This window comes from Populus trichocarpa, chromosome 6 (assembly GCF_000002775.5).
Source record: "Populus trichocarpa isolate Nisqually-1 chromosome 6, P.trichocarpa_v4.1, whole genome shotgun sequence".
In the NCBI taxonomy this organism is placed as follows: domain Eukaryota; kingdom Viridiplantae; phylum Streptophyta; class Magnoliopsida; order Malpighiales; family Salicaceae; genus Populus; species Populus trichocarpa.
Window position 1 is genome coordinate 14,393,115 of NC_037290.2, and position 110,433 is coordinate 14,503,547.

The 110,433-nt window shown below is 33.5% G+C and overlaps 7 protein-coding genes across 26 annotated transcripts; 3 read left to right on the forward strand and 4 right to left on the reverse strand.

The window, feature by feature from the left end:
* The first annotated feature begins 17,807 nt into the window (after positions 1-17,807).
* LOC18110416 (nudix hydrolase 20, chloroplastic) lies at positions 17,808-36,786 on the forward strand. Of its 5 annotated transcripts, XM_024604008.2 has the most exons (10): positions 17,810-18,259; positions 18,339-18,403; positions 18,502-18,691; positions 18,770-18,850; positions 18,940-19,065; positions 19,371-19,450; positions 19,603-19,718; positions 19,859-19,979; positions 32,459-32,518; positions 36,654-36,786. In XM_024604008.2, exons 1-9 carry the CDS (start codon positions 18,005-18,007, stop codon positions 32,496-32,498), a joined length of 1,074 nt encoding a protein of 357 aa, XP_024459776.1. In that variant the 5' UTR covers positions 17,810-18,004; the 3' UTR covers positions 32,499-32,518; positions 36,654-36,786. The 5 variants fall into 5 exon arrangements, with proteins under 5 accessions (XP_024459778.1, XP_024459777.1, XP_024459776.1 ...); XM_024604009.2 differs by lacking the exon at positions 36,654-36,786 and having other exon boundaries at positions 17,809-18,259; positions 18,556-18,691; positions 32,362-32,675; XM_024604007.2 differs by lacking the exon at positions 36,654-36,786 and having other exon boundaries at positions 32,459-32,675.
* Positions 33,278-36,786, forward strand: LOC112328013 (nudix hydrolase 20, chloroplastic). 10 transcript variants are annotated; one of them, XR_008059588.1, is made up of 11 exons: positions 33,294-33,741; positions 33,822-33,886; positions 33,998-34,187; positions 34,265-34,345; positions 34,432-34,557; positions 34,863-34,942; positions 35,095-35,210; positions 35,352-35,472; positions 36,172-36,265; positions 36,336-36,436; positions 36,526-36,786. XR_008059588.1 is itself a non-coding variant. In XM_024604004.2 (9 exons), exons 1-9 carry the CDS (start codon positions 33,478-33,480, stop codon positions 36,593-36,595), a joined length of 1,059 nt encoding a protein of 352 aa, XP_024459772.1. In that variant the 5' UTR covers positions 33,278-33,477; the 3' UTR covers positions 36,596-36,786. The 10 variants fall into 10 exon arrangements, 3 of the variants coding, with proteins under 3 accessions (XP_024459772.1, XP_024459771.1, XP_052310158.1); XR_008059591.1 differs by having other exon boundaries at positions 36,357-36,436; XR_008059589.1 differs by having other exon boundaries at positions 36,172-36,197; positions 36,266-36,436.
* A 4,198-nt stretch (positions 36,787-40,984) lies between these two features.
* On the forward strand, positions 40,985-44,011 carry LOC18100415 (chloroplast processing peptidase). Of its 3 annotated transcripts, none has more exons than XM_006381656.3 (5): positions 40,986-41,616; positions 42,443-42,580; positions 43,005-43,091; positions 43,360-43,427; positions 43,859-44,011. In XM_006381656.3, exons 1-5 carry the CDS (start codon positions 41,083-41,085, stop codon positions 43,872-43,874), a joined length of 843 nt encoding a protein of 280 aa, XP_006381718.2. In that variant the 5' UTR covers positions 40,986-41,082; the 3' UTR covers positions 43,875-44,011. The 3 variants fall into 3 exon arrangements, with proteins under 3 accessions (XP_024459780.1, XP_006381718.2, XP_024459779.1); XM_024604011.2 differs by lacking the exon at positions 43,859-44,011 and adding an exon at positions 43,533-43,838 and having other exon boundaries at positions 40,987-41,616; XM_024604012.2 differs by lacking the exons at positions 42,443-42,580; positions 43,859-44,011 and adding an exon at positions 43,533-43,838 and having other exon boundaries at positions 40,985-41,616.
* Positions 44,012-44,311: 300 nt separating this feature from the next.
* Positions 44,312-47,009, reverse strand: LOC18100416 (uncharacterized). Its single transcript, XM_006381657.3, has 3 exons — positions 46,371-47,009; positions 46,078-46,263; positions 44,312-44,830 (listed from the first exon to the last, which is right to left on the reverse strand). Exons 1-3 carry the CDS (start codon positions 46,827-46,829, stop codon positions 44,552-44,554), a joined length of 924 nt encoding a protein of 307 aa, XP_006381719.2. The 5' UTR covers positions 46,830-47,009; the 3' UTR covers positions 44,312-44,551.
* Positions 47,010-50,462: 3,453 nt separating this feature from the next.
* On the reverse strand, positions 50,463-54,328 carry LOC18100417 (protein CONTINUOUS VASCULAR RING 1). The gene is made up of 7 exons (XM_006381658.3): positions 53,978-54,328; positions 53,394-53,446; positions 52,335-52,444; positions 52,049-52,216; positions 51,866-51,963; positions 51,049-51,175; positions 50,463-50,754 (listed from the first exon to the last, which is right to left on the reverse strand). The coding sequence occupies exons 1-7, from the start codon at positions 54,116-54,118 to the stop codon at positions 50,660-50,662; spliced, it is 792 nt and encodes a 263-aa protein (XP_006381720.3). The 5' UTR covers positions 54,119-54,328; the 3' UTR covers positions 50,463-50,659.
* Positions 54,329-60,624: 6,296 nt separating this feature from the next.
* On the reverse strand, positions 60,625-66,738 carry LOC7491959 (proteinaceous RNase P 1, chloroplastic/mitochondrial). Of its 5 annotated transcripts, XM_024604245.2 has the most exons (8): positions 66,592-66,738; positions 64,823-66,495; positions 64,633-64,722; positions 64,362-64,543; positions 64,117-64,237; positions 63,851-63,919; positions 61,998-62,133; positions 60,625-61,131 (listed from the first exon to the last, which is right to left on the reverse strand). In XM_024604245.2, exons 1-8 carry the CDS (start codon positions 66,647-66,649, stop codon positions 60,893-60,895), a joined length of 2,568 nt encoding a protein of 855 aa, XP_024460013.1. In that variant the 5' UTR covers positions 66,650-66,738; the 3' UTR covers positions 60,625-60,892. The 5 variants fall into 5 exon arrangements, 4 of the variants coding, with proteins under 4 accessions (XP_024460013.1, XP_024460012.1, XP_024460014.1 ...); XM_024604244.2 differs by having other exon boundaries at positions 64,823-66,684; XM_024604246.2 differs by having other exon boundaries at positions 61,007-61,149; positions 64,823-66,685.
* Positions 66,739-81,899: 15,161 nt separating this feature from the next.
* On the reverse strand, positions 81,900-89,551 carry LOC18100418 (protein tesmin/TSO1-like CXC 5). The gene is made up of 8 exons (XM_024602764.2): positions 88,826-89,551; positions 87,980-88,087; positions 87,228-87,405; positions 86,004-86,363; positions 85,576-85,679; positions 85,403-85,497; positions 83,308-83,721; positions 81,900-82,529 (listed from the first exon to the last, which is right to left on the reverse strand). Exons 1-8 carry the CDS (start codon positions 89,089-89,091, stop codon positions 82,285-82,287), a joined length of 1,770 nt encoding a protein of 589 aa, XP_024458532.1. The 5' UTR covers positions 89,092-89,551; the 3' UTR covers positions 81,900-82,284.
* Positions 89,552-110,433: the final 20,882 nt, after the last annotated feature.

Sequence of the window (110,433 nt, forward strand, 5' to 3'; positions counted from 1 at the left end):
GCCCTCAAAAGATAATAATAATAAAGTGATGCATGACTATACCATGTATGACAGAATGTAAAGATGCATACTAAAGCTTTTAAACAAAGTATCAATTCATAGCAATCAGAGAACAACAAATACATAGCATAAACAAACAAATCCAAGCCTAGTCCTAAGTCCCCAGTGGAGTCGCCATCATGTCGTACCCTCGCGGCGGAGCGCAGTGACCCTCGATTGATTTTGGGTTTTTTTGTTGTTTTTTTGTTATGTAAAGGAGTCACCACCTAGTATTTGGTCACTAGGAACCCTAACTGGTCTTTCAGAGATTCTAAGGCAAGGGACTGGTTACGTAAAGGGAAGGTATTAGCACCCCTAGTACGCCCTACCTAAGGTAAGTTGCTTGGTGTTTGGTTTGCTTTATAATTGCTATGGTGTTGGTGTTTTCTAATCCCATTAGTTTTCCTAGGTTTGATTCAAACTAAATTTATTAAGATAGAAATCTAAGGAGATTCTGTGTGCTTTAAAAGCTCATTTTTCCCTTAGTATTTCAAGAGTTTGCGACTCGTAAATCGCAAGGAGGAGGGACAAAAATTTAGAAATCTAGGACACTTTAAAAGCCTATTTTTGCCTTAGTGTTTTATACTCTCACGGCTCGTAAATCGTGGAGTAAAAATTGAAATGTCCTCGATTATAATCAAGGCTTCTTTCAAAGATGTGTGATGACTTATTATCCCTAGAAAATTATTTTGGATATTTACCACTTAGGGTTTCTTTATCCAAATATTAACAGTGAATAATAACAAGCTATTCCCATTAAATATTTAGGATATTCATCTCTTTGGGATTTCTTTATCCAAACATTAACGGTGAATAATAGATGAATTCCCCCCCTCAAATAAGGTTTTATTTTTATTTTTTTTGGAATATTGGCCAATATCCTTTGGAGTTTTACAAACATGTTGTAAAATCCAGAAATGCAAGAAAATAATTTTTGTTGTGTTTAAGAAATACATCCGAAAACACATTTTTGAAACTTCCAATATTTTTGTATATAAAAAAAAAGCGTTCAAAACATGTTATGGTATTGGTCGTATGCAACATACAAGAAAAATTTTAATTTTTTTTATCGAAACACAAGCATCACAATTACACAAAAATCACAATAAAAGCTAACCAGCCGTCACATATATTCTAAGATTTATAATAAGCTTAAAACAACTAAAAAAAATTTCAAAGCCAACTCATCCCACGTAGACAGCAAGGAAAAAATAAAATTGGGAGCAATCACTAAGAAAAACAAAATAATGGCCGGCTGATTTCTTATCCAGCGGGTGTAAGGAAAACAAAAGGAAAGTCCTTAAACGTAAAAGTTCGTAAACATGAAGACAAACTCTTTTTACATGGACAACAACTAAACTCAAACATCATGGAAGAAATGGACAAGCGCTGGTTTTGTCTACACAGAAATCAATTATTCAGAGGGAAGAAAAAGTTTTACAACCGAATGACCAATGAATGCCTAGTATAAAAAAAATAACAAAGGAGGAGAGATTGGGGCTTATACCTGCAGATCCTGTTTGCAGCAAATAATAACCAAAGATCAAAAGACAGCTCACGTGGGCATGCCTTCTACTTCTCTTGCTTTTATTGGTTTCCTTATCGCCTGCCTCTCTTGCATTTTTCTTCTCTCTTTTGCTGTTTTTTTCTACTCCTCTTCCTCTCTCCGTTAGGTCATTAGAAGGGCTTATATATAGTCTAAATATATCTCTATTTAGGAAAGATTCAATGCATTAATTCTAGGATGCAAATCCCTGCTGATCTGCAGTAAAAAAAAACGCAAAAGAAAACAGAAATATCCTGATTCCTATTCTGATTTCAGCAGTTAGTTTCCATAGATCAAAGGGTGGTACAACTCCTTTCTTTCCTTCCATAGCTGGGACCATGAGGCACCAGCTGTTTCCTTTGAAATGAGGCAATAAAAACATGGTCTGCAGCTCTCCAGTCAGCAAGACAAACATGGAAACCAGCAGGAAATTTGCAAAGAAAAAAAAGAAAGAAATCAGATGGGTAAGGGTGCATGCTGCAAAGTCTTATTTTCCTTATTCGGTGTGGTGGAAATCCCGTCACTTATGATGATCCAGCCCCCCTCTCCAGCTTTCAATATCCTTCTTTAATAAAATCTCTCATTTTAGCACTTTTCAATTCAGTCCTTGGTCCCAAAAAAAATCCTTCGAATCAGGCCCGCGAACTTGGGCTAAACCCTTCTTGCGACATGATTCTCTGCTTTCACATTCAAATGGGAATATCTTGAGCTTCTGATATCGAAATCAAGTGATTCAAAAGCCCAAATTTATCTACACGTCTAGGACTACAACTTTGATGAAGGAGTCGAAGTGAGATAAAATCATTTTAGAGAACAGAATCTGGCAGTAATCTGGTTGGTCAAAAAGGGTCTCCCGATCTAATTCAAAAACTGACAATGTCGAGCATCCTGATATAACTAGGAGTATGACCTAAGAACAATAATCTCAAAATTTTTTATGGAAATAGAGTTTTTAGTGCAAAACTCGGGTCAGGATCCTTTTCGCGGTAGAAATCTCTACTTTCACGTTAGATATTCAAATGGGAATATCTTAAGCTTCTAATATCGAAATCAAGCGATTCAAAAACTCAAATTTATCTACGCGTCCAGGACTACAACTTTGATGAAGGAGTCAAAGTGAGATAAAATCGTTTTAGAGAACAGAATCTGACAGTAATCTTGTTGGTTAAAAAGGTTCTTGATCTGACAATGTTGAGCATCCAAATCTGACTGAGAGTCTGCCCTAAGAACAGTGATACCTAGGACACGATAAAGGTGTAGGTCAATTTTTCAACATGTCATGACTGACAGAATATAGCTAGGATGGTCAGATATACCAAGTCAGAATCAGAGCCTAAGTTGGAATAAAAAATTACGACAGCAGCAGAACCAGTTTTTTTTTTTAGAATGCAAATTCAAAAGGATTTATCCAACCTTAAAAACAAGATAAAGAAGGAATGAATTTAGCATTATGAAGACTCCAGATCAATCTAAGAAATCCTGACGATTTTGGCAGTAAAGGGGAAGGATAAAGAGAGCAGAAAACAGCTCAAACAGGGTTTCGAAAAAAAAATTTATTTCTCTACTTTTGTCAATCTTCCAGTAAATATGAGTTAAACTCCTACACTCAGTTCAAAAGAGGTATACAATGTCTCCATCACATGGGGTCCAAAAATGAGTAACAACAATTGTAATAGTCTTTTGGCCTCGATTTCAGTAGATCCCGGACACACCAAACACCTTGAAAGGTCAATTCATAAACTCATAATAGTTTTGGACAAATTGTTATAATGTTGTGAAATTTTAGGATAAAATGTTTATTATTATGTATAATCTTGGACTGTTTGGACATTATTTGATTTGATTGATGTGTTTTTTTATTTGATAATTTGTGTTAGGTAATGGGTTTTATTTTTTAAGTTGTGATTGCTATTGAATAGTAAATCTTGATTTAGGGATTGCAATTGAGTTTATATTGATTTGAGTATTGATTTTTGATTCATGGATTATGTTTGGGCAAGTGTTGATTTGTTTGAATTATTATGCTATTTGAACGAAGTTTATGATATTAATAAGTTTCGTGTGGGTTTTTTGGGTGGTTCGATTTTGAGTTGATGAATGATAATTCATCTTGAAATGATAATTCATCTTGAAATGATATCGTGGTTAAAATAGCTTTGATAAAAATATGTTATTTATGTTTTTCCAAACATAGCCTTAATCTAATTTTAATAAATTTTCAAAATTTTGGAAGATCATATTGCAATTAATTTCGAGTTTCCCTATTTTTTTTTAACCCTCCATATTTAATATTTGGAAATGTGACCTACATACAAGATGTTTTTTTGGTATTAGATAAATCGATTCCCTTCCATAAGAAAACAACAAAACATCTTTCTTTTAAAAAAATACAACTTGATTTTAATTTCATATGGCCAAGTCTCTAAAAAATAAATAATAATAATATTTTCATAAATAAATAAAATAGCATAATTTAGGATCCTTAAATATAAAAATACAAGAAAAATAGTTTTGTTGATATCATTACATGCATTCTTGGATTTAATAACCAGTTTATGAAATTCATAAGAACTTGTCCTACATTTTAAAAACACCAAAAAAAATTATTTTGTTTGTTCAAATATTAAGGATTACAAACTTATACGTAAGATATATTCTCGATATTAAAAGAAAAATGCAAAAAAATATGTTTTGACATTAAAATAGTTGGGTTTTAACCTGATAAGATAAAGACATCCTTATTAAGGAAGACTTTTCTTAAACCTTAGATAGACCAACAGTTTGAAAACATAATAATATCTTAGTTTGTATAAGATAAACAAACATTGCATCTCACCTTAAGTAAGATGTACAAGGGGTTATACGTCCTCCTTATACACAACAAGTATCCTTAGATAGACCAACAGTTTGAAAACATAATAATACCTTAGTTTGTATAAGATAAACAAACATTGCATCTCACCTTAAGTAAGATGTACAAGGGGTTATACGTCCTCCCTATACACAACAAGTACCCTTATCTAGACTCCGAGACCTATTAGTGTTCCTAGTGACCAAAATACTAAGTGGCGACTCTAATCCATTTTTGTTTTTATAAAAAACAAGAATTCCTTGTTCTTTCTACTCATCACCACAAAGATTCCAACACGAGAGGACGATCGTTGTGATGTCACACACATGGTGACACTAGCTACGACATCAAATGATCCATTAGGAGTGTCCATTGAGTCTATTCTGAGGCCTAAAATGAAATGGATCCAAGAGGTGTTCAATAGGCTAAGTCAAGAGGTTTGAGTTAAAAAGGTTCAAATCTGCCAATCTGGACCTTTGTCTACTTCTTGGGTCGTATCTAAAGTTACAAAAAGATTTTGGATGTGATTATAATTGGGTTAGAAACTACACATCTATACCTTTCCAATGCTACATTGTAGGCCTACTAATTTATCTAGATGAGAGAGAAAAATGTGTTTAACGTTTGGTCTAGAATCTGCCAACAAAGTGCAAAAACATAAAAGATATTGTTTCCTTAAGAGTTTTTGATTTCATTCACTATAAGGAGTCCTTAATCCTATTCAGAACTTATATGTAAATCTTTGGCTTACTTATTTTACAAAGAGTTCATATCAAACAAGAAGAAATAATTGGTCAAGAATTAATTCTTATTTTACAAGGCATATGACTTTTGTTTAGTAAAGATTCTTCAACAATTATTTATCTTAGGTATTTTTCTTTATCATATATGAAAAAATGGGAAAACTAATTCTAGACTATTTGAGTTATTTATTTTTATTAGTTCTAAACCTTATTTTTATTAGTTTGGGTTTTAATTAAATTTGGTGCATGTGTGACCTATTAGGGTTAGGGTTTTATTTTCAAAAGTATAAATACTCTTTGCAAGCATAAAATAAGAAGACTTGATAATTATATTGATGCCAAATTTATTCAGCTTGTGTGAGAGAGATTCTCACTTTTTTTTTTGTTTTCTAACGAACTATATTGACTTATAGAAGATTAACTGGCTTCATGGCATTTTCCTTATTCTTCTCATTCATGAATTGATATTCATAGGGTAAGGGTTCTTATTCTAATAGTGTTTGTGTCTTGGAACAGGTTTTCATTATATCACACTCCTATCAAACTTGTTTTGGCTTTCTAGAATTTGTTATCAATCTTGTTTTGTTTTGCATGACCATGTGATTATGAGGTTCGCATAAGTTGGTATCAGAGTTAGACTCTCAAATCAAGTCATATCTTTCTTAAAATTTTGTTTTCTTTGTGTTCTATAAGTTTAGTTGTGTTTTTCCAGTCTTTTTCTTCTTCTCTTTGTGTTTTTGGAATCTTAGTGCCCTAAAAAAAGTGTTCGTTTGTTTTGTTACTATCGCTAAACATATTAGTAAGTTAAAAAGAAAGGAATAGAAGTTATTCAAGCTACTTTTATTTCTGCCATGAAAACACAAACAATTAAGAAACCAAATTAAACCATTTTTAAATCACTTCAAATATTATATATTGGTTATCAGGGTGAAATCACATTATATATTAAATTTGGGTTTTTTTTATATTGTCTGATTGGGGTTTCGACTTTGAGTTCAATTCTACCACAAATTGATCATATACAAGTTTTCAATACCTAGGTATAAGAGAATGATATATAAAATGAAATCTATTTTTTATTAGGTACAAGATTACTACATATTAAATTCCAGGTTGTCCCAATATCACTTGGTCTAGGATTCAATTTTAGTACTTTAAATTACGTAACGAGTCAAATTCATGTCAAGTTAAAAAAACATGTTTGTTACTTTTTTTCACCTATTCAATTTATTTTTATTATATTTAGGTTATTTAGGAGTCAAATAAGTGTTTCATTAATTTTTTCTTCTATTTTATTTTGAGTCTTCGTATTGTCTATATTTCGTACGAATTCGCTTTGTTACTTGTGAAATCATAATTATAGTTTTTTTTCTTATTTTTAGTATCATATTGATTCTTAAGTCACTTTATATATATTTGGATTGCATTACGATAGTCATTGACTTTGGTTTGTCGATTTTCAGATCTGAAAGAACCGCAAGAAGGTGAGCCGATAGGTAAAAGGCGTAGTGAGAACAATTGAGTGAAAAGCCTTGAATTGTGTGAAACATGAGATTTATGAGGTGTATTTTTCTTGCTAATAATAAATTTTTACATATTCAAATATGTATAAAAATAACGAGTCCACAACACCGAAATCGTATAACACCTTTTAGATGCAAGCTTTTGCCTAACAACTTAAGCTACTAACTAGTGTGATGAAGGATCTGAAAGATGAGATGGGTCCAATGAGACAACAAAATAAAAGGATGGATGGATTAAGGATGAGGGCTAATTGAAGAGGAAACATTATTTGAAAGTCTGTACGAAATGTTAAACATGACTTTGTTGATTTTATGGGTGAAAACATAAATGTAGATTATGATGATGACTATAACTTTGCATCCGTGGGAGATAAAGATTGATTTGGGCATAATTAAAGCCAAAATAATATTAGTTTTAACCAGGGTAGAGCATTCAGCAAAAGGGAGAATTCATGTGATCTTGGGCTTCATAACGATTTATGTGGAGAATCAAGGTCAATTAAGATTAAAATACCTAGTTTCCAAGGAAAGAATGATCCAAAGGCATGTCTAGAGTAACGAAAGAAGGTTAAGAGTAAGGCCATGGTTATAAGGCGTACACTTCATGTTCAAGTCAATGAAGATGATATTGATCAACAAAAGGAGAACATCTTCCATATGCGTTGCCATGTACAAAAGAAAGTGTGTAGTTTGATTATAAATAGTGAAAGTTGTTCTAATGTAGCTAGTACTACCCTTGTTAGTAAATTGAACTTGTGTATATTAAGCATAATAAACCTTATAGGTTCCAATTGTTGAATGATTGTGGTGAGTTGAAAGTGACTAAGGAGGTTTTGGTTGCATTTTTTATTAGGAAGTATGTAGATGAGGTTTTGTGTAATGTAGTTCCAATGCATGCAAGTCACATCTTGTTGGGGAGACCTTATAAGAAGGTAAGGCATGATAAAATTAAAAATAGGTATTCTTTTGAGAAAGATGGAAGGACATACACACTAACATCATTGTCACCTAGATAGGTTTATGAAGACTAATTTGAATTGAAAAAGAAAAGTAAAGCTTAAATGGTAGTACAATAATGTGAGGTCGAGCAAAAATATTTACAAATGTGGTTAGTAAGGGATGCTTGTCTAAAATTATTATCAGCTACTATTTTCATGCAGTGTTGTTGGAGGCAAAAGTTAGCAAAAAATAGAGTTTTGAAGGCTTAAATAAGCCCAATTAAAAGCTATATATAAAAAAAAAAAAAAAAGCAAAGCTGAGGAGACATATAAACAATGTGAAGTTGTGATTTTAAAAGGTGAAAATAAAGTAAGCCTTAAGGAAAGATTACAAGTGGAGAGAAATGACTCAGATTAGGCTAAGGGAGAAAAAAATTCATTTGAAGCAGATAGTGAAGAGAAGAAAATAAGGATGAGAAAAGAAGAGAGAGTAGAAAATATAGATACACACTTGAGTTTCTATATATAAAAAAAAAAGAGCAAGATCAAGAGTGCTTATTTTTCTATCATGCTTATGATTTTACTTGTGTATAAGGAGATATATTTCAACACTAACAATCTTGATACTTTTATTCCTAGTGTTGTTATATCTTTGTTACATGATTTTGAGGATGATATATGACAATCAAATTCAAATTTAAGCTAAATTTATCCAATTGCGCAACTTTACACTAACAAGCACAATTTTTTATTCGACTATTGGATCAAACTGAAGATTTTCCATAAGCTTTAAAAGATCGTTTTTCATCTTGAGATGAAATTTTAGAATGATCAGAGTTTGGTAAGGCTTTCTGATAAAGGGTTGAAGTTGTTGTCCAAATCTTGCTATGTATTTCCTGATGAGATCCATAATGTTTTTTTATTGGTAAAGTATAAACATTATATCCATAGACTTTATTATATTCTTAATGAGTTGTTATTGGGTTCCCGAATATCATACACGCAGCAAAAACAATAAAACAAAATTATTCGAGAATCGCTAGGATCTCGTTAGACAAATATAGAGTTGTTTGGGGATTTATTACCTGAAGGCTAGGTTGTTGCAAAATACAAGTCATTCAATTGTTCAACCTCTAAAGGTAATCCACACAAACCACCAGTGAAAAATCTTCTAAATCTCTATTTAGAAGGGATGGATTATTATACCTAGAGTGCTAGCTCTCTATATTGTGACTAACGTAGTTTTTTTGTCTAACAGACAATAACACTAAAATAAAAGGCATAACTTCCTATTTATAGGAAAATCTGAAAAACCCTATAAATTGGCAAAATATCAATTTGCCTCCTAAATAATATCCATATAATAATTCAGGATAATTTTAAAAATTAACTTAACCAAGTCCTTACTCGATTTTTCTAGGTCTATAAATATAATCTTTGTATCAATTATATTCTACTCCTTAATTTCTAAAATATATTTTAATCAAGTCATATTTAATTAAAACATCTCAGTTTAATTTTTGACTAATAGTTTTTAATGTGTGTGACCCATTAAGTTCCTAATATGATTGCCCCAATATAAATTATAATTCTAATTAAAAATGATTAAATAAATTAAATAATTTAATTTATTATCAATTCAACAATTGATTAATTTATATTTGAAGATCGGGTGCATCGTCTAACAACGTGTCATGATCTCTCAAATATTAGAAAAGTTATTAGTGGTTTGACTTAACATTTCAGTAACTAGTTTCTTAGTGTAATTAATATCATTTCATCAAGAATGTTCCCATTTAACATTAAAGCATGGAGTATGTTTGTCATGCTATATCATGTTTGTTCTCTACATAATAGTCATTGATCATTTGAATAAGATTTGAAATTCTTTTCATGTAACAACCTTGAATTTTTACGTCCTTTTCCAAGATACATTGGAAATTTTCAGGTAATTTTTTTTTTATACAGGTTCCACCAACTTTTCAGCAGATTCTTCCCTATACTAGGAGGTCCCAAGTTAACGACAAAATCATAATACATTTCAAATTTTATTTCACATCCCGATCCAATCATCCTGGATCTCGGTCCAACTCATCATCATCAACACAACACATCTTATTCAATAACATCATATAATGTAATAACATCTTATTTAACCCATTTTATGGAAGGTAATTACCGACACTAATAAATCTCATTAGTATTATTAGTCTCCCAATATTGGGTTAGACTAATCAATTATATTTACGTGTCGATATCAATACAACCGAATTTGTATCATTAACTATTCCTTCCCCATAATAGTTAATCAAATCTTATTCATATCTGGTTTACCATCAAAGTTATCGATGTCAAGAACCCTTGACATTATTAGCCTCCTTACCTGGAATAGCTAATCACACTAGAAATGGTTGCCGATACCAATGTGACCAATTGATATCATTAATTATTCTCGACCTGGAATAGTTAATCAACTTATCTTTTTCACTGAACCAGGAGTAACCATGCTGATGTTAGTAATCTTTACTAACATTATTAGTCACCCAATTGCTCGGGATCGACTAATCAATTTAAAAAATATTGGCACTGATGAAAACCCATCGATACCATTAGCTATCCAAACCCGGATAGCTAATCAAAGTCATCTGAAATGCCGGTACCAATGAAACCCTATTGGTACCATTAGCTATCAAAACCTGGATAGCTAATCAATGTCATTTGAAATGTCGGTACCAATGGAACTCCATTGATACCATTAGTTATCCAAACCCGGATATCTAATCAATGTCATCTGAAATCTTCCATTTGTACCGATCTCCTTTCATTTTCTTATTAACATCATATGCATTGTAACCACGGTTGTCAAGTATCATTCGCATACATTCTTAGTTATCGACATTATAGTCACTATGCATCATTCATATAACCTTGGTCACCCTCATCACAGTGCCAAGTATCAATTTATGCCCTTAGCCACCCTCATCATGGTGTGTATCATTGAGGTGACCAATTATCTATCATTTCTCCTTCAATCTCCAAGTTATTGTGTATACCCAATCTATATTGAGGTATGTAAGATAATTACGTCTATTCTAAAGTTATCATGGCTAATTATATACCTATCAATGTAAGGTAATTATATTCATCCTAATAATAACATAATTAATTTGATACATACAATGCACGCAAGGTACTCATATTCGTTCAAACATTATCCTAACTAATGAGGTATACCGTTGTACGCAAGGTATTCTTATTCATTCCAATAATATCATCACAAGTTTGATACATATTAATGTACATAAGATACTCATATCCATTTCAATTATATCATAATTAGTCGATACACATCCAAGCACGCAAGGTACTCATATTCATTCCAATATTATTGAAGTAATAAAACAATAAATTTTGAAATTTATCAATAAGTTTACACAATTTAAAAAGACAAGGTGCGATGCACCTACCTAGAGTATGTGCACATGTTGCCACTCCATCCAATTGTTCAATCCTCACAGCTTCCCCTGTACCACCAAGGATTTAGTTTTTATGAACAATACAACCAACATCACAACTTCATTTAATTCTCATTCAACTAGTATTCTCAAACTAATCACAAGGAATTTTCTTAGAATCTCTTACTCTTACTCATTTTCATGTTCATATTCATTCTTATAATTTTGTTATTAAAACCATCACTTAACAACAATTTCAAGCAAAGATTAAAAATTGTCTAATTCTGATCAATTTAGCTTAACCAACCCAAAACACTATCTAGTGGTTTAATCATAACTAAAGCTATAAAAACTCAGTTTTAGGCGTGATTTATCTCTATGAAAGGCTAAAACATAGAAATACAATTTTTATGAAGAAACCAACTCCAAATTATTTTGTTTTAAGGCTCAAAATCAACAATTATAATAGCCCTTTTTTTATAGCTAAAATTTTAAACAACGAGAATTTTCATCCCTTGAAAATCCTTTTTAACTTCCAACTTATTTTCATGCATAAACAACATTATTCAAGGTCATTTTGCATCATTAAATCACAAATCTAAACCAATTATAAAACAAAACATTCAAACAATTTCCCTATCTCTACAATATAGCAAGATTAGGCCAAAATATGGAAACTCATCCCTTTGGAATTTCTCCTATTTTTTTACACACACTACATATGTTATTATCCTTGTTTAGCATTATTAATACTACAAAACATGGAAATACACTTTCTTTCACTTTCTCCTCGTGTAATTAAACATATGCGACAAACCTTAACAATTAATATTCTTACATCATTATCACAATAACAATTTCACCCTACTAGTTGGAATCCATGATAATATTCATAACTAATCAATTTGCCAAAAATATACTTATGGCCAGCCTTAAATATGTTTTATTTTCCAAATTTCTTTCATTTCAATTTCTTCATGGATTTCTATCAAACAGATTGTGATCTTTCAAATCCCTCTGGTCAGTTAGTAGTGGAGTGTGAGAATAATAATATATCCAAAAATAAGCATAATCCAACGGTGGATGCCAAAGATATGGCCACCGGAGCATTATTAGCTCCTCCAAATTCTACACTTCTCTCTCTAGCCGAATTTTCTCTATTGTCTCATTTCTTCTTCTTTTTTTGGTCTGGGCTAGTGGCCTTTTGCTGTTTTAAAGGCATATTTTCCATTAATTATAATTTTGTTCCTTAGTTATGCCTTTATGTATTTTATTTTATTTTTCACGTAAACTATTTAGTTTGTTTCTGCTTAAATCGCTAGTCTTTACCGAACTCCGATTGGGATGAGATCTTTAAACAAGGTAGGAAAATATACTAATAGACTTCATGCAATATTTCATCACAATCCGATCATTGGATTGAAAGCTCTGCTTTCTAATGTAAAATTGGTCATTTCATGACTTTTCATCAACAATCCAGATTTTCTTATTCAATCTTCATTTAAAATCATATCAATTATCCTTCTAAACCTTTAAGTTTGTTTTATTATTTTGGAATATATTCATTTTAAAATTTCCACCTTTATTTATTTACCGGGCTTATTATTGTTTCAAAATAACGTCTTTTTTTTTAATCGATGCTTGCACCTTCAGTCCTACCCTTTTCATTGCACTATCCTTTATTATAATTTATTCTTTATTACCTAACTTAGTCCTTAGAAACACTTTATCATTTTTCTCATTATTTTATCCATCAAAACGCATTACCAATTTCTCTGTCCTTATAAATTCTAAACCAAAATTTTTTTAATGGAGGTCATCCCCTCTATTATGTATCATTATTTATCTATTATTTCTTATCTTGGTTTTCATCACTCATTGATATCATACCACTTTTAATCTTACATTTACATAAGGTTTACATATCCGCATATTTAAATTATAAATTTTCAGAGTTTCACATTTCAAATCTCATTTCACCTTGGCCAAGGATTTCTCAGTCAATAATATTTGAGAACAGATGAAACATTTTTCCTAGATCACCTAAGGTAATGAATCATTTCTTAATTACTCAAGTACCTTTATATAGTTCATGTTATACTCAATGTTTGACTCTTTGTTACCTCAATTAAGGTAACATGTAACAAGATCAAAACATAACATTCTCTATATAAGATAACTTAATGATCTCAAGTCTAAGAATCACTTACACAACCATCACATGAGCCTTTCCATAGATATAGGTGATCTCTCCATATGGAATTCTCATGCAGGTCAGTTCAGTGTACATATCTTATGAAAAGCACCTATATATTAGTTTGAGGTATCTCTTATACCTCAATTTATAAGAACAATTGCTTCATTTCATAAAAGAAAGAATATAATATGTATTATGTCTCTATGACTCTAATAAATATCCAGTATTTAAGAAAGCATCAACCAGGAACATCTTAGAAAATAATGCTTTGATGCAATAAGAATCTCATAATTATAACAACTTTATAATTTTCTTTGCAAAGTATTTTTGTCTTATGAGCTTTATCTTTACTCTAAATTCATAAATTAAATATTAGATTCATTAATTTAATATTATATGAATATTAAAGATAAATTAATACTTTATTAATAATAAATATGTATTTACATGAATATAATAATGTCACGTGTAATCAACTAATTGGCTACAGGGCATATTAAACTAACAGTTGCATGGATCTTGTGTGTTTAGTAAGATTGATTTGAAAATTGGTTATCATCAAATTAAAATGAAAGAAGGGGATGAAAAAAAAAATAACTTTAAGATGAAATATGAATTGTTTGAATGGTTAGTCATGATGTTTAGTCTTACTATTACACATTGTAATCTAATGAGATTGATAAATCATATATTGTTTGCATTCATAGATAGCTTTATTGTTGATTACTTTGATGATATTCATAGTAAGAATCTAGGTGAACATATTGAGCATTTGTGATTTTTGTTTAATATGTTCCAAGAGAAATTGTTATGTGTTAATCTATTAAATTGGAAAAAAATATTCACCATTTAAAATAGTTTATGGTTTAACCCTACTAGATTTTATTTCTTTACTTATTGATGAAAGGGTTAGATTTGATGGCAATAGAAAAACATAGGTGATGAGCACATTTTTAAGAAGGTACAACAACATGTTTGGAAAAGGAATGAAAAGTATGCATTCCAGGCAAAGAAAAGATGAAAAGGGTTGTCTTTGAACTAAAAGACTGGTTTTGGGTGTATATGCACAAAAGGAAGTTTCTTAGACATAAAAAAATCAAAATTGATGTTTAAAGAAGATGGTTCATTTAGATTCCTTGAAGAAGTCAATTCCTACAAAGTGGATCTATAAGGTGAATATAATGTTAGTGCTATAGTCAAAGTTTCTGATCTTTCTTTGTTTGACGTAGATGATGATTCGAGGTTGAATTTTTTAGATGAAAGAGTGGATGATGTTGTCCTGGCTACGACATCAAAGAATCCATTAGGGGTGTCCATTGGGTCTATTCTAAGGCCTAAAACAAAGTGTACCCAAGAGGAGTTCAATGGGCTAAGTTAAGAGACTTGGGTTAAAAAGGTTCAAATTTATCAATCTGGATCCTTGTCTACTTTTCAGGTCATATTTGAATCTATAAGAAGGGGTTGGATGCGATTCTAATTGGGTTGGAAACTAAACATCTTTACCTTCCCAACTATATATGGTAGGTCCGTTAATTCATCCAAGCGAGAGAGAATGACATGTTTAAAGTTGGGCTTAGAATTTGTCAACAAAGTGCGAAAACAGAAAAAAAAAAAAATTGTTTTTCTTAAGAGTTATGAATTACATTCACTACAATGAGTCCTTAATGCTATTTGAAGAATTATATGGCAGCCTTTGACTTATTTATTTTATAAGGATTCCGTATCAAATAAGAAGAATTAATTGGTCAAAAATTAATTCTTATTTTACAATGTTGATGAGTTTTGTTCAGCAAAGATTTTTCAATAATGATTTATCTTACGTATTTTTCACTATGATATGCGGCAAAAGGTGAAAAATTATTTTAGACTATTATTTTATTTTTAAGCCTTATTTTAATTAGTTTAAATTTTATTTAATTGGGTGCATGTGTGACTCATTAGGGTTAGAGTTTTACTTTCAAGAGTATAAATATTTTTTGTAAGCACAAAATAAGAAGACTTGATAATACTATTGCTACCAATTTTATTCAGCTTGTGTGAGAGAGATTCTTGCATTCTTTGGTTCTCTAACAAACTAAATTGACTATTTAAAAATTAATTGGCTTCGTAGCGTCTTTCTTATAATTATCATTCACGAATTAGTATTTGTAGGGTATGGTTTCTTATTCTAATAATGCTGGTGCCTTGGAACATGTTTCTATTATGTCACACTTCTATCAAACCTGTTTCAGCTTTTTAGAATTCGTTGTGGGTTGTGTGACCATATAATTACGAGATTCACATCAAATTTATATTGATTATATTATGGTAAAATTAAGATCAAAATTCACCCACCTAGATGAAATGTGTGTGGCCTTTGAACAAAGAAGGATGCATTATTTAAAAAGGAATCCTATAAAAGTGATTTTGGAGTGTAAGTATGAAATTTTCTAGGGTTTATAGTGCATCAACGTGGCATAAAGATGATAAAAATAAAGCACAAGAACCATGAAAGCAAACCCTCCTCATAACAAAAAAAGAAATATAAAGCTTTATTGACGATATTAATTTTATGAGATTTATATCAAATAATATTGGAAAGATAAGACTTAATATTAAACTGTTGAAAGGAAAGAATTCTGTGAGTTTCAGTGCAAAAGAGAAGTAACAAATTTCTTTTGAAAACATTAAAACTTATCTATCTAAACCCGTAGTTGTTGGCCAAGGTCTGGCCAGTCTTTGATGATGTATATTTTCACAGAAGAAGGATCTAATGCCAACATGTTAGCATAAGAAAATGATTTTGGATATGAACATACCGTGTATTGTCTTAGTATTGTGCTCATAAAAGTGGAAGAAAGATATACAATTGTTTGTCTTTGTATTTTGTTTATGTTAAATTATGTTGGTACATATAATTTATGTAATGTAATATATAAAATAGATTTAATTAAATACATGTTATCAAAACTTTTTTAAAGAGGATGTGTTGGTAAATAAAAATTATCATTATCCAGGTTTAATATGCATTTAATTATAACAAAGCTAAATAATGTAGGGAATTTATTGTAGATCAAGACACGTTTTACTGTAGATTGTAATAGTAATTTCATTTTCAATTTCTCATCTTTTCACAAGCGGATAAATGTTTCTTTAGCTTTCCTTTTCTTCTTATTCATTTCTTCTTCCCTGCCACTTTAGTGCCTTGGGTTTGGCATGATAAGCTACTTGGGTCTAGTAACCACATCATATCCCCAAGCGTCATGAGTCTAGCAACCATGCCAGACCTAAGCTACATGGGTTTTGGATTTAGCTCATTGACACACACAACAAGTATTTCTTTTGTTATAACAACATATTTACATGTGATTTTATTTGCATGCCTACCCAATGCTTTGTAGGAGGAGTTCTTGTTGGGGGGCTGTTATCAAGGCTTTCCTTGTTTTTTTTAATGATTTCAAGCGACTTGGATATGACAACCATTCAAGACCTAAGCGTCTTGGGTGTGACAACCATGTCAGCCCTAAACTACTTAGGTCTAGCATGGTTGTCAGGACCATGCGATCGGGCAGGCATGGTTGCCAGAACCAAACGCAGGTCTGACACACCTTAGGTATGACATGGTTTGACAGACTCAAGTGGCTTAGGTCTGACAACCTTGTGCAAATGTACTGTGAACCAAGACACAGTCCACTGTAGATTTGCACAGTGGATTTTCCAAGCTTTGAAGGCTTGGGATGGGGATAATGTTGTCTTTTCACGTAAAGTTAAATTGTCATTTTGCCCTTTGATTGAAAAAAATTGAAGCCCTGATTGTGAGGGTATTTCAGTATTTTTCATCGGCTCATTGGTCATTAAATGTCTAAGTGGGGGTATATTAGTCTTTTCATGTTTATTTGCATAGTAAAAATACTATTCTACCCTCAAAGTTAACAAAAATAAGACTTGTTGCCCAAAGTTTTTTTAACCTTTTACAAATTGTTAAATAGTTAAAATACATCTTTAGTCTTGGAAAAGATAAAAATAAGACCCAAGCTACTTAGGTTCTGACTTTAGCTCATTAAAACACACAATAAACATTTTCTTTTGTTATAGCAACATATTTACTTGTGATTTTATTTGCATGTCTACTCAATTGCTTGTGTTATAGGAGGAGTTCTTATTGAGAGGGTTGTTGCCAAGGTTTTTCCTTCTTTTTTTTTAATGATTTATTTAAGACTTAAGCGTTTTGGGTCTAGTAACCATGGTATGGTTGCTAGATCCAAGACGCCTGGGTTTGCGCTTGGATCTGGCATGATTACTAGACTCATGTTATTTAGGTCTAACAAAAAATTGAGTGGAGATTTAAAAATTAATTAACTTAATTAAATTTAATAACACTATTAAAACATTCTCCATACTCTTAATTTTTTTTTAAAAAAAGTTAATATTAACCCAGTGTAGATCATGGATGAATATACTAATATATGTATATATAACAGTTAAATAACAAGCATTGGATGATTTCTTAGCTCGTTATCTTTCCACTAGTAAGTACCATGAATTAGAAGGGATATGAATGTTATCGTGGTGTACATTCATGGTTTGACGGTTGTAAGATCTTAACTGGTGCAGGGGTGGTGAATGTTCATGATCTCCCTAATACGTCACCTTATCTTTTAGATACACGTTTGAACACCCAACTCTGTTCTCGCACGTACGGCAGCGTCCACAGCCCCCACATAATTCCGGTGATGATGGTCATGATTCCTCTCGCCCTCCCTAACAAAATCGGCTTCTCGTTACCTTTTCTCTATAAACCAATCACAACAAGAGGAGGAGGAGGAGGAAGCAGTTGTTCTGCTTTTACTTGTCGCTCTGTTTCATCACTTACCAGCTTCACTTGGGACGACGTCGTTCAAGCCTCTCAACCTGACTATGCCCCAAATGATTCTTCAGATCTCTCTGGCTTCTTCGAAAAGATCAAATACTGCAATCGCGGCTCCTCCGTATAGAGCGAGCTCTCTTTTCCTTTGTGTTTTGGTCAATTAACAATATTTTTTACTGTATAGTTTTTAATATTTTCAGGAGATAAAATCTGAATTTATTCCATTGGTGATAGAGGATCAAATAGTTGGTTACATACATAACGGGTAACGTAATCTCTCCCTCCCTCCCTCTTTTTTGTTTTTTTTTGCATTTTAAGAAAATGGGAAATTCAAATTGATGAATTAATTTTGATTTATGACAGTTTTTTTTATAATTATTTGAGGAGGTTTAAGGACGTGTTTGTTTTTGTGCCAAGTGATTCTCGTTTTGGCACCAATGTGACTTTAAATAAAACACTAAGCACACCAGAGGAAAGAACCAGAGTTGTTGGAAAAGTAATCAAATGCTTGGCAGAAGAAGAAAAGGAACTGATTCCAGGAATACGAAATGAGGTATAAAGATCATCAACCATGTGGAGCTTTTTTTTTTCTCTTGCTGTATTGGCTGTTTACTCGTTGATTTTCAATCAGTTGTACCCAGTCGCACCTTCGTTTGGATCGCCCCCCTATTTTTCCGTTGAACGTGCTGCTGCTCCTTATTTTGGAATTAAGGTCTGTGCTTCTTATTTCTTTGCTTCATTCTTTTTTCTTTTTGTTAGAATTAATTAATTTTTTTTCACTTTTCAACTCTACGAGAATAGGCATATGGAGTTCAAATGAATGGTTTTTTGAAAAGAGATGGGGAGAAATTCTTATGGATAGGAAAGAGAAGTCCAATGAAACAAACTTTTCCTGGGATGCTTGATCATCTTGTTGCTGGTGGACTGGTTTGTAACTATTTATTATACCATTCAATGAAATTGGTATCTGGTTTGCATTGTCAGATTAAGACGAAGGGAAGATTCCATTATTTATTTATTTATTTTTAACATTTGAATGCTCTGAATACTATGACGATCAAGTGTTAGGTGAACTCTGAACTGAACTTGGAGTGTGAAATGTCAATGTTTAATCCTGGATGATTACAATATTTGCAATCCATTTCCTTTAGTAGCGGCAACTAGCAAAAATAAGCATGCCATAGAATTGCCACTTCATTTCTGAGCCAACTCTTACATTATGGTAATGACAGCCTCATGGGATGTCTTGTGTTGCAAATCTTATAAAGGAATGTGAAGAGGAAGCAGGGATTCCTCTATCCCTTTCTAATCAGTAAGTTCTCTTCTTCTGCTGAATTATGTTCAGCCTGCCTTGTATTGTCTGGGAAGTTGAATCTTGGTGCAGCAGGAACAGATCCTTTGATCAAGTTGTTTTGGTTGCAACCACTCTCGTTCTGATGATGAGTCTACATTGCTTCTTTACAGAGCCATGTCAGTTGGTGCTGTTTCTTATGTGGATGTTGATGGGTATAGATACGAGAGGGGTGTTCTATTTTGTTATGATTTAGAACTCCCTGGTGGTTTTATTCCTAAGAATCAAGGTAAGCTGTGAAAGCTCACGTTTTCAGCTGTAATTATATGTCAATTCTTGAAGCCTTTTAAATATGCCTAGAAATTTGAGGATTGTGTTTTTGACATTTCATGATATCTTTACCATCGTTGGCGTATCAAACTGTGACAGATGGGGAAGTGGAGAGTTTCAAGTTGATCCCCGTGGAAAATGTTGCAAATGTAATACGGAGGACCCATTTTTTCAAGCCTAATTGCTCTCTTGTTATCATTGATTTTCTGTTTCGACACGGGTATTTCTTCTCTATTGTTTCCCTTGTTTATTTTCACTCATTTAGCGGCCACTCATTTAACTTTAAAAGATAAACTACTTTTTCTTTGCCACCTATATTATTATGACCCACCTCTTCATGGTGAGAAGATATTCACATTCATTAGTCATTTTCTGCCTGTAATTATACAAACAATAGGGGCAACTGCAAGTTTATCTCTGTCTTCCAGCTCTCATTAAGACCAGAACACCCATGACTTGCACAAGAATCACACAAATTAATGTCTTGGAGCTTCACTCTTTATTTAGCCTTTCCATCCCTTCACCTGAAACATTATTTCCTTCCCCACAATAAGAGCTTTATGCTCAAAGTTTGGGCTTCTTTACAGTTTTCAGCCATATCATTCTTACATGTGTTAGGTCCCAATAATTATTTTTTGTGATGTTTTCTCTTAGGGTGAGAATAAACCGTAGTTTGAATAAAAACTTCTTGCCCTCATTAATAATACATGGCTGCTTAAATAGCAAAACCACTTAACAACCCACGTACTTAAAAACCAACAAAATAAAGGATAATGTAAAACACACGTACTAATAGAAATACATTAAATAAATAACACATATAATTGTAAGAGACCCATTCCAGTATCCATTCCTGTACTGCCCGCATGCACAATGCACGTCTTCTAACTGCCTGCCAGCATGCACGTTTGCCCGCATGCACGTCCTTACTGTCTGCATGGGACATGCACACTCAAAAGTATTTGGGATTTGCTTTGAGGCCACGAATTGAATGTCGTGGCCTAACATTACTCCCCCTAGGAAGCCGATCCTTGTCCTTAAGGATTATAGGCGAGAAAGTAGCTAGCAACTATTCAGTCGGTTCCCAGGTGGCATCATTTGTGGAAAGATTCTTCCATTGAACTAAGCTCTCCTTAACAAGGTGGCCCCCCATGCTTGATCCAGCGTGTATCCAAAATAGTCTGAGGCTCTAAAATGGCAACTCTATCATCAGTGACTAGTGGTAACTTGGTCTGTTGGGGCTCCGCCTGGCCAGCAGTGGTGTGGTATGGTTTCAATAGAGAAATATGAAACACTGGATGGATGCGTGCGTGAGCTGGTAGTTGTAACTTGTAGGCGATAGGGCCATATTTTTCCAGAATTAAATAGGGCCCATAAAAACGACTTGCTAGCTTTTGATAGACTCGTTTGAAAGCTGATTGTTGGCGGTAAGGATGCAACTTCAGTAGAACCCAGCTGCCAACTTCAAACGATACATCCCTTCTCTTGCGATCTGCCATTTGCTTCATACGATTAACCGATGTTGCTAAGCTGGCCTTTAGTTGTTTAAGTAATGCATCGCGATGCAAGAAGTGCTGATCAACTTCATGCATAACCGACAGGCCTTCAGTGTACAACGGAATAGATGGGGGCAGTCGACCATACAACGCCTGGAACGAGTTCATGCCAGCAGAAATATGGTATGTGGTATTATACCAGTATTCGGCCCAGGGCAGATAACAGTTCCACTTGCGAGGCCATTGGTGAACGAAACAGCGCAGATATTGCTCAACACAGCGATTAACGACCTTTGTCTGTCCGTCAGTTTGTGGGTGGTAAGCAAAACTGAGCTGCAATTTGGTGCCCGACAACTTGAAGAATTCTTGCCAGAACTTGCTAATAAAAATGGGATCGCGGTCACTGAAAATAGAAATAGGAATCTCGTGGAGCTTGATAATGCCTTCAACAAACTTGTTAGCGACAGTTTTAGCAGTAAAAGGATGGGTTAAAGGAAGAAAATGAGCTGATTTACTAAACCTGTCAACAACCACCATAATTGTATCTTTGCCTTGGGAAGTGGGCAGTCCTTCAATAAAGTCTAAAGAAATGTCATCCCCACACCTGACATGGAATGGGCAGTGGTTGTAGAAGGCCTGCTGGAGCCATTGTTTATCTTGATTTTTTGGCAAACTGCGCATCCTTTAATATATTCTTCAACTGATCTATGCATCCCCGACCAGTAGAATTGTTGGCCTAATTTTTTGAATGTGCGTAAGATGTCAGAATGGCCTCCTGTTTTGGTGTCATGCATTTCGTGTAGTAAATGAGTGTGCAAGGATTTATCGTCTGGAACGATGACCTTCCCTTTATGGAAAAGTAACCCATGACACAACATATACGGTCCTTCAGGGTGGTCAGTTGCCATACAACCCTTTGTCTTTATATATGGATCGGTTGTGGCGGCGTGCTTGATATCCTCCTATAGACTGACCTGTGGAATAAAGAGATGGTTAAGAATTGGACTGCCTTGTTTCCTTGAGAATGTATCTGCTGCAGAATTTTCACGTCCCGGTCGGTATAATATTTCATAGTCGTAGCCCAAAAGTTTAGCGACCAATTTTTGCTATTCTGGGGTAACTATTCGTTGCTCCAAAAGATACTTAAGGCTGCGGTGATCAGTTTGAATGTAAAATTTCTTGCCCAGAAGGTAAGGTCACCATAATTGGATAGCCTCAATGATAGCCAACATTTCTTTGGTGTAGGTAAACCAGGATAGTTTAGTCACTCCAAGTGCTCGACTCATGAAGGCCACTGGTTTACCTTGTTGCGATAGCACTGCGCCAATGCCTTCACCAGAAGCATCAATCTCAATAGTAAATGAGTCGTTGAAATTGGGCATGGCTAGTGTAGGAGTTGTTGTCATGGCCTGCTTGAGTGTAATGAACACAGACTCAGCGTTGTCATCCCATATAAATTGGCCTTTCTTGAGGAGGTTGGTGAGAGGCCGAGCAAGAACGTCATACTGTCTGACAAACTTCCGATAATAACCTGTTAAACCCAAAAATTCACGTAAAGTTGAAATATTAGTAGGGCGTGGCCAGGCCACCATTGCTTCCACTTTGCTGGTATCTACCTTTACTCCATGATTTGTGATGATGTGTCCCAAGTATTCCAGTTCCTGCTGCTCAAAGGCACATTTACTCATTTTGACAAAGAATTGGTGTTGTCGTAATATTGCTAGGGTCTGCTACACATGCTCTAAATGCTTGTCCCATGTATTATATACCAATATTATCATCAAAGAAAACCAAGATGAATTTTCTAAGATGAGGACGGAAGATAGAATTCATAATATAGCTTGGAACGTAGATGGTGCATTACATAAGCCAAAAGGCATAACCAAGTACTCATAATGTCCAATATGTGTCCTGGATGCAGTTTTTGGGATATCAGGAGGACTTGCTTGGACTTGATGGTACCCAACCCTTAAATCAAGCTTGGTAAAATAAGATGCACCGTAGAGTTCATCCAACATGTCTTCAAGAGTGGAAATTAGAAATTTGTCTTTAATTGTGGCAGCGTTGAGTGCACGATAGTCTGTACAAAAACGCCAGTTGCCATCTTTTTTCTTTACCAAGAATACCGGTGATGAGAAGGGACTAGTGCTAGGCTAAACAAGTCCGGAGTTTAGCATCTATTAGACCTGTTTCTCAATCTCCTTCTTCTGATAATGTGCATAGCGATATGGGCTTACGTTCACCGGTGTAGTGCCTTTTTTCAAGGGAATGTTGTGATCAATTTGTCTAGAAGGTGGTAAACTGGAAGGCTCCATAAATACATCAGAAAATTCTTGCAACACCCCTTGCATGCTCGATTGTATGATAGCTTGCGTATCCTGCATGGTTATGATAAGTTCAACAAATATTTAAGAAGTATTTGCTGAGAACTGTTTGTTTCTCTTCGGGTGAGAAAGAACCACAATTATTTTAATATCAAATTTTGCTGCCTCTTCATAATTCTTGGCTGCTTTAAATAAGCAAAGCCAGTACAGATAACTCTAAAATTAAGGAAAAGTTGGTAACTCACGATGTGAGTTTACCCACGTACAAACTGAAAATAACACGTACTGAATATTAATTGCAACAACTTTAACAAATTGAAATAAAAGCAACTGATAAATCGCAACTGTACAAGACCCAGTCTTGTATTGAAACCGCTCCTCCTCAACACGCTCTTTATCTCTTTTGTATATCTGCATGTCCATGTTAACACTGTTCACGTTCAACTATTGCTACATGGCATATGCAACTATTATTTCACGTTTGATATCTTCCCGCATGCCACATGCAATTATGTTCACTTCATCATACATACTTGGAATTTGGCCTAATGGCTCTGGTTGATCTGCGTGGTATATCAATACCTCCCCCATCACATGCAACCTTGTCCCCAAGGTTGACATCTGGAAACAGTTCCAGTAGCTGTTTGGTAGATACCCATGTGGCCTCCTCGACGGGTAAATATTTCCAGTGAACTAAACTTTCTTCGACAATTTGGGCGCCTTGTTTTATCCAGCGATGATCAATAACAGCTTGTGGTATTATCAGAACTTCCCCATCATCATTGAAGGACGGTATCTCTGTGATGTGGTTGTTAACCTCTGAGTTGGTGTTGTACTGTTTAAGCAGAGAGACATGGAATATTGGATGAATGCGTGACTCTGCTGGTAAACGGAGTTTGTAAGTGACGGGTCTAATTTTCTCCAGAATTTCATAGGGTCCATAGAAGCGACTAGCAAGTTTCTAGTATGCCTGCTTAAAAATCGTATGCTGTCGATATGGATGGAGTTTCAGAAGGACTAAATCACCAACATCAAATGAGACATCTCTTCTCTTTTTATCTGCGATTTGTTTCATCCTATTAATCGAGCGTGCCAAGTTGATTTTGAGCTACTGAAGTAACTCATCTCGGTCTTGCAACTGCTGATCCACTTCATGCACCGGCGATAGACCTTCATTGTATGATGGAATAGTTGGTGGAAGCCGGCCATATAGTGCCTGAAAAGGAGTCATTCCGGTTGAGATGTGGTATGTTGTATTATACCAATATTCTGCCCATGGTAAGTAGAGGCTCCATTTTGTTGGCCATTGGTGAACAAAACATTGCAAATACTGTTCAACGCAGCGATTGACAACCTCGGTATGGCCATCCGTTTGCGGGTGATACGCGGAGCTGAGCTGCAATTTTGTACCTGACATCTTGAAGAACTCCTGCCAGAAATGGCTCACAAAAACTGGATCCCGATCGCTGACTATAGACCTTGGCATGCCATGTAACTTAATAACATCTGCCATAAATTTCTCTGCAACACTTTTAGCTGTAAAAGGATGTTTTAAGGGCAGGAAATGAGCTGATTTGTTGAGCCTATCGACGACAACCATGATGGTATCTTGGCCCTGAGAAGCGGGTAAACGCTCGATGAAATCAAGTGTAATGTCCTCCCACACCTGACAAGGGATGGGCAATGGTTGGAGGAGACCTGCGAGTGCCAATGTATCTGATTTGGTTTTCTGGCATACCACACAATTCTTGATATATTCTTGGACCGACTTACGCATTCCTGGCCAATAGAATTGTTGCCCCAGTTTCTTGTATGTGCGCAGCACACCAGAGTGGCCACCAACTTTGGTATCATGCATTTCGTGCAGTAGCTTTGCACGTAGAGTAGGGTCTGTAGGAATGATGACCCGTTCCTTGTAACGAAGCAAACCATTTCGCCACACAAAGTGGTTGTGTAACTGATCCGCGGCTATCTGACTCATGGACTGTATATATAAATCTGTCTTTGCCGCCTGTTTAATTTCTTCCCACAAAGTAACCTGAGAAACCAAAAGATGATGAAGAATAGGACTACCTTGTTTACGAGAGAGAGCATCGGCTGCAGCATTTTCGCGTCCAGGCCGGTATATGATCTCATAGTCATAGCCCAAGAGTTTAGCTACCCATTTTTGTTGTTCTGGTGTGGTGATACGTTGCTCTAGCAAAAATTTTAGACTGCGTTGATCCGTCTGAATATAGAACTTTCGGCCTAACAGATATGGACGCCACAATCGTATAGCCTCAAGAATGGCCAGCATCTCTTTAGCATAAGTAGACCAAGACTTCTTTGCCACTCCGAGTGCTTTACTCATAAATGCAATTGGTTTGCCTTGCTGGGTTAATATGGCGCCAATACCATCACCTGAGGCATCGGTTTCTACAGTGAAGACGTCCTTGAAATTGGGCATTGCTAACGTTGGTGTCGTTGTCATTGCTTGTTTGAGCGCGATGAAGGCAGTTTCAGCGTCCTCATTCCACCCAAATTGGCCCTTTTTAAGCAGATTGTTGAGAGCCCGCGCCACAATGCTATAATTTTTGACAAACTTCCTGTAATATCCTGTCAACCCTAATAACCCACGAAGCTCTGAAATATTAGTAGGCTGTGGCCATGCCACCATTGCCGCAATTTTATTTTCATCTACCTTCACACCATGATTGGTGATTATGTTCCCTAAGTACTCCAGCTCTTGTTGACCAAAAGCACATTTACTAGCCTTGAAAAAGAATTGATGTTGCTGTAATATTTCAAAAGTCTGCCTTACATGCATCATATGCATGTCCCACGTAGGACTATAGACTAATATATCATCGAAAAAAACCAATATAAATTTTCGAAGATGAGGTTGAAATATTGAATTCATGATAGCTTGAAATGTTGAGGGTGCATTACACAACCCAAAGGGCATAACCAAATATTCATAGTGTCCGTTGTGAGTGCGGAAAGCAGTTTTTAGAATATCCACAGGATTAACCCGTACCTGATGATATCCGGCTCGAAGATCAAGCTTAGTGAAATATGAAGCACCATAAAGCTCGTCTAACATATCATCAACTATAGGAATAGGGAAGCGGTCCTTCACGGTTGCAGCATTGAGGGCCCTGTAATCTGTGCAAAAACGCCATGTTCTATCTTTTTTCTTCACCAACAGTACAGGTGATGAAAAAGGGCTGGTACTTGGTTTGATAAGGCCGGAATTCAACATTTCATGAACTTGCTTCTCAATTTCTTCCTTTTGATAATATGCATAACGATAAGGCCGAACATTAATAGATTCGGTGCCGTCTTTGAGAGAAATGCAGTGATCAACCCCTCTGGTAGGTGGTAGACCTGCTGGTTCCTTTAGAATATCTGCAAACTCATGCAAAATGGCCTCCATATCAGGATGAGTTGTTTGGATGTGTGGCTCCGCAGTATTGATTTGTAGACATATTGCAAAAATGGCATGGTTCTGGTGAATTGCTTTGGTTAATTCAGTGATAGACGCAATTTGTATGCCTTCATCGCCCATTCCACGTAACTGCCTGAGTTGGTTCTTCCACTGAAATTCCATGGTTAACTGTTTCTAGTTGCAAACCACAGAACCTAGCATTTCTAACCAATGGATGCCCAGCATTAGATCCAACCCTGTAAGTGGAAGAGAATAAAGAGTTAATGAAAAATGGGTGCCTTGCAGGTCCACTCCGACCTCTTCAAAACGTCCCTGGCATTTTAATTTTTTGCCATTTACAACCCGCACTGTGAAGGATGCGGTAGGCACCACTGATATTCATAATGCATTGGCCAATCTTTCGCTAATAAAGTTGTGAGTTGATCCACTGTCGATTAGTGCGATGACATCGCTTGACCTTATCCTTGCAGTGATGCGCATGGTCTTGGGTGCAGCCCATCCTGTCAACGCATGTAGTGTAATTTCTGGTTCGGTGATTGTCTCAACAATCTCCTGAAGTGGTTGGTCTTCACCTTCATTATCACATAACAGAGTGTTACTGCCATCGTACCCTTCCAACATTAAGATGCGAGGCTCGCGACATTTATGTCCTGCATTAAATCGATCATTGCAATTAAAACATAAATCCTAAGCTCGTTTTCTCTGCATTTCCTCCCAAGTGAGGCGCCGAATAGGAGTGGTAGGAACCGTTGGGGCAACTCGATTGAAACTGGGAGGGGAAATCGTAGATCTCATTGGTTGTGATGGTGTTGGTCTGCTGAACCTCCTTTGTCTGCTAAGTTGATCATCCTTCATTCGGGCTAGACTGATGGCCTCTTTCAAAGTTTGTGGCTTAAACATGCGTATGCCATCTGAAATCTCAGTTTTTAAGCCACCCATAAATGTACCTACAAAAGCCCTTTGCGTCCATCCGCGTACTCGGTTGCCCAGGCGCTCGAATTCGCGTTGGTAATCTCGCAGTGATCCTCCTTGCCTTATTCTGGAAAGGGCCTCATCAAAATCCTCACATTCTGAAGGACCAAAACGCGCCCAGAGTTCGTCTTCAAAGTTTGTCCATGATAAAACTCGTCCTTCTTCTTCATGCAACCGGTGAACCCATTGCCACCACTGGTTGGCTTCCCCTTCCAAGTGGTAAGAAGCCAGGGCGACCTTCTGAGGTTCTGGAGTATTTTGAAATGCAAAAAACTGATTCACACGATTAAACCACTCAGTGGGATCATCTCCTGAAAATCTAGGAAACTCAAGTCGTGCTGTCTTGGATGAGACAATTAGTCGTCCCCCTTCTTGACCTTCACGTTGTTGGTTGCCCTGGTTTGGAGGCTCTTGATTTGCAAGCAATACATCAGAAAGTCGGTTAAGCGTGCCCTCCAGATGTTGCAACCTATCAGTCATGCCCATCTCCATTCGGTGCAACCCTTCTTCTAAATGCTCAATGCGTTCCTTATTAGTGCCCATGAGATCTTCTACAAGCTCTGATACCAATGATAAGTTCAACAAATATTTAAGAAGTATTTGCTGAGAACTGTTTGTTTCTCTTCGGGTGAGAAAGAACCACAATTATTTTAATATCAAATTTTGCTGCCTCTTCATAATTCTTGGCTGCTTTAAATAAGCAAAGCCAGTACAGATAACTCTAAAATTAAGGAAAAGTTGGTAACTCACGATGTGAGTTTACCCACGTACAAACTGAAAATAACACGTACTGAATATTAATTGCAACAACTTTAACAAATTGAAATAAAAGCAACTGATAAATCGCAACTGTACAAGACCCAGTCTTGTATTGAAACCGCTCCTCCTCAACACGCTCTTTATCTCTTTTGTATATCTGCATGTCCATGTTAACACTGTTCACGTTCAACTATTGTTGCATGGCACATGCAACTATTATTTCACGTTTGATATCTTCCCGCATGCAACATGCAATTACGTTCACTTCATCATACATACTTGGAATTTGGCCTAATGGCTCTGGTTGATCTGCGTGGTTTATCAGGTTATCTGTAGGCAAAAAGCATATATGGCACCGCCTGAACAAACCCTTTTAGATATCTCCTTAAATGAAGCTGCTTGAATCTTGTGGCCATCGATCCCTTCCAATCTTCTGGCTTTATTTTCCCAATAAAATTCCATGGTTAACTGTTTTCAATTGCAAACCACAGAACCGTGTAACTCGAGCTATTGAATTCCCAGCACCAAATCCAGCCCTGTGAGTGGTAGAGAATACAATGTTAAGGAAAAAATAGAACCTTATAGATCTACCTGGATCTCGTTGAACTTTTCTTGACATTTGAGATTCTCCCCATTGGCTACTCGTACTATGAAAGCATTAGTTGACACCATTGGTAATCGTAGTAAGTTAGCCATACATTCACTGATGAAATTGTGAGTGGACCCGCTGTCAATTAAAGTGAATATGTCATTAGAACCAATTCTGGCAGTAACTCGCATGGTTTTGGGTGTAGCCCATCCTGTTAACGCATGCAGTGTAATCTCTAGTTCCATAAATTCCTCATGGTTGGCTGCAGCATGCTGTTTGTCGGTGATGTTGTCACAGACAACTTTATCGCCGTCATCATGTCCTTCTAGCATAAGCAATTTTGATCCTTGACATTTATGCCCTGCTGTAAAACGTTCATTACAATAAAAACATAATCCTTGAAGTTGTCTTCGCTGCATTTCATCCCAACTCAAACGCCGTATAGGTGCAACAGGTGTTGTTGATGTTGTTGGTGAAAAAGCTAGAGAAGCTCGTACTGGTGGTGCGGGACGTATGAACTTCCTCTGCCTCATGAGTTGATCATCTTTCATTTGTGCAAAGTTGATAGCATCTTTTAATGTTTGTGGTTTCAACATACGAATTCCATCAGATATGTCTGACTTTAAACCACCCATAAAAGTTCCCACTAAAGCCTTTTGTGTCCAGCCTCTGACCTGATTGCCTAAGCGTTCAAATTCTCGCTGGTACTCACGCAAGGATCCAGTTTGTCTGATTCTTGAAAGAGCTTCATCAAAATTTTCGCACTCTGATGGTCCAAAGCGAGCCCAAAGTTCATCTTCGAAATTTACCCACGCAATAGCATGTCCTTCCTCTTGAAAATTCATGTGAATCCACTTCCACCATTGATTTGCCTCCCCTTCCAAATGGTAGGATGCCAAGGAAACTTTTTGTGTTTCAAAAATATTCTGAAACTCAAAAAATTGATTTACACGATTGAACCATTCTGTCGGGTCATCTCCTGAAAATCTAGGAAACTCAATCTTCGCTGTTTTGGAGGATACAATTTGTCGCCCTCCATCGTGGCCTTCACAATATTGATTACCGTGGTTTGTAGGTTCCTGGTTAGCAAGCAATATATCAGAGAGACGATTGAGGGTTTCCTCCAAATGACGATGCCTATCAGCTATATCGATCTCCATTCTATGTAGTCCATCTTGGACTTCACCAAGCACAATTTCTAGATGCTCAATACGTTCTTTATTGGTTCCCATAACCTGGCTCTTATACCAACGTCAGGTCCCAATAATTATTTTTTGTGATGTTTTCTCTTAGGGTGAGAATAAACCGCAGTTTGAATAAAAACTTATTGCCCTCATTAATAATACATGGCTACGTAAATAGCAAAACCACTTAACAACCCACGTACTTAAAAACCAACAAAATAAAGGATAATGTAAAACACACGTACTAATAGAAATACATTAAGTAAATAACACATATAATTGTAAGAGACCCATTCCAGTATCCATTCCTGTACTGCCCGCATGCACAATGCACGTCTTCTAACTACCTGCCCGCATGCACGTTCATACTGTCCGCATGGGACATGCACACTCAAAAGTATTTGGGATTTGCTTTGAGGCCACGAATTGAATGTCGTGGCCTAACATTACTCCCCCTAGGAAGCCGATCCTTGTCCTCAAGGATTATAGGCGAGAAAGTAGCTAGCAACTGTTCAGTCGGTTCCCAGGTGGCATCATTTGTGGAAAGATTCTTCCATTGAACTAAGCTCTCCTTAACAAAGTGGCCCCCCGTGCTTGATCTAGCGTGTATCCAAAATAGTCTGAGGCTCTAAAATGGCAACTCTGTCATCAGTGACTGGTGGTAACTCGGTCTGTTGGGGCTTTGCCTGGCCAGCAGTGGTGTGGTATGGTTTCAATAGAGAAATATGAAACACTGGATGGATGCGTGCGTGAGCTGGTAGTTGTAACTTGTAGGCGATAGGGCCACATTATTCTAGAATTAAGTAGGGCCCATAAAAACGACTTGCTAGCTTTTGATAGACTCGTTTGAAAGCTGATTGTTGGCGGTAAGGATGCAACTTCAGTAGAACCCAGCTGCCAACTTCAAACGATACATCCCTTCTCTTGCGATCTACCATTTGCTTCATACGATTAACCGATGTTTCTAAGCTGGCCTTTAGTTGTTTAAGTAATGCATCGCAATGCAAGAAGTGCTGATCAACTTCATGCACAGCCGACAGGCCTTCAGTGTACAACGGAATAGATGGGGGCAGTCAACCATACAACGCCTGGAACGAGTTCATGCCAGCAGAAATATGGTATGTGGTATCATTAAGACCAGAACACCCATGACTTGTCACAAGAATCACACAAATTAATGTCTTGGAGCTTCACTCTTTATATAGCCTTTCCATCCCTTCACCTAAAACATTATTTCCTTCCCCATAATAAGAGCTTTATGCTCAAAGTTTGGGCTTCTATACAGTTTTGATATTTCCTGAAGAAGATAATGGCCTACTTAAGTCTATAGATGAGGTTCTGACTTCTGAAAGATTATAAGCAGTATCACAGCAAGGTATAGGTTTGTTACTGCCTTGGTGATGTAAGGTGGAGCTTAAAATCTTCATAATTGTATTATTCTGGTGTAAATTCTAGTTTCTACATTGGATTTCCTTCAGTTATTCCACTTCAGGAAACTTGTATTAGATCCTATGAGAACTTGCTTAACATCAGTTTTTACTCAAGTATCCTGTGGATCATTCTAGATCATTGGAATACAAGGAGTGATGAGGTAGATCATGGTGTATTCCCCGTAACCTCCACCATCACCGCTATATAATACTATCTTGATGGGTTTTCAGCCATATCATTCTTACAGGCAGAGAAAATCACTTGAGGCGCAACTCAAGGACACTTCCTCTAAATCTTTCTTTTCATGATTTAGTTTTGTGGAATGGTTATTGTAAGATGCCTTTTAAACAAATAGCAAATAATGAAAACATCCACTGCGATTCTCATTCTAAAATTAATTGATATCTGTATTCATTGCAGGTATATTGGTCCTGAATGCTTGGGATACTTGGATCTATTACAAAGTTTGAGAAGTGGAGATACTTCCTAAATATGCTCTCGCTTTGTTGAATTGCAGGTATATCTGGACCTCCACTTTTTCCTGCCTACTGTGTTGAAAAAGTCCTTCGCCTTGACGGTAAATGCTGTTTGGGGACGCAGTGCAAATCACGTTTCTAAAAAATTTATTTATTTATTTATTTGTTAAAATTTAATATGGTTTGTATATTTTGGATCGTTTTGAAGTGCTGATGTCAAAAATAATTTTTAAAAAATGAAAAAACATCATTAGCATACATTTCGGCATGAATTTTTTTTTGAAAAGCAACCGCTACTACACTGCCAAACACATTCTTAGTCATTTCAAAAGATTTCACTACTAAAAGTTAATATTAACCCATTATAGAACATGGATGAATATACTAATATATGTATATATAACAGTTAAATAACAAGCATTGGATGATTTCTTAGCTTGTTATCTTTCCACTAGTAAGTACCATGAATTAGAAGGGATATGAATGTTATCGTGGTGTACATTCATGGTTTGACGGATATAAGACCAAAAACAAACTGGTGCCGGGGTGGTGAATGTTCATGATCTCCCTAACACGTCACCTTAGACGCCTAAATAATCATTGAATAGGAAATGAAATTTTGTTTTTGTGTTTTAATAATATTTTTAAAAAAATAATTTTTTTATTTTAAATTAATATTTTTTTCAGATATTTTTAAGTATTTTAAAAATAATTTTTAAAAAATAAAAAAAATATTATTTTAATATATTTTAAAATAAAAAACAATTATAATATAATTGAAAGTATTATAGTAGCACGATGAGTGAGATTTATTATTTTAATGGTTGTAATTTAAAGTATTTTTTATTTAAAAATATATTAAAATAATATTTTTATGTTAAATTATTTTGAATAATAGTATATTAAAATAATTTGGGAATATTATTTTATTTTATTTTAAATAAAAAACAATTAAAATTTAAGAAACACGTTTCATATTTACGTGGAAGATACACGTTTGAACATCCAACTGTGTTCTGGCACGTACGGCAAAGTCCACAACGCCGACCTAATTCCGGTGATGATGATCATAATGCCTCTCGCCCTCCCTAACAAAATCGGATTCTCGTCACCTTTTCTCTATAAACCAAGCACAACAAGGGGAGGGGGAGGAGGAGGAGGAGGAAGCAGTTGTTTTGCTTTTACTTGTCGCTCTGTTTCATCACTTACCAGCTTCACTTGGGACGGCGTCGTTCAAGCCTCTCAAGCTGACTATGCCCCAAATGATTCTTCAGATCTCTCTGGCTTCTTCGAAAAGATCAAATACTGCAATCGCGGCTCCTCCGTATAGAGCGAGCTCTCTTTTCCTTTGTGTTTTGGTCACTTGAACAATATTTTTTACTGTATAATTTTTAATATTTTCAGGAGATAAAATCTGAATTTATTCCATTGGTGATAGAGGATCAAATAGTTGGTTACATACATAACGGGTAACGTAATCTCTCCCTCCCTCCCTCTTTTTTGTTTTTTTTTTTTTTTTTTTTTTGCATTTTAAGAAAATGGGAAATTCAAATTGATGAATTAATTTTGATTTATGACAGTTTTTTTTATAATTATTTGAGGAGGTTTAAGGACGTGTTTGTTTTTGTGCCAAGTGATTCTCGTTTTGGCACCAATGTGACTTTAAATAAAACACTAAGCACACCAGAGGAAAGAACCAGAGTTGTTGGAAAAGTAATCGAATGCTTGGCAGAAGAAGAAAAGGAACTGATTCCAGGAATACGAAATGAGGTATAAAGATCATCAACCGTGTGGAGCTTTTTTTTTTTCTTGCGGTATTGGCTGTTTACTCGTTGATTTTCAATCAGTTGTACCCAGTCGCACCTTCGTTTGGATCGCCCCCCTATTTTTCCATTGAACGTGCTGCTGCTACTTATTTTGGAATTAAGGTTTGTGCTTCTTATTTCTTTGCTTCACTTTTTTCTTTTTGTTAGAATTATTAATTTTTTTTCACTTGTCAACTCTACGAGAATAGGCATATGGAGTTCATATGAATGGTTTTGTGAAAAGCGATGGGGAGAAGTTCTTATGGATAGGAAAGAGAAGTCCAATGAAACAAACTTTTCCTGGGATGCTTAATCATCTTGTTGCTGGTGGACTGGTTTGTAACTATTTATTATACCATTCAATGAAATTGGTATCTGGTTTGCATTGTCAGATTAAGACGAAGGGAAGATTCCATTATTTATTTATTTATTTTTAACATTTGAATGCTCTGAATACTATGACGATCAAGTGTTAGGTGAACTCTGAACTGAACTTGGAGTGTGAAATGTCAATGTTTAATCCTGGATGATTACAATATTTGCAATCCATTTCCTTTAGTAGCGGCAACTAGCAAAAATAAGCATGCCATAGAATTGCCACTTCATTTCTGAGCCAACTCTTACATTATGGTAATGACAGCCTCATGGGATGTCTTGTGTTGCAAATCTTATAAAGGAATGTGAAGAGGAAGCAGGGATTCCTCTATCCCTTTCTAATCAGTAAGTTCTCTTCTTCTGCTGAATTATGTTCAGCCTGCCTTGTATTGTCTGGGAAGTTGAATCTTGGTGCAGCAGGAACAGATCCTTTGATCAAGTTGTTTTGGTTGCAACCACTCTCGTTCTGATGATGAGTCTACATTGCTTCTTTACAGAGCCATGTCAGTTGGTGCTGTTTCTTATGTGGATGTTGATGGGTATAGATACGAGAGGGGTGTTCTATTTTGTTATGATTTAGAACTCCCTGGTGGTTTTATTCCTAAGAATCAAGGTAAAACTGTGAAAGCTCGGGTTTTCAGCTGTAATTATATGTCAATTCTTGAAGCCTTTTAAATATGCCTAGAAATTTGAGGATTGTGTTTTTGACATTTCATGACATCTTTACCATCATTGGCGTATCAAACTGTGACAGATGGGGAAGTGGAGAGTTTCAAGTTGATCCCCTTGGAAAATGTTGCAAATGTAATACGGAGGACCCATTTTTTCAAGCCTAATTGCTCTCTTGTTATCATGGATTTTCTGTTTCGACACGGGTATTTCTTCTCTATTGTTTCCCTTGTTTATTTTCACACTCATTTAGCGGCCACTCATTTAACTTTAAAAGATAAACTATTTTTTCTTTGCCACCTATATTATTATGATCCACCTCTTCATGGTGAGAAGATAATCACATTCATTAGTCATTTTCTGCCTGTAATTATACAAACAATAGGGGCACCTACAAGTTTATCTCTGTCTTCCAGCTCTCATTAAGACCAGAACACCCATGACTTGCACAAGAATCACACAAATTAATGTCTTGGAGCTTCACTCTTTATATAGCCTTTCCATCCCTTCACCTGAAACATTATTTCCTTCCCCCACAATAAGAGCTTTATGCTCAAAGTTTGGGCTTCTATACAGTTTTGATGTTTCCTGAAGAAGATAATGGCCTACTTAAGTCTTTAGATGAGGTTCTGACTTCTGAAAGATTATAAGCAGTATCAGAGCAAGGTATAGGTTTGTTACTGCCTTGGTGATGTAAGGTGGAGCTTAAAATCTTCATAATTGTATTGTTCTGGTGTAAATTCTAGTTTCTACATTGGATTTCCTTCAATTATTCCACTTCAGGAAACTTGTATTAGATCCTGTGAGAACTTGCTTAACATCAGTTTTTACTCAAGTATCCTGGATCATTAGACCTTGTTACAGAAAGGTTGAGTAGGGTGAATTGCAGTTTGTGTTCTTTCTAGATCATTGGAACACAAGGAGTGATGAGGTAGATCATGGTGTATTCCCCGTAACCTCCACCATTTTCTAGATCATTGGAACACAAGGAGTGATGAGGTAGATCATGGTGTATTCCCCGTAACCTCCACCATCACCGCTATATAATACTATCTTGATGGGTTTTCAGCCATATCATTCTTACATGCAGAGAAAATCACTCGAGGCGCAACTCAAGGACACTTCCTCTAAATCTTTCTTTTCATGATTTAGTTTTGTGGAATGGTTATTGTAAGATGCCTTTTAAACAAATAGCAAATAATGAAAACATCCACTGCGATTCTCATTCTAAAATTAATTGATATCTGTATTCATTGCAGGTACATTGGTCCTGAATGCTTGGGATACTTGGATCTATTACAAAGTTTGAGAAGTGGAGATACTTCCTAAAAATAGATGCTGAATTTCATTAAAGATGCTGTAATTGTTCTTAATTACATTAAGACAGGCAAGAGCATGATGAAGTCCTTGGGATCAAGGATGATAGTGCTGAGTACATTTGGTTTGCACCTGTCCAAGAGGCCAAATTTGAGTTTTGCTTCTCTCGTTTCATCATCAAAGAGGAATCCTAATTTATTGTAGACGCGGCGAGCATAGTGGGAACTTTTTGAATTCTATTTTTTATTTAATTATAAAATAATAAAAATAAATATTTTCAATAAATATAATAATAAAATTATATAGAAAACTTATTTTTTATAAAAATTATCTTATTTGATTCACGTATTTTTTTTCTTACAATAACAGTTTTTTTATCAACATTGAATAAAAAGCAGCAACAATAAAAAATTATTCAGAAAAATTATAAAAATTTGAACTAAAGAGAATATATATATATATATATATATATATATATATATATATAGATTGTTAAAAATCTAATTTTTTTATTTATGCATTTATTTTTATTTTGATGAAAATATTTTTTTATTAAAAAAAATTGGTTTTTAAGTAATAACCTATTATGATCAAGAAAGCGTGTTTTAAATATAAAATTATAAATCGATTATTTTTACTTTTACACCTCTATATATAAAAAAAACATGAAAATAATAAAATTAAAAAAATTATGTAAAAATCCTATAATAAAAAAAATATGAACCTGTTAAGAGCCAAAAAGAAGAGTGTGCCCTATCAACTCACGATCAAGAGTGAGGCAAGTTTATTGAAAAGATGACAATGGAAAGCTAAGCATCAAGAAGCAGTGTGCATCAAAAACAAGAGTTTTATGTGATATGATGGACAGTCCACTGAAAACCATCATAGGAGTGTCTGGAAGTCATTTGAATCCTTTAAATATTTTTTAAATGCACATCTTAGCCTATATTACAAGCTTTTTCTAATCAAAATGTCAGCTATCAAAATTGTTAAATTCTGACCTTAAACAAAAAAAGAAATTTCCTTCAAAAAAGTTATGATTTTGTTGACATTCTATATATTATTATTAAGATGCTAAAGCAATTTTTAAACACTTGAGGCAAATATATTTTTTTGAGAAACCCTTTGCACATACTTTGTTTAGCCAATAATATATTGAAACATTTTTAAAAAAATTATTATAACATTGTTTGACAAAAATGCATAAACTTTCTTTATTCACAAGGCAAATCAATCAATGTTTAGAATACGTTGAGAATACATGTTAAGCAAAGAGTTGATTGTAAAATCATGACAACTGCGAGTTAAATAAAATTCTAGATTTTTTTAACAGCGCTTCATCTATGGCATTCAAATTGGATTCTTTCTAATTAAGTGAAATGGTGTCATTTTAGAAAGACCAAAATAGTCCCTCAATTACGGCTGCCTTTCCATTGTAGCCCATGATTTATGAAAGTTATAATTAAATCCTTAATTGGGCCTTATTACTTTTAAAATCCTTTCAATTTGGCCCTCAAGCATTCCTCATTAGACCCTTAAGTTTTACCAGGCATTGCAATATGGTCCCTGACTCTTCAAATTATGTAATTTCAATCAAAATTGGATCCAAATTTTAAAATTCTCTTCAATTGGATCCCTAATTAAATCAATTGCAACCTTCCAAGTTTCCTCCACTTTCATTTAGGTTATTAGCTTTCTAATTTGTGCAATCATGACCTAAGTTTCAATTTTTCATTTAGATCCTCCACTTTCATTTAAGTCTTTGAGTTTCTTTTAATTGACTGAATTAAGCTTCCAAACCTTGCCATCTTTTTTTTTTGGTCATTGGTCATCTAATATTTTCAATTATGACTGATTTCAACCCATTTATTCCATTTTCCTTCAATTAAAATGACATACCCACATGACTTCCTAACCAAATACAAATTAAATTCTTGTCTTATTTCAACCTGAAATTAAATTTTATTTTTGAAATATATTTTTCTTTGAATATTTTTTTTTAAATGATTTTGAAGACAATTTTTTCTGAAAATTCTTGAAAACTTCAAGGGGGTAAAAATTGAGTTATTATAGTAGCCTCTACTTTACAATTCTTATGGAACAAAGTCTTATAAAAAAAAAGGTTTTATGTTGTAAGCTTGTAAATAAAAGATAGTATTTGTGAAAAATTTTGAAAAGGTACTAAAGCAAAAAAATAAAAAAAGAGTTTTGCTGGACTCAAAATCTGTTTGAGCCTTGCTAGGCTTTAAAATTATAACAAACCTTGCTAGGTTAAATTGTTTTAGAGTCTTACTGCACTAGATATGAGATTTTTATAATAAAAACAAATTTTGCAAAACATTACACAATGCTAACATTTTGGATTAGATGAAATTCATGCTTTTTTACCTATATGGAAATATAAGCCCTCCTCTTTTTCAATCTATCTTTCTTGTTTGTAGTAGGACTCGCTACCTTGAATCTAGACTCTTTTGATCGCTTGACCCGCCAACCCACTTAAGTTTGCTTGTGTAAATCATGTCTTATTACAACCTGGACCTTATGTAACAACCATTTCCCTTTCATGTTCACTATAAGAAATTTTGCGTAGTTGACCATTTCTTGAAAAGTAACAAACTATCTTTTAGCCATAATGTTTCTCCTAGTTGGATTGTGCCCCTATCTTTTCCCACCTTTTGTTTTCCTTGATGAAATAGTTATGTTTTTCCACTCTCAACTTTTGAATAGGTTCATCAACTTATTCTTTTAAACAAAAATGCTCTCAGTTGATCTGGTTATGTTCATCTTTCCAGCACTCATCAAAAGGCGCATCAATATCATTATAAGGTATTTCTTTTATCACTCATGGCTTGTGATGGAATTCTTCATGTCATCATTTAATTATTGTCATTGCCAAGGGTTTTTTAAAATTAAATTACCTCTAGCTGATGTGATCACGTGTATTGTTACCATCACAGATTACTCTAGTTAGTTTGACTGTATATCCTCCAACAGACCCATGTGTATTACTTTAATTCAGAGTGTGGAATATTAATAGTTTATCTAGCTATGCTTATCTTCCTGTAATCATCATAGGATTCACACATAATCGACTCTAAGTTGATTTGATTGCTTAAATTTTTAATAACCAATCATAAGACATGCATGTAATATTAGGTTTTACAAAACCCTAGTTTTTCTTTTACAATTGAGATTGTTTACAGGCCCAAATAAAGCTCGGATGTTGTTGTTCACATCATTTTTTATCTTCCTTGTTGTTTATTGATTCATTTCCTAATTAGGTTTGCAAATTTTATTTAATTCAAGATTTATTAGCTAGGTCAGTTTCACTTCTTATTTAAACATTTATGTATACTATTTATGTCAGTCAAAATTGTAGTTTCTCTCTTTCAACTGAGATCAATTTCATGTCCAAATTAAGCTTGAAAGTTGTTGTTTCACATTATTCTTTGTTTTTCTTATTTACGGATTCATTTGCTAATAAGCAGTGATAGAGAAAGCCAAGATAGTCACTTCTATGGGAAAATCCATTTTAATGACTCAAGGAAGAAAAGGCAAGGTTGAACACTTTTAAATTAAAGGTAAGAAGAAAAAATAATTAAAATTTAAAATTAACTAGAAAAATAATTAAAATAGCAAAAAAACATCATTTTCTAGATCTAATTTGAGAGTCTTTTAAACCTGCATTGTTCACAATAGTTGATCTCTATATATAATTATATATAATTGAACCCGTAGAATCCATTTAGAAAAAAATTGAGTCTAATCCAATAATTAAATCTAAAATTATGATTTATGTATTGATACATTTAGGCTTGTTTGTGAACTTTATTTTATATATTTGGTTCATAAATTATATGTATCTTGTATATTTTTTTTAAAAAAATGGATTGAGTTATTAAAAATATCACAACCCATTATATTAACAAGAACACAATTTCTAAAAGCTTTTGAAACTGTGTTAGTTTTTTAATAAATAAATAAATTATAATGTAATATTAAAAATAACACTTTAAAAATAATAATAAAAAGGATAATAATCATTACCTCTAATTATTCACCTATCCCAAAAAAAAAAATATTGAATAAAAAATAATTTTAATGATAAAATTTTAATCATGAGTAACCTTGTAAATGATAACTTATAGTGTTTGTTTTTTTATTATATATATTATTATTATTGATTACTAGTTTGTTTGTTTATTTTTTGCTTTAAATTATTTTTTTAATATTCATGAAAAAATATTAAATTGATTTTTATTTTTTAAAATATTTTTAATATATTGTATTAAAAATAAAAAATATATTTTTAATACAAAAATATTTTTGTAAAAACGTATTGTTAGCAACTACAAGAAAGCATCAGCCAATAGGAAAATAGCAAGACCCGCTATTAAAGTAGAATTTATCAGTGTGATATATTTAAGAGAATCCCAACTCCCTACAATATGAAACTTTTGATTTTCAAACTGGGACCTAATTCTGAAGTTTGAGCAGAGATGATGATATCTCTGCAAATTCTATCCCCTTTGCCTTCCTCCCACTTCATAAACCCTAATCCCCTTTCACTCCAATGCTCCAAAAACCCTAATTTCTACCCAAAATCTTTCTCCGAAACCCCTTATCTTGTAAAATCAACGCATACCCATTTCCTCTCTTTCCCCAAAAACTCCAACTTGAAACTTAAAACCTCACTAAGATTAAAACTTTCGGTTCAATTTCAGAGATTAATTTGTTATGGGGTTAAGGATTCTGATGAAGAGACTAAAGCAGTAGTGGATTCTGGTGGTGATGGTGGGGGAGGTGGAGGTGGAGGTGGGGATGATGGTGATGGTGATGCTGATGGGGAGATGGAGAAAAAAGATGGGATTTTGCCAGAGTGGTTAAATTTCACTACTGATGATGCGAAGACTCTGTTTGCTGCTGTTGCCGTTTCCCTTGCATTTCGTTCTTTTGTAGCAGAGCCAAGATTCATTCCTTCTCTGTCCATGTATCCAACATTTGATGTTGGCGATCGTGTTTTTTCAGAGAAGGTAACATGGCTTCCTTTCCTTTACTTTCTTTCCTTTAATGATGTTAATGAGGTTTTGTGGGAGTAAATTTAATGCTGAACTGAGGCACATCTCAGTCACGGAGATTGCAAGTTGATGCAAAGGTTTATTGTCTTGATGTCTCATAAGACGAAGTTTTTTTCTGAATAATGAGGGATTTTGACCATTGGGCGTTTAGCCTAGTGGTAATTAGCAAGGACGAGGGAACAACTTTAGATTCCAATTTATTGTGGAGTGCACTGAAATTTTTTGGGAGGCTATCAAAGTTTATACAAGATGTTGCATGAATGAGTAAAGTGTGTTAGTGTCAATCCTGGAAGACTATGTAGGAACTTATTTTGCCTTTGTTTGTGCTACAATCAGAATGAGTTTTCTTCACGTTACATTTAGTGAATGGCACAACAATTTTTCTCCGGAAAGTGAGAAGGATGCTGGACATATGATGCCTGAGGTTTGAAACGAATGGTATAGGAAGAACTGAACATAGACTGATCAAATAGATAGACCTTTTTTTTTTCTACTTTCTAGATTTCCAGATTTAAAAAGGTTTGCCATACTGAGAATTAGTTCAGACATACCATAAAACCCAAAGAACTGAACTGAATTGCATAACATTTGCCAATTATCAAATTTTATGAATGCCTAATGGTTGTTCCTCTGATTTTGGAAAGAATGGTCCGTGCTTCCTGGCCCTATGAGCCATGTTCGGGAATTTCATGTTTTTGCTTGAATCTCGATGTGAAAATGTTGAAATGACTAATTTTCTTATGAAGTATCATGCATAAGATATGTTACGTGAAATTGTCAGGTTTCATACTATTTCAGAAAGCCATGTGTAAATGATATAGTGATCTTCAAAAGTCCACCAGTCCTCCAGGAAGTTGGATACACAGATGATGATGTCTTCATAAAACGAATTGTTGCAAAGGAAGGTGATACTGTGGAGGTCAGCTACCAAAGAAGGCACTTTTGCTAAGTAATCTTATCATCAGTTCTGTGTTTTTATTATTCATAAGACACTTCACTCTCATTTTAGAATTTTATTTTTGAGATTTTGAGAGGGGGAAGGGTGCAAAATCAAATTTTGTTTTATTTATGATGACAATGATGGGGCTGATGTGCACCAAATAATGATGTTTTGCAGGATTATAGAACCTCATGTCTCAATACATTTGGATGCAATGTGATTAACGTGCCTTCTAGTTCAAAAAACAGTGAGAGCATAGGGAAATGATGCTTGTTGAACATGTCTATTTTACAAAATGCCTGTCTCTCTGATTGAACATGTCTATCTTACAAAATGCACGTTTCAAATTTTCTCTTGGAATATTTTGATTATTGCTCAAACATGGCCCATGGTTTGATTGCAGGTCCATGAGGGGAAGCTTATAGTAAATGGAGTTATGAGAAGTGAAAAGTTTATTCTTGAACCTCCTTCATATGAGTTGACACCTATTGTAAGTATCAACGCTATCATTGACATCTCATTTCTTAATTTTTGGATGTTCTTTTATCCCAACCAAGTTATAGGAGGAGGTTTGTGGTTGGTAGTTGGCCAACATGTATACAGTTACAGTTTCACTAAGAACTCCTAACTGTCATCATAGTGAAATTACAACTTAGAAGTTAAATTCTGAACTTCTTGCCTTGCAGTGTGTTTGCATGGAAATGTACCATTTTCCCCTTGTTATAACCCATCACTTATTTCTTTGCTTTGTAACGCAGCATGTACCTGAGAACTCTGTTTTTGTGATGGGTGACAATCGTAATAACAGTTATGACTCACACGTATGGTAATGGCTCCTGAACTTACAACCGCTAGAGTATGCCTAGCTTTTTATTTATTTTTTTCCCTTTTCAAATAACATTGTTGATGTCTGGAATTATGAATCTTTTAGGGGTCCCCTTCCTGCAAAGAATATAATTGGAAGATCAATCTTCCGCTATTGGCCACCTTATAGGATTGGCCGCACAGTTCTTGAGACTGGCTGTGCTGTTGATAAGCAAGATAGCACTTCTTCATCTAAATAGTTTGAGTCTATCGGAAGAGTTTATTTATTTTTGGATATTCACAATCTTTTTATTCTGTATTTTTTTTTTTTTTGCCTTTAATATTGTCACCATTTTTTAACAAGATCTGTAAGAGCATTCTTCGCTTGATAGAGGTAGTTCTTGCTGGGGAAAGTTTTTTTGCCCCTTTTTAATGACCTTGATGTAATTGTAGGCCATATCTGTATTGATCTACAGAATTGAATTGTATTTTATGAAGCAAACTCTCTCACACACGCATACATAAACCGACACACCACACTTGCGTGCGCATGCACACTCAAAAAATGGCAAATGATTTGATCTGATTCCAGCATGAGCAAGAATGCAAATAAGTTAAACTTACAGTTTATTAGAACATTCCCATATGGCTTTTAAAGTGGGTCCAATGGTGTATTTTTAATTCAGGGAAAAACCTTCTGGGCTCTTTGAGATTCCAGAACGCAATGAGAAGTTGCATGTTGAATGCACTGTTTGAGTTGTTTCAATTTCAATTGCCATGTAGGATCATGCCTCAAGCCTAGAGTAGTGTTCCTTCATTCGGTAGTTATCATGGCGAGTCTCCCACTTTCTGTAAGTGAAGAGTACTGTTTCAGGAGTGCCTAATGATTCCTTGAACCTGCAAATCTACACGTGAAGTGATTTTCTTAATTTGTAATTGTCTCTCCTCTGTACCTCACAGTCTCGCACACAGGATATCAAGGCCTGACTGTATAGCTCAAGTCATCTTAGACATAGCATCACAAGAAAACAAAAACGTCAAACACCAGAGCATTGACTTATTCTAGGGCTGGAACCACCGCATATTGATTCGGCAGTGGATGGTATTCTTCTTCCATATGGAAAGATAAATCAACCACCTTGCCATTCAATGATACGTGCACGAATCCTCCTTAAATATGATGACTTTGCTGCTACGAGAATCAATTGCCAAAGAGCAAGCGACTCGCCTTCTATGCCTCGGCTTCACCAATTTTCCCACAACATTCCCTATTGACCTGACTTCAAAAACTAAAGTCATTGGAACTCCCCCATTGTCTTCTGATGCTGCTATGCCCGCCCCTGCGCCATACAGCGGAACCTTTGTTCCTTTTAGATTCACTGACACAGTCCGGTGGCTCTTTCTTGGTTGAAAGTATCTTTTCAACTGCAAACATAAACATGATGCAAGTGTTTACAGGCTTGCCCAGTTTTTAAAAGGGAAAAAAATGTACTTAATATCACTCATCATAAGAGGCATATTCAAGGTTATCAATACCGTTTTGTTTTTTTCTAGAATAATCGGTATATCTCATACCGATTTAAAATAAAAAACTAAACTGGAACAAATTCTATCTCATCAGACTCTTAAATCATTCCAGAAATCCCATCAAATTTTAGTCGGAATAGAACAACTGGAATGTTCTGGTCCCATTCTAGTCGTTTCATTCTAGTCAAATAGTGTTTTTTTTAAAAATAATTCAATGTTTTTTTAAAAAAAAATTGCATCCTCCAACACACTTCATTTATTGAATATTGAATTTTATAATTTATTATGGTTTTTTTTTTTTGTTATTTCAGTCTCATGACCTACGTCACAGATTTAGCAGGTTAATCTAGTTAACTCGAGTTTTTTTTTTAAAAAAAAATTTAATTGATTTTTTTTAATTTCATTATTCAACATCTTCAACATTTAGTTGATTATAAATTCAATTTTTTTTATTTATTTCAGTTTGTTTTCTATGAAATTATCCAAGATTATTGACTCGGATTACAAGTTTCGCGAGTTAACCCAAGTAGACTTAGGTCATTTTATTGTCTTTTTTAGATTGATTTTTTTTCTCAATCCCATCATTCAAAAATAGATTTATTGGGAATTGAGGTCTATAATTTGTTTTGATTTACTTTACTTGTGATTATCATGATTTAATGATCCGGATTGCGGATTTAGAAGGTTAACTTAGGTTGATTCAGATCGATTCAATATATTGGTGTCTTAATATTATATTAAAAAAAGATATTATCTTGAATTGTTTTGAGTCAAATTATATTTTTACTAGTTGTTAAAAATATTTTTGAACTTGTTAACTTATCGGGTCATATTTCGACTTTTATATTTTTACTTGTATTTAAAATTTCAAATTAATTTATTTTTGAATTTAAATTAAAATTATGTTTGCTGTGTTAATATTTTGAATTTTATATATATATATATATATATATATATATATATATATAACGTTCCAAAACATTCCATTTCAATTAAAAAAAAAATTGAACGCTATCCGGCCAATTAGAACGGAATTGATAACCATGCTACAAAGTAGTTTCTACCTATTCGTTGCAAAAATCATTGTTCTGTAATCAACTCAACTTGCAGAGCCAATGCTGATGATCATAGCAAGAAAAACTTACCTCACCAGTTGCAACTGTCAGCTCTGAATACATAAGATTGACAGGAATGGAACTGACGTGAATGCCGAAAAAGGTAGCCGAGTTGTACACATTCATCTTCACTGAACAACTCACAGTCAACATCTTGGTTGGGACTCCTGTCATGTCCGAACCTTCACCAAAGTAAAAATTATGTACAGTCAAGCTCTGCAAATAAAGGAAAAATGGTCATCTTTAAGATGAAATAGGAAAAAAGATAATAAAGAAACAAAAGAAATTATATATTTACCAGGAGAAATCTAACATGTGCATACCTTAACAGTAATTTGGGGTTTGAAAGGCCTGCTGGCGCCCCAAATGATGAAGCAAAAGACACACAAAGCCGAAACAAAACCCGAAGCCCAAATCAAAACCTGACAGAGCCACCTCCTTGAAACCCCATTTCCATAAGGATCATAATCTCCTTCCTCTTCGATAACATCATCACACTTTGACTGAGGCCACCCCTTACTCTTGCTTCTCCCTTTCCACCCATAACCACCCCCGGAAACCCTGCTGGCGGACGATGACAGAGAGTGGCGGCCGTAAGAGAGGTGGGAAGGGGACTCCATGGAGCTGGCGTAGGCAGGAGTGGTTTGCATTGAAGAGGACTTATCGCCGTCGTGCGAGTCACGTGATGGGCTCTGCACGTAGTACAAGACGGGGCGTTTTGGAGATCGTGGCGACGATGGTGACATGCTTGTCATGTCCGATTCCGATATGGCGTGCAACATTTTTCTTTTAGAAGTTAGTTTGAATCAATGATTGAGGTTTGTAAGTGAAGAAGGAAGGAAGAGACGGCAGAGAGATGATTTTGGTTTAATTTGTATTCATTAAGGATTCCAACTGAAACAGATAAATAATTTTTAAGAAGACAGTGGGCAGAGAGAGTTTGTTATTCCACACTGTTTTTCCTTCCCTACTTGAGTGATGAGGTCCGAAGAAAAGAAGCGTTACTGTTACATGCCTAGCTTCGGAACCGAACCACACGACAAAGTGCTTCGGGGACCAGGTGTTGGCCGTTCCCTTTTTATTGTTTTCGCCGTTTGGATGTTGACATGGCAGAGGTTATAGGCACGACACGAGGGAACATTTACGACGTTCGTTTTCACATTGATTTGACCACTTTTGATTTACAGGGAGAGAAAAAAACTGAAAAAAGATTAAATCAAGAAAATTAAAAAAAAAAAAAAACTAATTGATAAAACCGAATCGAGAAGGAAATTGAGCAAACTGACCGCTTCAAAGAAAACCAAAAAAATCCGGTCAAGCTTAGTTTTAGCTTCAAAGAACCAGACCGCTTCAACCAAAAATTAAAAATACCGTTAAATTGATAGTGGTATAAATAGAAACTTATAAGAAACCCTAAACTGAAAACACTCTCAAGCCCCCTAACATGCTCTCTATCTTCACTATCAAAAAATTAACGAATACAGAAATATCAATGGATTTTTTCTATTGATATTTTACGATGATATTTGCCGATTGAATCTTTTTATCGCTAACCTCATTAATAAATACCAACAGAAATATATCATCAATATATACCGAGAAAATTGTAGTCGGAATAGAAGAAATAAAACAACCAAATAATATGATGGCGTGTAAGTTTTTACAAACGCAGTTACCAATTGAATTACAGCGGGATTCAAATAGGCAAATCGTACAGTGACGTGATAGTGATACCGACAGAATGGTTGATGGAGTCACCGTCAGAATAATTTCATCGGTAATATTTGATATATGACCTGGCGCTAGCTCGACCTTCCTCTTCCCCTTTTCCATTTCTACTTCTTCCTTGCAAAATTTCTCTCAATTTGAATTATCTTTGTTTTTTTTTAGCAATGCAAGAGTTTTAAAGGCTATACATTTTCATGTTTTCAGATTGTTTTGATGTACTGATATCAAAAATAATTTTTAAAAAATATTATTTTGATGCATTTGTAAATGAAAAACACTTTGAACCGCAACCGTTACTGCAATCCCAAACAGGCATTGCAATTTGAATTATGTTTGTTTGTTAACTGATATTCTATTTACCAAATTGAATCCTATGTAGATAAACCATTAATCTCATCTTATATAACATTACATTAATTAAGCAATGCTTTAAAATAAAGAACATAAAAAAAATAAAAACAACTTACCTTTTTATGACTAGGCTTCTTGGATCAAGTAAAAAGGAATGTTGCTCTTTTTTTGTTGGCTCTCTCGAGATCTAGTAATTAAAACGATTATATATGCTGACTAGAGTGTTTGGTATTGTAGTAGCTTTGTGGCTGTGGTTTGGAAAAAGTTGTTTTTATAAAAAGCATTTTTATTTGAGGTTGATTCGAAATATATATGTTTGGTTAAAACTGTGGTTGAAATTGAAGTTGAACAAAAAATAATTTAATGTATTTGGTGATATATATTAATATTGATGGTTTTTAATTTAAATATTGTAGATTTAACTACTGCTATTATATCATGAAATAAATAATACTTTATATAAAAAAAAATTATTATTCCATTAAACTATCTATAATTTCATCACGTACGAAATTCATCCGACAAGGACTACAGTTTCCATGGTTTTTTGAACGTACAACAAAATCAGGTAAAATATCATTAGGAACAAAATTGGGATTACGATCAAATTCTACAAATGCTACGCCATCATGCGATCTCCTTCTAATTTATGTAGTGTCATTGAATAATATTAAGCACTAGTTTTTTTTTAATAAAACACATTTAAAAAAAATTAGATTTTTTACTGTTCACATGAACAGTGCAAGTGAATAAAATCACTGCACTATTATGTGTTAACAAATGTGCAGAGTGAATTAATTCACTCTGCACTATTCACTTAACAAAAATGAACAGTGCCGGCAAAGTAGGTGCATCTTGCATCTCCCCGAACTGCGTTTCTATGCTTTTTTAGTGGGTTCCATGTTTTAAAAACACTAGTTACCACTTTAACCAAACAAACATTTTTTATGGTTTCTTTAAAACGTAACCGCTGCCGTGCAGACAAACACACTCTATGTTGGATGACGTTGCCATCTTTACATCATATCTTGAAGCGGTGTCAGAAAATTGATGTTGTGGTGATGGGGTTAATCAGTTTGACTTCCTTTCTTAAAGATAGATATTGGTTAGGAAGGAATTTTGGTTCCAAGCTTTCAATTTGTATACTTGAGGAAGTGTTATAATCATTGATTACAGAAAAAGTAGTGTAAAATGTTTCAAGTTGTAATAAGTCTAGAAAATAAACACGTGTTAAGTGTGCAAGGTTGTCTGAATGATAGTTATTTATTATACAATATACTAAAAAAAATAAAAAGCCTGCATATTTTTTTTTTAAAATAAAATTTATCACCCGTGATGAAGTGCTGGTCAAATAGCTAGTACAATGACTAAAAGGAGATGATGTTTCACTATAACAATTGCATTGTGGATATTGCGGATGGTGATTTTGTAATTCTTTCCAAAAAAATTTCTTTAGTATACTTTTCAAATTATGCCCTTTAAGTCCTTCAACTTTTCACAAATTTAATTTTGGTAAAAAACTTCATTTTCCTTATATTTTAATCCCTAATTTGAGAGGGGAGAGAGAAAGTGGTAGGATTCTGGTGATAGAGAGAGAAAGTCTTAATTAACACCGATTTCGATCACAAAAAGATCAATTTTGATATCATGAGTTTCATTCTATGAGGGGAGTTTGGTCTAAGTATTCTTTGTTCATAAACTTTCTTGAGTTGGTAGATCTAAGCCAGAGAATTTATGAATTTGTTTTTTTTAGTTTGGTGGATTTTAAGGTTATTTAAGGCCATATATAATTTTATCAAAATATTCAGGATGTTTATAGATATTTTGGGTTAACAGTTAAAATCAGAGTTTTTTTTTTGGCAAAAAAAAAAAAAAACTGTCTGAATTTTTGAAAACCTTCTGACCGTATCGTGGTGTGCGTATATTTTCTAGAGAAATGCTAAACGGTTTGCAACTAGCTGAACTGGTCAGAGAATGCAAATGATTTAATATGTTCAATTGTGATATGAGAGAAAATAAATAAATCATTATTTTTAGATACGTGTCTTCCACCCATCTCCTGCTCACTTGTCTTTTTCATTCTCAGAATAATGTTTTATAGCTAATCGATGTTTTCGGATCGATAAACCTTGTGCGTTTGTGCTGAGACTTTTTGCAGTGAAATAAATATGGTCAGACTTGGTTTTTTCTCCCAAGTAAATCATGCACAGTTCCAATCCAGCCCACAAGTCTATGAAGTATACATTCAGCACAGTTTAGCCAAGACCATTCTAATACGCGGGGAAAAAACAAGAACCCTAAACCAACGAGCCTACCTGCCATCATAAACCAGACTATTCCAAGCAAATACTAAATCTACATTCTTAATAACAAATGTTACACAAGCCACCAGAATCTGATACAACCATAATTTTTTTGATCTAACCTCGAATCCAGTGCTATCAGCACAAATCTGATTGAGTGGTCATTCTGATGACTCAATATGAAACCAATATAAGTAATAAATAATCTTCTACAACTATTTTCTTCAATCTCAGCTTCTTTCAGATCTACTTCTATCCACTGAAATGCGTGAATCAAGTGTTGACAGGATCTGGGGCATTGACATCCCCCCAGACACCACAATTTCTGCAATCAAAGAATAAATTAGACGAATTGGTAAGAGATCTCCTTTTGCTTCCCTCATTTTTGGGCAGGGAAAATTAAAAAATATGTCAGAACCCATCTTTCACCAAGGACCCAATACCTTAAGAATAAATAAACTCTTGAACCTAAAATGTATGTTAGTATGCAATAACAAGCAATATTGCATTTCTAGTAGCCTGAATAAAAACAGCTTAAGAAAGATGCCCTGTTACCCCCCACAGGGATGCTCAAAAGAAATATTTGATAAAATGAATGTAAGAATAACTGAGTCCTTACCAATTCCTTCTCGGACTGAAAGATTGGGTCTGATAACATCCTTGGTATTGACTAGGAATATATCTCCAATGTACAGATGATTCGTGGGAACATACACACAGCATAACTCCTCTTCTCCAGAGTAGTTCTGCATTGAATACTTAGAAAACATAAGAATTTGAATGTAAATGCAATTGATGCTATGATAAGCATTTATCAAGTTATCAGTATCCCAATATTAACTCTGTTTTTAAATAAGGTAAACACCCTCAATATCCCAAACTGCAATAATCTCTAGAATCTACTAATCAATTAGGATTGTTGTACATCAGCCCCCAAAAATTGAGAAATTCAAAAGTTCAGGAATCTTTTATTGAACCAGCATGTCTTCTAACATGGACAGCAAAGAAAATATATCTTCGAGAAATACCCAAATAATTTGGGTGCCAGCAACCACTCATTAATGATGACAAAGGAAGATGTCGCTGAGAGTTTGCATACATCAGATATTGTGTTTGAGGGTTTTTTTTTTTTTTTTTTTTGGGGGGGGGTGTGGATTCCAAGATAGCATTAATTGAGACCCCAAAGTTTGCACCAAAGACATGCATGCACAAATCTTTCACAGCAAAGTTAGGGTCGTCTATTACTCTCCATGCAAGGAGTTTGCCTTCACCATATCTTAATTCATGAATTGGAGTATAGTGACCAAAATTGTATATTTTTGCATCCAATATCAGCATCCAGGAATCCTAGTTTATAGGTCCAACCACAGACGAAAAAACATGCAATTCACACAATGCTATAATGAATATTGTACAGCAGAAAACAACTTGCAGACCTGGAGGATGACAGATGAAGTAATGAACCCAAAAGCATATTCACCGATACGTGGATGTCTTATAATGGCCACTTCCTTGAAAGCTTGAGTATTTTGGTCTAGAACACATAACAAGCATGATATGTGAATGGCAGCTGCTTAAACACATCCAATGAAAACATGAGGATTAAGCTGAGCGCAGACCTGGTGATATGGCAGCACTAATTTGCTTGGAGGCATTATAAATATGACGAACAAATGGCATCCGTTTGATAAACCACTCCCCAAGGCTCAGGACAGAAGCTCCCAACCAAGATGACATGAATACCCCAACCAAGAAAATGAATGTTATGGAGGTTATAAATCCAAGACCTAACAAAGACCCCAAAAAAAGCAAGCTAAATGATCAGTAAGAATATGAATTGCTTGATAATATGCATTTATCCTTGGACAGGAAAAGGCTTATGATGCTAAATTTAAACATGCTTACCAAAGATATCAATTCCAAGATGGGCATAGATTGGAGAGAAGAATCCATCCACAAAGTGAACAAACCACCATGTTATGTAGAAAGTGATTGCAATGGGAAACAGTATGACACTGCAAAACAGCCAAGTGTGAGCAAAATCTGTAATAGATTGAGCACAATATGCAAGACAATAAATAAATTCAATCATCAAATTCATATCTTCATATTTGGATGAATTATTAAAAGCATGCCAAAAGAAAGACACGAAACAGACATGAAATCTTATATGTTATATAGTATTCTGAATAAATGAATTTCTAATCCAAAAGAAAGGCACGAGATACATGAAATCTTATATGTTATAGTATTCTGAATAAATGAAGTTCTAGGTTCACCAAGTACAACTACAGTCCATGGTATCTGTTCTAGTGTTCATCTGGCAGGAAAAGACTACATCCATTCACATGAAAGGGGTCATTGGTTTCCATCACAACCGACAGGAGCAGCAGCGCAAGTAACACACACCCAATCAATTTACATGGTAAAAAGAAAATTCCTCATGCACCAAGCAAAACAAGGACTACCTTGAAAAATTTCTACTTTCACACAATCTTTAATGGTAAGTGAAATCTCAAGTACTTGCCGCTGCCCAAAAAACAAGATGAATTGATGTCAAAATAAAATTTTAAAAGCAAATCAGTACAAATTTTAGTTGCATCATAATGTGTTTCAAAACTCCCCCAATAATCAGAAAATAATATAACAGAGAGACATCCTAGGCGATCTCATTGCTATGACAAATCTGCGATAGTTGCAAAATTCATAGTGTAATGCCACCAAAGATCAGACAAGAAATACACATTCAAACAGATAAAAATCTTGCTAAGGGTGCAGTCAAGAGCATGGCATTATCTTGTTCTTGTAATTTTCACAAAACAATGTCAATACATGTAAAAACTGCCAAATTATTCCCTAGTATTTTTATTTTTGTGTATGTCTGTCTGTCTAACATTGTGAAAAGATGCAGCATTTATTCATGAAATCAAGGGAATAAAGGAGATGGAAGAGAGAGTAGTGCACCATCCTGTCATGAACTTTTTTGAAGCCCAGCTCCTAACAACTTTGTAAAACGTCTACACAAACAAAAGACAGAAAATGTCAGATTAATTTTTATTTTATTTTATTTTTGTAAGGAAAAAAGAAGAAGAAGAAGCAGCAGCAATTTGCCAACAGTCAGCACATGAAGTAATCCTCAAATATGCGAAATTTTTCACTGATAACCTTAATTTAGTATTTCGCAATGTCATAATTAAATCCATAATTATAATTTTCTCAATTAACTGTAACCCTTTGAATTAACCATTAAAGCTGTGTGTGTGTGTGTGTGTGTGTGTGTGTGAAATACACACACACACACACACACACACAATTGATAACTTATTTCCTCAAAAATCAAATTAAAAAAATCAGCAATCAAGTGAATTATTATTAAGCTCAAACTAAACTTATATTTAGCAGACTTGGAGTTTCAATTACAAGAAGAACAATAATAATGATAATAACAATTAACTCCACAAAACAAAACTAAACAGATGATTTTTTTTTATAAAAAAAAAAAAGCCCTAAAAAGTCAAAAGGCGAGAGGGAGAGGAATTTAATTAAACCTCGCGTCCTGAGTGATGCGATGATGAGGAAGAAGAAGAAGAGGGTTTGGAAGCGACTTCAACATCGGGGGAGTCAGCGACCGGTATGAGAAGCTCTCGATCTCTACTCGCCATCACGATCGCCGATTTCTCATCTCCCATCACTTGTAATCGAAAACGACACCGGTTTCCTTATCGATGGATGGATAGAGTAGTATGTATCTAGATTCTACACTACTCTAATAAGGTTCGGATTTATTTTGGAAAGAGTTTCTTTTGAATTCAAAATCAATCAATCTATCTATCTATCTATCAAAGGCAGGGGAGTGAAGCGTTTGCTTTTTTTCTTTGTTTTGTTCTTAAAAAAATAAATAATTAATTTTTCTACAAAATCTAGAAATATAAATATTCTAACTATTTAACCGTGTTCCATCAAGAAACAGAGCAAAAAAGATTTTAAATACCAGAAACAAATATTTAAATATTACTAATACATTTTTTTTAAAATAAATTTTAACCATGAATTTGAAATAAATTGCATATTAATTGATATTCCATCTACTTGAATTAACTCAGATTAACTTGTGAAACATGTAAAAATCTTGAAAAAAATAAATTGAAAAGCTTAATTCTCAATTAATTTAATGTTGAAGAACAAAATTGATAAAAAAAAAACACCCCTCAATTAAAAAAAAATTAAGTGAAATCAAGTCAACCAAGCAAACTTACAATGCAAATCATCCGCATAATCGAATTCAATAAATTTTTTATACTAGAGATTATTTTTCATTTAATTATATAACAATAAAGTGCATGAGAGTTTTTTTTTATAAAGTAATTTTTTTAAAAAAAAAACATAATAAATGTGTGGAACTAATATAGCAAAAGTAGATCATTGATAGCAAAAAGTGAAATTATATCCTTTTAGTTTCTAGTTAAATAAAAATATATATATTATTGATAATAATCAGTGAAATTGTATTTTTTTTTAAAATTGAGGGGTAAAAAGTGCTTTAAACAAATAAAAATAAATAAATAATAGCATGGATGTTGTGAATTAACCCGTCAAACATACGACTCAACTTATAAACTCAACTAAGTTCAATGATTTTTTATTAATTTTTTTACCCAAATATAAAATAACAAAATAAAAATAATAAAAATAAATGACAAAAAAGCCTAAGCACGTGGGCCTTCCAGCCTAGCCCGCGTGCTTGGACCTGGCTTTATTTTTTTTATATTTTTTAAAAGGGCGGATGACCTATCGTCCACTTTATTTTTTTTTAAAAAAAACAACCTAGTGATCATTGGTTGTTTGATGAATTAAGCCACCACAGGTCGCCAAAAAAGCGAGGCTTCCATTTTTTTGGTTAAAAAACTCGTTTCTACCCATTTTCACCCAAAATATTTTAAACACCTTGATAAATTTATTCATGACCTGAAGCAACCCAAAAAAACAACTCGAAAATCCAAAATTAACCAGAACTCAAAAATCTTCTCTCTCAGATTTACCTCATCTAGCAAGAGAAGGAAACAAAAACACCTAGGTGAAACTCCCCTCAATAAAGAGAACTCGTTGACACCAAAATCGATTATTTTTATTATCAGAATGGACTTCAATGGTGACTTTCTCTCTATATATCAGAATCCAGCGAGTCTCTCTCACCTCTCACAAAAAAATAGACTAAAAATAAGATAAATAAATTTTGGTACCAAAATTAAATTTCTGACAACTAAATAGACCAATCACCTATTAACTTAAAAAAGATAGGAGACCAAATTAAACTTTTCAAATAAAATGCGAAGTTGGCCATCTATTTTCTCTATATTTTTCACTTTGGTTCTTTGTCTTTAAATTCAACTCTTTTTTAAAAATAAAATAAGTAATTGGGTACTCATTTGAGCTAAAAATAATTGGTTGATGGAGGATCATGTAGGGAGTTCAAGAAATTTTTTCCCTATATCATTAATTAATTAAATTAGAATCATGGTTCTATATCATGTCCATACCTTACTAATGAACTTGTGATTTGTCAATCTAGCATTGAATTTGAAATATATATACTTTGGATTGAATAGTAAATCAACCCATCTAATCCATGATATAAGTCTTGGGCTAGGTTTACTATCATGTTGAGTCATATTACTATGATTCAAATGACAAATTAATCAATGTATTTATTTCTTAATTATTTTTTTTTGGGTTAAAGACTGATTGTTTTCTCCTACTATTATTATTTAGAAGTGCTTTGGTGAGCTGTAACCCTATCATTATGTTACACCGTATCCTCACTAGCAATAATTGTTGTTTTTTTTTTTTTGTCAAGAATATTTGTAATTGTTAGATATTTTTTTAAGTATTGGAGTTTTAGCTCAAATGATATAGTTTGATTTTTTTTTTCTGTATTGTTTTCATCTAGGAGGCTAAAAATCCTTTTACACATGTTTGTTTAGGAGAGTTGAAAGTTCAACTTGTTAGGGTATTGACTTTGTACATATTATGTTCTTTCTTTTATGAAAGTAAGCAGTTGTTCTCATAAGCTAAGGTATGAGGATACCTAAAACTAATATGTAGGTGCTTATCAAATGATATGTATACTAAACTGATTTGCATAAGAATTCCATATAGAGAGATCACATGTCTATGAAAGACTCATATAATAGTTGTGTAAGTGATTCTTAGACTTGATATCTCTAAGTTATCTTATATAGAAAGTGTTATGTTTTGATCCTGCTACATGTTGTCCTGATCAAGGGTAACAAATAAGAAGATGTTGGGTATAACACAAACTATATTAATGTATTTAAGTAATCAAGAGATGATTCATCACCTTAGGTAAATTAGAAAAAAAATGTTTCATCTATTCTCAAATAGTATTGATTATAAATCCTTGTGCAAGGTCACTTGACTTATTTGGAGTTGTATAACTCCATATATGAGTAAAACACAAAGTAAGGGTCCAGAATGACATAGTATTGAATAAATTTTTTATGCTACTGTAATGAGTGAGTTTAGATATATAGATGGCAAAACTAGGTGTTGTGTCGATCATGAAAGTTGTAGCCCTATGTATTCTCTTTCCATAGAGTTAAACCACGTTAAGAAAAGAGTTTTGAAACTTTAGTTATGATTAAAACACCAAACAATGTTTAGGGTTGGGTGGACTAAACCAGCTAGGACTAATCAATCTCTTCTCTACTTGGAGTTTGTTGTTGATTGAGGGTTCTAACATTTGGATCGATAAGAATAATTATGAACATGGAAAATGTGTATGTGTAAGGAATTTTAAGGATTTTCCTTGCTAATTGTTTGAATAAAAATGATGATTGAATGAGAATTGAAATAAAATGTTAATGTTGGTCGCATTATTGATGATAAATGTATCTTTGGTGGTACAAAAGAGGCTGAGGGGATCGGATAATAGCAGGGAGAAGCAACACATGAACATGATTGAGGTGGGTGCTTAACACCTTATCATTTTAGAATTAATACAATTTTAATTTATGAATTTCAGAAATTCTATGTTATGACGTAATTGTGAATTGATATTGTATTTGATGAAATTGTGTACCAATGTTCTTGTGAATGGAATTGGATATGATGAAAACTTTGTGTTAATGTGATTGTGAATTTAAATTATATACGATGAGACAATGAATATAGATTGTATGGGCATGGTAAATGTTTGGAATGGGATGAGATTGTGCATGAGAAATTTGATGAAATACTTAAATTAGGTAGGTAATTTCCACCTTCATCTAATTCTATTAAATTCTCGAAGTACTCTTGTATAATATTGTTATCCAAATTCAATTGCTTAATTTATTCATGAATTCTAAAGAATGTTAAGTTTAGCTTTGGCTAATGGTATCCATGTTGGATAGCTAGGAATGAATAATGAGATTAGCTTTGGCTAATGGCATCCATGTTGGATAGCTGAGAATAAGCATTAAAGATTAGCTTTGGCTAATAATATCCATGTTGGATAACTAGTAGTAAGGGATGAGGTTAACTCCGGTTAATGAGGTTCATACTAGGATCACCAGTAATGAGTGTTGCAAACCATCTCATTTGAAAGCATTTGCTGATACGATGAAATAAAGAGTATAATGTATTATTCACAATCAGAATACATGTCATTAGTTGTGTGTTGAACATAGCTCAAATAAAATATTACGACATAAGGTTGCATGAAGATGTGAAGTAAAATATTAAAGATAGACTCGGTAGAAAGTTATTAGTACCCAGATTTGTTGGCAATCAAATGGGTTGTCAGAATTATTGATATCTGCGAGGGGGTGACCAGATAATGGTCATAGTATCAGCAACTAAGGATGAGAAAAGAATGGCACTTAGTGGCTGTAGTGTCGGTGACTAAGGATAAGATATGAAATGATACTTAGTAACCATAGTACTGATGACTAAAGATAAGAAATGAATAATACTTAATGACCGTAGTATCAGTGACTAAGGATATGACAACTTTTGATGTTTAGTTGCCCAAAAGAACGATGACCAAGGAAGTGAAGTATGATTTAGTTAATCATAGAATGATGATGTAGGTTCTCCTTTCCCTATACTTCTATTTAAGTTGATAAGTCTTTTAAATTAAATCACAGGCAATAAAAGTTACTTTCTAGTTGTTCCTAATAAAAAAAAAATTCATATGGTTGTCTTTATTTTTGAATGAAGATCATTGTGTTGTTATTTCCAATGAGTGGAAACCATGGTGGTGTTGTTTTCAAATAATGAAAACCATTGAAACTATCCTTAATTGTATAATGAAAACCATTGTGTAAGACGATTAATCAATGCTTAAAAGTGTATATGATAGGGGGGTTGATTGACAACTTAAGATTTAATATCGTTTGATGTACTACTAAGTCAAAACAAATGCTAATAGGGTGATAATGTAATAAACAATTATGATACCTAGAAAATAGAAAATATGATAATGTTACAAACAAATTATGTTAAGTGGTGATGGAATGTGTAAACATGAGATTAATACATGTGGTTACTTCAAGGATTATATCCAAGATCAATAACTAAGAAAATGAAATATTAATTATTGATTGGGGAATAAAAAATCAAGAAAATAAGTTGCTACTTAGTGACGTGTAGTTGACAACCTTATATTTAAATGCATTATGTAATTCATTGTAAAGTTAGCATTAAAAGTGACAAGTATGAATTTAGACACCACGAGAACTAGTGCGTAATTCAATATGTATATGTAATCAATGTTAAAAGAATTTTGGATAAACACCATTTCCTTTATGGAAACCACATACATATTGTTAATTTTGTAATGTTATTTTAGTTGCAATGATGTGCACGAATATTGTCATATGAGTTGAGGTATTATTGAAATTGAGTTGAATGTTTTGAGCAAGAGTGTTATAAGTGCTAATAAACATAATGATTCATTTTCCTCATGAAAAATCATGAGCATAAGTCTTCTTGACGACTAATAACTCTTATAATGATATATATGTTGCTGGTCTGTGTCACGAAGTGGGTTAGCACTGATCATGTCGTTTCACTATTTATAATTTTGTTAGGTACTTATTTTATGTACTATGAATACTTAAAATTGTGTTAATAACTTCATATTGAAATGTACTAAATGATATGATTATATTTCTAGTATTTGGTTATTGAATCTCTTTTGTTATGTGTGTGTTTGTATATCCATTTTACCTATGTTTTATGTCAACATCTCAATATTTTTTTATAAAAAAAATATCATGTTAAATTATTTTTTAAAGTCAAGCCATTAGTTGCTTGGAGTAGTGGTCAAAACTTGTGTTCATTTTGGTCCCTCTCTCCTTGCTTGATTATCGTTTATCTCACAAATTTTTTGTTTTTCTTTTAATTTATTAATATAAAAATGATAGAGAAATAGTTAAAAATTACAAAATTACTAGAACTTTGTCGAATTGCATTGAATTTTTTTTGATTTTTTATATTTTTTTTAAATTATGATCGAAATAAGGAGGTCAAAATTGAGTTTTGCCATTTTTATTGATTTTTTCTTTCGATTTGACCATTTAACATTTGATTGATTTTTAATTGATCTTCATGATTTATTTTGGTTTGCTTTTTATAGGGTTATTGTAGTCTTAAATAAAAGTCATGATATTTGATTGGTGCCTAATTTTGCAAGCGTCTACTTTTTATATCATATAATTAACTCAAAAATATTTTTTTAAAAAATTAATAAGCCTAATGGGATCCATAACCCTGGTCGTGGATTTTACGGGTTAAACCACGAGACCAGGTCAATCCAATATATTATCTTGATTTTTTTTAAAAGTTAAATCATGATTTTACCAATCGTTTTGTTGCTTTTGAGCTCAGTAAATCTATTAAATCACTTTAAGACAATTTTCACACAATTTAATTTAAATTACAGGCCACACAAGAACTTATGTCAAAAGTTTTAGATTTAACTTATTAAATCAAGTTTAACGATAATACTAAAAAGTTTCATAGAGCTCAAACAGGTTTTTTTTATGTTCAATTTTTTCTACTAATACCTGTAGCGTAACACATGCATTAACCTAGTTATAGCAATTCCGAGAACCTAACTAACATATTAGGCATGTGCCTGTCTACCTAAGATTGTCCACCCGGAAGAATTTCAATTTTGAAAAGAACTATATTAAGAAAAAAAAAACTGTTGCAAGCAAATGCATTGATAGCTTTGAGAATTTCAAAGGGTCATTCAAGAATTTATTAATTAATCAATAAACCAATCAATTAATATAAATGGCTGCACTTTGATTGGTAAAATTTGATGAAGTAACCCGCCGGAGAAGAGCTCTTTGCCGCAATGTGGTATGGCCAGCTACTTGCAGCTACATGATCCGTGCTTCAAAATTATTGAAGAATATTTGAATTGTTGAAGATCAACGAGAGAGCCATTAACGTTATATCTGGAAGTCAATAACAGTGTCTCCAAGTTCCTCTGCTGTCTCAATTTCTGATAGAACAGTGCGATGATCTGGGAACCCTGATGCTGCAAGAATATTTTTGAGATTCTTGTAGTCTTGAGGTGGCTTTCGTATGTTGTCGGGGATGTTATGTTTTAAGCGATCTGGCTTTATCGCAACTCTAGTCTGCATGGAGGACCTTGCTTGCTTCTTACCATGTCCAACAGACTGTGATCCTATTCAATACAGGGGAACTGAGGATGTTATTAATCAATATGATAATTCAATATGCATTGACTTGGCTTTGAAAAGTGATGCAAAATAAAAATAAATAAAATAATCATAGATAATAAAACTTGTGAAAACTTTTTTATTTGGAAAAGTTCAAGACTTCAGTAGCTTTATATTGTATTAGCGATCAGGCAGATGAGCAGTGGAAACACAAGTTAAATGAATGCAAATGTAACAAGAATTTGGCCAGGTCAAATGCTTATAATTGGAGGGAGAATGATGTAAGAAATTTTCCTAAATATAGAACTTTTCTAGTTTTATTTAAGACTTTTTTCCTTGTATAAATAGAATCGTTTAGCTTGTATTTTAAAAGATCAAACGAAAAAAAAATACAGAGTAATAAAATTATGAATTATAGTTTCCATGTGATTTTCTTTTAAAATCTTGTATCTATACGCCCGCTGTGCTGTTGTTCTTGTGTTGTTTCCATCTACGTTAGAAATGCTCAGCATACATCATGTATGATTCTAAGCCTAGTTGTAAAAGCAGAGCCTTGATGGCTGATGTCCATCACCATCACCAATACAGGCGTTCTTTCATTAAAGCTATGTGGAGGAGCATTGCCAAATACTTGACCAAAAGTTTCTTCTGCATGCTTGGTGGTATTTGGACATTCCATAGTGAGAAAAGGCACTGAAATGTGCCTGGTTTTTCCCATTATCATAAGTATATTTTCTAATCAAATGAACCTTAGGACAGCTAAGCACTTAAATGGGTGTCTAAAACTCAAAGGCAAAAAAAAAAAACACTTCACCAACATAAATATTTGGATTTGAAACCATTAAATGATTGGCTTGTAAAGTTGTCATACCTCCAGGCGTGGTGGTGATAGAATGTCTTGTTGTTCGCGAGTTAGCCCGTGTAATGCATAACCATTCTCTTTCTGCTTCGCCTTCGCCTTCGCCTTCTGTTTCAATTGGAATATGCCAGTGACCTTTTTCTGATTCCTGTTAGATTTTATACCAAGTGCACATGACAGACTATTTTGTTAGTGAATACACCTCACCTCAGTTAGTTATATGTGCGTTACTCTACCTCAGTTTACTCATATAAAACATATTTATTATTAATAAAAACTTTTATTATCTTTAATAATAATTTATATTTAATTAATGAATCCAATATTTAATTAAAAAATATAGAGTAAAGATAAAATTCATGTGACAAAAAATATTTTGCAAATGAAATTATAAAATTATAATTATGAGATTCTTATTACATCAAAGCATTGTTCTTAAATATTTATGGACAATGTTCTATTAAAATTAAACATTAATTAGAGTTGTGCATATTATGTTCTTTTCTAGTTAGATGACATGCCTCTACCGACAATAAAATTTCATATGTAGAGATCATGTATGTCTATGGAAAGGTTCTCATGATAGTTATGTAAGTGATTATTAGGCTTCAAATCATTATGTTATCTTATATAGAAAGTGTTATGATTTGATCCTGACCATATATTTTCCAAATCAAGTAACAATAGAGCAAATATTGGGTATAACATAAACTATATGAAGGTATTTAAGTAATCAAGAAAAGATTCATCACCTTAGATGAATTAAAGAAAATATTCCATTTGTTCTCAAATAGTATTGATTGTAAAATCCTTGAACAATGAGGAATGTGTTTTGAAAAGAATTTCAATAATGTTGAGAACTAAAACGATTTAACAAAACATATATATTTTATGCTATAATGTTTAAATTGAAGCATTCATGATGAAGGGATAATAAATACACAGAGAAACTAGTCACTGAAAGGTTAAGTCAAATCACGTATGACTTTTCTAATTTTTGAGGGATCATGACAAGTTGCTAGATATTGTACTTGATCTTCAAATATAAATCAATCAATTATTGAATTCATAATATATTGTTAATTTATTTAATCTTATTTTATTTAGAATTATAAATTATATGCGAGCCAATTTATTGGGGAACCTAATGGATCATATACATAAGAATCATTTGTCAAAGATTAAAAAGAGATTATTAATCAAGCGTGACTTGATTGTAAATAAATTTTAGAAATTAAGGACTAAAATATAATTAATACAGAGGATTACAGTTCTAGACCTAGAAACAATCAAGTAAGGACTTGATTGAATAAATTTCTAAAACTAGCCTAAAATAATATATGTGATATTATTTAAGAGACAAATTGATATTTTGTCATTTATAGAGTTTTTAGATTTTCCTATAAATCGAATATTATACCTCTTATTTTCTAAGCATAAAGAAGAAAAGAATAAAAAGAATACAATATGTAAACACCTAAAACACAAAAGAAAAGAGCTAGCACTCTCATGAACAACAATCTCTCCCTCTTAAAAAGACTTATGAGATTTTTCACTAGTGGTTCGTGTGGATTACGGTTAGAGGTTGGACACTTGTATGACTTATGGTTTATGACAACCCAATCTTGAAACAAAATTCAAAACAAAAACAAAATCCAATCTTTAGATAATGTTCACATAAATCCTAAATAACTCTAAATTTATCTAACATGTTTCGAGAAACACAACACATTTAACTCACCAACTTTCAGTGTATGACACTTACATTGCAGGATAGCATAAACAGACACTAGTTTTTGTTCTTTCACTCTTCATATTCAAATAGATTGGAAAATATTTGGCAAAGAGCTCATTAGTTCTCTCACCTGAATTACAACAGAGCAAGGCGGAGGCATGTCAAAATCTGGACCAGCATCAGTAAATCTGAAATGCACCTTAGGAAGAAAAGTTGCAATGTTATGATATAAGAAAACGGAGCATCACCGGTGGCAAATCACAACATGCGATATCGAGTCCTTAATACTTGCAAAAACAACATTTGAACCAGGAAGATAGATTGTGGAAGCAATCACATTTACAACAGAAGGAGGGGCTGGTTAACAGTGGTGAACTTCTGAGGAACTCTACTTACCTGATGCCTTTCTTTCCATCTAGGGAAGAAGTCGTTTCCTAGAAGATGAAATGTATGGTCTCTCATCTCGTCATTGGTCACAATTAAACACTTGAACTTTATAGCTGCATACAACCAGTACCTGAATCACAGGTTATTTACCTCCAGTACTTCATATGCTAGTTGCATATTTAAAGAAATTTTCAGCAGAAGATAACTTGTGTATGGTAAAATTATTTGACTATTCCTGTGCATAAAGCCCTCACCAATCATCATTTGATCCAGTGGGTGTTGCATAAAGTGCATCAGCATTTTTCCACTTTTCAATGAAAGCTTTATTTACCGGTCCATCCATCTTGCGTCCAGTGATTCGCTTGTTATGCAGAACAATGAGTGGCCATTTTTTTGAAGGAAGCTTCTGACGTATACCATTAACAACAGCATTGATCTGCAGCCAGCCACTAAACCAATCAACAGAAAAAATAGATTGTTGAATTCCTTGTTAGTCTTGTCCATCTAAGCCGACTGACAGTATACCTTTGATGGCATGAACCTTCCCTGGTTGTAAATACCAGCATTTGCTCCGTCTATCACTGCTTCAAAAGGTCCATAGTAATCAAGCCATTTCTGCAAAAAGCAACAATGATTACAGATGAAATCACTCCTTAATTATCCCATTCATCTTACCATAACAATGTTATATGCAATACTCAGGGGTTTAACATACTTGAAATCTTTGAAAGCTTGAATCTCTGTCACGTTTTATGGCAATAGAAGCAACTGATTCGGCAAATTTCTCTGTTTCAACAGCATCAAGGTCAATTGTGGTCAATTTCTGTCCACAGTACTTGCAAATTCCATCCAGCCCAACAGATGTACAAGAAACAGTCCACTTTCCCTTACCCAGCCAACCTTGCCCATGCCAACCTCCACCTCCATTTTCAATTGCTTCTTTAACGTCCCATTTTGTTTTTCCCACTCTTGAAGCTGCCTTGCTGTTAAACCATCTAACAATTATGCCTGCAGTAGAGGGCGAGACCCTCCTTACAATTCTTCGTAGTTTATGTAGCAAATAATAAACCTTGTCACCTTTACCACCTTCTACACTTACTCTTAAGAGTGCCTTCAATTCAGGCTCCTCTGGATAAACACCATGTTCCAACATGTGCTTCTCTACATAAAATGCTTTGTCGATGTCTCCACTACTGCAAAACACAGATAGAGCAGGTCCATAGGACCGCAATTTAGGATTTATCCCCAATGCGTCCATCTGTTTCACCATTTCAAAGGCCAGATCACCATTACCAATTGACATCGCCATTCTTGCCACAGCTGTCAAGGTTGCTTCATTTATTGGGACCTTTTCCTTGCACATTTTCTCAAAGATCTCACAGCCCCTTTGAAGTGCATACTTCTTGACATCTTCGCTGAACTGAATTTCATGAGTGCCATGTATATTGACATCTTTATCCTTTCCATGTGAAGGCCGTCCATCCAAGTGTTGAAAGTTTAGCTTGTTACACTCATTGAAAAACTGGACCAAACTTTCCTTGTCATCTAAATTACCAAACGTACTGCCATGATTCAACTCCATTTCAGCTATACTTCCAGGTTCTCTATCAGCATCGACTAATTTCTTCCTATTGTCGGAAACACGAATATGCAATTCAGTAGCACCAACTTTTCTATCATCCTCATCCCTTAATTCACTCAACTCCTGAAATTTTACATTCGAAACTTCATTAGACACATCTAATGAATCGATGGCTCGCCCAACACTCTCACTCCCGCTTTTAGCTGGTTGAACACCACCAACAGCAGCAGAGGAACAAAGATACAAAAGTACAGCATAATGATACTGCCCCATCTTGATTCCTTCTCTCTGAGCCAAATCATATAATTGAATTGCAGCTATCACATCTCCTCTTTTCGAGCACATATCCAACCTAACTCGTAACTTGAGTTCTGATGAATCAACCTTGTCTTGTTTAGACCCTTTTCCAATTTTGTCCACTTTAATAACTTGAATATCACTACCGTTTTTTGTTCTACTCTCCATTTCACCACATACTCCTTGACTGTCCATAGTTGCCAAAAATCTAATGCCCTTTTTCCCATCTTTAGTACAATTCTCAGAACCCATTCCTGTACTTTCTCTAAAACCCATATTCTTTCTTGTATTTCTATCCTTCGAAAACCGCTTCTCAGTCTTCTCGTCAACTACAGAAGTAGTAAGGTTTTTGACATGTTTTCTCTCTACCCTTTTAGCTATTCTTCTTGAAGAAGGGAACCCCAATGCATTATTTTCCTTTCTGGTTCTTGAATTAATGGTTTTGGTTGGACTATCATGGTCAGTTGCAGATAACTTTGCATGTAGGATGTTACTAGCAAGTGTTGTAGCTACAAGAAGCGGTGTGTGCTTGGGAGGTGAGGAACCAGGAATGTGAGATAAAAAGTGAAATTTGCAAGCATGAAGAGATGGCGATGGATACTTACAGAGAGTGATTGAGAGTACATGCTTTTGCTGCAGAATGTTAGAGGTGAAGCAGGCCATGTGTGGCCGTTAGGAGAGCTTCTGTCAAATTTCACGTGGGTGATGTAATAAATTGTCTTGCAACTGATACGGATAAGTCCAAATTACGCAAGCGCCATTGAAAGACGAATAGGATTTAGAAACAGTGAATTGGCACCGGTTAGTTTTTAAACCCGGTCCAGTTGAAGGTACGGGTTCTGAATTTTGATCGGGTTGTTCGAGTCAATTTTTTTTTATATAAAAAAAATCAAAATAATATTATTTTAGTAAAAAAAATTCAACGGGTTGCAATTGAGTTTTTGACCGGGTCTTGCTGGGTTAACCGACTCATCCCGGGTTTTTCATTTTCCTATTTTTTCTTAAACCCGACCCAGTTTCAGTCCCAGGTCGACTCGACAGGCCAGGCCGGGTTTCAAAACTATGCCCGTAATAAATCATTTATAGCTATTTGATGCCTCTCTGTTACGAGTTGAATAGTTTTGTTTCCGATAAAAATATAAATATTAAAAAGAATTTAATAAAAAATAAAAAAAAATTATATATAAATTTAATTAAATAAAAATATCATCTGTATAAGTAAATATACAAAAATATTAATAATAAATAAAGCTAAATTAAAAAATAAATATAAGTCAAAATATTTAATCTTGTAACACAGAGAATATACTCAATTATATTTAATAGCTTTGTTTATTTAAATAAATTTTTTATTGAATCAAACAATTATTTGTGTCAATAAAACAATGTCTACCCAATAAAAGATTTTTTATTTTATTTTTTAAAATATCATAAAGTGACCATTTTATGCTTATATTTAATCAATTAATTTAATATAATTAAAAAAATTAAATATCTTTTACAAAAATTAAATTTTAAAAATAATGACAAATCAAAATATTTAAGAAAACTTGGGTTATTTTTAAAATCAATGAAAAATCATATAAAAAACAAATAAAAAAATTAACAGAACTCAATCTCTAATTAAATAAATGCTGAGAAATAAAACTAAGAAAACATGAGTTAAAAAAAAAAAACCAATCAAACGCAGACAAATTTTCTAAACACGGGTTAATCCCCTAAACCCACAACTCATGAAATTCCAGACCCGAACTCGATTAAAAAGTTAGATTCCCACCCAATTTAATGTTGAAGGATTAAATAAAAAAAAATATCTTTATAAAATTTTTCAAAGTGAAAAAAATAACAATAAAAAAATAAGTATCTAATTTGATAGAAAAAATAATTTTACTTACATTGATTCTTAGTTTTATCTTATATATGGTTTTCGGGTTTTATTCTGTTACTGTTATGTCGCAATTATTACTGCCTTGTTTAGAGATTAACGTGTCTAAGTTTTTCATGTTTCTTTGTCTTGCCTCTTGGGTGTATCTTTGGTATTTAATTCTTGTTTTGTTATTTGATTGTTGTGATTTTAATTTTTTTAGATTTTTTATTTTCTTTTCAAGGAGGTGGTATCCTAGCTAGCTAAAAAGATTAAAAAAAAACTTTTTTTAGTATAGTGTTTAAAGTTTGTATAGATTATCAAGTGGGAATTTAGTTATTGTAGGTGATGTTTTATCGTGACTCTTCGCATTTGCGTAGTTGGTGATTGATCATGTGTTATTTTCAGCCTTTTTTTTTTATTAATCATGGTTTATTTATATCTTTCTTTTAAATTTATTTTTCCTGCTATCAATAAAACGCAAACCATGTTTTTTCATACTTGATAATATTACAGTTGGTTTCAAGGTGATTGTCTGATTGTTTAGATCTTTCCTATTCTTTGAAACCTAGGCTCTACTTGCTTAGTCAAGTTATTTAATTGTTTAAGGCTTAGATGTGAACCTCGTGGATATAAAAATACAGAAACCTACAATGAAGTAAATAAATAACCTAAGAAAATTGAAATTCAAGTTTGAATAGAAACCTTGACCTATAGATAACCTTGTATATAAACTCCAGAATAGTTTAGAAATTTTATGAAAATTCTGAATGAATAAATGAGAAATGATAATTATTTGAATGAATCAAAATGATTATTTACGACATAAAGTATTAAGGATCTTTGATATTGAAAATAAATTGCTATATATGAATTATTTGAATGGAGGAACTAACAATGAAAGATAAAAACATGAAGTAAATAAATAAATATATATTTTTAAAGGGAATGTTGTTTCAGGCAATTAGATGAAAGTTTCTACATGAAATTATACAAGAAGTTAGGATTATTACCCGAATATAAGATAAATAAATTAAGTAAAGGCAATTGGGTAATTGAAATAATAATTTTTTTTTCTCTCTTCCTTCCATTATAAGGCCGATTGTTTGCATCCATCGGAGGGAGAGAGTTTTAATTTTTCTTTTTTTTTATTTCATGAAAACTTTCTAAAGAAATTGGTGATATATGAGTAGGAGAGGGGATTGAAGTAAGGGAAACACTTAAACACTAGAGATAAAAGGAGAATGGAGAGAGGGAAAGTTGATATTAGAGAGAGAAAGTGAAGAAATAAAAGGAGGTGGGAAGAAGCTTGAGAAAATTTCAACTAAGTAGCTTTTGAAGTTCATATTATTACTAGGTAAAGTGTTTAGAACCTATCCATACCAATTTGAACAAAAGTTAATTGATTTTGATCAAAATCCTAGTAAAATCAAATTAGGATTCTTAGTATAAATTAGAGAAATTGTTAAAATTAAGGCAATTAGGATGGAAAATGTTTTGTTTGATGTTGAATCATGATGATAGGAAGAAAGAATCATGGTGGAAAGAGAAAGAGTGAGGCCGACCAATAGGAAGAGAATGGAAGATGTGTTTGAAACTCTTTAATGTTTTGTAATTATATAGAATTAATGTGAATTATTATCATGTGGATAATGTTGTTCATAAAAATGATGCTATATTTATTTGTTATGGCATTTTGATGTAATATGATTTAGGGTACTTAAAGAATTGGCAAAGTAAAATATGTGATTATGTGTAAGTAATGATGGGAAAAAAAAACAGAGAGATAAAAAGAAAAGAAAATGGGCTATCAAGGGTGACACCATACACACACGTTTGTGTGTGTGTGTATGTGTGTGTGGGTGTGTGTGGATTAAGGAACTAAGTGATTTGATGATGAATCTTATAGATTATAGTTGATGTTGAAGTTAGCAATTGATAAAGATTGGAAAAAAGGATGATTTAACTTCATACATGTGATTGTTGATGTTAATGAGGTTGTAATGTAAAGTTATTTGTGAAACATATAACTTGAGATAGGTGATGATGTGTTTGTATTTATTCATAAAATGAAAGCATATTATTTAAAAGACAATGAAAATAAATGAGTAATGTGAGATAGTTATAAGAAAAGTTGAAGGAAAATACATATCTACCGTAAAGAAGAGTTGGATTAAACTAGTATGGATATGGACAAAATTGGTAGTCTAAAAATTTTATATGAAAATTGTGTTGAGCATTACACGCGCGCGCGCGTGAGATTAATGATTCAGTGTGAAATTAAATTTCATATAGATTGAAGAATTAAGTGAATAAATCTTTAAAGGTAACTATGGTTATGAAAAATACATGGGTGTAGGAAATTGTAAGATTTCCTTGTTATTAAAGTGAAAATTTTGGATTTAATGAGAATTGAAGTGGAATTTCAATGATAGTTGAAGTATTTATAATGATGATGTTTCCTGTTGGAACAAATGAGATTGACGGTTTAGGATAGTAGAAGAGGATACCATTATGAGCACAGACTCCACGTAGGTACTTGACATATTGATACATTTATATCAAATTAAATAACTATAATTTTAATAAATGTGGTATGTTTCTTCTTTAATATTAATTGATATGAGTGAAACTAGTTATCTGATAATGGGACTAGTGTCCAGTATTGGATGAAAAAACTAGTTATCTGATAATGAAGCTAGTGCTCAGTAAGGGACAGTGGAATTAGCTATCCTATAATGAAGCTAGTGCCCGGAAATGGATAATGGAACTAGTAATTCTGTAATAGAGCTAGTGTCTGGTAATAGGTAATGGAACTAGTTAACCAGTGATGAGACTAGTACCTAGTAATTGGGTGTTGAAATATGTTAACTAGTAACTAGGATTATGCTCGGTAATGGGCTAGTAGCATCAGTTTTGGAATAACCAGAACATATGACTTAGCAAAATGATTCAATAAGACCATAAAGTAGATTGAATTTTGAAATATTAATCCTTTTGTAATGTAAATTTACGTGTGTAAATAATGTCAAGATTTATGATATTTGTATTACTTTTGATAAGAATTCCTTATTAGGCTTTTCTAATATTATGAATTCTTTTAGTACATTAGGATTAGGAATGCATAAATTTATTTTATTATGTTTCCATATGAATTTGTCTAACGTATTGTAATTGTTTATTAATTGTGAAAATTGAATTATGAAATATGATGTGTTTGATATTTGGATTAGATATTTTTTATTTCGTTGATATTATGATGTGAGATAAAGCCTAGGATGGTTAAACTATGATTGTGATGTGAATTGTGATATTAAAGAAGTTGTTGATAACTTGGTATGGTTCAAAGGTAGAGAAAACACTGCTGAAGGTTTGGTAGAAATATTGTCAATTCATAAAAAAATAAATGCTTCACTAAAAGTTAATTAATGAATGAAAGGAAAAATAATAAAAATGTATGATTCTACTCCAACCAGTTGACTGATTGGGTTTGTTAATTTATCCAATCGACCGCTTGATGGAATGAACAATTAAAATTGTTACTACTCAATCAATCGATAGAATTGGTCGACCATTTGATCATCTAGTAAGAGAAATCTGAGAATTATTAGAGGAATCGGTCGACTAAATAGTTGGACCCAATTAATCTAGTCAACCATTAAAGTGACAGTAGACTGTCATAAAAAAAAAAATTACCTTGTTTTTTAAATTGTCAAAAAGGAAATCATATGGAAATTGTATTTGAAAGTTAGGGTTGTTACAGTATAACTAAGAATTAAAGGTATTGGAAAAGAACTTGGACCCGTTTTTATAGCGAAACAAGAACCTGAAGTAAGCGAAGATGTCACAAGGTCAGTTATACCTTGATAAGTCAATTGTTGATCTATGTCCCAATAAATAAAAAAAGTGTTGCATCACACAAAACACAAGTTTATTCAAAACATCATGGCTGCTGAATTTTGCAGCAAAGAAAACAATATATAGTCCTTCTAAATAATCTTAGTTTACCCTTTTTGAGTTGCAAACTAATGGGCTCAGGCTAATAATCAGCTAGCACAAGCTTAATACCTAAAAAAGTTATAAAACAATGATTCTAGACTAAAACTAACCTAAACTAAAACACAAACTCTAAACCGAAAGTAAATATTTAACTAATGGAATAAAAAAAACAAATAAAACCTTAAAATAAGTCAGATTAATACAAAGAAGTAAACCCAAAAGTAATATGCCATTAAATACTTCAGCCCTCATTTCCCTATATAACTAGGATAAATAAAGAATCTTGTAAGAAAAAGATTTTGAAACATTAAGAAATCTTTATCAAACTTAAAAACTATGTTGTTGCCAATTAAAAATCTCTAGAGAACTAGGAAACTCCAAAAAATAAATTACTAAGTATCCTTGCATTACGAGGAAAAGTGATGCAATCCTGGTTATGACATCAAATGATAAATTACGAGTGTCCACTGGGTCTATTACAAGGCCTAAAATAAAGTAGATCCAAGAGGAGTTCAATGAGTTCAGTTAAGAGGCTTGGGTTAAAAAAGTTCAAATCTAGTCTAGACCTTTTTCTACTTTTTGGATTATATCAGAAGCTACAAGAGGAGTTTGGATGCGATTCTAATTAGGTTGGCAACTAGACATCTATTCTTTCTAATTATATATGGTAGGCGTGGTAATTCATTCGGATGAGAGAAAACATTGTATTTGAAGTTGGGCCTCTAATCTACCAGCAAAGTGCAAAAACAAAAAAAAACGACATTGTTTGCTTAAGAGTTATAGATTCCATTCACTACAAGTTGCCTTTAATGCTATTGGAAACTTATGTGGCAACCTTTGGATTACTTATTTTATAAGGATTTCATATCAAACAAGAAAAATTAATTAACTCGAAACTAATTCTTAATTTACAAGGCAATAGGCTTTTGTTTAATAAGGATTCTTCAACAATTACTTCTCTTGGGTATTTTTAACTATCATATGCAGTAAATGGTGAAAAATAATTTTAGACTATTTTTTATTTTTATTATTTTAAACCTTATTTTAATTATTTTGAGTTTTATTTAAATTGGGTGCATGTTTAACCCATTAGTTTTAGGGTTTACATATAAATACTCTTATGTAAGGATTTTTATTTAGTTGATGAATTTATATCTACAAGTTACCTCATATTATGTGCTTTTTTCTTTTTGAGTGGTTACGTGATTCTTATACTAAATTATTGGTTGAACTTACAAACTTTTTGAAGGATTAATCAATTTCATTGTGATTTATACTTCTTCTCCTTATAGGCATAAGATGGGGGTGATCAATTGCATACCGCTTTAGTTATAATTTTGGCTCTTCAAGACAAGGTTCTTGTTGTGTCAAGTTGCATACTTTATTCAAACCTCAAATTAGAAATCTAAGGGATAATTTTGCATTAAAAAGATTTATCTTCTAATAGGAAGTTTACAAGTCATAAGACAACAAATAACAAAATCCACATTGCATCTGCTGACCTATATCGTAAGACCTTCCTAAACTCCAATTAACTTAAAATTATAACCTAATACAGAATAATATATACAGGAATTTCTATTTAAGCCTGATCCAACTAGCAGATTGATAGTTATGCTCAATAATGTAAAACCAGTTACTAGGCAAAATTACACTAGAATATGAATTTCCTTGCTCAACATTTTCTTGGATCATACTATTCCCTCTCTTTTAAAGATGATTCATCATTGAATCTATAACATGAATAACACCTTTTAAAGGAAACAAACCACCATCAACCTAAAACAAAGGATCACCATTAAAACCATGCATAATCTTGTTAGTAAAGAAATATTATGAATAAACCTTTCCTTCATATATATATACTCTCATTTTCAGTAATATTCTCCTTTTTAAGCTTCAATCGATGCTCATAAACTTACTTAGGTGTTAAAGAAATAAGAATTATAGACTTTTTATCTTTCACAAAAAAAAAAGTTTTATTCTTAAACCCGTCATGCATAACTTTCCGATCATATTTCCAAGGCCTACCCAACAACAAATGACTAGCATACATAGGCACAACATCACATAACACCTCATCATAATACTTTCAATAGAAAATGTAACTAAAATCTGTTTAAGCACTTTCACCTCTCCACAATCATTCAACCACTACAATTTATTTGGGACAAGGTGTTTTTAGCATACAAGTTCAATTTATCCACCAAATCAGTAATAGTCATATTAATGCAACTCTTACTATCAATAATCATATTGCATACCTTATCATGAATATGACACCTCATATGAAAGATGTCATCTCATTGCTCCTCCAAATCTCCCAACTTAGCTTACAAATTCAGTGCTTGTTTCACCACAAGTGCTTTATCCTCAATCGGATACTCAACACAATCATCACTAGCATTCTCAAGCAAAGGCATTTCCTACTCATCACTAATCTCCTCATCGATCACAACCTCACCATGTTCTTTCACAACCATACCTCATTTATTTATACACTAAGAAGCAATATGACGAACTTTAAAACAATAAAAGCATTTTATGTCATAATTATAAGATACAAGTTTTAACTTTACCTCTACTATTGGTGAAGATATTCCTTCTCTTTTGGAGTCTCGGATATCTACTCCATATTCGGTGAAGATTGGGCAACCCCCCATATTAGCCTTAAAATTAAGTTTCCAAGGTGACAAAGAACCTAACAGTTGGCTTGGATGTGAACCACCTTTACGCTTGAGCTATCTCTCGATTTTTGTTGTCATATGCACCATATCCTCCAACTCCATATAGTGTTACAACTCCATAATATTCACAATCTCGCGATTCATCCCATTTAAGAATCTAGCTATAATGGCCTCCCTATTCTCTACTAAATTAGCATGAACCATCATGATCTCCATCTTTTTATGGTAGTCATCAACATTCTTTGTACCTGGCTCAAACATTACAACTTTTAGTATAAATCCTTATAATAATGATTAGAGATAAATCGTCCTTGTAATAGCCATCGTGATCTCCATCTTTTTATGGTAGTCATCAACATTCTTTGTAATAGCGTTCCCAAAAAATTTATTTTTTTTTTTGCTAAAATTTAATATGGTTTGTATGTTTTGGATCATTTTGATGTGTTAATGTCAAAAATGATTTTTAAAAAATGAAAAAACATCATTGGCATGCATTTCGGCACAAAAAGTTATTTGAAAAGCAACCGCTACCACACTGCCAAACATGTTCTTCATCTCCTTCCAAGTCTCAACATGCCTCTCATGATTTCTTTTATGACTCAACACAAGCTGATCCCACCTCACAATGACATAGTCCATGAACTCAATTACGACAAGCTTAATCTTTTTACCATTTAAATAGTTATGACAATAAAAAAATATGAGCTACATCTTATTCTCCCACTCTAAATACATCTCGAGATCATTTTTACCTTGAAAAAAGGAATTTTCATCTTAATGCTACCTAAATTCCTATCTACCTCATCACGATACTCAAAATTATCCAAATCATCTCTTTTTTGACCCAACGACACATCTCTCCTAACTCCCCCACACCTAGGGTTTCTAGGTTGCCTAAACTAATCTTCTTGGCCAAAAGGTACACTATCATAATTCTCATCACCTATCTCAAAAAATTAATCATCAACAATGGGGCTAACACGCCTTCCATGCCTTCTAACATTGTTTCTATCCTGATTAGCCTTATTTCACAAACCATCAATTTTATTATTACATCTCTCATTTCTCTCTATCCTATCCTTCAAATTCCTTATGATGTAGAAACCTCTCGAGATACGCCAAAATCATATTTGAACAGTTTGGAACTTGACCCAACAAGAACCTGCTTTGAAGAACCAAAATTATATACAATGATCACTTCCACCCTACACATATAAAGAGACATAAATTAGTAGTATAAAGTCACAATGAAATTGATCAATCCTTTGAAGAGTTTGCAAGTTCAATCAAGAACTAAGTATAGAAATCACTCAACCACATAAAAAGATAGCAAGAATGCAGATAACTTTATTAAAAATAGTCTTTTTCAAAATGTCTCTATAAAAGAGTATTTATACTAAAAATTATCTTAAGTCTAATGAGATATCCCTAATGAATATGGATAAACCTAATAATAAAAATAAAATAAAATAAAATAATAATAATAATAATAATAACAATAATAATAATAATAATCTAATGAACTCAAATTTAAATAAAGGTCAGGAATTTTTAATAGAATACATAAAAATATTGTGTGATTTAAAATACCAAAATAAATCAACAAATAGTTTTATTGTTTTGCATGCATCACGGGTTTAATAAAAGGTTTATTAAAGCCATGGGGATTTTTTCTAAGTTTCAAAAAAACCAATGTTTATTTTTAATATCAAGGATTATGAAATTATACATAAGATGTATTCTCGGAATTAAAAAAAACAAAATACAAAAGATATGTTTCGACTCTAGAATGACTAGGCTTAACTCGTAAAGCCATGGTCCACTCTACTGAGGTGGACCTACTTTAACTAATAGATAAATCAATGATTAAAAAAACATAATAGTGTCTTATTAATAGTCAGATAAATAAACAATGCAGCTTATTTTAGGTAGGGTGTACTAAGGGGGATATTGTCCTCCCTATACACAATCAGTCTCTTTATCCAGACTCTGAAGACCAATTAGAGTTATTAGTGACTAAAATATTAGGTGGCAGCTCTAAACCTTTTTAACTAATAAAGGATAAGAACTCCTTACTCTTTCCACCCACATCCAAAAATATAATCCAAGAGGATGATCGTTGCAACACCATATATATGCGACAATAAGTACATGATTTTAAATTCTACATATACATATTTGTGCACTAAGAATGCATAGAAGATCAAAGATTCAATGGTGGCAAGTTTGGCTGAAAATTCAAAAAAAAAAGGTGATGATGCCAGATCTGCTCACGCATAATGTTGTGTCAAGTGCAGCACCTGAGGCACTGTTGCGCCACCAGCAGCGATGCTAAATTTTTCAGCACTCGCTGTTGGCGTGAGAGGCAGCAAACCATGGGCGGCTGCCCTGTCAGGTGCAATACCAGCAGCCTTGCGCGAGGGAGCAACCTCACACTACTATGCTCAACCTGTTGCAACGACAAGAAGAAGAAGGGGTACAATTTACGATTCTACCCCTTCAACCTTTTTAGGGTTTTTTAAGGTTGTAACTAATATCTAATTACCTTTAGGTATTTTGGAGCTAAAATTACTATTTTAGCCCTTCATATATAAAATAATGATTTTATATTAAAATTCAAACCCTAAATTAAATTAATTATAGAATTAATTTTCCTAATTAGATTAGGATTAAATTAAAATGTTTAATATGATTTTTTGACTTTTATGATATCATGATGGGATTAAGATTTATTGAATTAAATGGTTTAATGTGATTAGTTTTCTTGTTAAATTTTGAAAAGTTGTTTTTAAAAGAAAATTTAAATTAAATGAAATTTATTATGTTTGAGAAATTATCAAATTAGATTTGATTTAATATTTCTAATGTTAGAAATATTATTTAAAAAAATTACACATAAAACCAATTATTAGAATTAAAGCATGCAATAATTTTATTATGCATATTAATATGTTATTACGCATGATGAATGATTATAGACATTAAAAACCGATGTGATTGTGCTATTTAATGGTTGTAATTTTATTAAATAGGATCTATGTATCTTATCTTGTCTCTATTTTTTCTTCTGGGTTATATTTCTTTTCTCATCTAATTGCTCTTGAATTTAATTCAAGGTTTCTTAATTAATTATGTAAATATTATGTAATTTAAAAATATAGGAATTTAGATAGGAAATAATTGTATAATCCAAGACGAAGAAAGAAATGACAATGAAGGCTACAACCGAAGTGCTTGCAATTAACTTATGAAGACTTGCTCCAACTATTTAAGATTTGACTATTTAATTTTCTTCAATGGCTCGGGAGAATTAACTTAGATATGTCCATAATCATCCAATTAGAATGGCATACTAAGGGTATATGTTTATATATAAATTGTTATGTATGGAATATATATCTGTTATACCATATTTTGAATGAGACCTGTTTAATTAATAAATATCTCATTAATATATTAAGTACATGTTGAGAACATGAATAGTTTTCTTCCAATTTTATATGCATAAAACTAGAGTTCTATTTATGGATAATTTGTTGAGTCACTCAAGGTTACCATTAATCGAATATGTTTAATCGAACATGCCATGCATCAATAATACAAAGACCCCTCATGGAAACTGTGAATGACATGTTGCTCATAATTTATAAGCCCACCAATTACTTGAAAGTAATATATAATATTTATTCCAATAGATGACTTGAAGCTATGAACTTCATATACTAACCAAGTTTAGAACTTGGTAGATCCACCTAAAAGGGATAAAATCTAATAGATCTAGTGAGACTTTAAAAGAAAGACTAATATGAAAGGCAATGTACAAATATACTATGCAAGCTTTAAGGAGTAGGAATATCCAATTTTGATGGTATAATCAACAGATTTGATTTTATCAAAAATATGGATAAACCTTGTGTTTACAAAAGATTAGGAATGATATCGTTTTCCTAGTATTATATATAGATGACATATTTAAAAATGACATATCTTTTATTTAATCAATAAAGTTTTGGTTGTGCAAGAATTTCTCCATAAAAAATTTAAGAGAACTAGCCTATATATTGAATATAGAAATCTATATAGATAGATCTAGAAGGTTGTTTAAATTGTCTCAATCCATGCATATAGACTAGATGCTAAAATAACTTAGCATGGAAAAATCTAAAATGTATTTCTTGTCTATTTTGCATGGAACACCTTCCTCCAAAAACATGTGTTTTAAGACACATAATGAGATATATATATATGATGGAAATGGTATCTTATACTTAGCTATAGGATTCATCAATAGAGAAGATAAACTAGAAGTTCAAAATTGTTTGAATTAAGATTTTTTTCAATATTTGAAAAAATAGTAAATATCAGTCAATATATGTTTTACTCTAAATGGTAGTGCTCTGAGTTGAAAGAAATACAAATAAGAGAGCGCAACTAATATTACAACTAAATAAGAGTACACCTCCACGTTTAAGAAAACAAAGAGATTGTTTGAATAAAAAAATTCATCAATGAACTAGGTTGGTTCCTAGCACTGTTGAGAGCATAATTGATTCTACAACTGAATAAGAGTACTCCTCCACATTTAAAGAAACAAAGAAGTTGTTTGGATAAAAAAATTCATTAATGAACTAGGTTAGTTCCTAGCATTGTTGATTCAGTTGCCCTGTACTGTAAAAACAATGGAGTCATTGCATAAGCAAAGAAACCAATATCTCATCAATGATCCACACAAGTACTTAATAAATTTCATTTGATTTGATAAATCAATAAAATGAAAGATGTAAAGATAGAGTGAGTACCCACTAAAGAGAATCTAGAAGATCATCTTATTAAGTCACTATCCATGTAGAAGCATTAATGTTACATTGAGCAATATAGTATTACATACATGAGCGATTGACTTTAGTGCAAGTGGGAAATTGTTAGTTTAATATGTCTTGTAGCCAATCTATTGGTTACACGTGGCATTGTTATATTTATGTAAATACATATTTATTATTAATAAAAGCTTAATTTATATTTATGTAGCCAGTCTATTGGTTACACGTGGCATTGTTATATTTATGTAAATACATATTTATTATTAATAAAAGCTTAATTTATCTTTAATATTCATATAATATTAGATTAATGAATCTAAAGTAAAGATAAAGTCCATGAGATAAAAATGTTTTACAAAGAAAATTATAAAGTTGTTATAATTATGAGATTCTTATTGCATCAAATCATTGTTCCTAAAATGTTCCTAGTCGATGCTCTCTTAAATACTGGATATTCATTATAGCCGTAAGAATTGATACATATTATATTCTTTCTTTTTATGAAAGGAAGCAGTAGTTCTCATAAGCTGAGGTATAATAGATACCTAAAACTAATATGTAGGTGTCTGTCTTAAGACATGGACATTGAATTGACTTGCATAAAAGTTTCATATGGAAAGATCGCATATGTCTATAGAAAGGCTCACGTGATGGTTGTGTAAGTGATCCTTAGACTTGAGATCATTAAGTCATCTTATATAGAGAATGTTATACTTTGATCCTATTACATATTATCTTAAACGAGGTAACAAAATGGCAGACATTGGGTATAACATAAACTATATGAAAGTGTTTGAGTGATCAAGAGAGAATTCTTCACCCTAGGTGAATTAAAGAAAATATTTCATCTATTCTCAAATAGTATTGACTGAGAAATCCTTGGCAAAGGAGAAATGAGATTTGAAAAAAGTTTCAAATCTTATTCAAACGATCAATAACTATTATGTAGAGAATAAACATGATTTAACATGGAAGATATACTTCATGCTTTTATATTAAATCAAATCATTATTGATGAAAAAACATTAACTACAATGAGAAACTAGTTATTAAAAGGTTAAGTCAAACCAATAATGACTTTTCTAATATTTAGAAATCATGACATATTGTTAGACAATGCATCTGATCTTCAAATATAAATTAATCAATTATTAAATTAATAATAAATTAGAATTATTTAATTTATTTAATTATAATTATAATTTATATTTAGGTTAACATATTAGTTAGAAATTAGTTATAAATTATACTGAAATTATTTAATTAAGTATAACTTGATTTAAATATATTTTAGAAATTAAATACTTAAATATAATTAATACAATGATTATATTTCTAGACCTAAAAAAATCAAGTAAGAATTTGATTAAATTGATTTTTAAAATTATCCTAAATTAATAAATGAATATTATTCAGGAGACAAATTAATATTTTGTCAATTATAAGGTTTTTCAAATTTTCCTATAAATAGTAAATTATACTTCTTATTTAGTATGGTTGTCTGTTAGACAAAAAAACTAAATAAACACAATATTAAAGTTAGCACTCTAAGCATAACAATCCCTCTCCTAAAGATTTAGGAGATTTTTCACGAATAGTTCACGTGAATTACCATTGGAAACTAGACAATTGAACGGCTTGTGGTTGATGACAATTCAACCTTTAAGAAATTATTTAAAACAAAAAAAAAAATTAGATCTTCAGATAATAAATCTCTCTACAACTCTAGATCTATCCAACAGGATATTAAATACTCTTGAATAACTTTGTTTCATAGTTTAATATTCACAAAACCAACTAACTTCACAAAAAGTGCAGGCCATCTAATTTTTATGCACCTCTATACTCCTCACCATCGGCCCTCATGAAATTTTCATCTCTTTCAACCTTCTCTTTCTCCATCTACATTTTTGCAACATTCGACTTGTTTTGGTTATGCTGAGAAGGTGGGTTTAGGCCAAATGGGTCAAAATCTTTTTTATTTTTCACAGTATAACTGTCTGACTTTGAAGACCACATTAATGATCAATTCCTTGATTCCATCTCGTCTACATACCAGCTGTTGCTAAAAGTAAAATCACATACGGGAAACAACCTACTGGTAATGTAGGCATAAAAGGCCACCAACTAAGGGCTGTTTATTTTTAAAACATGCCAAAAGTAACCAGAAAGTTTAGTAACATTTCCCTTATCTATTTTTAAAAGTCAAATTCAAAACCAGAAACAGAAAGCTTGTTGGGTTTTTTTTTTCCAAAGACGTGAAAAACCAACAGTCCATTGTCGAAATACCTCGAAACAAAAGTGGTTGACAAAAATTATAACAATGAATTCATAAGCTTGATTGTATTCAAAACCAATCAAGTTTTCTGTTTCCAGAAACTGCGAAGGATATCAAACCCCTTAACTTTTTGACAAAGGCAACCCCATCCTATGAAAAATAACCAGTATTGAATGTAGAAACTAGACTGCAGAGACAATCAGCAAGTAGGAACAGGATCACTACACTAACAGGAAAAAATGTTTCTGCTTTTAGTTCAAGGATCAAACTTGAAATTTCATATTCCATTAAAAATCATAAAGTTGCTCTTTGCTTTTAACAATGTAAATAGAACAAGAAAATCCCTAGTATCTAAAGATACAATCTATGATGGTAACTGCAAGTAATCATAGAAACCATATCCTGTGCATTTGTAAGGCTCGGCAACTTATACCACTGGATTTGAATTATGGTTGAAACAGAAACACTATGTAATATATTAATTACGAGGGCAATAAATCCAATCCTGGTCAGTTCCAACAACCAGGCCCAAATACTACCTAGAGACTGCATCAGCATTGAAGTCAGAATGAGCATTGTAGTAGTATTGCAGAGGTTCTGTAGCGTACCTTGGGCCAGTCTTCAGAGCTAAAATGTCTTTACATTTCTTTTCAAGACTTCAGCTTGTTATCTCCATTTTGTGGGAGGCTAGGAATTTTTTTAAGATCACTGCTAGAGGTGGCAACTATAGAAGTAACCATCTGGGGTGGTTTGGCAGTTGCTGGAACTTTAACAACCCCATTGCTAAAGGGTCCCTGTTGACTCCCTGTTCGAGTTCTGGTATTTGCTAAACCTGTGCTGGGTGGACCTTTTTCATTCCCCAGCTCAGTTCTGGCTAATGATGAACACTTCGTTTCTGTTGAAATTTCACAATATTTGAAGCAATTAAAAGATATAATTCACTAATTATAAGAACATAGATCACAACTATGAATCTGAAATTCATGGCACCTTACAATGGTGCAGCTAAAGACAACCCTTGTAATCAGAAAGCCCAAACCATCACAATTGACTAACGGAAAAGGTAAGTTACATAACATGTGGCATATGTAATTACAAGCTGATTGCAGTTAATTGCACATCCACAGGAGTACACCCTAAAGGCAAGTTACATAACTAGTAGCATATGTAATCACAGTGGCTGATTGTAGTTAATTGCACATCCACAGGAGTACACCCTAAAGGTTTGACCTTCCAACTCCAACTATGGAGGTCCTGAGTTCAAAACTTCAAAGCCAATGGAGAACATGTGTGTGGTTTAAGGGGTGGAAGAGGGCTATCCCATTGTAACCCTAGGCCCAATGCGCCTCCTAATGTAAGAAACAAATTCTAGTAAATGCAACTTTCTGATTGCAAAGAGGCTATTTGTCTTTTGTACACTACGAGAAAACAACTATCTGTAACTTCCATTAAGGTGACATATTTTCAAATTTAACAAAGTAACAATAAGAATTAAAAAGCAATGTTTATTTTGGATAAATGTTTGATAAAATAGACAACTTAGCAATATGTATTAGGACATACTAGTTTCTTGTCATTAAACGTGAGTATATCATCTAAAAATACTAGACCTGGCATTTCCCTTTTCTAGAACCATTAGTGTGTAAAAATTTGGCAAAAGGAGAGAAACTTGCCTTTTATTTCCCCGAATGTGATGAGCCTATTAAGGCAATCTCGAAACTTCATTAAAACAATTCTTTCTTGCTCTGCATGAGCCTCTGTCATGCCTTGTCCACAAGGCAGTTGTGAAGAACTGTCGCAGCCATGGCCCATCAACCCATTGGGGGAAGCAGCAGCCATAAAGATCGTATCTTGTTCATCGCACATCAATGCCATAGTCCCAGGAGACATTGGCCTTCCTTTTGGCATATCAACACCATCTAAGCTGGAATCGTCAAGGCCTCCTTCATGGTTTGCACTCGAACAATCATTAGAAACAATTTTATCAGCATCAATTTCCTTCTGGCTCTGCAACCTTTCTTGGGTAGATGAAGCAAGAAAAGTGTCTCTTTGATCTTCTACTCGCTTTTTCATTGAATTTCTTTGGTCTGGACATACAAGAATTTCAAAGGAAAACCCAATCATTAGATATTGGTTGCAGTACTCGCATTTCTTGTTTCATAACATGTCAACATTCTCAAGGAACACCCATTTGTCAGACCAGCTATAGCTCTGTACAATTCAGTGTTTATTTTTCAAGAATAGAATAAGGCTACAGAGTATTTACAATGGACAAGTAGTTGCACTTTTTAGTATATCTAATTAGTTAGGAGTGCTTGGTTTACCATAAAAATTTTGCAAATAGTAACAAATATGAAGCTGACTGCTTCTCACATGGTGGAGGAAATGTGATAAACTACATCAAGTCCCAGCCCCTCCTGTAGCAAACCAACTTTTTGAAAATCTCAGACATAGAGGTTTAAACATCACAAGCTAACCCTGGGAACATAGCTCAAAAAGAAGAGCAGTAGCAAACCAAACTGGACACAGATAATCTAGTCAGTTTTTTGAAAATACACATTCAGAAGAAAGTTGCCGGCTTGAAAAGAGCAGAATATTAAGGACAGGGAAAAGAACATATAAAAAAGTGCAGACATGCATGGCCACAAGCATCTCATAAAACTTTTGGAGACCAAGAAGGGATGCAGCATGGGAACAGAACACTTGTTATATGGAGTATCGAGTGGAAAGCAGACATGGAAGATATCTTCTGTTGCAGGTGAATAATGGAGCAACCTGTATGAGAATTGGAGGGGGGGGTTTGGGGGGTTGACAGCTTTAAATGATCTGGGAAATTCTATCGCTGACTTGTTAGAGAAGGCTCAGAAAGCTGAATGCGTGCAGCTCAGCCAAACTAAGGGATACACTTGTTAGAATAAGTCAGCAGTTGGAAAATATAATCAAGAGTTCTAATAAATAAAGCATGGAAAACAAATTTGAGCTATTCTGATACTCAAATCAAAGGAACATCATGCAAATGAACAAATGCAATATAAAGCATAAAAGAACATGTTGTCCTTGAACATTCTGAACCAGTGGCTTGAATATGTTGAAGCTGTGAGTGGTAGCTTGCTTAACAGGGGATCAGCTAGTTCTACTGTGACTGCTTCTGCAATTAGGAGCTGGTGTGTTCCTGCTCAAGGTTTTTTCATTTGTAAGGTGAATGCCTCTTGGAATAATCAGTCACCCAGTGGTGGTTCGGGAATGGTTTTGCTTGATAGTCAAGGCTCTTTTGTAGCTGTGGACCTATTTTCTGCAAGTGTGTTTCTAATCCAAAGATTATGGAGGCTTTAGCTATTAAGGAAGCTCTTTCCTGGTTAATAGAAAAGGGTTGGCATAATATGGTAATTGAGTGCAATTGTTTGGATCTCATAAAGGAAATTAATCACGACGGACCAGTCTCATGGGATATAGAGCTCATAGTTTTTTGCATCTTACATCTCAGGCAGCTGGTTGGTGTTTCTGGGTGCTACTATGATTATAGAACTGGAAATAAAGCAGCTGACATCATTGCTAAGCTAGTGATTCGAGATACAAATGTTAGGGAAATTTTCAATAATCCTCTTCCAAGTAATTATACTGTCCTTTTGGAGGATTTGCAGTGCCTTTGTATATTTGTTGTACCAGTTAATTTTTCAAGAAATGAAAATTCTATCATTGTTTTTTTATAAAGAAAAAAAACATTCTGAACGAGTAAAAACAATTTAACATATATGAGCATTGTTACACCTGAAAGCGTCTTGGCAGCTTCTCCTGACAGAACCACTAAAACTGAGCAAAGTTCTTTTAAGTCCTGTGATTGGATAATGTCTGCCAAGAGAGACCTGCAATCATGACATGAAAGTTAGTTTTGTGAACATGAATATTGGTAATGTTTTCATGAAGACAAACAGCCACTATACCTGTATGTGATTTTTGATGAGCCCAATGTTGTAGTGTTACCAGCTCGAGCAACAGGATTAGAAGGCAATGGAGAGGAGGGTGCAGCAGGCCTGATGTGGCTAGCCTGTGAATGCAAAAAACACACAGTAACACTGTCATGTGCTATAGACCAGTACCCAAATATGATTATTCAGTACGAAATCAAAGGATCCAACAAATAGCAATAAGGATGTAATTTGCAAACTTGAACTGCAACTCAGGGACAGAAGAAGCTAGTTTTATGATTATGTCTATCTTCTTCTTCCCGGTTCGTCTCTATAAACTAATAGCTTATTCTATGCATCAAATTGTAAACTGCTTAGATTAGGTAACTCTTACAAAATCATCATTGCATATAAAAAATTCTCTTCGATACAGAATTAACCAAATATGCTATGAGGACATTTACCTGTTGAAAATGTCCAAGCCTGTGAAATGACGGATCCTTGACTGTCTGCCCAAAGAAAAGCTCCTGACCTTTTCTCTTCCTAGATACAGGCAGGGAAGCATAGCCAGAAGATCCAATAGCCCCAGTTATTGCAGCATTTGCAGCCTGTTGAATATATGCCATGTTGTTGCCATGGTCACCATGAAAGAGAGCCTGTCTCTCTTCGCTTCCTTCAAAATTCTTGCAGTCCATGCATTTACAATTTTCAGAACAAAGAATGTTTGCTTGGAAACATTCACAGTACTTTTTGAGACATCCAGATTTCTTGCAGTGACATCCCTTATTGTGCTTTACAAACACCAATCCTTCCCCAGTCTCTTCCTGCAATTGTTTCCAACCATTTCATATGATGGCCAACAACACCAGAAAAAAGTTGGATCTCATAAAAAATAAAAAATAAATAAAAACACCTCCAATGAATTCTAAACGAAGGTACTTCATTTAAATTCAACAATAACAAGCAATGAGTTTTTACCTATGCATCTATCATAATGGTGTTCTGCAATTTTCTTAATGAATAAATTCCACATAAATGAAACAAACTCCACATTAAAAAGTTCAGCACATGAGGATTTATTTCAGTGAAAAATTCATAGGGAAAAGGTTTGATATCTACTGAATATTTTGATAGATGAAGTTCTATTAATAATGAAAATGAGCAGAATAACAAAATAAAGATAAGTCATCCATCAATGAAAGGATGGAAAACAAAGAGAACTAGAGTATAAGAACCCCCCGACAATGAACCCTCGAATATGATTCCACTGTCTGGGACAAAATTATTTGGCAATTTCATACTGAAAATGGCATTCAAGACAAAAAGGAAATAATAAAAGGATTGTCAATTTTTTTTATTGTTGCAAATTATGTCGCATCTCAAGTAGTGCAACACTTTCATGCACAAAGCAAAAGGTAAAAAGACAACCACCACTCAAAACCTTCACAATCAAAGATAAAATGTAACTATAGCTTCAGATACAAAATATCTCATTTAAATTACATCAAAAAATGGAAAAGAGATACAGAGGGGTATCCTGGCTCCTGTTCCAACAAGAAATGAGGAAAAGCAAAGACAAAGGAATGGCTATATATGATAAAGGCTCCCATTTGAAGTAAATATTTGGTTAATAAACTTCATAAAAGCATTCAGCTGAAAAGTAGTCTATGTAGGTTTAACCAACGTACCCGACTATCCCGTGTTCCATGTGGGCTGCTTGCAATTTTTGGCCTGAATGCATTTGGATTACGCTCTAAAGTTGCTTCGACAGCTTCTCGCCTGGCAGCCTCATTTTCAACATTGTTATAACAATTAACGCAATTGCACCCATCACAGTATGTTCCAGAGGCAAAGCACTCACAATAACTGCTCAGGACATGAAAAAATTATATATCAGTAAATATCTTGTGCCAGTCAGTGCAGTACAAGAATTGACATAATATTGTTACCAGAAAACCAGGAAAGTTAGCAAACCCGAAATCCATTAAACAGAAATTGCTAGGGTATCATGTGACTGAAGCACAGAAAGCAGGCCCCATAATTTAAAAATGATTCAAGCAAGCTGCCTGGGTGTTGTTCTAGGCAATATTTCTACATTTATGAAAATCATTTCACGCATAAAGCATGAGATGAGTAGTACCAGGCCTCCAGTGTTGCACGTAAACGTGTACTTTCTGGATATAAGAATGGAAAACGAGTTCAAAATTGTTTCTTTTTCTGTTGAAATAAGACTCTATAACAAGTTGACACCTGTAACTCCATTTTTCAAATTCTTAAATAGAAAAGCAAGCCAGCAGTAAATCCCACGACCAAATTAAGTAGTACCAAGATATATTTGATTTAAATTTCATCGGAAAAGAAAACAGCAATACATTGACTCTAAAGCAGAACAGAATATCATCCCATGGAAGAAACATTACTAAGATGATGATGTACTTACAGCTTTAAGCACCGAGAGTGTTTACAGTTGCACTGTTTTTGCTTCTTCGGAGTGCCATCTTTCAATTCAGCATTCAGTCTTGGTCTTGATTTTGGTGATTCTGGTTTCCTGGATATAAGGAGAAAAAAGAAAAGAAAAGAGCAGTCTTAGACTCTTAGGAAAGAAATAATGGATGAAAGAATGAAAGAAAGTCATAATGGAAAACGAATTGTGTGTCTTGACCAATGGTAGCAAAGTAACTGTGTGTCTGTCTCTACCAAAACTTCTCTCAACTTCATTTTCAGAGCATTTATTCACTAAAGGCATCTAATTTGAAAAGGTATGGACCTGTATACACAGAAATATCTTCACCGATAGAAAAAAGAAAATAAATGCAATAGCAAGGAATCACATTTACAAGAATGTTTCATTTCTTTCACTACTCAATGGGGGGGAATAGAATTCCTTTCTTATAATCTAATTCGAAGATGACCTCAACAAAACATCAGGCCCATTATCCCTGGATCAAAGAAAACTAAGCAAACTCTCTTTGGAAAAAAAAAATTAAAAACTGCACCTCTGCAAAAAATAAAAAGGAAATTTAGAATTAATGGGAGAAAGAGCAGTGAAGAACAGTGACAAGAACCCTCAAAAATTCGCAAAGATGACAACTTTGCAACTCCGAAATCAAAACTTTCAAACAAAAACTCCAATCAAGCCCACAAAATGGTAAATTTCCCATTTGTTTGACATCAATTCTTCCAAATGAAAACTTGCAAGATTCAGTAATTTACCCAGTAAAATCCACATATACAATCTCACAAGGCAGTTTTTTTTTCTTTTCAAAAATATCAAACTTTAACTCACACGGCCCTCGCTGCTGGCTGCTGCTGCGTCTGCTGTTGCGGTGCCACTGGAATCGAAACCACCTGTGGTTGCGGTTGTGGGTGAGGCTGCGGCTGCGGCTGGCACTGCGCGGACGCCGGGGTAACCACCACAGGCGATGGTTGCAATTCAGGAAGGACACCCTGTGTGAAATCTAGCTGTCTGGCTAGCTTTTTGGCCGGAAAATCTGCAGTCTCCGATTGCTGCAGCTTTTTTGGAGGGAATTCGCTTCCCTCACTTTCCCCCATCTATTTTCAAAATAATCTCCAAATCACCCCTGTCCAGATTCTTTATAAGTAAATAAATATAATAATGAGTTTCCCTCTCAATAATTACACAGACTCGTCCCCAATTCTCAAACCTTCAGATCCAGAAAATGAACATAAATCATCCAAAACACACAATTACTCATCAAATGAGCGATTAATGAGCTCAAACAAAAATCGAACAAATAAAAAAAATATTTACAAACAACTTTGATCCAGAAAACGAAGAGAGATAGAGAGAAAAGGACTGTAGGGTAGCAAAAGGGGGGCTTTTCGGCTTTGGCTTTGGTTTTGGTTTTGGTTTTGGTTTGCTTGGTGTTCTTCTCCCTTGGTGTGTGTCTCCCCCCCTCTCTCAAGTGATTTTGAAATTCAATTTTTCTTCTTGTATTGAATGGTTGGATTTCAGTTTTATTTCTAATCTGACGCTTTTCCTTCAATTCAATGATCTGACGGTCGCATTTCATAGAAAGAGAATCAGGTTACATAGTTTCGCCGTTTGATTAATTTAAGATATAAAAATTTCCATGGTGTGGGAGTCGAGTTGTGTAATAGGATAGCTAGTGTACGCTACAGTGCAGGACGTGAAGAATTTGTAATCCACGTGAAGACAAGATGAGTTGGCAATGTGTGATTGGATGGTTGGGTTATGAGAGGAAGGGTGAAAAAAAGAGGAGGGGATTTTTTAATGGGTGAAATGTGTAAAATAAAATAAAATAAAATTGGCGCTAAAGAGGTTGTCGTTGACACTTACTTTTTCTCGAGGTGGAGGTTAGGTTAAGTTTGTTTTACGATGTTTTCATTTGGTGACACATTTACTAAAAGTAATGGTGTACTTTCTTTTTTATTTGGCACTAATGGACGGACAAGATTTGTTTTAGATACGGAGGAATAACAACAACGTACGAAAAAATTGTCTGATGCTTTCTCTGCTATCAGCAAAATTGAAAGGAATTTCGTTAACAAATTAGAAATATAAAAACTTCCCCAGCATTCTTCTTTTTTCTTAAGACTAGTTTAAGTTGGTTGGATTAAAATTCTTTTCACCTTATAAAAAATAGTTTATGCAAATAAAAAATTATTTAGCATTGATATTAAACTTTGTCAAGCGGGTCAACTTTGAAACCTACCAATCCATCTTCTCATCTAGCACGGATTTAAAATTAAATCGTGTGGAAATTATCCTGACATGACTTGGTCAACTTGACATGTCAAAAACAACTCTGATGAATGGGAAAAAATATGGTGTGGCTTTAAAAAGAAATTCAAGATGACACTTTTTTTAATAATATATTTGAACGAGCCGAGCTTCTTGAGACCTATCAAACTCGTAACATGGATTATAAACTCCATTGTGTTTAATAATTTAAAAAAAAACTATTTTTTACTTAATTATACTATAACAAAAACAGAAACTCGCAAAATCAAACACAAATCAAATATCAGAATGTTTGCTTGAGATTGCAATAAAAAGCAAACTGAAACAAATTGTGAAGACCAATTCAAAATCAACAAAATATTGAAGGATAAAATTTAAAGAAAAAATAAATACAAACCCAATATTAAAGGATAAATGTAAAAAAAATGAAAATAAAAGAAAGAGAAAACCACAAGCTAAGGTAAAAAAATAAGGGGGGGGCGGTTACATTGCGGGTCGGATTAAAAAAAAAATAACGTTAAAAAAAAATCCATCATAGGAAACTATTTGACAATGTTATTAAACTTGACTCTACAACTCAACTTTGAAACTTCATGACATGACTCTTTGTCTAACCCGAGTTTAAAAATTAACTTGAGTGAAAGTTGTTTTAAGATGACCAAGTCAACTTGATATGTCGTAAAACAACTTGGATGATCAGTAAAAAAGAATGGTTTGACTTTAAAAAAAATTAAGATGACTTTTTTTTTCAATATTAAAACGGAGACATATTGGAGCAACTTGGATGATCAGTAAAAAAAAATGGTTTGACTTTAAAAAAATTAAGATGACTTTTTTTTTTCAATATTAAGACAGAGACATATTGGATCAACTCGGGCTTCACAACTTAATCTATCAAACCTGCAATCCGGATCATAGACTCCACTAGGTTTAATAACTTTTTTTTTAAACTACTTTTTCCTTGATCATATGATAACAAACATAGACACTCATAAAATTAAGCACCAATCAAATATCAAAATATTTATTTAAAACCATTATAATCTCATAGAAAGCAAACCAAAATAAATTATGAAGATCAATTCAAAATCAATCAAATATTAAAAGATGAAGTTGAAAAAAAAGATAAAAAACGATTCAATCAAAAGAAGAAAAACAAGGCTGAAAGGTGGAAGTTTTTTTTAAAAAAAACAAAGAGCCCAACCTAACATGTCAACCTTGAAACCTCTCGACTCAACTCCTTACTTAGCATAGGTTTAAATTAATCTGCATGAAAGTTGTCTCAACATGACTAGTCGACTTGGTGAGTCTAAAAGTAACATAAATGACAAATAAAAAATATGGTTTATCTTTCAAAACAATTCAAAATCAATCAAATATTATGACATGTTGGATTAATTTGGGTTTTGAAACTTAAATCACCAAAACCATGATCCAAATAATAGACTCTAATGGATTTAACAATTTTTATTTTTTATTTAATAATATGATAACAAAGATAAATGCTTACAAAATTAAGCATTAACTAAATAGTAAGATGTTTGTTTGAGATTGCAATAACCTTATAAAAAATAAACTGAAATAAATTATGAAAATCAATTTAAAATCAATGAAATTTTAAAGGATAAAATTAAAAAAAAATCTGAAAAAAATATTCAACTAAAAAAATGAAAATGAGATTTAAAAAGAAAAAAAAAAGGTCAACTCTTTCACTATTTATATTAATAGTGACAATGAAGGAGTTGAGGTTTTACCCCGGTTCTCTTAGTATAGGAGATAATAAAATTAGAAAAAAAATACAAAAAGTAATTCAATTAAAAGGAAAAAAAAATAAAAGGTGGAAGTATATATATATATATAAACAACACTCTTCACTGAGTTTTGGTTTTTTTTTTCAAATTCTTGATTAGGAGCATAATCATAGACTAATAAACATTATTATGTGGGTCTTATTAATATTTAAAAAAGAGAGAGGATTATGATCAAAGTTTGACCTAACTATCAAACATGCTTTCTATCATACCCGCACATTGCCGCGAGTTTATAAAATAAATATATTTGATAGTGTTATAATTGTGAACCAGCAATAGATAAGTAATAGAAACTAAAGGTACGATGAAGCCAATATTTCATGACGAAAAAAAAAGTTGTATTGGTGATTAAAAACTTATAGACTAAACAAAATGATTTGTAGCAATCTACAGTGTTTTGTGAGGAAAGATATATAGATTTTCGCCACATGAATTTAGCTTTTCTGTTAAGAAAATAAAAAAAATTACAAAGCTAAATGTTCAACCAACTTAATATTAAAAAAAAAACCAACAAGATAATTTTGGAATGAAAAAAACCCATGAGGAAAAACGTTGTAGCAATTGACAATGTTTTGTGAGGAAAACTATAGTGTTTTCCCCAATAAAATAAAATAAAAACCATTTAGAGAAATATTGTAGCAATCCACAGTGTTTTGTGAAAAAAAACTACAACGCCTTCCTCATATGATTTAGCTTTATTGTAATTATAATTCTTAACCAACTCAATATTCAAAAAACAAATCGACAAAGATAATTTTAGAAAAAATTATAAAAAAAATCATATGAGAAAACACTGCAACAATTCATAGTGTTTTAAAGAAAAAAATTACAAAGCTAAATTATTAATCAGCTTAATATTAAAAAAATCAAATCGACAGAGACAATTGTAGAAAAAAAATAACAAAAAAAACACCCAAAAAAGGGGAAAAAAATCATGTTGGAAACACTGTAGCAATTCACAGTGTTTTGTGATGAAAGCTACAGTGCTTTCCCACATGATTTAGCCTTATTTGTAATGACTTGTAATTGTAATTCTCAACCAGCTCAATATTAAAAAAATAAAATTGACAAAGATAATTTTGAAAAAATCATAAGAAAAAAAACCATGTGGAGAGACACTGTAGCAATCCACAATGTTTTGTGAGGGAAGCTACAGTGCTTTCCCCACATGATTAAGCTTTATTACAAAGTTAAATTATAACCAACTCAATATTAAAAAAAAATAAAATCGACGACGATAATTTTGAAAAAAAGTATTACAAAAAAAAACACAAAAGAAACTGGAAAAAAACCATGTGAGGAAAAACTGTATCAATCCATAATGTTTTGTGAGGGAAAACTTGTATTTACTTGTAATTGCAATTCTTAACCAGCTTAATATTTAAAAAATAAAATTGACAAAGATAATTTTTGAGAAAAACATAACCAAAAAAAAAAAAAACATGCGGGAAAAAACATTGTAGCAATCCACAGTAATTTGCGAGGAAAGTTACAGTGCTTTCCTCATATATTGTAACTGTAATTTTTAACCAGCTCAATATTAAAAAATAAAATAAAAAAGATAATTTTAGAGAAAATCATAAAAAAAAAACAAAAAAAAAAAACCATGCAGAGAAACACTGTAGCAATCAACAATGTTTTAAAGAAAAAAAATTACAAAACTAAATTCTCAATCAGCTCAATATAAAAAAATACAATCGACAAATATAATTTTGAAAAATAAAAAAATAAAATAGAAAAATTATGTGGGAAAACATCGTAGCAATCCATGGTATTTTAAAGGAAAAAAATTACAAAGCGAAATTTTTAATCAGCTCAATATTTAAAAAGTAAAATCAACAAAGATAATTTTGGAAAAAAAAATAAATGAAAAAAAAGGAAAAAGAGGAAAGTTGGGAGAAAAAAAAAGGAAAGTAATTTTGGAAAAAACAAATAAACAAAAATAAAAAGATAAAAAGGGAAGTTGGAAAAAAAAAGGTGCAAAAAAAAGAGAAAAAAACAGAGAGGAATGCACTGTGGATTACTGTTGTAATTCACAGTGCATTTGGGTGTCGGGAAACAGTGATTTCCCACACCCTTTAGTTTTATGTTAAATTTATTATTTTAAATAAAGTGACTGTCTTATAACCTAGGTTAGCACATGATAAATTCGATTCCACTCGGTAATGTGGTTCAAATTGTTTCTCAAAGCGCTTTTCAAACTGTACACTAGTACCTTGCATCTCATTACCAAACACACATGAATATACCATCATATTGTTTAGTCTTTTTTACATTTAGTAGTTGTACTTTGAAATATTATAGTTTACATCATGGACTTTATATGCGCATAATATTTTACATTCTCATTCTAGTCCGCAAAAAAAATCAATAAAAAATATATGATTATTTATAAGACTGTCATTATTTTCTATTTAATAACTATGAAGCTCCTATTGCGTTAAAATAATGAAAATGCCTAGAAGTTATCATTGCAATTAAAAAAAATAGTAAGTTGATCAATTACCATAAAATTACAAAAATGTTACCTTTATAAATATTTAACAATACATTTATCCTTTTTTTAAACCATTTCACACACAATCAAAATCAAATTCTTTTATAAACCGTCATTTCCAACCACAAGCAATAATTTTCCAACAACAAAAAATCTCAATCATTATCTCCCCATTTACAACAAAAAATAAGCACAACAAACCTATCAAAAACCCTAGCAACATATTGCCCACTTCCACACACCATTTGAGCACAACAAACCTGTCAAATATTCCGGCCACAAACAACTCATTTTCACACACCATTTGAGCATAACAACTCATATTAATCCCTCTTTTCTTTATAATCCTAGCAAACAAACTTGCTAAAATTCCACCAAAACATAGCAAGAATTCCAAAAAAATCTCAATCCACACACTACTTAAAATATTCAGCATGCACATTGCCCACCACCAAACACACATTGTCCATCACTAGGGTTGAGCAAAAAAACCGATTAAACCGAGAAAACAGGAAAAAAATAACCGAAAAAACCGAATCATGAAAAAAATCGATTAAACCGATTAGAATTTTTAAAAAACCAACCGGTTCGGTTTTGGTTTTATAAGCCTGAAACCGAAAAAATCGATTAAACCGATTAGAATTTTTAAAAAACCAACCAGTTCGGTTTTGGTTTTATAAGCCTGAAACCAAAAAAACCAAACTGAACCCAAACAAAAAAAACCGAGCCAAACCGAGAAAAACCGAGAAAAAAACTCGAGCCAAACGGGAAAAAACCAAGCCAAACCCAAAAAACTAGTTTGAACCGGTTTTTGTTCTAAAATAACCGAACCGAACCGAACCGAAACGGGTCGGTTTGAACCGGTTTCGGTTTAAAAAAATGGTTTAGTTACTTTTTTTATAAAAACCAAATCGAACCGAAAATTATCATCCCTACCCACCACTAAACACAAACTGCATGAATTTGCAGGGACTAGAGTTAAAAAGTTGTATTAAAACAACCATGCACATTATCAACATATCATCATCTACATAAAATGCTAATATCATACAAAGTTACAACAACTTGAATGAACTAAAGTTTAAGAATAGAAAGTGCATCAAATGTAAAGACATAGCAATTGTTAGAATATCATAAACAAAAACTAGTAAAAACAAGTTATTTTATATATGTGATGACATGTCACACGACTATACCTTCATTAATTGGTGCAAACCTATAAATAAAATTGAATTAACTATGATAGGGGGAGAAGGTGACATAAGTTTAAGAAAATAAGAGGTAAACTACGTAGAGTTTGAATCAGTGTTATTAAACTCGGACCGGCCCGGCGGGTCGGCCCGAGGCCTAGACCAGTCCGGGCAATACAAAAGACCGATGCAAGGAAAAAACCGGCCTGACCCGGGTGACCCGGCCTAACCCGGGTGAGACCCGAATATATATACTAACTCACCTGTCTCGGGAAATTTGGGAAAGAAAAAAGAAAGCTAAATTTTTACCCTAATTTCTTTTTTTGCATTTCAAACAATCAAATTATATTCTTCTGCTGGTATCTTCTACTGGTAGCTCTGCTGGATTTCTCTTTTTTTTTTCTTTGAATATTCTAGCCCCTTACTGGATCTTGTCATGATTTTATAGAACTCTGCAGTCTGCACCAGTGGTCCGAAAGAGAAGCTAGATTCCACTGTTATAAGCCAGGTACTTCCTCTTTTTGCAATATTACAGCTGCTAAATTGAGTTAACTATTTCTCCTTTCAAGTTTGAGTGGACAATGTTCAGTTTTTAAGAGCTATTTCAAATTTGTTAATGGTATTTTTTTTTTATGTTAATGATTTCCATTCCAATTCCCAGAAACTAACTAAACAATTGTAGAGAAAGATCATTAAACAGTTCAGACGAACAACATAATTAAAAGATTACCTTTTAAAACAGGTAGAGTTTGTATGTTTAGAACTTTTTAATTCTGCGTAGAAATGAGTGATTGGATTATGAGTTAGTAGTTTTCAACAATTACCCTATCTTATGAAATGTGAAAATAAAATTTACAATCCTTCGTAGTGGGGAGCATGGTTTCTCTCAGCTTAAATGTGTCTCTATGAATACTTACATTAGTTAAGTCCTTTCAACTTCGGCTGAATGCTTAACAATCAGCAGTTCATAGTTTTTTTTTGTTTTTTTTTATTTTCTTTGACTTCTGTAAAATCCAATGTTATAATTAGCCACTGCCATATTATGTGATACTTTCTATTTTGTTATATTTGCAATCAAATTTTGTTTTGTTATTTCTTATGAATATGAAGTGGCTTAGTTTATCTATCTGTGGGTGTCTTCTAAATGTGCCATCATTTAATTAATTTAGCTTTTATTTTTCTAGCTTGATGCAAATGTATCTTACATATTTTCAGTATTTTTTATGGACAAGAAGTTTAATGCAGATTGTTTGTTTCCCTTAGTTGACCAGTTTTTGAGTAGAAACTTGGATTGGTTTGGTTAACTTTGATAGGTGAGTTTTATTAAGCAATCACCTACATCAGCAGTTTAGTTTTAGTGTTTGAGAGATGCTTCTATTTCAATTACTCTTATGCATGGGCTCACTTTCCCCCAATAATGAGCACAATGTGTAATACTGGTAATTTGAGAAGTGAATATGGTCCGAATGTAACACTTCCTGATCTAACACCATGTTGAATAATTGCTTCTAGTTCCTGTTCTAAATTATTGTTCATCAATAATGTTTGGTGTGTCTAGCTATTCATAACGTGATAGATTAATTGTTCTGGAACTGTTATCCTTAAATCCGGATTATTAGTTGAACATGATCAATGCATCATTTCTTCTGAAATATGTTGTCACATTACTAATTCAAGTTTTTTCATATACATTGCATATTGCAAGTACCACTACTCAATCATCTGAACCATCAATTTCCATATCAACATCAAGTGGTATAAGAGGAAAAACAGATTTGGCATGGGATCATTGCAGAGAAGCTCCTAAACTTAGTGCGGGATGTAAGAAAACCAAATTAGTATGCTTATATTGTGCCAAAGTTTTTGCGGGTGGAGGCATTAATCGATTCAAGCAACATTTAGCTGGAACTAAAGGAGAAGTGGAATAATGCCACAAATGTCCTCCGGATGTTCGTCATCAAATGCTTCTGAATCTTCAGGGGAATGTTGAAAAGAAAAAGGAGAGCTAGAGAAATGGAAGCAGATTTCAATCCATATAGTGCTAAACAAAGAGAGCATGAAGAGAGGATGATTAGACACTTAGAAGATGAGTGTAAAGGCGATGACGATGATAATGACGATGATGATGCTGAGGCTGATGGTAAGAAGCTAATGTTATCACCAGAGGTTGCCAATAAAGGAAAGAGTAAAATCACTGGTGCTGTTAAACAATCGTCTGCAAGTTAGGGAAAACAGAAAGAAAATATAACATTAGGGGCATATTTTATTCCAAGAACAACTCATGGTGCTCAAAAGTCTCTCCAAAGTTGTTGGAAAACAAAGAAGCTATCGAATGATGTGATCTTGCTATAGCAAAATAGATGATTGATGCATGTGTGTCATTCAATGCTGCAAACTCTGTTTACTATTAGCATGCTATAGATGGTATAACAGTCATGGGTCCTGGTTATAAAGGACCAAATTTCCATGCTCTTCGTGGTTATTACCTAGCAAAGGCGGTTGATGAAGTGAAGATTTTTGTTGAGAGTTATCAAGAAACTTGGAAGAAGACTGGTTGCACATTAATGGCTGATGGATGGACAGATCAAAAGAGGAGAACTTTAATTAATTTCTTAGTATATTGCTCTAAAGGAACTATTTTTTTAAAAACAGTAGATGCATTAGAGGCCTCAAAGACTGCTGTGTTGTTGCATAAATTGTTTAGAGAGGTTGTTTTATTTGTTGGGCCTGAAAATATTATGCATATGGTGACTGATAATGCTTCTAATTATGTTGCTGCTTGCAAGTTGTTGATGGAAGAATTTCCTTCGATATTTTGGTCTCCATGTGCTGCTCATTGCATCACCCTCATACTCCAAGATATTGATAAGCTACAATTAGTTTGTTCTGTTGTTGATCATGCTTCTAGTATTATAAAGTATATTTATAATCGTTGTTATCCACTATATTTGATGAGGAAGTTCACTAGAGGGAAAGAAATACTTCGACCTGCTCCTACTCGCTTTGCTACTAATTTCATAACTTTGCAAAGCATTTTAGTACATTAAGATAATTTGAGAGCTATGGTGACATCTAGAGAATGGGTCTCCTCTGCTTATGCTAAAGATAGCAAAGGAAAAAGGTTTGTTGATAGTGTATTGAACTCTACGTTTTGGGAAGAATGTGCATCAATTGTACGACTGACCGAACCATTGGTTCGAGTTCTACGAATTATTGATAGTGATGATAGACCTGCTATGGGATATTTATATGAGGCTATCCATTCTGCAAAGGAAGAAATGTTGAGGAGATTTCAAAAGAAAAGAACTAAGGTGCAACCTTTCATAGACATCATTAATAATAGATGGGATGGATAATTGTATAGGAAGCTTTATGCAGTGAGATTTTGGTTGAATCCTCGATTTCAGTATGATGTCAATCTAATGGATAGATATATAAACACCATTTCCGGACTTCTAGATGATGTTGAGAAGTATGCAAATGGAAATGCAATTCTGCTAAGCAAGCTTACAAGTGAAATGAAGTTGTTTAGGAATGCAGAACATGACTTTGGTAGAGTGTCTGCGAAAAATGATCGCACCCTTTTACCTCCAGGTATATTATTATTTTCATATTCAAAGTAATTTAAAAATATTATCTTGATATAATCTAACTTATTAACTTTGTATATAGATGAATGGTGGGTGATGTATGGAACTTGTGCTCCAAATCTCCAAAAGCTAGCTATACGAGTTTTAAGTCAAACTTGTAGTTCTTCAGGATGCGAGAGGAATTGAAGTATTTTTTAGCACATCCACTCTAAGAAGAGAAATTGATTGGAGCATCATAGACTTAATGACCTAGTTTATGTCCACTATAATCTGATATTAAAACAAAAGTATTTTCTTTTCTCCAATTCTTCAAAAGTTATTTATATTATTACATAGCATCATTGATACTTATATTGTGTACCTTAACTTTGATTTTATAGAAATTATTGGAAAGGACGGAATTGTGTTCCAATTAATTTTGAGGCATTTTATGACATTGAAAATTGGATAGTAGAAGATGATCCATCATCTTTAACAACTGAAGAAGTAGAGATCTTTCATCGTGATTTATCAACCATGACTATTCAAGATACTTTAAATGAAGGTAATGGAAGATTTGATCTTTCACTTTGTGTCATGACTATAATGTTTATTAATTAAATATGTTTCAATTGTAGATTTGATAAATGTAAATGAGATTGAAGATGACTGTGATGATGAAGATACACAAGAGCATGATGATGTTTCAATAGGCATTAATGAGGTTGGCTCAATTCCATTGGTATTTGATTCAAATTTTTCTCCTATGGACACTGAAGAACTCAATGCCTATATTTAACCAAAGTAAAGATGTTGTGTAGAAAAAGTGTGGTTATTCCAATGAGGTCTTGTACTTTACCATTTTTTTAAAAAAATATATTAGTGTTAAGTGTTCAACATATTCTAAAATCTTTTGTTTTCTTTATACAGCTGAAGATGTTGATTTATGAATTCTAATGCAAAATGGAGTTAAAATGTTGATTTATGGATTGTAATTCAAACTAGAGTTTGAATGTTGTCACCTTATATCTGTTATGTTAAATTATATATCTCTAGAACAACTTGTAATTTTATTATCCTTATCTTTAAATTATGTTAAATGTTTGTTTATTTGAAGATAAATGCACCTTCTAATCTATTGATGCTAATTAATTATGCTAGTACATATGTTAATGTGATATTTTCTTGTTAATTATGCTAGCAAATTATTAATGTGATATTTTATGTCAAAAGAACCATATTAATGTGTGTTTCTGTTCTTGACCCGGGTTGACCCGGGTCAACCCACAAGACCCGTGACTCAGTCATTTTACCGGATCAACTACCGGGTCGGGTCTGATAACTATGGTTTGAATCAAGAAATATAACATAGAGGTTAGATTTGTAAGTGTCAAGTTGTTTCTAGTAGTTAATTTAGTATGAGCAATGTTATTATTTGTAACTATTATCTTGTTCACATCGAACAAATAAAGTAAAACAATGTATTTCCAACTATTAATTATTAAGCAAAATGCAAGAACATAAATATGTTAAATAAATTCATAAGACAGCTTTGCTAACAACAGTATAACATTCATATTGTGAAAAACAAAACAACAAATCATTAACAATAAAGCATTTTTAGCAAAAACAACACCTTAATAACAATTATCCACATATATTACATCCATATTGTAATAAAAAAACATTAACAATTAAATAGAAATAACATATCGCTTAAAGTCACAAGTCTTCTTCTATATTCTTTAATCAATAAAATTACTTTGGGTAAAGTGTTAAAATGATATAAATGTACAAGTTTGTAATTTAAAAGAACATCAATGTAGATTGTTTTTATTAAACTAATATAATTATCAACATATTTAATAGAATCACACGTGTGCGTGTTGAGGGTTGAGAAGAGGATGCACCAACATGATTTTTGCCACCCTACTATCTCTTGAGCCTTTCATTGATTCCCTTTGATCTCTTTTCAATTATGGATACTCTACCACCACTTTCCACCTGTAATTTGTTTAGGAGTATCTCTTTGGCATGTCTTAAGATTTTAGTCATATAACTTGTAGATGTTGCATCTAAATATGGAATATCTTTTTTCTTATAGTACCATATCTTCTCTTTTTTCTTCATTTTCTATCTTTCCTGGTCTCCCCACACTCATTTTAAGGTTTAGAAGTAGAAAAATTACATGTCCTTCATTGTGATCTAGATCAATTTTTAGTAAAAAGTGCACACTTAAAAATATATCTTCCTAAATGTTTCAACGGTGTAGTATGCATAACATACATCTTATAACTCAACTCTTTTGTGATGTACATAATGGACCATATGTTTACATGGAATCCTAGTCATTATCCCCCCACCACAAGGGCATTGTCTTTTCTCCAAATCAATACAAAGTTTGGTTTGGCCTTCATAGATTTCATATTCATCAAAACTAGATAGAATCATTCTCGTATATTTTGTATTCACTATACAACTTTTCTAACATAGGGTGTTGTATTGTTTCACAACTTACAGCCTGAGCAAATCGATCATGAAACCTAGCTATAAGTTTCATCATAATTTTCTTTAGTAACATAACAATTGTCATACTCCTGTAATTCTAAACTCAGCTTTTAAATGATTTCGCCAAGTTATTAGCTATATTCATATATAAATCATCGTCATGTGTCATTATTTTCAGACTCAACAATAACATAATTAATAAGAAAAATCTATTATTGCCATTTAAGCAACTGTCGATAATATGACTCCTTCATATGGACCATTGAGATAACATCTTTCTATCCCAATGAATGACCTACATCAATTAACAAAGCTATCATTCATCACTTTCAAACAAATATAAACTCATTGAAACTTTCATGGTGAATACACTTTTGAATTGTAATAAGGGTTAAACCCTAAAAACAAATTAGAACCTAGATTATATTGCTTCAACAACTAGATATATCTAGAGAGTCTCTTAAAAGATTTATTGTGACTTCCTTAAAAAACTTTTTCTCATTGTTCCTAGCTTTTCATAATTGCACTGAGTGTGGTTTAATCCCAAACTTATGTTCTAGAAATGTACTAAAGGCTTTATTTAAAATGTTTGGGTCACCATTAATTATTGGTAACAATTTATTTGCTATCTATGTTGAATCAGTAACTTTTATATTTGTAGGCCAAAAGCAACTATGTTTCTATCTTAAAGACTTCACCATAGATGTGTTAGTACTTGGAAGGAGAGAAACATATACTCGTCAAGCACAACCATCACCAATACATGTTGCTACAACCTTCTCTTTCTAATTAATATATTTTTAAGGTGATATTTATGCTTCATTTCATACTATCTTAACACATCTTTGAAGTGATTGACATTGGTGAAAACATGAGATTTTTTATACTTAATGAATTTATCAACCACAACCCAAAAGTAATAACACTTTATTTACTCTACTCATATTCATCAAAATTCAAATCTTTTAACCCAAAAGTAGTAACATTTTATTGCTTTTTCTAACTTCTTCATCATATGAAGAAAAATATTTAGTTCCAGGTACCCTATTATTATTAGGCTTGCCTGAATAACATAAGGCTTTCTCAATGTTAAAGGATCAATATTAGTATCAACATCAATATTTATATGAATATCTTCTTTGCGTTCTTGTTCATCCATACTTAATATCTGTAATGTTGAGGCATCATCAACAATCTTATTCTTTCTATCATCCCTTATTTGAAAGCCATTAAAGTCTACGTCATATACTTTTATGTATATGAACAATGTCATAACCCAATTCTCGGTTATTCCCCAAAAATCAATTTTTTTTTCAAAATGAAAATCAAAAAATAAAATAAAGGTTGGCAATGTGGAGAAAACATATCAAGAAAGACTACAAAAATAGGCAAAAATCAAGCTGCAATTTTTGGAGGAAATTCAAGGCCTAATTGTACCCCATTATGCCAAAAAATGAAGAAAAAAAATGCAAATTCAAGGTCAAATTAAATTATTATTGGACGAATTTGCATAAAAATTAAGTCCAATGACATAATTAAATTTTTAATAGGCTATTTTGATTTAATCATGGGCCAAATTAAATTTTAATTATGTTTAAGAATTAATTTGGGTCCAATTTAAGGATTTAATTAAGTGCAAGGACTTAATTATACTTTAAATGGGTCAAATTAATTTTATTTGGGGCTTAATTGGTGAAAACTTAAGTTTGAGAGCCTAATTTGGGCTTAATTGAGAAGATTGAAATTTTAAGAGATCAAATTTAATTTTTACCAAGTTAATTGATTGAAATTAGGGGCCAAATTGCAAGAAAATTGAAGTTTTAGGGTCAATTAGGGGTTAAATTGAAGAAAATGACAGCCAAGGACGTTTCTGTAAAAGGCGCCAAAATTAAGGGGCTTAATTGATAAAATTTGGGGGTCAAATTGAAGAAATTGAAAGTTTAATGGTCAATTAGGGGTGAAATTGCATAAATCCGAGATCAAGGACTATAATGCAAAAGATGCGTAAATTTGGGGCTGAAGTTGAAGTTACACCGGGACCAAATTGCATTAAATCAAAGGTTTAGGGTCAATTAGGGATTCTATTGAAAGAAATTGAAAGCTGGAGGACTAAATTGAAGATCGGCAAAAATCACTAATTTTAACCCAAAACAGTACCATTTTTGCGTTAAAAAGAAACAAAAAGAGAAAGAGACCAGGCGACGCGTCGCCTGGTCACTATTCATCATCTTCCCCGTGAACATTGCCCGGGTAGCAGTTTTGCAGGTGCATTTAATGCCTCGTATGGCCCCCAAACGTTGACAACACATGCACCAAAATGGCCACCTGAAATCCCTCTATCCCCGAGTATTATCCGTTCAGGCCTATTAACATGAAAACTGCTCCGGTGACTAGCCTGAAGTAGGCAACTCGGGCAGCCTTGGACTGTCAAATTTGGCAGTTCGAGGTGCACACTTTGAACCAACGGTTGGGATGCTCACCAACCAAACCAAAGGCCACGATTTAGCATCATTAAAGACAAAATGTTCCTCTTCCACCTCCTATAAATAGGGCTGCATTTCATGGCCTGAGGGAGGAGAAAATGGGGTCCAAAAATCGCCAAAAATCAGCTTACTCCTCTGTTTTCTTTTCCAGCCAACATTCCTCCCTTCCTTCTCTCTCCACTGTCTCTTCAGCCCCCGAAGACCCCACAGACGCCTTCCTCCTCCACCAAAAGACGGCAGTGCAGCCTCCCTGCAAACCCAAATCCTCACCAGTGGTAGAACAGCCACCGCGACCGCCGATCCCTCTCCCGCTGCAGATTTTCTTCTCCTTCTTTCATCCTGCTCTACCACCGACCACCGTCTCTGCCACAGCCTCAGCCATCATCCTCACGTCAGCCGCTCCCCGTCTCGACCAGACAGGCCTCCATTTAGGCACTCCCGCGTCAGGTAGCGTCGTCTCTCCGTTGCTGCTAACCGGTTGCTGCATGCAGAATGAATTCTCGTTCTGCATGCAGCAAGATTAATCAGCACGGTTGCTGGGTCGGGCCAGCAACCATGCGAGCCTGGTCCGGACCATTTAAGTCCGGCCTAGCCCAAAAAGATAAGTTGGGCCGATATCGGCCCAACCAAAAGCTCATGGGCTCGGCCCAGTTAGCTGGGCTGGCCCAGCCCAGCCCACATATTTAATATTATATATATATATATATATTATATTATATTATAATATTATATTTAAAAAAAATCAAAAAAATTCCAAAAATCATTTCAAAAAAATTGTGATTTTCTTAAATATTTTCTACCAATTTTGCACAATATCGGGTTGTATATTTACATTGTAAAATATAATTCGGTATTAAAATACCCGGTTTTTTTCGAAATATTTCAAGAAAAATCTCAAAAAACTTTTAAATTAATTTTCCCTTTTAAAAAAATTTATTTTCATGCATACAGCTAAATCCTAAAATTTTTCCAAGCATATTTTTCATTAAAAAAAAAAACAACAACAATTGCATCTTTTTCATGTTTTTTTTTTAAAAAAATCCAGAAAAGGATATCATAACCAGTTTATGATCATCCATTAGGGTTTGGACAAAATATCAAAAACCTTTTTCCAATCTTTTTTTTTTCCTAGGATCCAGATGTAGACTTTAATATTTGTGGGGTGTAAAATTACACGATAAGGTACACCCTCAGGTATTAAAGATACAAGGTATAAATAAATGTCATTCAAACTTTAGAACGGTTAGGATTTAACCCAATAAGGTAGAGACTTTCTCATGAAGAGAGATCTACCTTGAACCTTAGAAAAGACCAACGAATAGAAACCCAACTTAGAAAAAAAACAATCAAACAACAATGCAGCTTACCTTAGGTAGGGTGCACTGGGGGTGATGCGTCTATTAAGGAAACCTGCATCAACTCTGCCAAAATCAAGTAATAGATTATTGACACAGCTCAGCGTTTCAACCGTTACAAATCCTTCCATTTACTACAGACATTACTCTCCCAGAATTATAGCAAATGTCCATATGCAAATCTTTCCATTTACTGCAGACATTACTCTCCCAGAATTATAGCAAATGTCCATATGTATTCATTGCCAAAAGCAGACTCTTCTCGTGTATATATTTTACTCAACATTGTAATGAAAGTCGTGAGGTTTTCCATCAATTTGTGATCTGTTGTTTGTTCTTATATGGTATCAGAGCTTCATTCTCTCACGAGCAAACAGATCCTTCTCTAAACATGTCAGCCTCTGCAGATCAAACAATGCATGAACGTACCTCACTTGACGGGTGGCACAAACGTCTCGGTCATCCGTCCTTTAAAATTGTCAGAAATCTTGTCAATCATTTTTTTCTTCCTGTAGCGCCCAATAAAATGAACTCTCTATGTTCATCATGTTCTATCAATAAAGCTCATCAACTTCCTTTTCGGCCTACTAGTTTTCAGAGTCATGCTCCCCTCGATATTATTTATACTGATGTGTGGGGACCTGCTCATTGTGTTGGTCTAGATGGTTCTCGCTATTATTTAATCTTCATTGACCATTACACAAAGTATATGTGGTTTTATCCCATTAATGCAAAATCCTGTGTTAAGAGCATCTTCCCCCAATTCAAACACCTTGTTGAGAAACGATTTCAATCACAAATAAAAAGCCTTTACTCTGACAATGGTGGCGAATACACAAGTCTCAAACCCTTTCTTTCTCTTCATGGGATTAGTCACTATACCACTGCCCCTCATACACCCCAACAAAATGGTGTTTCTGAACGTCGGCATCGCCATCTAGTTGACACTGGTCTCACACTACTACACGATGCCAATCTCCCTCTCTCATATTGGCCACATGCTTTTCATACTGCCACATATCTCATTAATCGTCAGCCTACTCATCTCCTACAAAACAAATCACCATTTGAAAGTCTTTTTGGCCAAAAACCAAACTATCTTAAATTAAAATCTTTTGGGTGTATTTGTTATCCCTTACTCAAACCTTATAACACACATAAAATTCAGCCCAAATCCACTCCGTGTGTTTTCGTCGGGTATTCCTTAACCCAAAATGCATATCGTTGTCTAGAACCCACAACAAATAGAATCTATCTCTCCAGGCATGTTCTCTTTGATGAGCACCGAATATTAGCCTCCTCTAGCTCTCATTTGTCTTCATCCGTGTCAACCCCTTCTTGTGCTGCCCCACCCGCATCCTCTGCTTCACCAGTGTTTTCAGAATCTGCCATCGCCGTGGAATCATCTCCTCCAGGTAATCTCTCCTCCTCTCACTCTTTGGTTCCTTTACACTCTTCAAATAATTTCCCTATTTCATCGTTGTTAAATCCATGTGCAACTGAGCACAACTGTGAGCCTGTACCTTCACCTTCCCCCGTTTCAGCCCAAAATCACCCAGCTCTACCAGTGTCTCCTGCATCCCATCCTGTGTCTCCCTCAGTTCCCACAACCATCATACCACCACCATCAAACCGGACACATCCCATGACTACCCGATCCCTTAATAACATCTTCAAACCCAAACAAATCAATTCTGTCACCAGACACCCTCTCCCTCAAAGTCTCGAACCAACATGTGTTAACCAGGCTCTGTCCATGCCAAATTGGCGTGAAGCCATGTCTGATGAGCTCACTGCTCTTATGAGACATGGCACTTGGGACTTAGTTCCACCCCCAGCCGGTTGCCGGCCTATCAGTTGTAAGTGGGGTTTTCGTGTCAAACGGACAACCATTGGCACCATTGATCGCTTCAAAGCTCGACTTGTTGCCAAAGGCTTTCACCAACGCCCTGGGATTGATTATAAAGAAACCTTTAGTCCGGTTGTAAAACCTGCCACCATTCGGTCTGTGCTTACTGTTGCTGTCATGCAAGGTTGGATTTTGAGGCAAATGGATGTTAACAATGCCTTTCTGCATGGTGAGCTTACTGAAACTGTATATATGAGTCAACCTCCAGGGTTCAAGGATCAGACGCACCCTCATCATGTATGCAAGCTGCGTAAGGCCATCTATGGGCTTAAACAAGCCCCTCGGTCATGGTATTTAACACTCAAGCATGCTCTTATTCAGCTTGGTTTTCATACTTCTAAGTCTGATTCCTCTTTGTTCATTTATCACCATGGTTCTGTTATGTGTTATATGCTGGTATATGTGGATGATCTTGTGCTTACTGGAAATGATTCCAGCTTTGTCCAATCTCTTATTCAGCAGCTTGGTGATCAATTTTCGTTGAAAGATATGGGTTCTCTTAACTATTTTCTGGGCGTGGAAGTTGTCTCCACCTGTGCAGGTTTATTCTTGTCCCAACATCAATATATCCGTGACTTTTTGTCTAAAACTAACATGGTTGGTGCCAAGGATGTCTCCACCCCTCTATCCACTGGCATATCGTTAAAACTAGATGATGGCACTGCCTCTGTTGATAGCAGTGATTTTCGACGCGTCCTTGGGAGTCTTCAATATCTCTCCCTCACCCGTCCTGATATTTCCTTTGCTGTCAACAAGTTATCTCAATTCATGCACAAGCCGACTACTACCCACTGGACAGTAGTTAAACGCCTTCTTCGGTATCTGAAGCAAACGATCTTCCATGGTATTCACATTCAAAAAGCTACCACCTGGCATCTCACAACATACTCTGATGCGGACTGGGCTGGCAACATCGATGATCGCACTTCCACCTCTGCCTATATCAGCTTTCTGGGCCACAATCCCATTTCCTGGAGTTCAAAAAAACAACGTGTTGTTGCACGCTCATCTACAGAGGCTGAATATCGATCCTTAGCCAATGCAGCATCTGAAACAATGTGGTTACTTAGTCTTCTCAGTGAACTTGGCTTTCCACTCAAAGCGCCACCTTCTCTGCTGTGTGACAATCTTGGCGCCACTCACCTCAGTTTTAATCCGGTTCACCACTCTAGAATGAAGCATATTCAGATTGATTTGCACTTTGTGCGTGACTTAGTTCAGAAGGGTTCACTTCACGTCAAGCATGTTCACACCCAGGATCAGCTTGCCGATTTGCTCACTAAACCTCTATCTCGGCAGCGTACCATGTTTCTTCGATCCAAGATTGGCCTCACTGATGGGAGTCCTATCTTGCGGGGGCGTATTAAGGAAACCTGCATCAACTCTGCCAAAATCAAGTAATAGATTCTTGACACAACTCAGCGTTTCAACCGTTACAAATCCTTCCATTTACTGCAGACATTACTCTCCCAGAATTATAGCAAATGTCCATATGCAAATCTTTCCATTTACTGCAGACATTACTCTCCCAGAATTATAGCAAATGTCCATATGTATTCATTGCCAAAAACAGACTCTTCTCGTGTATATATTTTACTCAACATTGTAATGAAAGTCGTGAGGTTTTCCATCAATTTTGTGATCTGTTGTTTGTTCTTATAGCGTCTTCCCCTTGCACAACCAATCTCTTACTCAGACTCTCGCAGACCATAGGTTCCTAGTGACCATAATACTAGGTGGCGACTCCTAAACATTAATCATAATTCTATGATTAAATCCAAAAACCCTTCCCAACACATAACACCTCACACTGGAGGCACGACAAACAGCCTTCGCCGTCGCCAGACGATGTCGCGTCGCTCACGCCCCCGCGACAAACAATATGTTTATGTAAGATATATAGTTAGAACATCAATTTTTTTAGACATACAAAGAACCGCCATGATGAGCAATTATGCCTTACATTTTGTATAATATAATGGTAAAGAATACACTACTACATTATGGTTAAATAATTATTAAACAAATTAAGGATGTATGAACAATACCATAAGCTATAGTTTAGGAGTATTTTAGGATTTCCAAAAAAATATTATTTGTTATGTTAAACAAAGTTAATAAAAGCTTTATTATATTAATCAAACACGTTTAAAGCAATGATTATAAAATTAGGGTTATATGAATGCTAACCCGTAAGATACAATTTGAGGTTTTTAAGGGTTTTTTTTTATTAAAAATAACGAGATTTTATAATTAAACAAAGTTTTTAGAAAAGTTAAAACTTTAATTAAACATGTTTGAAGAAAATATTAAAAAAATAGGGTTATGTAAACTGTAACTCGTTACATTCAAATTAGAGATTTTTTCTAGGTGTTCAAAAAAACAGGACTAATTGTTTTTCCACTAGCAAGATCGTGTTTGAGATGTTGATTATTGTAGACTAAACAAGACTAATAGACTTCTTCTTATGGTTTTTCTATCATCGGGATTTATGTTTGTACATTCATAAATTTGTGCTTTTTATTTACATCAAGTAAAAACAACCTATAAACAAATGTATTAATTGTTTAATAATAACAAAATGCATTAGCAGTGTTTTTGAAGTCTCAATCCAAAAAAAAAATTAAAACACACATATTTGTTACCGGTTCCAAATGAAACTCTCATGCAAGATTTCAACAACACTATATAAGAAGAAAAGACAACCACAATGAAACAAAAGAAATTGTGTGAAAAATTAATTAGAAACAATAGGTTTTTTTTATTCAATTTGGTTTGGAAAGAGGAAGAAACTAATTTCTAAACGAAAAAGTCGTAATTAATATGTTAATTGGTCAATTTAATAA

What these genes read in the sequence shown, in the direction of transcription:
- LOC112328013 (XM_024604003.2), top strand. Translation starts at nt 33,478, where the DNA reads ATGATGATCATAATGCCTCTCGCCCTCCCTAACAAAATCGGATTCTCG. An exon ending in ACTGCAATCGCGGCTCCTCC is followed by an intron (nt 33,742 to 33,821) that starts GTATAGAGCGAG and finishes TAATATTTTCAG; the next exon opens with GAGATAAAATCTGAATTTAT. An exon ending in GATTTTCTGTTTCGACACGG is followed by an intron (nt 35,473 to 36,525) that starts GTATTTCTTCTC and finishes TATTCATTGCAG; the next exon opens with GTACATTGGTCCTGAATGCT.
- LOC18100416 (XM_006381657.3), bottom strand. Translation starts at nt 46,829, where the DNA reads ATGTTGCACGCCATATCGGAATCGGACATGACAAGCATGTCACCATCG. An exon ending in AACCCCAAATTACTGTTAAG is followed by an intron (nt 46,264 to 46,370) that starts GTATGCACATGT and finishes CTTTATTTGCAG; the next exon opens with AGCTTGACTGTACATAATTT. An exon ending in TGACAGTTGCAACTGGTGAG is followed by an intron (nt 44,831 to 46,077) that starts GTAAGTTTTTCT and finishes TTATGTTTGCAG; the next exon opens with TTGAAAAGATACTTTCAACC.
- LOC18100418 (XM_024602764.2), bottom strand. Translation starts at nt 89,091, where the DNA reads ATGGGGGAAAGTGAGGGAAGCGAATTCCCTCCAAAAAAGCTGCAGCAA. An exon ending in CACTCTCGGTGCTTAAAGCT is followed by an intron (nt 87,406 to 87,979) that starts GTAAGTACATCA and finishes TGTCCTGAGCAG; the next exon opens with TTATTGTGAGTGCTTTGCCT. An exon ending in TCATCAAAAATCACATACAG is followed by an intron (nt 85,498 to 85,575) that starts GTATAGTGGCTG and finishes TCATGATTGCAG; the next exon opens with GTCTCTCTTGGCAGACATTA.
- LOC18110416 (XM_024604005.2), top strand. Translation starts at nt 18,005, where the DNA reads ATGATGGTCATGATTCCTCTCGCCCTCCCTAACAAAATCGGCTTCTCG. An exon ending in ACTGCAATCGCGGCTCCTCC is followed by an intron (nt 18,260 to 18,338) that starts GTATAGAGCGAG and finishes TAATATTTTCAG; the next exon opens with GAGATAAAATCTGAATTTAT. An exon ending in GTTGGTTACATACATAACGG is followed by an intron (nt 18,404 to 18,501) that starts GTAACGTAATCT and finishes GATTTATGACAG; the next exon opens with TTTTTTTTATAATTATTTGA.
- LOC18100417 (XM_006381658.3), bottom strand. Translation starts at nt 54,118, where the DNA reads ATGGGAGATGAGAAATCGGCGATCGTGATGGCGAGTAGAGATCGAGAG. An exon ending in TAGTGCTGCCATATCACCAG is followed by an intron (nt 51,964 to 52,048) that starts GTCTGCGCTCAG and finishes TATGTGTTCTAG; the next exon opens with ACCAAAATACTCAAGCTTTC. An exon ending in CTTCATCTGTCATCCTCCAG is followed by an intron (nt 51,176 to 51,865) that starts GTCTGCAAGTTG and finishes TATTCAATGCAG; the next exon opens with AACTACTCTGGAGAAGAGGA.
- LOC18100415 (XM_024604011.2), top strand. Translation starts at nt 41,083, where the DNA reads ATGATGATATCTCTGCAAATTCTATCCCCTTTGCCTTCCTCCCACTTC. An exon ending in CATATGAGTTGACACCTATT is followed by an intron (nt 43,092 to 43,359) that starts GTAAGTATCAAC and finishes TTTGTAACGCAG; the next exon opens with CATGTACCTGAGAACTCTGT. An exon ending in AGTTATGACTCACACGTATG is followed by an intron (nt 43,428 to 43,532) that starts GTAATGGCTCCT and finishes TGAATCTTTTAG; the next exon opens with GGGTCCCCTTCCTGCAAAGA.
- LOC7491959 (XM_024604244.2), bottom strand. Translation starts at nt 66,649, where the DNA reads ATGGCCTGCTTCACCTCTAACATTCTGCAGCAAAAGCATGTACTCTCA. An exon ending in GAAGGTTCATGCCATCAAAG is followed by an intron (nt 64,544 to 64,632) that starts GTATACTGTCAG and finishes GGCTGGCTGCAG; the next exon opens with ATCAATGCTGTTGTTAATGG. An exon ending in GATGGAAAGAAAGGCATCAG is followed by an intron (nt 63,920 to 64,116) that starts GTAAGTAGAGTT and finishes TTTCTTCCTAAG; the next exon opens with GTGCATTTCAGATTTACTGA.